Source organism: Myotis myotis, unplaced genomic scaffold, assembly GCF_014108235.1.
Source record: "Myotis myotis isolate mMyoMyo1 unplaced genomic scaffold, mMyoMyo1.p scaffold_m19_p_12, whole genome shotgun sequence".
NCBI lineage: Eukaryota > Metazoa > Chordata > Mammalia > Chiroptera > Vespertilionidae > Myotis > Myotis myotis.
This window is the reverse complement of record NW_023416316.1, coordinates 15,968,404-16,112,582: the sequence shown is the minus strand read 5'-3', so window position 1 is coordinate 16,112,582 and position 144,179 is coordinate 15,968,404. Positions and strand designations below refer to the sequence as shown.

The 144,179-nt window shown below is 44.3% G+C and overlaps 1 protein-coding gene across 9 annotated transcripts; it reads right to left on the bottom strand.

Moving 5' to 3' along the window:
• Positions 1–45,113: 45,113 nt before the first annotated feature.
• SUSD1 (sushi domain containing 1) lies at positions 45,114–126,391 on the bottom strand. 9 transcript variants are annotated; one of them, XR_004971175.1, is made up of 19 exons: positions 126,114–126,391; positions 112,203–112,316; positions 110,430–110,585; positions 103,492–103,644; positions 102,430–102,609; positions 95,405–95,584; positions 89,513–89,610; positions 88,709–88,895; positions 79,970–80,079; positions 76,778–76,970; positions 67,050–67,141; positions 65,623–65,809; positions 59,987–60,083; positions 56,236–56,494; positions 54,356–54,395; positions 47,615–47,708; positions 47,159–47,265; positions 46,046–46,129; positions 45,114–45,887 (listed from the first exon to the last, which is right to left on the bottom strand). XR_004971175.1 is itself a non-coding variant. In XM_036330011.1 (17 exons), coding segments are annotated over exons 1-17 (2,247 nt in total). In that variant the 5' UTR covers positions 126,220–126,391; the 3' UTR covers positions 46,141–47,264. The 9 variants fall into 9 exon arrangements, 5 of the variants coding, with proteins under 5 accessions (XP_036185904.1, XP_036185906.1, XP_036185908.1 ...); XR_004971176.1 differs by having other exon boundaries at positions 47,178–47,265; XR_004971177.1 differs by lacking the exon at positions 46,046–46,129.
• Positions 126,392–144,179: the final 17,788 nt, after the last annotated feature.

The following is a 144,179-nucleotide window of genomic DNA, read 5'->3' as shown; positions in this document are numbered from 1 at the left end:
GTCTTCTAACAGGCTGACTATTCTCCATAGGTCCTCAAAATTCTCCATGGGCAATATGGAATCTCGTTTCTATATTCTCAGCATTTGGGGATGAATTCCATTCTGATCCAGGAGCCCAGAGCTATTCTGCCTCGTCACCCATCTTGAACTTTGGTTCCAATCTGTGTTGATTTTCCTCTTTTGGATCCAAAGGTTTTTCTACTGGATGAAAATAGTAGAAGAAAAATAAGGATAAGGAGTCTTTCTCCATGGCAGGCCCTCTTTGTTGGCTAACTGTGATAGGGAGAATAAGGCCCCCCAAGATGTCAAATCCTGGATTAGGGGTGATATATTATGTTACATGTAAATATGTTATATCAAATGAAGGAGGAATTAAGGTTGCATATGGATTTAAGCTTACTAAACAAGTACTTCCTCCCCGAACTGACCACCCCCTACCCCATGAAATCACCAGCAAAGCAAGGACTTTGCCTCATACTTGGGTCTTATAGGAATGAGAATTTGAGGAGAGGATGGGCAGCCTGCAGCTCTTTCCCACAACTTAAGTACTTATTTCTTTCTTCCTTTTCATTCTTACCTATGTGCCCTCACTGAGTCTTTAAAGTAACTGATTTCCACCCCACCATCATGTTCCCTTGAGTAGCTCTGTTCTCTTCCATCTCCGTGTTTCCTTCTTAAGTTTCATGCCTCAGCGTCTCCAGCATGGTGTTCACTCAGTATATTCCTCATGCTCTGTCCTGCGGCGTCCTCGCTTCATTCCTCGTCAATGTATGCTAGGTGCTGTGGGAAATCAAAGACGCTTCATGTGACATGGACCCTGCCTCACAGACCCCAGTCCAGGTGGAAGGTTACTAGATAACTCTGCTGCAAGGTGGGAAGTGCGACGGCTTTAAGAAAAGAATGGACAGGCTACGATGGGAGCTCAGTAGTGGGTGAGAGCTCACTTCCCATTTACAGAGAGGCCTCAGGGAGGCGGGACTTGTAAGCTATGCCTTGGAAAGTATGAATGGTTTAGAGATGTGAAGAAGCGGGTGGGTGGCATTTCAGGCACAGGAGGCTGCCATTGAGCAAAAAGTCCAGAGGGGTGATAAGGCTGGGTGTGTCCATGGAGAAGAATGAAGTCCAGCTTGGAGGAGGGATAGCATCACGGGTGGGAGAGGGGAAGATAAGACTAGAAATGTGGGCGGAGAGTTGCAGAGTCAGCAAAGGATTTGACCTTCCAGCCGTAGTCAGTGGGAATCCTAAAAGTTAGCTGAGCGAAGAGTAAAGTCGCCTGTGTTTACAAAAATGTATAATAACCACTAAATTATTTTTAAAAGTTGGTGCTCAGTAATTTAACCAAACTGTATAGGCTGTGATCTAACTTCTGATAGCTCTCCATTTTTTAATCTGGCAATATGAAATTAAAGGGGTGAGTAACGATCTACAGTGATGGGGATCAGAATAGTGCTTACTTTTTGAGTATTTAACGAGGCCAAAGGAAACTTTCGAGGGTATTGAAAACGTACTGTATCTTGACATATACATATATATATATATATATTTGATTTTTTACAGAGAGGAAGGGAGAGGGATAGAGAGTTAGAAACATTGATGAGAGAGAAACACCGATCAGCTGCCTCCTGCACACTCCCCACTGGGGATGTGCCCGCAACCAAGGTACATGCCCTTGACTGGAATCGAACCTGGGACCCCTGAGTCCGCAGGCCAACGCGCTATCCGCTGAGCCAAACCGGTTAGTGCTGTATCTTGAGCTTGAGCTGCACATTTGAGATCTGTGCATTTGACAGTATATTTATTACATTTCAATACATTTTTTAAAAGGTTGCTCACAAAGCAATAGTAATAAGAAAGTAAAAAATAAAAAGGGCAAGTAAAGAAAGTGCAACTTAGGTCCTGAAGGCCCGGCCTATGCATATCCCAGAGATCAAGGCTGGAAACAAGAATGCTACCCGGATCCACAGGCGCTGGCCTTTTCTAAGCCCTGCTGTTGGAGACAGATGGTGCATTCGGAGGAGGAGGAGGCAACTTCCAGATGTGATAAGGGCTGCCGTGGAAATGACCTGGAAATAACATTTGGGAAGCCAGGGTTGCCACTGGTTCATAGGTCTATTCTCTTCTTTGGGCCTTAATTTCCCATCTGAACACTGAGGGAATCTATCAAGGTTGCCCCTGGGCATGGGGAGTTCAGTGACTTCCGCCCTGTTACTTTCTTTCTTTTTAATTTTTTTTCTTTACTGATTAAGATATTACATATGTGCCCTTATCCCCCCATTCCCCCCCCCCACACACACACACTCAAGCCCTCACCCCCCTGGTGTCTGTGTCCATTGGTTAGGCTTATATGCATGCATACAAGTCCTTTGGTTGATCTCTCCCCCTTACCCCCACCCTCCCCTACCTCCCCTCTGAGGTTTGATGGTCTGATCAATGCTTCTCTGTCTCCGGATCTGTTTTTGTTCATCGGTTTATGTTCTTCATTATATTCCACAAATGAGTGAGATCATGTGATATTTATCTTTCTCCGACTGGCTCATTTCGCTTAGCATAATGCTCTCCAGTTCCATCCATGCTGTTGCAAATGGTAAGAACTCCTTCTTTTTCACAGCAGCGTAGTATTCCATTGTGTAGATGTACCACAGTTTTCTATTCCACTCACCTGCTGATGCCACCCTGTTACTTTCTTTCTACAGAGTCTCAACCCCTCTGCCCCAGCATGGACTTAAAATGAACGCGCACCACTCTCCTTGCCTCATCTCTGGGACTTCTCCTGCCCTAAAATGCTGCACACAGATCCCTGGATTTGGGGAACATCCATTGCAGTCTCCTTAATTCCATTCCCTTCCCAGGTAGTTTTGGTCATGCATTGGAGAGAAATTGCAGGCGGAAGTGATGCTGGGCTAAGAAGATCCACTACAGCCCTTTCTCCGAGGGAGGCCTGCCCTGGAGTACTGTTTAGAAAGTAGCTTTTAGAAAAAGCGTGGCTCAGTAGGGTCAAGTCGGTTGTGTAACGCTATGGAGCACAGGTGGAGTGAGGATGACACTCATCTTCTTAGGGAGCCAGGTCTCGGATGGAAAGCAGCATTGGCAAGTGGCCCTTTCATAGGCGTTCTCCTGATCACAGAAGCACTGGTCCCAATGCCTGGAGTTGCAGGCATTTCAGCATCCGCTGTCACCGGGGCAGGACAGTGATGAGAAGTAGAGGGAAAAGTAGAGATGGGAAGGGAAGAGGGGGCAGGCAGGGCCCTAGAAGAACTCCAAGATCTTGCAACGTAGCCTGGCCATGGAGGGGTCATACTCCTGGGCAGATATTGCAGAGGAGGCACCACAGTTTCCCTGGCAACTACTTCTACCCTCGGGAGTGAAGTGCCTTCTCGCAGCTAAGCCAAATCCTGTGCTGAAGCCAAGGCCACATCTGTTGGTAAAGTCTTCCATGCAGGTTGCTCACCAAAATGATGGTGTGGGCCCAAGCCTGGCATGGCTACACTAGAGGCCTGTCTTTGGAGGGCACCGAGGTGAAGCCCCTCTCTCTATCAAGGAGGAAAATTAGGCTCAGAGGCAGGAAACGATATCATTCATCTAAGCAAGTAGCCACACTAGTACTTGAAGCCAGGCCTTCTTACGCAAGGTGTTGTGATTAAGAGAACATCAGTTTAGAGCCAGACAATGTGGGTTCTTAACATCATTCGGGCTCAGCTGCCCCCTTTGTTAAATGAAGACTATAATAGAATGTACCTCACAGGGCTGTTGTAATGCTTCAATGAAATAATAAATGAAATTCACTTTTAACACAATTGACTCACATACTGTATAGTAAGTGCTCAGTATGTGTTCGGTAATAAAAAAAAAACCACACTCTTTTCTCTACACATCTCACCCTCAATTCTTACCCCCAGATCAAACTACTAGGTAGATGATGTGGAGTTTTCCTACAGCTGATCAGGGACAGAAGAAAGAAGAGGGTCTCACTCCATAAGGCCCGCCTCTATCCACTGGGGTCACAAATTTGTTGTTTTGTTGTTGTTGTTAATCCTCACCTGAGGATATTTTTTCCATTGCTTTTTCAGAGAGAATGGGAGGGAAGGAAGGAGAGGGAGGGAGAGGGAGAGAGAGAAACATCGGTGTGAGAGACACACATAAACTGGTTGCCTCTCACACTTGTCCTGATCAGGGATGGGGAGCGAACCTGCAACCCAAGTATGTGCTCTTGAACGGGAATCAAACCTGGGATCCTTTGGTGCGTGGTGGACCGATGCTCTAACCACTGAGCCACCAGCCAGGACTGGGATCACAGATTTAAACATCCACAGAGAGCAGACAGGAATGTAAACAAGTAAAGCAGGCCAGGTGATGTGTAACTAACTGGAGGGTACAATTTGATGCTGGCCCCATAAAAATGCCTTTGCTTGCACTTCCTGTGATACGGAGGGCTGGCAGAAAAACAGCCATCACGGACCCAGCCGTACTTGGAGTGATAAGAATGCCTGCAAGGTTGTCTCTGGGAGGACACGTGGAGATTCTTGACTGATACCACTATCAACATTAGGTGTCTCCCTCTTAACCATTGATCGGGGCTTCAATCCCATGGACATGGTGAACTGTATAATCAACAAGACGTATGAGTTCATCATTGACAGCTCAGAGGCAAATTCGTGACCACATGCAGAGATGTGTTGGTTAGTATGCACTTTAACTTTTCTCATTCTTTTACGCTACCTGATTTTTATTTACTTTATTTTTTTATAATCCTCACCCAAAGATATTTCTCCATTGATTTTTAGAGCGAATATAAGGGAGAGGGAGAGACAGAGAGAAACACTGATGTGAGAGAAACACATCGATTGGTTGCTTCCCTCATGCCCCTGACCAGGGCCAGGAGCCTGCAACCGAGGTACATGCCCTTGACCAGAATCTGAGCCAGGACCATTCGGTCTGCAGGCCAACACTCTATCCACTGAGCCAAACCAGCTAGGGCGATGCTACCTAATTTTTAAAATTTCTTATTTCCACTAAGAAAGAAATTGAACTTAGTGTAATATGTCTAACTAAAAGTGGGTAAAATAAAATGTATAGTTAAAAATCCCTTATAGAACCACCCCTCCGGAAATAAACTCAGCAAGAGTTTGATAAAAAAAAAAAAAAGTTCAGTTTTATTTGATTGCACACACATGCTGTATTAGTTTGCTGGGCCTGCCATAATAAAGTAGCACAGACGAGGCGATTTAACAGAAATTTGTTTCCTCACAATTCGGGACACTGGAAGTCAGATCAAGGTGTCAGCAGGGTGAGTTTCTTTTGAGGCCTCTCTCCTTGTCTTGCAGGTGGCCATATTCTACCCATTTTCACATGGTCTCCCTGTGGGTGTCCATGTCCCAGTTTCCTTTTCTTATAAAGAAACTAATCATATTAGATTTCCAGGGATTAGGATGTTAACATTTGAATGGAGGGAGGCACATATTCAGCCCATAACACACAATAATATTTTTTTCTGTACAGTTCTGTAACTTGTTTTTCTCACTTAAAGTAGTTTCAACATGGTTTCCAGTCAGAAAATGTATATCTTTCTGAAGAGGTAGAAATACTGGGTGGGGGCAAAGGTAAGTTTACAGCTGTGAGTATACAAATCAGAGTTTATTCTTGTATTATTATTTACTGATTATTCAATTAATAATGAAATACTTGTGAATATATATTAGTGTTCTGAAAATAGATATAACTAGAAGAGCTATTTTAGTGAGACTGAAGGAAAAGCCTAGAACTGTACACCTGTTTTTGTCGATTCCTGTACTGAGTATAGTTTTTTCATCCCATGAGCAAGGGAGAAGGGGGTTGGGATCGACCATTCGCTCAACAACCAAGAGCATCATTCAAAAGCAGGTGCTGGCTCTTCGTTGCCTGTCTTCCTTCTTCCAATTGCTTTGATTTCCTTGTGTTTTCATCTGAAGTGTATGTGATTTTTTTACACTTGCTTTTTACATCACACATTAAATTGACCACAGCATAAAGCATGCTCTGGTTACTATTTCTAGGCTATGTACTTGTTCGTTGCTATTTGGTCTTTGCTTTCTTAGCTCTCCTGGCTTCCTGGTTTTATCTCAGTTGACTTATTCACTCCGTCCTTTATTTTCCCCCCACAGAGGTCACATGCTCTCTCTTTTCTGTGAAAAGTACAGGCATGTGCCATCTGCAAGCTCCTGCTGCTCCTGGGACGCTTCTCCGAGTCTTCTGTTCGGCTCTCCAGTGGCGTGAGTGGCTTCTCCGTTACTCCCCTCTTTGTGCCTTTGGGTTCCTTTTATATGCTGCCTCTGGTACTTAAAAACGGCACTGATGCCCTATGTTTGGCCCTTCAGTAGTGTGTGTGTGTGTGTGTGTGTGTGTGTGTGTGTGTGTGTGTGGTGTGTGTGTGTGTGTGTGGTGTGTATGCACTTGTGCAAGAAGGAGTATTGACCTGTTGGTATTTGTGAATTTTGTCTCAGTTCTCTCCCTTTGGAACTTGACCTTGTGGGAGCCCATCTGGTCCTGAGGCCATGCCTTCAGCTTTTACATTTTCCCAGCCCCAGATGAGGCTCATTCCTTTCAGGCTCCTACCACCCCTAGAGCATTGCTTTGATGTGGCAATCAAATCTATTTTAGTGTCTTTAATATCATGATTAGAAAAGATTTCTTTTTTTTAAAATATTTCTTTTTTTCAAGTTTATATAAATATTCAAGTATATATTCTTCTAGTAAGTGCAAAATGACTCCAATTTTATTTTCTTCCGAATGGCTAACCAAATTTTCCAATGTTATTTTTAAATTATCCAAGTCTTTCCTGCCTACATAATGTGCTGAATAGGGTTTATACATACAGTGTATGTGATACACTGAACAATGTACAGACATAGAACTTTTCTAGGCTTTTCTTTCAGTCTCACAAAAATAGCTCTTCTAGTTATATCTAGTTTCAGAACACTAATATATTTTCACAAGCACATTACATATTGCATTATATTATTATTGACTATAATATTTTAGCTTTATAATACAGGAAGTCAAAAGTTGTATGTTATATAAATGCTCCACTGCTCTCCCCGCCCACTTAGACCTCATGCACAAGGTCTCGTCATTTCCCTGACCTGATAGAGCACCGTGGATATACCTCTCCTGCCTGTGGGCTAGGCTGCCTAGAGCAGGCAAAGGACGTCCTGCTGGACCTCAAGAGTTGTCCGTTTGCCGGAAGCTATCAAATCTCCTTTTAACATAACATAAGAGGAAAGTCTAATATAGATATTTTTAATGATCTCAACAAGTGGCCTCCAAATTTATCTTAGGATGGAAGCACTCTTTGATTCAAAAAATATTTCATTGTTCATTTAGATAAACAAAGTTGGTTCTCATGTTGTAAAACCTGGCCCTGAAGTGTAGAGCAAAGAGGGAGTTCAATTGCTTTATGAGAACAGAAGAGATATTTTAGACTCCTCGGAGGAGACGACAGAAGCAAGATAAAAAGAGAGCAAAGGTAGAGGCCAGTGATGCAGTAAAATCCCCAGTGCGGAGAGACTTTAAGAGGATCTCCAAGACTGAAATTTGAGTTGTTAGTATTGTTTTGACATGAACTCCTCCATCTCTCCAAGTTCTCAGCATCATTTGCTCCTCAAATAAAGAGCACGTGTGTAAGGGGGGAGGGCGGGGGGAGGAAAGTAACTGTGTCATGTCAGACATGGTCCATAATCTAAACCTGTTCGGCAGAAATATGATCTTAGAGTAGAGGTGACCATGAGCAGGTAGGTTCCCCAAACATTTGCAAAAACCTGGGGAAGGCCATTGATTTCTACAACTTATACTGTAAAATGGGGACTTTAGAGTATACTGAGTCTTGCGAGTCCGGTGACCCCAGCTGACATCCTACAGTTATCTAAAGCTTCACTGACTATGTCTGTTTTTGCCTTTAAAATGAACTGGCATCATTCCTGTCTTTGGGGAAATGAATCTCCACATTGCTCAACTTACTTCCCAGAAACTAGTGGGAAAAGAGAAGAAATACACAAAAATTCAAAGCCTCTGTCAACTGTAATGGCTCACTTTAAACAGAGCAAATTAAATGGGATTCAGTTTGGGGTTTTTTTTATCTGTAAAGTGTGGCTAATTGTAATAGCTTCTTCATGGGATTGTGGTGAAGATGAAGTGATTGATATATGTAAAGTATTTTAGAGGTGCCTAGAACACAGTAAATTCTATTCATGTTTATTATAATGATTATTAATGTTGTTGCCATTATTATGCTCAGGAGGATAAACAGAAGTGGTCTGGGAGAGGGATTCTAAGAAGAAAGGACCCAGGACCTTCAGAAGCAGGGAGAGGGATGGGTCCAGGAAGTTGACTATATAACTCCCCATCCCCCATCACCTCAAACCTTCATACACATTGACCATAAAAAAAAAAAAATGCCTGTAGGAAATTTTGTGGGGCAGTTGCTGGGAGAAGAACTGCAGAACAGGAGCTGAGCTATGGAGTTCAGAAGAGAAAACAGCTTCAGGAGGTGGGAAGTGAGACCAAGAGTGTTTACGGAGCTGGAACTTGAACTCAGAGCCCGAAATGACCAGGAGTCAATAAAGTTCCCAGGAATTTGCAAACATATTGGAAAGAACATTGAACTTCCCATTGAATATGGGATTAAAGAAATTATGCGACTGGGGGAAAACAACACTCAAGTGATGAGCTCAGCTGACCTAAGATCACTTTAAAAATAGAATGTTCAAGAAAGTTAAGAAATAAGTTAAAAATATATCACCCTTCTGGGAAAAGGGGTTGCTTAAACACACATTTACAAGGTCCCTTCCAGCCTATAACCATTGAAATAAACAAAAATAATATCCAAATATAGAGAAGGTCCCAACCTCATACGTATTTAACAAATGGACCAGCTACGATTCATTTTGTACAAAACTGAAAACTGCTGCTGGGAGGTGAAGCATTAGCACTCCAGCTGGTTAGTATTATGGTTATTGGTAGGAGACAAAATCCCGAGGGTCCCATTATTACTACCCAATACAGAGATGGGGTGGGTTGTTGTTCCTTGGGAGCCCCTCTATTAACGTGAGAGGCTGTGGCTGGAAGAGGGAAAAGCCGCGGGAACGCTGCTGCTTCATTGTTGATGAGAAATCTAGAGGGTGAGGGCTCAGCCGAGGCTGCACAACTTTAGCTCTGGCCTGGCCGGTCACTGAACTAGCTGTGTCGCTGGGCAAGGCCTGGGGTGGAGGGAGGACAGAATATGTGCTATCCAACAAAGCAAAATTCCCACCAGCATCTCCCTAACCAGGTGCCCCCTGCAATGGCTACCTTTTCCCAAAGTTGGGGTCAAACAGAAATTTGGAGACTCACCCAAATTTGGAGACTCATCACTGTTCCCCCAGCCAAGAGGACAAGGCCCCAAGCCAGGGAAGCAGCTCACAGCTATAGGATTTGTAACAACTTCTGAAAGAAAGTCTAGCTGCCCAGATGATTACATCAGCATCATCATCAAATACAAATAATAATAAACAAATGAAATACGAGAGAGAGAGTTCAGAAATAGAACTTCACATGTATGGTCAAGTGATTTTTTGTTAAGGTGCCAAGGTAACTCCAATAAGGAAAGAATAGTCTTTGTGATAAATTATGCTATTGAAATTCCTTCCCTTACACTGTATATACATCAACCTTTATCTCACACTATACTCAAAAATTAACCCAAAATGGATCATAGAATTAATGTAAGAGCCAAACTATAAATGCAAAAGCCAAAGCTATAAATCCTCTAAGAGAAAATATAGGATAAAAATTTTGCACCCATGGTCTAGACAAAAATTTCTTAGAAAAGACAAAAAAGCACAAACCACACACAAAAAAAGATAAATTGGACTTTATCAAAATTTAAAACTTATTTGTTAAAAGATGCTGTTGAGAAAGCAACAGGCAGGGAGAAAATATTCATAATGTGTATATTTATCGGCCTCTGGTCATTACCTTGCTTGTCCTCCTCCCCTTCACCCCCCACGTTTGTGACTAGGAAATTACAAGCTAGGATATCACCCCTGAAAAGGCACTTACATCCAGAATATCGAAAGAACTCTTCTAGCTCAATAATAATGATACAAGCAACTCAATTTTTCTTTAAAATTGCAAAGGTTTTAGCAAACACATTACAAAGAATAAATATGCATGGCCATTAAGCACCTGAAAAGATGTTCAATATCAATAGTCACCAGGGAAATAAAAATTAAAGTCACAATAACATAATATCACATACCTACCAGAATGGCTAAAATAAAAATGATGGACAACACCAACTGTTGGAGAGAACACAGGAGACTGGGGAAGGTAAAAAGCTGCAGACAATTTGGAAAAAAGTTTTGCTGGTTCCTTATAAAGTTAAAGTTACAATATGACACAGCAATTTCACTACTAGTTATTCACCCAAGAAAAATATGTCCACACAATGACTTGAATAGGAACGTTCATAAGTGCTTTATTCATGCTAGCCAAAAATTGGAAATAACCCAAATGTCCAGCGAAGGTCAATGAATAAATAAATTGTGACATAGCCATACAAATTGTGACATATCCATATTACCCTGCATTAAAAGGGAACAAGCTATTGATTTAGGCAACAAAGTGAAGGAATCTCAATAACATAGGCTGAGTTAAAGAAGCCAGACACAAAAGTCTACACACAGTCTGATTCTATTCATGACAATCTAGCAAAGACAAACCTAATAGCAATGACAGGAGGCAGACCAGTGGTGCTTGGGCAGGTGGTGGGTGGGTGGGGATTGACAGGGGAGCAGAAAGGAACTATTTGGGATGAGGGAAATGTTTCATATCTTGCTCATGGTGGTGGTTACATGGGTGTGCACATTTGCAAAACCCATTAAACCATACACTTCAAATGCAAATCGCATTTCATCGTATGCAAATATGCTTCAATAAAGTTGACTTAATGCAAAAAAGAATAAATTGTTTTTATTGAATAAAATGACATAATATAAAAATAATATCTTTATGATGCTTTAGGAAGCTGGACCGGCCAACCAAAGGCATGGTACGCAGGGTGGTGGGATACAGGTACAATCACCTCCTCTTCCTAAAAAAATCATGGGTGGGTGGTTAGAGTTTCAGATTCTGATCAAGGTAAGGAGTTTACTTAGCAGGAACTGCTTGTTCTCTCCCCTGAAGGTGCAACAGAAATGTGAAGCCGGTGTCAGTGAACTCTAGAACCTAACGTAGTCCTTGAAGAGACAGAAGGTGGTTGGGTCCTGGTGAGGGAGGAAGATGGGTTTTGGAAGCCTAATCGTAATAAAGATAATACACACACAAAGGCACGCTTCTACGTGAGAGAAGACTGTACAAGCGCGGCTGAAGTTTAACCTCTATGTCTGTTCGGTTGATCCTTCAAACCCAGCAGAGCAAGCGGCCCTGTTTACTTGCCAGACTTGGGCACCGCTCGACACACAGGATTAACTCAGTTAGGAGTGACGCCAAGAGATCCCCAGGCCGCCCCACAGAGCCAGAGGCGACGAGGAGGCCAAGTCTTCCTAAAGCCAGCGTTCTGCCTGTATTTTCAGATCTTCGTTTCCACCTAGGCTCGGCTTTCACCTAAGACTAAGCAATTTAAGGGAAGAAAAGGACTTTTCTAGGTCAGAAAGGTCTGGAAAACTTTAAATAACCTTGCCTCTGGAGAGTACATTCTTGGCCTCTTTCCCTTGGCAGGCACGTCCCACTTCAGGCTGCGGGAGAAGAAAGCCCTTTATCTTTTCCTAGACCTTTAGGCCTGAGTCATGCTGGAAGCCCTGTGAACAGCTGCTTTGCGGGGAGGAGGGGCTGCTTACGATTAGAGCAAGGTAAGACTGAGCGGGAGGATCAGTGGCTAGAAGTCACTTACGGATGTAACCGCAGAGCCTGTGGTGCAGTTTGTAATCAGCCCACAGAAATATAATTTATTGAGGCAGAAATGACAAAACACGTCTGGTCTTTCTAGATACCTGTGAAAGCTATCCTTGGGAGGTGAGGGCAAGAAGCAGATGGGAATGGCTTGATTGAGGAGTTTAAGAAGTTGTTTGCCCGCTTAATAGGGACACACTCCGTGCTTTTGGTGCCCATCACAGACTTCTGGTCTCCATGTGGAACTGGAGCCACTGGAAGAAAACCAATACCGTGCAGACTAACATGACACATAAAAGTAGAGTTGGCCCAGGAAGCACGAAGAGAAAACGTCAGAAGGCTCATGAAGGTCCCAGCCACGTCTCAGATTCTCTTTCCTGCAAACTGACCATCCAGGGGTGGTGGAGTAAGCGTGAGCCCAGGGCTGGCCCCCCCGCCCCCAGATGTGCGGGAAAGCCAGGAGCTGCCCTCGCCGTTACTGCATGTGGTCAGACTGCTGTCTGCTGAATACTTCCCAATAAGCCCTCTGCTTTTATATCATACACTTTGACTTCCTTTCCCTTTAGAGATTTTTCTGGGCCTCAAGGTGAGAAAGATCATGAGTCTGGAAATAAGACCAGAGCTCTGGGGTTGTGTGACTGAAGATACGTAACTTTTCCTTCTCTGAACCTCATGGCCAAGTTTTAAGACAGGAGGCTCTAGATACCCTCTCCCTGCCCCCACGTCCATCTGTGGACATGTACAGCACCCCATACCTCCTTCAGCATAGCAACTATAGTATAACCACTTCATCTGTCTCCTCAACTACACTGAGAGCTCAGTATGAGACGGATCATGGCTGTCTTATTCCTCCTTGTGTCCCTAGCAGCGTGATGTGCATATAGGTACAGCTATTCAAACAACACATGTTAAAGGAGAGAGGAAGAGGGAGTGAAGAAGGGTAAGATATTACAGCAAGCCACTGGGGGCCTATTTGCAGGAGGAGCCCTGAAAGTTGCTGCAAATTAGGAAAGAAGGAAGCTGCTGCTCTGCCACCCCTGTGAAGGGGAAATAAATGAGGCAAAAGGCAAGAGGCAAAACGAGATGTGGTCTAGATCTCCCACAGGAGCTTCTGTCAACCTGGAGACGCTGTTGGGACCACAATGTTGTGAATATCCCAGGCTGGTCCTCAGAAGGGGTTGGCAGAGCGGGGGATGGGGGTGGAAGGGTGGGGGGTGGGGCGGTGGAAGGATTTCTTCCAATGGTATCAGAGAGGCCTGCACCCAGCAGATGAGACTTGGTTAGAGCTTTGCCGTTTATACACTTTTTCTTAATCTCAAAAGAACTCTGTAGAATTGGGAGGTCTCTTGGGGGCTGGAGAACAAGGCTGACATTAGCATAGGGCTGTGACTGGCAGGAGGGGCCCCAGCTAGTTGGAGGCCCCAGCATTCTCCCCCTACTGCAGTGTCTTGGAGGAGACTCTGGTACATCTTGTGGACAAAGAAAGGGATTCTAAGGAAAATAACCTCACAGAGTGATCTAATCATAAATTTCTAACTGGGTAGGTCATGGGGAGTAGTTATGCCCCAGGCATATAACTTTAGTAAAAGGTTTATCTTTGCCTCAAGTAAGCCCTGTCCATTGTTTCTGGGCATCTACGTTAACACACCTTTGAAAGGCCTCTTTTCTGACCCCTCAAGAGAAAATGTTAGGGGCAGAAATAGAATACTGGGGACTAGCTATTAGTTATAAAAAAATATTAACCATGCTCTGTTAACTGTGATTGTTTTGTTCTGATTGAAGAAAGCACATTCTAACCTGGCTGGGAGTTGTATACCCCCCGAGACCTGAGAGTCAACCTTGGACCTGGAAGTCAACCTTGGACCTGGGAGTTAACCTTGGAATGCGGTCCATCCACATTCAAGAATTGCCCGGGAATCAAACTGTGACCTCCTGGTTCATGGGTTGACACTAAACCACAGAGTCACAGATGAGCTAATGCTCAAAGACTGGGCTCCCCAATGGCTTTCAGGGGATGGGTCATACAGGGGGAAAACATTAATCATGGCGACTAAGGCAGTTAGGGTCATGGTTAGGGACCTGGTCTCTACTGATTGGTTGACACTGGGGTAGGGGGTAGTTGATCATTGCATCTGGTCCTGATGCCAGCCATGGTGTTGCTTCGTCTGGTTTCACCAATTTTCTAAGTCTGGAGCTGAAACACAACTGAGGCCTAGATGTGATTTCTCCTTTGATTGAAACACTGTATCTGTGGTCAATAGAGCCCAGGTTTTGTTCCTAAGATAAATTGATTCTGACCAGAACCCCATTGTCCTGAGGGCTTGGTCATTAAGGGAGTGGATATGAAGGGGAAGACTGGGCTCCCCCATCATATCCACTTGGGGATGGGTGATATAGGGGGGAAATCATTCATGGAAGTAAGGGTCATGAAACACTGTCTCTGTGGTCAATAGATCTGAGGCTTTGTTCCTAAGATGATTTGATGCTGACCAGAGCCTCATTGTCTTGAGGGATGATGATTAAGGGACATGACGCGGAGAAGGGAGCAGGTGAGTCAGGGTGCTGGATGAGGCCAGTTTGAATTAAAAGGGGAGAAAGGAGAAAAGTTCATATGAAAGAAATGAAGTTTCTGCACGGTTACAAGGGGAAGCTGATGAAGCTGGACTCTCAGGGTGTCTGAGCTTATCTGGCAGCACCTCTGAGTATAATCTGGGCTCTTTTGATTTTTCCAAAAAGAGGAAAACTGAGAGACATTTACGATTAGATTATTTTTGCAATAATCCTGACCTCACACTTAAAACATGGAATCACTTACTCATAAGAGGCCTTACCCGCCAAAACCGGTTTGGCTCAGTGGATAGAGCGTCGACCTGCGGACTGAAAGGTCCCAGGTTTGATTCCGATCAAGGGCATGTACCTGGGTTGCGGGCACATCCCCAGTGGGGGATGTGCAGGAGGCGGCTGATCGATGTTTCTCTCTCATCGATGTTTCTAACTCTCTATCTCTCTCCCTTCCTCTCTGTAAAAAAATCAATTATATATATATATATATATATATATATATATATATATATATATATATATAAAGAGGCCTTGCCCATGGGCTCAACCCAATTCTTACAGAAAGTATCCCTAACATTAACATCCACATCAATGGTGGCTAACATTTCATTCCACTTCTTTCTGCCCACAGGGCAGGGACTACAAGGTATTAGGTGCAAAATATAAGGGGTAACAAAACTCAGTGTTGCCCTGGCCAGTTTGGCTCAGTGGATAGAGCGTCAGCCTGCGGACTCAAGGGTCCGGGGTTCGATTCCGGTCAAGGGCATGTACCTTGGTTGCGGGCACATCCCCAGTAGGGTGTATGCAGGAGGCAGCTGATAGATGTTTCTCTCTCATCGATGTTTCTAACTCTCTATCCCTCTCCCTTTCTCTCTGTAAAAAATCAATAAAATATATTTTAAAAAAACAATAACTCAGTGTTAAACAAAAACCACAGGCCCAAAATGGTGTCCCTTGGGCTAAAAACCATGATACTAGATGTAGATTTAATACCTAATCTAATGCATTTTCAACCTCTCCCAGAAACATAATTTTAATTGACTGGTTGAATTTTCTGGCCAAGCACCAGTAGGTAATCTGTCCTTTGAGCTCTCTCCATTCCCCCAACCCTCAAAATAGAAAGAAGAGGATGATAAAACCCTTCACATTCTCTTCCCCCAAAGAAAAGATGTCGGGGTCCCCAAGTAACCCTTTGTTTTCTTTCCCTAATAGCTCCCTGGCCCCACCCTGCTTCCTCTAAAAACCTTCCTGTCTTCTATGGGAAATTAACTTTGCCTGAAATAATCCACTCCTAGTCCCACCCCCTTTCTGCCAATAAAACCTTCCATTATGTACAACTCCTTGAGAGTTCTAGTTGCTAGATGCCATGCTGCCCAATTCATGAGTCGCTTCATTAAAGCCAGTTAGATCTTCAAATTGACTTGATTGAATTTTATTTGTTTAACATTATTGCAATCAATAACATGTTGATGCAATACTTTAAAAAAATCAAAATTGCAAAAAAATGAAGCCATCTATGGTGATAGATGTTCACTAGACTTATATGGCGACCATTTTGCAATATATAGATAGCAAATCATTAAGTTGTAGTGAGTGACTGGGGAGCCACGAAAGACCCAGGACCAAGCAGGAGAGAGGCCTGCAGGGATTCTCCTCCTGTTGAACACCCCCTGGTGAAAGACCTGCTCCTAAAGCCAATACAATGCCATATGTCAATTGTATCTCAACTAAAAATTCAAAATTGATGCCAAAAAAAGTCCACGATGAATAAACTACCAAAATTTTAAGTAAAGACGGGCTCTACTCCTGCACTTGCTCCGCCCTGCTTGTGAGGACTTCACTCACCTACCCCCTAGTTCTGGCTCTGACCAAACGCGTTCTCAGTTTAGGGCCCTTGTGCTTGCTAGGCTCTCTCTCTGGCCTATTCCTGCCGGACCTCTGCATGGCTGGCTCCTTTCCTTATTTGGGTTTCTGCTCTGATGTTATTCCTCAGAAAGGCCTTCTCTTTTCTGACGTTGCTATTTAAAATCACTCATCTCCCGCCCCGCCCCTCCCCTGCACAGTTACACGCTATTCCATTAGTTTTTACTCTTTTTCAGAGCTTTTATCCCTATGAAATTATGTTATTTGTTTATGCATTTGCCAATGTCGCTTTAATGCCTAACACATAATCTATACTAAGAAAATATTAGTTGAATGAAGTCCTGAACGAAGAACCTGCCTATCAGATATCATGCTAAGTGCTTCTCATAATCTCATCTGATCCTCTCACAAAGCCTCTGGGATAGGTTAGGCCACCACCGTTTCACAGATGAGTGGCCTGTGGCTTAGAGAGGTTAAGAGGCGTTTTCATTTTATGAGACATCAGGTCGCATAGCTAGGAAATGAGTGAAAGCTAAAATCATCTGGAATCTACTTCTTTTCACCACCTCTACTGCTCCCACCATCCTTTGGGTTTCTTATTTCCCTTCCAAGGAGATTTAACTCGTTTATTCCCCAGATCACCTCTGCCTTCTTCACTGCACCATGTGAAAACAGTAACATCCAATAAGATTTTTCCTCTATTAAGGGAATGCCAACTGAGGTGTTGCATTCCCAGGGGGGCTCTAGTGTGATGCCTCTGTGGACGGGGCTGCTCTCCCCACAATCTGCAGGGTTGGGTCTGCCTTCTTCCTGCAAGTCCTGCCTCTAAGGAAGACGGTAACCAGACTCACTGTCCTGTCCCAAGTTCTTTACTCCAAACCACTTTTGTGACTCTGAGACCATGAACTGGCCACCTGGCCACTCGAGTTTGATGAGGAAGTAGCCACTGTGGGAAACAGATCCTATCTGTGCTAGAGCTCATTTCCTCTTTGGCCTCGTACACAAGGTGCTATGGTCTGGCTTCCTCAAGGTGTGTGTGTGTGTGTGTGTGTGTGTGTGTGTGTGTGTGTGTGTGTGTGTGTGTGTTTAAACAAATTTAGAGACCCTAAAATAATTCACTAGTAATTTTGTATAACCAACACCACACTCCAGTTTTAAACATTTCCACCACCCCAATAAGATCTCTCATACCCAGTTATAGTTTATCCCCAATTCTAGCCCCAACCCCAGGTAACCACTAATCTGCTTTCTGTCTCTATGAATTGGCCTTTTCAGAACATTTTCTATCGATGGAAGGATTCAGTATGTGACCTTTTGTGTCTGGTGTCTTTCACGTAGCGTGTCTTTGAGGTCCATCCATGTAACATGTATATATTTTGTTCCTTTTTTATTACTAAATTGTATTCCAGGTGTGTGTATTTGAATGGGACAAAATGAGCAGCTCTGGCCAATGGCTCCCTCCTGTAGGTCTCCCTTCTGGAGAAGAATTCCAGCAGCCCTACTCACAGGGCCTCCCCCAGCTCTGAGTAACCTGCTCCAATTCTTTGTGGGAGGGCAAATCCAAGCCACCTCATCTTACATGTGGAAACATATTGCTTTAGGTATGTCCTCAACCCAATGTCCCCTGGAGGTCCGGAGTCTCCCCTATTAGACTGAAAGCTCTTTATAGGGAGAAACCAGGTCCTTAATTGCTTCTATATCGTCTGTTTTCCAAGCACAGTGCGGGGCAGAAAGCAAGTGTGTGGTAGATATGTGTGAGGGATGCTTGTGAGTGAAGCAAGGATGTGGCAGGGACTGTGGGAAATCCCTCTGCTCCTTCCATCCTTGGCCCCAGCAGCCTGGTGCCCTGTGTACTGAGCCATGAAGCACTGAGTGAGTTGGCGGAGGCCAGAGCCACAGCTCCCCTGAGGCCAGGGGCACAGACATCTCTCATCTCTCGGGGCAGTTCTACCAAATATGCTAGAAAGAGCACAGCCTTGGGGAGGCAGCCGGCTAATGAGAAGCCACGAGGGCTGAGGCCTGAGGGCCAAGCAGGAGGGAGGCCTGCGGGGGGGCGGGGGGGTGGGTCCCTCCTGTGGGCACAGCTGGTTTGAAAGACCGGCTCCACGGGTCCTCACCATGACTCAGTTCCCACCTCACTTCCCCCATTTACGGGAAAGTCAGGGCATGTGGCCTGCTCGGAGGTTATCAGAAGGTAAGATGCCTCATAACTGCAGCTGGCTATTAGCCTTGATGGTGCCAAGCCAGCATCATCGCAGCCACAGTGCATGACCTTCCTCCTCCACGTCTGCTCGGTTTCTCTTCCTGTCTGCTTCCTCTGCTCTGTGGGCAGCGCAGGTGGCCCAGGTCTACCAAACCCCACATCGTGAGCCCAGAGGGGAGCCTTCATACACACCCCGCGCCACCCCCCCCCGCCCCCAGGCCCCCCACCAGCCTGTCTGTCCCATGGAGATGAGCCATCCACCGTTTTGGGAGGTGGGAGCCAAGATGAAAGAACCAGGTCCCCAGACCGGACAACAAGCTGCTCCGTCTCTTTCTTCTGGCCACATGTCTCTCTCTTTGGGCCAAAGTTAATTTTAGCCAACCTCTAACCAACGTCCTGAGGTCGATTTTCTTTCACTATGATTTTTCTGGAAGTTTGTGCTTCCCCATTTCTGGTGCACAGCAAACCTGGGGGCCCTGGAGGCTGGGATAGGGGCAGAGTGTGAGCAACTTTAGGTCCCTGGGATGCTGCCCCTTCAGCCTCATCCTGGGCACAGTTCCCCGCATTGTGCAGATGTCATAGTGGGGAGAGGGGACACCAGGGAAAATCTTTTGCTGTCAGATGCACCAGCTTGGGACTCTTCCCTCTCACGTGTTCCTCAGGATCCAGAACAACAACCCAGATGACCTCCTTGTGGGGTGATCCTCATGGCTAACCTTTATTGAGCATTTATTTAGTTTGAACAGGCATTATACCAGCCACTTTATCATCTCCTTTGATGCTATAACAAATCTACAAGGCATGTAATATTATTACCTTCATCTTTAAAATGAAAAAACAAAACAAAACAAAAACAGGCTTAGAAAGGTTATGCAAGTTGCCCCAAGTCACCAGCTAATGCGTGGCAGAGCTGGAATTCGAACCGAAGAAATGAGACTCCAAAGACTTACAATGTAAATGGATTTCATTTCTTTTTTTTTTTTTCTTAATAACTTTGAAGTTTTGACTATAATCACTATATTCTGCATTACCTTTCCAGGACTTACTTATCTGAGTTGCAGGTTTTTACCATTAAACAACATAGCCCCAATTCCCCCAGCCCCGAGCCCCTGGTAATAGGAGTTCAAAAAAGCCCCATGTCCTCACCTCCATTTCCATACCCTCTCCTAAGCGGAGGGGTTGAGGACGGAGGGGAGCTCTGCAGGAGGGTTCCCTTTGGTGTCTAACCACTTGCGAGTCCTCTGCATGGAACCCGAGGCAGCTGCCTTCCCCCCCACCCCCCCCATCCCTGGCTGAGGGGGCATATGTTCCTCCCAGCTAGAATCTGGCATCTGGCACTTACCATAACAGGGCCCCTATCTGTGCCCCTAGAATGACCCCAGCCTTTGGACGAGAAAGAAAAGCCTTCTCATTGGACCCTCAAATGAGCCAGCCTCCACCCAGCTCCCAGGGGCTCATGGTCTCGTGGAGGTAACAACTCTTCTCCACCCTGCGTCTCCTCTGCCCACACCTGCTTCCTCTGGAAAGACCCCTCCTGGGCATGGTCTGAGAGAGACCCTACCCTGAAGGAGACCGACCCTCGAACTACAGCCCCAAGGAGCATGGTCTCACCACCATCAGTCTCCTGCCCTCTGGCCGCCTCCAGGGGGGCTGCCAGGATACCGCCAGGCTATCAACACCACCTGGCAGACCGATACCCTCCACCTATGGGCCTGTAGGAAGTCCTAGTCACCTGAGCTTTTAATCTAAAAGTGAGGTACATGTAGGCACACAGCCTACACATGCCCTTCTCAGCAGCCTGTTTCTTGGGGCAGAGCAGGAGTGGAAAATATGGTGCTTTTTTCATGCCCCTTTCAAACCCTGAGACCTAAACTCTTGTTCCTACCCCGTCAAACCCTTAACCTCCACTTCCCACGTTCTCTAAAACCCTTTCAACTAGAAAACTGCCAACAAGCAAACCGCCTTGTGCGCACGCGCCTGCTTGCACGCCAGAGCTTATGTTTTCTGGTTACAAGAGGAAAATGTGCCCATTGTGGTTTGAGACGCCTAACGAAGACGAGCTGACAGGCCCTGCTAATGGGCTGGGTGTGGAGGGTAGGAGGGAGGGAGGGGTCGGGAACGATGCTGAGATTTCTGGCCTGGGCAGATGGATGTAGAGAAGACTGATGGGGGGAGGTTTCTAGTAGGCAACTCACAATTCCACACCCCGAAAAGGGGGTTACACTATCCATGAACAAATGAAGAGGAGCCCTAGCCCTTTTGGCTCAGTGGATAGAGTGTCAGCCTGAGGACTGAAGGGCCCAGGGTTCGATTCTGGTCAAGGGCACATGCCTGGGTTGCAGGCTCGATCCCCAGTAGGGGGGCATGCAGGCGGCAGCCGATCAATGGTTCTCTTGTCATTGATGTTTCTATCTCTCTCTCCCGCTCTCTTCCTCTCTGAAATCAATAAAAAATATATATTTTTTAAAAAACGAAGAGGAGGCTTGGGACGTGTGCCCCATCCCCTAGTATGGAGGAGAGAGGCCAGGAGGCAAGGGCGGGCCATGGGGCTCATGGACCCACTGTGTTTGCATCATCTCTGTCACTGCGGATGCACAGTGGTCAGTGGTCAGTGGCCGGGAGCGGCTTCGCCGATGACAGGGGACTCCTGTGCCGCGCCAACACGGCCAAGGGTGAGCCTGAGAGGGGGCGGTGAAGGATTTAGAAAAGACAGACAAGAGAAGAAAAGCTGGGTCTCGGTGGGACGCTGCTTCTCTGATGGAGAGACAGCGTCACAGACTACAAGCCGTGTCTTTATTTTATAGCCAGATTCCACGAGGCAAGGTAAGGGCGTGGTCAAGATGTTTACAACATCTTCATGGGTTTCCATCCTACTCAATTACATGCACCTGAACTCCATCAAGCCCACGTCACTCAGGCACGTGGGGCTGCGTGTTCAGACCATAGGTTCACGCCTACAACTACAGCTGTTGGCTATCATTGTGCTGGGAGGGCCCTGCCCTCCAAGCTGGGACTTGCACGTGGCCATGAGAGGACTGTGCCCTCTCATCAGTCCAAGGCTGGAACCTGTCCAAACACTGTAGCCACTCTCCACAACTCCTAAGACAGGGGACTCCAGGCAGCGGGGAGGCAGTGCCCGGGAGGTGGCTGCACATCACTGTGCCCTGGCCCCCAGTGGCGCTCGAGCCGGAGAGAAAATATATGAGACAACGGGCTCCTGGTGCAGCTCTTCCACCAAAAACAGAGAAGAAACCACGAAGGGAAAGTCACCCAATGAGAGCAGCCCTTGGCCCAGCTCCCTGCTGGACCAGTCAAGTGATGAGCGGTAATGGTTTCCTCTTCCCAAGGAAATACCTGAAAAACAGGAATAACGCTAAGTGACGAAAATTCCAGGCAGGGATGAGTGGCAGGGGAAGCATTTCCGGGGCAGTAGGAACCTTCCAGCAGGGCCTTGCAAATTCGACCACAAAGCAGCCTCTTTGAGCACAGGCAGTTTTGGGGAACCGATTTAGCTGATGTGAGTTTTTCTGCCTGATGCTGGCATTAAGAAATGTCACTTCTTCCTTTCTATAAATAAGATCTATTTGCTCGGGCCCTCACCCATGTGGTGAGCGGAATATTCCGTCTAAGTCACAGTTCAGATGCTCTCTCTCTCACCCCCACAGCTCCCTGCCTCACACTCACTCTGCACACAAAGGAGGCTGCGGCAACCCCAGGATTCAGCGTGTGACAGTGCAGGGAGGGGAGGCAGCCCAGGACACACATTAATGAAATCCATTGAGATGGAAGCTCCTGGCTGTGGAAACTACTAACCCCCTCGGATCCACCAGGTGTGAAACAGATTGATTTCCGCAAAGAAAGCAGGAAATGAACTGGTGAGAAGAGAGGCAGGGCTGGTCTGGGCTCCTTAGGCTGTAGAAAGAGAGCGCGGTGGTGGGGGGGGGGGGGCGGATTGATGTGGGCCCATTAGGCTGCAGGCATTCCCTGTGAGTCGAACATCAGGGGAGGGGGATGCAGAGGAGAGCCCCAAAGTCTCGGCGGCCCCAGGAGCTCTCCTCCTACCCAGGGCTCCGCATGCAGGCCTCATACGTGCTCCTTCCTGCTGCATTCTCCTCAGACGCTCCTCCCCCACCCGAGGGCCTGGTCTCACATTCAGACCTTGGCCTTGTGTCTCATCTCAGTTCTCCCCTTGACTCCATGGACTTGCTGTTTAGGCTCTGACTCTGCAGGCTCCCTCGTGCAGGATTCAAGCACTGGTTCTCTCTGTCCTCACACCACCACAGGCTCTTCTCTGGCGGCCTCCAGGGAGCACGGCCTGGGATAAAGGCATACTGCTCTCTCAAAAACCAAGTTTCTACAGTTGTCCTTGTTGGCCCTGCGGTCCCAATTCATCCCAACCTCCAGCTCATGCTTGACATGACAGCTCTGGCTGGCTGGGTCGCTCGCGGCCTGGCCTCACCCTGCCCTTTCCCTGCACCGTGACGGGTCAATTCTCCAATAATTACAGGTTCTTCTTATTTAAATGAGGGAGAGAACAGGGTTTTGTTTTTTTCTGGGGCTGAGTTCCCCAGCTCAGAAATCATGTATTATTAAGGGGAACCGTCACGCCCCTAAGGCTAACAGCTCCCTCTAGTGGCAGTGATGCAACTACCACTGAGGGCACTGAGCCATAGCAAACATTTTTGTTTAATGTATTCTACACATATAAGTAATTTAATATTCACACCAATCCATTGAGAGAGGCATTATTAGTTTCATCATTTTACAGATGAGGAAAAAGGCACAGAGAGATTAAGTAACTAGCCCAAGGTCACACAGCTAGTTAGGAACAAAGCCAGACTCTAAACCCAGAAAGTTTGGTTCCAAAGTTGGTGGTTTAACCTCTGTACTACCTTGCCTTTCAAAACAAAAGGCAGCCCTGGCTGGTGTGGCTCAGTTGGTTGGACGTCGTCCTGTGCACCGAGAGGTTGCTAGTTCAGTTCCCGGTCAGGGTACATGCACAGGTTGTGGACTAGATCCCTGAAAGTGGGGGAGGTGGGGAGTGCTTGTGGGAGGCAGCTGATTGATGTGCTCTCACATTGATGTTTCACTCTTTTCCCTTCCCCTCTCTCTAAGAAATCAATAAACTATTCTTTAAACACACACACACCATTTGTCAAGTTGACTGCTCCTGCCCAGTAACAAAATGAAGTTTGCCAATGAGCGTTGCCCTCACCAAAGGAAAAATCCAGTGTTTCTCATAGGAATAAAGTAGGGATATGGTATTAGAGTACATGTTTATTCCTGCGGAGGCCTTAAAATATCAAAGAACCCCACAACAAGACATCAAAACTTCTTTAACTTAGTAGTTCCCAAACTCAATTCACTGTAGCGCATTGAGTTATTTTAATCAAATCTAAGACATCATTATGGCAAAACACAGCATCATTTTACATATCACCGAGAAGGAAAAAAATGCCGTCAATGAAACTAAACGTCCTATTTATTATAAGGTGCATTGGATCTTAGAGATGATGTTAAAATGTGAAAAATAATTCATATCTTAGAATCAATGAAATATGGTTGTATCAGTGTTGAGAGGGTGAAACAGGTCACTCCTATAGAGTGCCTAGAGCAGTGTTCGACACACAGTAGGAGCTCAGTAACTGTTAGCTATGAACATTATTACTGAAATGTCTTGGCTATTCGTATATTTAGGATTTAATTCCAGTACAGGTTGGAAGCCCTCTTCTGGGTGAAGAATTCTCTTGGGGCAGAATGGAAAAGTACCGGTTGAGTTGGTGAGCTGAGTGGTCAGAAAGACAGGCTGCTTGGAGCTGAGGTGACCACACTCTGCCCATGTCTGAAGGAGGGCCTGTAGGTTTGTCGGTCACAGGGTAGAGACACGCAGGAAATGAAGCAGCCCTACCTTCTCGAAGCAAAGTCACAGCAGGAACAGCCTGGGCAAGAAGGTTTAAGAAACCTTTGTATTATTATCTTTAAAATGAGGCCGAGAATTAATAACATGCCTGGGAAAGGGTCCCTCACCATCTAAGAGAGAGTGATGACGGTCCTGAGGGAGCTGGGCATTGATGGAGTGATGGCACCACCGGGGAAGGAGCAGTAAGGCTGCCTCCTGACACTTCTGTGCCCACCTCCCAAAGTTCTGTGCGGGACCCGTGTGTCCTCCAAGCCTTCGTACCCTTCTCCTACATCCCCTTTGGTTTCACATACATTGTCGTCTAGGACTTACTGTTCAGAACAAGGAGTTGGAGCCCCAAGGCTCTCATGAAGAAGGCATGCCATCAGTCAGAGCAGATGACGTGAGCAGGTGACACATGCTAGACCATCTGCTTTCTGTTTCTCAGAAACCCACATTCGAGGAAGTGCCATGGCAGCTGCCAGCAGTACCCATGTTGAGGAGACTTGTTGAAGAAAGCAGCTTCCTCCCTGGTCCCTGAGCTCCTCTCTGGCCCATAAAGTGGAATCCATCCCTTGTGAACTAATCCCAGGCCTGCATATGGTGGCAGGCCTTTTGGGGGAGGCATGCCGGGACAGGGGCCAGAGTCAGCTTCTGGGTAGCTCCCTGTTGAGCAGGGAGCATCATGGGCAGAGCCAGGGCTGTTTGAGAGAAGGGCTGTGGCTTCTGTTTCTACTCAGCCTTTGGCTACGAGGTTTCCCGTTGAGTGGGGCTCAGAAAGGAGACAGCCTATGTTTCCTGTCCACCGACAATCAGGGCTCACCCAGATTTCCCCCACCATCTCCTAACAAGCAGCATACATATCGCATGTACAGTTCTCGCCCCCAAAAGAGAAAGGCATTGAAAACTATGAAAGGAGTTGCCCGGCCGGCATGACTCAGTGGTTGACCATCGACCTATGAACCAGAAGGTCTCGGTTTGATTCCGGGTCAGGGCACATGCCCGGGTTGCAGCTTGATCCTGGCGTGGGGCGTGCAGGAGGCTGCCAGTCAATGATTCTCTATCATCTTTGATATTTCTATTTCTCTTTCCCTCTCCCTTCCTCTCTGAAATCAATAAAAAAATATATTTAAAAAAGAAAACTATGAAAGAAGGGTCACCTGTGAGTCAAGAGTTTTACGTAGAGCCTGTGGTGTTCATAGCTGACTTTGGTTAAATCTATTTTAGAATAATATGAGTAAATAAAATACTCAAAGCAAATCATTTTAAGACAGAACATCCTGATTCAAACCAATCTTGGGAAATGTCAGAGAGTTTACGTTCTCTTCTGCACAAATACTTTTTCACATCTCAAATTTCAGATTTATGATTTTCAAGCCTAAGGTCACCTTTGAAGTCTAAAGGCTGTACAACAATAACTTCCCATCTCTTAAGGTTTCTTGCGAACACTAGAATTTCCACACACTCTCTGGAAGCTGTTCAGCGCACATCAAAGAGAGACTTTGATCAACAACATGGTGCTTCGGCCAAGGCCCAGCACTATGGCATTTTCTTTTTTCTTTTTAATATATTTTTATTGATTTCAGAGAGGATGGGAGAGGGAGAGGGAGAAGAAGAGAGAAACATCAATGATGAGAATCATTGGTCGGCTGCCTCTTGCACGCCCCCTACTGGGGATCAAACCCGAAACCCCGGGCATATGCCCTTGACCGGAATCGAACCCAGGACCAAACCAGTTGGGCCATTTTCTTTTTGACCAGGACAAGTGGGCAGGTGTGTGCATACACACATAGATGTTATTTTGATTGCATTGATTTCTCGGAGGAAGCTTTAAGCAGAGACAGAAATCTACTATTGTGATTTACTAAATGTTTATTTAAATGAAAAGACTGGTTCCCAGTAATTTCCACTGAATTCTTTATTCTAAGTAAAACACCGGCTGTCACCATCACATCTTGCCCAAGCAACAGCAGACAGGGCACTCTACCCCAAATTCTCTTCTTGCTTTAGCTTTCTCATTTTTCTTTCCTTAGCACCGATAACCGGAACAGCGAGCCGAGTTTTTTTTTCCTGGGGTCGTGTCTTGTGTCGCCGAAGAATGAGCTCCATGGACCAGAAGATTTAAGCGAAAGTGTGGAAAGACTATTACAAGCAGCGTCAGACTCCCCGCATGGGGAGGGGAAGCTCAGTAATGGGCTGCCCCCTCAAGCCTTGTAGTCCAGGGTATATATGTGCTACAAGCCTGCTCTATGTCTATCTGTGTCGTCACCTGATTGATTCCCTCATTGTTCTTACCCAGCAAAGGGCCTGAACTCTCTCTGTTTCTGTGTGTGCATACACCTTGCTGCTACAGGCCCTCCCTTGTTTTCCCACGCTTCCTGCTTTGAGTTCTGCTTGGTTGGTTTCTGTGGTTAGGCTGCTCAAACTGCCATGTCGGCCTCTCCTATGTGCTACCTGCCTTTGTTTCCCCACCGGACCCCTGCCCTGCCTGCCCGCGTTTCAAGTTAACCCTCTCAGCACCATCTTCCTTAAAATACTAGGTGGCCAACATGCATTCACAAACTCCTCTCCACAGCAAAATCTCTAAGGAGGAGATCGGTACCAGGCTGCTTGGAATTCCTGCTGGAAGAAAGATATGTGAGACGTCCACGACTCAGGTCAGGACATTGTCCTGCCAACCCCTCAAAAAGAAACACTGAAGAGGGAAAGTAGGTATTACCTTTAAGGATCAAAGGAATGCTGTGTGTAGGATCTTTTAAAAAAAAATTGTAATTAATGACTTTGTTGAGGTATAATTTACATACCAAAAAACTCACCCATTTAAGATCAATGGCTTTGGTACATTTACAGAATTGCGCTTCCATCACCACAATCTAACTTGAGAATACATCCATCACCCCAAAAAAGAAACCTTGTGCTCCTTTACAGAAACTCCCCACTCTCTTCGTCTTCTGGCTATGATGAATAATGCTGCCGTGAATGTTTGTATACATGATTTGTGTAGATATATGTTCTATTTCTCCTAGGACCTAGGTAGATACCTAAGAGTGACATAATGAGGGATATTAGCTTCCTATGTCTACTGTATCACAAACCAGTAGCTTAAAACGACACAAATTTATCTTAAAATTCTGGAGGCCAGAAGTCAGAATGGGTCTTATGGGCTAAGATCAAGGTGTCAGCCGAGCTCTGCTCCTTCTGGGAACCCGGGAGATAACGCATTCCTGCCTTTGCAGCTGCCGGCATTCCTTGGCTCACGGCTCTTGTGATTGCATTGGGCCCACGCAGTTAATCCAGGATAATCCCTTTACCTCAAAATCCTTCAGTTAATGGCATCTGTGGAAGTCCCCTTGGCCGGGTAAGGCAGTGTGTTCACAGATTCTGAGAATGAGAATGTGGACTCCTTTGGGGAGACCCTGGTCCTGTCTACCATGTTGGGCTCCATGGTAATTCTACAGTAAACATTTTGTGAAATTGCCAAACCGTGTTCCCAAGTGGCTGCACCATTTTACATCCCTACCAGCAATACACGAGGGTTCCAATTTTGGTGCATCCTCACCACCAGCTGCTGTTGTCCTTATTTGTTATTGCAGCCATCCGCGTGGGAAGGAGCTGGTCTCTCGGTGTGCCTTTGATCTGCATTTCCCTGATGGTGATGATGTGGAGGGTCTTCTCACGTGTCTAGGATCGTCTGTACCCATTTGGTCTGTTTCAATCAGGGCCTAGGACTGTGAGAACACAGAGATAAAACGCATCTCTTGCCTTCCTCACTGTGCAGTCTCTCACCTTTCTCATCCCTCTTTTTCTTTAAGACTTTTTAAAAACTGATTTTTAGAGAGGGAGAGGAAGGGGGAGGGACAGAGAAAAAGAGACATCAATGTGAGAGATACATCAATGGGCTGCCTCCTGCACATGGAGACCACAACCCAGGCATGTGCCCTGACCAGGAATCAAACCGGGACCTTTCAGTGGATGGGGACGATGCCCAACCGACTGAGCCACACCAGCCAGGGCCTCACCCATCTGTCTTGTAGCCCTTGCACAATTCAGTGACATCTGTAAGCCAGTCCTGGGGCCCAGAATATAGAACCCTGGAGTAAGAGGAGTTGGACTGCCACCCTCAGTGTCATGCCCTGTGTCCACGATTAGGTTCCCTCCTGTAAAGCCAAGTCCTTTCCCAGGTTCCCAGTTTGGAAAGGTTGAGAACCTGACTGTAGTGTGATGACATTTCTCCATAGCAGTCCTCAGGGGTGGAGTGGTGAGACCTCCTAAACACTATCCTGTCCTTGACTTCTCAGAGCCTCTGTCAGCCAGATAGGGAGGAGTCTCTCTCCAGCAGTGATGAATCCTTTGTCATCGATAGAAACGCAAGGCCCCTCACAATCGAAGGCACAGCAGAAGCGCTCACCCACACAGCACGTGAGAAAGGCCCTGCTCAGAACAATCTCTCCCTGCCCCTTCACAGGCCTAATTTGCAGGCCGGACACGCTCAGAGGATTCAGGCCGTTCTGGCCCCAAAATGACTCGTGTCAGTGCCTGAGAGATGTCATGTCTAATCAGGCCTCTCAGGCCTCAGTCACGGGAGAGTCAAATTCTCCTACCCCCCCTTCTCCCCCCCCCCCCCCCCCCCCCCGCCATCGCCCACCTTCCATCCCTTTCTTCCTACTCTGTACTCCCTGGCCCCTACCTCCTCGCAGGCCCCACCTCCTCTCACTCTTCCTAAGGTTGTTTAGGGAGCCCTGAGGACCTCATGCTCAGCAAGAAGTGTACCACCCCAGCCTTAGATTGACCATGTGCTCCAGTTATTTTTTTTGGGGGGGGGGGGCGCGGAGGTGATGGCATAAGATCACAAGGAAAGGCCACCTGGCCTGGGCCTGCTTCCTCATTGACACCAGCTGCCCCACAGCTGCCAGTACCGATGTCTGTGAGAAGGAAAAAGCCCCTGTTACTCACCCAAACCACTGCCCCCAGTTGAGTTCTGTTAAGTCTGAGTGATTTTTTAATATCTATCTATTGGGAACTAGAAAAGACTTTTGCCCCTTCGAACATTAGAATAGTGTTGCAAACTATTTAGAAAATCTATAATAAATCTATAATAATAAAAGTGTAATATGCTAATTAGACCAGAAGTCCTTCTGGATGACCTTCCAGACGAAGCTGGGGCTGTGAGGGAAGCCCAAGTCCTGGGTGCCAGAGGGAAGCCGGTGCCGGCAGCCAGGGGAAGGAAGGCCTGCTCTTGCACGAATTTCATGCATCGGGCCTCTAGTAGAACTAATAAAAACTAACAAGATGCTGCCATTAAATAATGCTTTTTATCACCAAAGAATAACAATAATGTGTTAACATTTAATGACAGAGATTTAAACAAAATCTACCCTAAAGCTATCACGATGAACAAAACGGGATGAAACAGATAAGAAACGCAAGAGCTGTTTCTTTGGGAAAACAAAAAACAGAGAAACAAATTTCTGGCAAATCTAGTTATTAAAAAAAATAAGGCAACACAAATAATTATATTTATCCTAAGCTTAAAGGACTTAATTACTGATGTGAAGATTTAGAAATCATTAACAAAGACCATAAACTGCTGTGTGCTCAGGAATATGAAAGTGTCAATGAAATACACAATTCTTGCCTCTGCCAAGCTCCCCCCCCCCTTACCCACCCCCCCATCTCCCGTGACACTCCCCCTCACGCCCCCAAAGCTTCACTCCTCACTTCAGCAGCCCCAAAGCTGGAAAAGTCTCTTAGAGCAAGGCCATTGGCCTGTACTTCCAGCTTGGCAGGGCTCTTTGACCCCTTTCTCCATCTAAAAATGCAAAAAGTTCAGGTTACCCTACAAACCTGAGGGCACAATGCCGATTCCTTTCAAGTATTGTTGACCTTGTCTCTATTCAAGCTGAACTGCAGCCCCGCTTCTAGCCCTAGTAGAAAGCCTAACTGAAAGGGAACGCCTGGGGAATGTGGAGACTAGAGGGCATAGAGCCCAGTGTTTAACCGGGAAAATAGTGGACTTTGTTACAGGAGAAAGTGATGGGGCAAGGAGTGGGGAGGCTGGAAGTCGGAGAGAAGATAATAAATGTGCCATGGGAAAAGGTTCAACAGCTTTGCACAGGCTAATCTGCTAATATTTTTTTTAATCTAGTCCCATCTTTTCTAAGTTTTAGTTGTATAACTTCTGGTTTTATATTTTCTGTAAATTAGAGATAATCACCACTTATCCCACAGAATTATTAGGAGGAAGTAAGGTAACACATATGGAAGTGTTTTTGCAAAGAGCAAACCTTGATACCACAGTAGTGCAATAGAGGGTCTCACTGCTTATTTGGGGGGAGAATGGACAATACACGACATTCAGCTTTCAAATGCAGCCGTCACCCCTCACCTGTCACCGTCCTCCTGTGTCGGTTCAGACACACCTGAAGCTGCCAGTGGGCTGCTGTGGGGTGAAGACCCGTCATAAGTCAGAAGGTCCGGGTTGTCCCAGCCAAGTTGGGGGAGCATACTTTCAGTGCCCAGTAATCTCACAAGGATGTAAATAAAGGCAACAATGAGACCCTGTGTTACCTTCAGGTACCCAGATTTTTAAAAATATTTGTATTGATTTCAGAGAGAGGACGGGAGAGAGAGATAGAAACATTAATGATGGGAGAGAATCATTGACTGGCTGCCTCCCGCACACCCCACACTGGGGGAATGAGCCAACCATCCGGGCCTGTGGCCTGACTGGGAATCCAACTGTGGCCTCCTGGTTCATAGGTCGACACTCAACCACTGAGCAACGCCAGCTGGGCTGAATCCCACATTCGTAATGACATGCCACACTTATCCCACCGCTCCACCGTGAGCACCGCGACATACAGGGACTATTTCATGCTCAAATGCTGAGTCTGAATTTAGTGCTAAAAATGAAACCCTTGGGGAGAGAGTGGAGGCTGGGAAGAGGAAGAACTAGACTTTCTTGAGTGCCTACTAAAAGTCAGGAGAAGAGCTGGGCCCTTTTCCATGATCTCGTGTGGCCCTCAGACGTGACTATGAGTTCAGTATTTTCATTTATTTCCAGGTAAAACAGGAAACTGAAGTTCAGTATTAGAAATGGAATTCCAATCCAGTGCTGATACCAAGCTCATGATTTTCTGAGTACACGCAACCCAGGCTCTTCCCCTAAAAAATACAAATGTAGATCTCCATTCATCCAATCTCCCCTGACCACGGGCCAGAAAAGGGAAGGACGGTAGGACAGCAGATGTCAGAGCAGGACTCACGATTCACAATAACAGGATGTGCTGGTGTGGCAGAGTTCTCTGTCCCCCTCCCGCCAGGCAGCTGCTCTTCTCTTGCCTGTTTACAGCTCAGGAAATGAAGTGGGGGAGGGGGAGGGGAGGGGACGAGGGGAAAATTGACAAGCAAGCAAACTCTAGGGCAGTGGTTCTCAACCTGTGGGTCACGACCCCTTTGGCGGTCGAACGACCCTTTCACAGGGGTCGCCTAAGACCATCCTGCATATCAGATATTTACATGACGATTCACAACAGTAGCAACATTACAGTTATGAAGTAGCAACGAAAATAATTTTATGGTTGGGTCACAACATGAGGAACTGTATTTAAAGGGCCGGAAGGTTGAGCACCACTGCTCTCGGGGCTTCACTCAGCAGTGAGGTTCTCTCACATTTTGTTATCAGCAGGATAGAGACAATGTCAAGGTTGCGGCCAAGACGAGTGGGTAGATCATGTCTCCCAGGGCCACACAAGGCTGCGCCATAGTACGAGCAGAACAGTCACGGGTGTTGGCTGAGCAACTTAAACAGAGCCTGAGGCACCAGCAGCACTCCCTCACCGCCCCCTTCACTCCCCCCCCCCCTCCCGTCCCCGGCCCTCATTCCTCCCTTTCTGATCCAAGGGACAGGCTTCCGAGGTAGACATGCTTGGTTTAAATCCTGGTTCCACTGTGTCCCCTTAGAGACGCGCTGTGAGAAAAGTGTATACGAAGGACCAGCACTGGGTGGGGTCTACTCGCTTTACTTGTCAGGGTAACGCTAGACTTCAAATGCTTACAGCCTCCTTCCCCAGCCTCTGTTCAGGCTACCAGGATGTTCCACCAAAACACCCCATCTGACTTTTCCATAATCACAGAAATACAGATGTGAAAGAAAAAAAAAACAAGTGTATCATTGGGCTGTACACCTGTATTCTCCAGTGTGGTGTGACTGGAGAATGCACTGTTACTTAAAATGGTGTTAAAAGCCTCCAGTTCTTGTTAGGGAGTTACCTTGCGGAATAGCACTTGGTGCACTGCCGTAGGGGAAGGCGTGGGTTTCACTCACTCTGGTGTGAAGAGTCATTTCTCGCTTAGAGTTCCCCATCTTCTTGTCACAGCTGACTTGAATGCAGCCTTGGTCTGGGTGGCTTGGTTCGGTAAAAGTGGTTCTGCTTCTAGGGTAAACCCCAGATATATATTTTTTTCGACCATTGGTGACAGTTCATTTACAATGTTGTGTGACCATCACTAGCGTCTACCTGCAGAACATTTTTCTCACCTCATACCCATCAAGCAGTCACTCCCTGTACTCCTCCCCCTAGACCAGTGGTTCTCAACCTTCTGGCCCTTTAAATACAGTTCCTCATGTTGTGACCCAACCATAAAATTATTTTCGTTGCTACTTCATAACTGTCATGTTGCTACTGTTCTGAATCGTAATGTAAATCTCTGATATGCAGGATGGTCTTAGGCGACCCCTGTGAAAGGGTCGTTTGACCGCCAAAGGGGTCGCGACCCACAGGTTGAGAACCGCTGACCCTGGCAGCCACTAATCTGCTTTCTGTACCTATGGATTGCCTATTCTGGGTATTTTATACAAATGGAATCATATAGTTGGTCCGACGGTTGTGGGTTATTGTTAAGCTGATTAACAAATGGAATCATACAGATAGTGTATTGGGGTTTTTTTGTTGTTTTTTTAAAAAAATATATTTTATTGATTTTTTTTACAGAGAGGAAGGGAGAGGGATAGAGAGTTAGAAACATTGATGAGAGAGAAACATCGATCAGCTGCCTCTTGCACCCCCCCATTGGAGATGTGCCCACAACCAAGGTACATGCCCTTGACCAGAATTGAACCTGGGACCCTTCCATCCACAGGCCGATGCTCTATCCACTGAGCCAAACCGGTTAGGGCCAGATAATGTATTGTTAAGAGCTAAGGATAACCATCTGACTGAGTGGTCCTGGCCTGGGCGGTCCCAGGCCAATCAAGATTCCCCAGGCTGTCCTAGCTGGTTTGCATCCTGGGTTCAATTCCCATCAAGGGCACGTACCTCAGTTGCAGACTCAATTCCTGGCCCTGGTCAGGGCGTGTGCGGGAGGCAACCAATCGATGTGTCTCTCTCACAACAATATGTTTTTTTTCTTTCTTAATATAATTTTATTGATTTCAGAGAGGAAGGGAGAGGGAAAGAGAGATAGAAACATCAATAATGAGAGAGAATCATTGATTGGCTGCCTCATATGCCCTGACCAGGGATTGAACCGTGACACCTGGGTCATAGGTCAACACTCAACCATTGAGCCACACAGCCAGACAAGAGCTTGTGTAAGGTGGATAGGGAATCTCCCGTGGAGGAGAGATTTAAGCTGCAGGAGAGAGAATAACCACAAACGGTGGTGTCTCAGAAGGCAGAGGATGGAGTTGGGACAGGGATGCTCTGAGAGTGGATCGGCCCTAGCAGGAGAGTCTGGGGAGAAACCGCCAGGCCCACTCTCTGTCAAAGACATCTGGAAGGAGGGAGAGTCCTGGCCATGACCGTGGGGAGGAGAACATGGCAGGCGGAGAGCTCCTCGCCCACTGGCCTGGCCTCATATCACAGTGACCTCCCAGAAGTGTCTTAGACAAGAAATTGGTGCAGAGCCAATGTCCCTCGGGGACTCTTTCACAGCTGTCCTAGAGGCAGACAACGCCTCTGTGTGAGAGTTGTGTAAAGGGACAGTCCTGAGTGGGAAAGATAGATTGGAGCAAGAGCCAGAAAACAGGATTCCTGACTCCCGAACTCTGATTCCTACCTTCCTAACAGGGCGACATCCCTCAGATGGAGCAGGCGCTGAGAGGCCGACCAAGTCAGCAGACAGAGGCAGTAACTAAAGTAAGTACGCAGAGCATGTTTCACAGGAAGAACAAACAATATCTCGTCATTTAAAATAAATAAATCTGCAGGCTTTGGGGTCATTAATTAGCCCGTCTCTGCAGGATATACTTGCTGAGATTTGTTTGGCGTCTCCAGGATCCTTGGCTCCATTTCCAATGAGATTGCTCAAAAGCCAAGGCCAAGCCCAGCAGAGAGGGAACTGTCACATCCCCTCTTGCAGAGTCACATGACACTGGTGACCAGGAACCCAAGGCTGGAGGCAGGGCACAGGGACGGCTGCTCCTTAGCCTGCAGCATCAATTGAAGCATCCATGGGCTCTGCCCGTCCTCCTCCACCTCTGCCTCTCCAGGCCTCTGCTCGCCCGGCATTTACAGTCCAGCCTGATTCGAGGCAAACTCTCCCCTAATCTGCTCTTGGGTCTCTCCACCCCAGCCCTGGTCATGTGACTCTGATGTGATTATGAGGATCGAGGTGTGGGTCAAGGAAACGCTGCTAGTTCTCAGGGCAAGTCACAGCCCTCGGGAGAATGAGAAAATGTAGGGCCACATGCTTGTTTTCAAAGCCAGAGCCTTATCTTGCCCCCCACAGTCCAAGCTTACAAGGAAAGGCTGTCCCTCCATACCTCAGAGGGTATTGTGTTGGGCGTTCTCAGAAAACTCGGAAGGGAAGCCAGGTTCTGGTGACAAAGAGGGGAAGTACACAATTTGGCCTTCCTCAGGACACCTGGCTCTACGTAAGGTGACTCACTGTCTTGGCTTATAAGCAAATTTGCTGGTTATTTTGTGCAACCACTGGTCCCTACCAGCTGCCACTCCAGGAGGACTCCCAGCACATCTGTGGTACAAAGAACATCTACCGGCCAATTTCCACTTTCCCCACCAAAGCCTGTTTTGCTTCCGCTTTGGGTGAATTGCTTAAGCTCTGTGAAACCTGAGGCACCATAAGAAGAAAAGGAGATCAAATGCCACTTCAGTCATGTCATCGTCTCCAGTCCCTCAGCCCAAAGAGGCCTTTTCCATCTTCAGAGCACACGCTCAACGGCGCCTGTTTCCCATGTCATTGTACTCTTGGCCGACGTCGGGTGTCTGTGGGCATAGCGCTGGCTTCAAGCATGGTTCCTGCAGCCACCTGCTCCCAGCAGGATGGCCAGGCTTCCTGGAAGAGATGTTCTCTACGCAAAGAAATATGAGCTAGGAAAAGTCATCCTCGGGGGGTAGGGGTTGGGCAGGCACTCGAGCTCTTATGGGGTCCACAGGAGGCAGGTGTCTGCTGCCCAGACTTGAACGCTATTCTCTCAAGTGCAAAAGGGAAACCATCGTCCAGGCTGATTTCTTGCTCCTTCTCTGTGCCCCCTGCGTATCAGACAGGAAAGACTCAACGAAGCTTTGTTATATGGATAAATGAAATGCACTCTCAGGAATGTAGCAGTATTTGCCGAATTTCCCCCACAGCTTTAGAGAGATTTTATAAAATAGCTTTATCATTTCACAGGGCTGTATTAAGCCCCCTGACTTAGTTGACTTCACTTTTTTTAACTTGACAAAATGATCCTTTTGTTGTTGTTGTTAATTCTCACCCAAGGATATTTTTTCCCACTGATTTTTAGAAAGAGTGGAAGAGAGGGAAGGAGAGAGAGAAGCATCGATGTGAGAGAGACACATTGATTGGTTAGCTACCACCCTGACTGGGGCTGGGGATCCAACCTGCAACCCAGGTACGAGCTCTTGACTGGGAATGAAACCTGAAATTCTTCGGTGCTCAGGCCACTGAGCAACACTGGCCAGGGTGATAAAATGCTTTGTAAATTCTAGATGGCTGCCACACATCTGCTTTCAAGACAGAAGTGTGTGTATGTGTGTGTGTGTGTGGTACACCCTTTATCAGCAAAGTAAAAGCTTCCCCAGAAACTCCCCTGGCAGACCTCACTGCAGTGGAATGGACTACCAGCGGTTCTCAACCTGTGGGTCACGACCCCTTTGGGGATCAAACGACCCTTTCACAGGGGTCGCCTAAGACCATCCTGCATATCAGATATTTACATTATGGTTCATAACAGTAGCAACATTACAGTTATGAAGTAGCAACGAAAATAATTTTATGGTTGGGGGTCACAACATGAGGAGCTGTATTTAAAGGGCCAGAAGGTTGAGAACCACTGGACTAGACAGTGTACTCAGTCCTCAGGGCAGCAAAGGAGGTTGGAAACTCTAGTGTTCATCTTCTCCAGCCTCTGTTGAAGAGGCGGAGAGGGTTTGGAAGGGTATAGAAGGAGTTAAGCTGAAAGTCTGCTGCAAATAGCTACACAATTTTTAAAAACAAGAGTACTGAAGGGGAAGCTAGATCTGTTTGCTACTAAAATATATTATAAAACCACAGGATTCAGAGAAAATGAGAATTAGCCTAGAAACAGATCTTAGTATATTTAACACACCCCGACTGGGGGTTGAACCCACACCTGGCTATGTGCTCTGACCGGGAATCAAATGTGCTGAGCCTTTGGTGCAGGGGCTGATGCTCTAACCACAGAGCACACCGGCCAGGGCTATATTCCTGTGTCAAGTTCACATTACTTTTATTACCGTTGCTTCATAGGATTTAAAAGGGTATTAAATAACTACAGGTCAAACAGGATGATGAGTGAGAAGCTGATGGATTTGGACTTAGGTCCCCTGTGAGTAGTTTGCATGGGCAAATGGAGATGAATGCTAGATGTAGTTAGTGATGGTCAGGAATGAGAGGGAAGTACAGGCTGTGCTCTTGAAGAATGTGACAATGAGAAGATGGAAGGAGGGGGTATGAAGCATTGAGTGGGAGGCAGGAAAAAGGAAAATGTTTTAGGGCCCAGGAAAGACTTGCACATTTGTGCCAAAAATGAAGAAGTCCGTGAAAAGAGACTGAAAACTGTTCATGTTTATTGACATCTTTGCTACAAACATCTTCCCAAAAGCACTTACCAGGTAAAATAATGTGATTATCATAAAATGGTGTTACTTGGTTTCAGTAGAAATGTGTGTTGCTATTAAGTTTGCTGTAGTCTCAATTCAACATTGAACAGTGTATTGAAAAAATAAATACAATCAACTCCATTCTCCTCATTTGGGGAAAACAATAATGAAGTTAATTTTTTCTCTGTTGAGTATGATCCTGGGAACAGATACCGAGGGAGGAAAGTGGTGGGAAGCACTGGACTCCAAGGCATCACAGGGAGCCTGCTTCTTGGGCAGCAGGGTGGCAGCCGTGGTGGTACCTAGCATTTGCCGGGCCCCTTTTATTCTGCTCCAGAGAGGAGAGTGGCTCAAGCTGTGCCCTGGGGCTCGGGGGTGGTGTTTTCCAAACTTGGCTGCACACTGGAATTTCCTAAGGAGTTTTTGTTTTGTGTTTTAATCTCAACGCCCAGAGGGCCCTCCAGACCAATTAAATCAGAGTCTCATGAGACCTGAGCATCAGTATTTTTTTTAAAGCTTCCCCGCTGGTTCCAATGTGCAGCAGGGGCCGCAAATCACCGATCCGGCGCTTCTGAATCAGCTGACAACGTAATGCTGTTTCTTGAGACTGGCACACGAGAGCCTTGGCCAGGTCTAGCGTGAGAAGACAGCTAACCAAGACTCCATGTGCTGGGGATAGTCTCTGTGAGCTGATTTACTTAGGATAACCTTCAAAGAAAGTTCTTTGCAAATAGCTACTGGTACCTGGATTTGGGCTATTTTCCAAGATGTTTCTAACATGGGCAAGAATCAGAAAGGCATGAGAGTGTTCCCATAATGGGGTGCAGGGGAAAAATATGTTTATCACAGGAAACGAAAGAGCAGTTACTTCTGATACGGAGTTGAATGTGAGCATTTAATTGCTAAAAGCAAGAAAGGAGTCATTCACTCAGTAGTTTCCTAGGAGGTGAACTCACTGAAGGCTCTTTAAACCAACGGCCTAGCGGCATGTTAAAATTAACTGTAGTACAAACTGTTTTGACACGCAAGCACCTAGCACAAACACATAGTCACACCCACCTCAAATCAAAGTTTGCAAAACTGAAAACATATTTACCAGGAAACAAAATAAAACATGTTAAAACTTTAAAAAAATGTTTTTATTGATTTTTAGAGAGAGAAGAAGAGAGAGGGGGTGAGAAACATCAATGGGAGAGGGGCTGCCTCCTGCACGCCCCTTCCCAGGGATTGAGCCTGCAACTCGGTCATGTGCCCTGAACGGAATCGAACCAGCAGCCTGGCAGAGCACAGGATGATGCCCAACCAACTGAGCCACACCGGCCAGGGCGAACATATTGAAATTTGAAAACTAGAACACTAGGGTGTCACCCTGACTTTTGAGAAGCAAATAGAAATATTTATGAGTGTTTGCTTTTCTCAGTCGTTTTGTGATCTCTTACCTAAAGAACAGAAAGTTGAGTTTATTGCCCAGCAAACTCTCAAATAATGAGTGGGATCAATAGGCCAAAATCTAGGCCTAGGGAGCTACACTGACACCAGGGTTTGCCCTGGATATGTGTCTGGACTTTCATTTAATTAATTTGCCTCTTTCAGTGCCCACACCAATTTACTTATTTTCTGGTAAGGAAAACTTTTTTTTTCCCCAAAATTGTCTAAGATTTCCACAATTACTTATTTTCTCAAGTGATCTTTTAAATTATTTGCTCACAGACTTTTCTGAAATGAAACAATCTGAGAGGACTTATAAGGAAAAGGATGAGGGGAGTGAATGTTAACCCCCAAACCCTTTACCAACAAAAACGGGAATGAAAAAGAACTGGAAAGAAGGAAAAGTACTTGAAGGATGGAGTAGCTCTGAAAACTGCATTATACTTAACACTCTGAAGAATGCAGCCAGAAATAATACCATCCTGAGAGAGTCCCATCACCTAACACCAATCTCTAACTCATGAGCACAATGCAGGGCTGCAGGTCACAAGTGGAGGAAATTCCAAAGGGCCCCAGCAGTATGAGTTCTGGGGTCATGGGCAAAAAAGAATAAGCAGCCCTCCCGCTGGGAGCCCATCGTCGATTGCTAAGGGGTGATGTGTTGCAATAGATACGCCTTGCCAAGCACACCATATCTTCTCTGTCATTGTTTCCTATCACTTTGGGGCCGTGTCTAGAGGCAACATCGCTCTTGCAGAGAGAGTCACAGCTGCTTACTTCCTGATTCGGGTCATGGGAAAGGCCTCTCCTCCCTTCGCAAAATGACTCCGTTTTTGCAAAATAAAGCCAGTTATTGATAAGCTACAGTCCAGTCCTCCTCAAAATCTGCCACTAGCATTAGTCTTTCATGGCATCAGGAAATGCCCTTCACTCCCCAATTTTGTCCGGGTCTTCATGGGTGATGTAGGCAGAGGTTCTAATCATAAGTGACTGCACTGGAGGCCACTGTGGACCAGAGACGGTCATATAACAACTTGTCCACCCACGTGGACAAAAATTCCCCAGAGCATCGGTAATCATGGAACATGGTCCCCGTGTCAACAGTCATCTGCAGAGGCCAACGCTGGGGCTGCTCACAATATTGTCGGAATCCTTCTGATCGCCTCAGAGCCTGCAGCCCATTTGGGGGGATATTCTGAGTCCACAATTGGAATCCTTTTCAGATTGCATTCGATTTTTGGAAATGGGTAAAAGCCATTTGCCACATGCTCCGGTTTCTAAAAGTTCAACTGGCTCAGTTTTAATGATACATATTTTATATACACGTATAATGTTTTCACCATACACTGACAAAGACAGAGAAAACTGTGAGGTAATATTGACATTCTTTCGTAGCTCATAAACACATTCCAAAGGCAATCCACAAGGGACTTTTAAAGATTTCTTTAAACACTAGTAACATCACTGAAATAAATGTTCAGCCTTTCAGAGTAACTACTTAGAAGGAGAAAGAAATATAATTTCTATGAATATCTAGTATGGGTTTTATTATTTTTTTTGGGGGGGGGGGTAGTCTCATTAGAGTTACAACTTGTGTAACAGCTGTAACTCCTGTACCCCTACCTACCTCCTGTACCCCTTCAATACTCACCCAATCCAATGCACCAACTCCTTCATTTTTACTTTGGTAATGTCTCCTTGACATTGGACCTTCCTCTCTAGTCCCTGGATTGCAATCTTTAATGTCTCTCTTTTTGAAATGTCTTGCCTTGGTTCACATTCTTATGTTCCCCTCTCCCATTACTAGAATTTTCCTCCTAGTCTTCTCCACCTGACAAAACCCTAATAATCCTTCACAGTCCAGCTCAAACTCCCCCTGAGGAGCCTTGGCTGGCCTCCTGCTCTTCGTCCTTCTGCTCGTCACTGAACCACGGTGTAGTGTAGAAACTCCATCACCGAAGGCGATCAGTAAGCTACTTGCTGGGTGTTGTGAAATGAAGCCTGCACTGATTTCTCAATCACGGGGTAGGTTCAGGGTCAAAACAGGAGCAAATGACATCAGTTCATTTCAGTTTGGCAAGAGTTCCATTTGCTCAGAAGGAATGCTACATGAACACCGGATGGGACAGAACTCGACACTTCCAGTCTCATTCCTCTGAAAATGTATGAAGAAGCTTCCTGGGGACACTCAAAGGAGAGGGCACAAGGCAAGACCTCCTTCAGGTTTAAACAATATGACTCGGAGAGAAATGATCAGTGCGGAGCCATCCATGAGACAGAGTCGTGTTAGGCAAGAAAATAAAGAAGTGCTCCCTGGGTGTAGAGAGGAGGAAGACACAGGCTGCGTTGAGCTAGGATGGAAATCACCCCTAGCCTTTAGATAGTGGAAACTGTGGTCAGCTGTCTGATGTCCCCCTGGCTTCCTACTCCGACGTTCCCACAGAGAACACTTGTTGCTCCATTTTTGCTGGTGTGAGAAAATTCAAACGCAGGTATGACCGCCAGAGAAGAACATCAGCAGACTTGCCGTGAATCGTCTGATCATTTTCCCCCTTGCAGGAGGATCTTACAGCTTTTCCTTTTGATGTGTAAGGCTTGTACGTAGTAAACCTATTAACTCTTTGTTAACCGTACTGATTGCAAACAAGTTTCCCCCCAAATGGTTAGTTATTCCCACACTTCCCTAATAATCCATCATCCCCGCTAATTTGAAATTGTCACCAAGGCTTGATAGTTAGCCGGGAGTATATGCACTTCTCCAAATGACAGACAGGCAGGCCCCTAAAGATGGGATCAAGGTTGGGCCCAGAGCAACTCCCAGACAATTGGACAATGACATTCAGGAAACTAGTAGTTTAAAAAAAACAAGCCAACCAACCAGCAAGACTTTTCCTGAGAATAATTTTTTAAAAATAATAATCTACACACTTTGGACTTAGAGTTTGTGATATAGATATTGAGTTTGGAACATTTCCAAAAGACAATATAACGCAGAGTAACTTAAGCGATGATTTCTCTTTCTGTGCATCAAATCCTATTCCTTTGTGGTAGGGATGGTTTAAAAAGCTTCCCTTTCACTCTAAGCATTCAGTCCAAACCTTATGAAAATAGATGTAAGTGACTTGGATGACCTATCACCACCCTTAGAATGGGGTTCCCGAGGAGCTGCCTCAGAATTAGACGGGAATCCACCGAGATCCGAGAATTATGGACCTTCTCGGTTTAAAGGCTTGAAAATTCAGCGTAGCTGGGCATCCTCCCCTTTGGACTCAATTGAGTCTCAGGCTCTCATTTCACTTAGAAAGTATCTGTTCAAAATAGGTTCTTTTTCCTGTTGTTCAGGTCAAACAATTGACGTTCCCTTCCATTTACCAGAAGGTAGCATGATGCCTGACCAAGTAAGCAAGTTTGCAAAGCAGAAATCATGTAGCGAAAAAGGTAAGTCCATTTGGAAACTTTATCAGAGTTTGCAAAAATGCAGGCTAATGCACGGCAGCAGACTAGAGGTAGTGGGAACTGCATGTTCTTGGGAAACTGGTGAACACATCCCCAAGAAAAATGTTAAGATTTTGAGGGGGAATGTAACCAAATAATTATCTAGTGTATGTACTATAAATATATATGCATGAATAAATATACAATAAAAGCTGAGAACACTCTGAGAATCAACTGAACAAGAGTGGTAGCTTTGGCTTGGTATATAAAAAAAAGTATTTCACAATTACAGCATGTGGTATTGGCACAGAAATGGATCAGTAGAACAAAAAAGAAAGTTCAGAAATAGACTTTAGGATATAATTTAGTATGATTCAAATCACTAGGGGAAAAACTAACAATCAATGACTATGAACAGGACAACTGGCTAAACCATTTAGCAACAATTAAAAGAATATATATTCCCCCAACCCTACTCCTTATACTTAAATAAATGTCAGATGTTAAGTATTTTATTTTTAACTGCTGCATTATATTTCTCACCTTGAGATCGGAAGTTCTGAGCATGGCACCAAAGGCAAAATACATAGGAAAGAGACTGATAAATTTGACTATACAAATTTAAAGTTTTTATGTGGCAATTTATGACACAAACAAGGTCAAGGGAAATGATAAACTACGAAAATTTGTTTACAAAACACAGGGTGTCCCAAAATATATAAATATACACTTTGAATAATTATTAATTCCAATGAGCTAAATCTGAAAGAAAGAAACATCAATTGAGCTATCAGTTGTTGAAGTGTATATACATTTTTGGGGAGCCCCTGTATATGACAGCTAAGAGTGAAAATTACTATAATACAAAGGGCTTTTTCAAACCAATAAAAGACAAACATGCCAAGTACTGAGAAAAAAGAAAAGTCACCAAGACAGAATTACAAATGACCAATCCACATGAAAAATAGTCAAGAAAATACAAATAAAACACTGAAACAGCATTTTCACCTACCAGATTAACGAAGATTAGAGATATCAGTAATGCCTAGTGGTGTTGAAGCTTTCTGCTGGTGAGAGTATAAACTTCCTGTGAGATTCCTCTGACAATATGTAGTAAATATAAAATGTAAATAGTGGTTTTCATTACAACAATTTCACTTCTAAGAAGTTAGCCTAAGTAATAATTGCATACAATTATGCAGACTTGTATAAGGATAATAAACATCTGGAAACATTCTAAGTGCCCAATAGAGTACTGATGAGATAAATTATGATTCAAACTTTTTAATGCAAGCATTATTAACATGGAGGATATGTTGATGAATGAAAGAAGCATATTACAAAACTACATGCATAGTTTGACCTCATTATGGGAAGAAGGAGAAAAAAGGAGAAAGAGGAGGAGGTGGAGGAGGAGGAGGAGGAGGAGGAGGAGGAGGAGGAGGAGGAGGAAAAAGCAGGAAGAAGAGAAAAGAAAGGAAGGAAGGGAGGGGATAGTTTGGATATATAAAGACCTGACTCTCCCATGAACCAAAAGGGCTGTCCAAAGGTTAGCTCAAGGTCTATGAAATCCCAGCAATGAGAACTAGGCTTGCAGTCAGAAGACTTGGCCCACAATTCAAGTCACATATCTGCCTGAATCCATTTTCCATTCTAAATTATGGTAAACAATAACCCCTAACATTCCCACCACACAGAACTGTTGTGAGAATGAAGTGAAAGACCACGTACAAACAGAAACTAAGGTGGAGATAAATAAAAGCTATGAGCCGCACACACACACACACACACACACACACACACACACACACACACAATCAGCCAGGAAACAATGAGCTCTGTATCTGGGCAGTGCCCCACTTTGGGTTCCTAGTCTAGAAGGGAGCTCAAGACTGGATCTTAGTGCCCACCTCTCCACACTGTCCCAAGACAGCCAACAGGGAAGGTCCTTCCTTCCTTCCATCCCCACCGTGGGACCCAGCTTTATGTCTGGCACTCATTACCCAACTCTGGGTGCCACCTGACCTGTCCTTCGATAGAAGGACCCACATTCTCCCAGGAAGACGAACTGTCAGTCTCCTGAGATGCCCTCCCCCCTTAACCTGGAATCCACTTTGGGGGGAAAAGAGCAATATAGCGGTAAAGCTACCAGGCGACTTTAGAAAGCTGAAAGCTGCTTTCATGTTGATGAGAAAGCTGTTAGGAGCGAACTGCAGAAAGATGGCACATCCTTTTCGCAAATGCTCAGCACCTGCTTCTGTTAAGGATTAACACTGAGGGACTCTGTTACAATTTGGAACATCTAGAGGAAGTAGCAAAGTCCTTGCTTTTGCTATCTTAGTAGTCTTGCCTGAACAGTTTTCATATTTCTGCACTGTACCCAAAAGTGCATTTTACTTAATAGTTATTTTACCTAGAATTTTTTATGCTAAGCAAGTAGGATTTCCCAATGACAATTATGCTAAGTTTCCATGCGGACAACCGTAGCTTGTTCAGAAATTAATTCTAGAGCTGGAAATTAGGGGGACTATGAAAACACTTGTTTACATAACCAGTATTAAAAAAAAAGGGGGGGGGAAGAGCCTGGCTGGCATGGCTCAGTGGTTGAGTGTTGACCTATGAGCCAGGAAGTCACGGTTCGATTCCCAGTCAGGGCACATGCCCAGGTTTTGGGCTCGATCCCCAGTGTAGGGCGTGCAGGAGGCATGCTCATAATTTCCCTCTCTTTCTCTCTCTCCCTCCCTCCCTCCCTCTGTATCTGGGCAGCCCCTCCCCCTTCATCTCTAAAATTAAAAAAATTATTTTTAAAAAGGAAGAGGAGGAGAAGGAGGAGTAGGAAAGGCTTAGATTCTCGCTTGAGGCAGAGGAAAATCCTTATTCATCAGCGATCCTACCCTATATAATCACAATAATGTGTAATGATTCCAATTTTCATTCAAGCTGTGAAAACAGTATGAGTTTGAATTGTTGCACATAAAAAGTAGAAAGCTGTCTGCATCAATCTATTGAGAGCTCTACTCTATAATTCACCTGAAACGAGAGCAGGAATAGTTCTAAATGTGGATCCTAAGTTGTGGTCTGAGGTAGTACTTCAGAGGATGAAGGACAATTATTTCTAATACTGCCCCGTACTGGCAGGGGCCAGGGCTGACAGCTGGCACTGAACGCCCAAGTGTCGGGATATTACCTCCATCTCTCTGACTCCTCCCAAGGGCATGGATGCACCTGGGGCTGGAGCCCTCAGGGCGGAGCAACCGCATGGACAGTTTGCACCTGTTCCTATTGTCTGCTCATCTGCCTACAAGCCCAGGCTACTCAAATCTGTCCCTCACCAATAAGCCCAGGAAGCCGGTGGAGAACCCGCCAGCCCACCCTGTGGGCAAGGCTGTCCCTTTTCCTCAGGGCTGCAATGTTTTCCAATTCTCGGATCCTGTTCTTGCACGCCGCACCCGGAGGTTGTGCAGTGTAACTGTGCTCCCTTTGTCTCCCCCACGCTTCTTATTCTCCAGGCCTGGAAAGGGAGGGGGGAGGAGAAACCACTGTTACTTAGGGAAATCGCGAACTCTGCTTTTCTTCTCCGTTGGCTTCTTACGGAGCCTTGGAGTTACATGTAAGTCAGGGAGGAAAGTTAAGTACACATTCACTCTGGAAGTCAAATCTGCACTCCACCTGCAACGCAGCATCGTCACTGTAGGCCCAGGCCGGCCTCCACCTAATGCGTCATGGTTCATGATAGAGAGGCAGCCGTAGTTGCTGTAGGTAAAAGGGATGATCACGTTACCCACATTGTTCGCCCTCCCCTGGAAACACATGGATTCTGGCCATGGGCTTGATATTGTTCCAACCCAGTGTTACTATGTGAATCGAAAGGGGAGCACAGAGCACTTTTATGAGACCCTCATTAATAAAAATAATTAACCAAGGCTGCTATAAATATTCATATTCAAGAGAATGGTCAAAATTCACAGAATATTTTTCCTCAAACCAACACTTATGGCTTTTGAATACATAAGACTAATGGGACTGTATCAAACAGACATTGCAGGGAACATACACTTTCTAATTAGATGTCAATTAATTATAGGAAAAGGGCTGCTCTACAGTGTTTGACAAGTTGGCCTGGGTCAATGATCTCTATCCTTTTCATGACCTTTTTCACAGTCAAATTCTAATCCAAACTTAAGTCCATCTCACCCAGTCGGTGTTGTTCAGTGGTTGAGCACTGACCTATGAACCACGAAGTCACGGTTCAATTCCCAATCAGGGCACATGCTTGGGTTTCAGGCTCGATCCCCATTGTGGGGCATGCAGGAGGCAGCCAGTCAATGATTTTCTCTCATCAGTGATGTTTTATTTCTCTCCCCCCTCCCTTCCTTTCTCTGAAATCAATGAAAATATATTTAACACACACACACACACGAACAAAAAAACTTAAGTCCATCTCATTGCTCATTGTAAAAGAATGGATTCCAAATTAATTAACAAAGATGCTATAAAAGAAGACACAGAGATCCTCTTGCATTCAATGTCTGGAGGAGCTGTCTCTCGGGCCTCACTCAGAGGAAGATGCAGGCCCAGCCCATGTGATCTGTAGCCCGTGGTCAATATTCCATCATATATCAAGGGTCTCAAGTTCATAGACACCAAACTGGTCGTGTATGTAGCAGGGGAGACGTCAGCAATTCCTGAGTTTCCTCCTTTTGGGGGGTTCCATAGCTACCATCTTGAATCCAGGAATGGGGCCAAGCTGGGAATGGAGGACGTCCACAGGCCCCCACACACCTGGATGGAAGCCACGCACCTGGATGGAAGGTGCTCTATGCAGACACCTGAGAAGCTGTCATAACATCTGCCGCAGCAGCAGTGCATCCGCCCCATGTAGCACCCATCTGCAACCAAGACATGGAGGAGGAAAGAGAGTCCATTGGCACACTTTGGTTTTCCCATGGTGCATCCCTGTGAGCAGCCCAGGCACATTCATGAGAAGCTGCATGAGAGAGGAGCCACCACTCTGAGTGGCCAGGGCAGCCATCACTCACCTGGCTCTTCCCCTGGGACAGGAGGGCATCCCCACTACCCTAAGGTGCAGAGTTACTCATGCCTTTTGCCTGCTGAGTGTCCGTTGTGCCCAGGACAACCTCACCCATATCCCTTTGACCCTCTCAATCCCAGCCTCTTCATGGCCCCAGCCCCATCCTCCCTCCGCTGCACTCATTTCTCAAAAACAGGCTCACATACCACACTGCTATGAAGGAGAGGAACGCGAGCACCATCACGACAGCCACGGAGCCCAGCCCAACGCCTACCATCTGCTGCAGCGTGCGTGATGAATCTGTGGGACAAAACCACACACTGAGCCCACAGAGCCCAGATCACGCCCGCCCAGGAGGCGCACACCCACCTGTGCTCACCCCGTTTTAACCCCAAACTTGGCTCCATGTAACAAACCATCCCTGAAATGCCCAGAGAGCCTCCTGTCCCCTGGTTGGCCCCGAGGATGCGGGGCCTCAGGAAAACAGTGCCAGGGTATTTCTGAAAAGGAGGCATAAAACCAGGCCACACTCAAGTCACAAGGGAGGAAAAGACGGACCTTGGAGAGCATACAAATGCAGCGCACTGTGTGCTTTGGTTGGTCCTCTCTCAAGTCAATCACACTGGCTAGACTTATGGGCAGTTTTCCTTTGCATTGAGGAAGAAGTGGTTTCGACATACTTGGATTTTTTGCTCGAAAAATGATAGCTCCAATAGTTGAATAGAGCAAATCAATCCTGTCTGTTGGTAGAGGTATCTCTGATTTTCCCTACGCATCAGCAAGAGTGGTACCTCCCTGTTCTGCTCAGGTTCCCCTGGGGACAAAATAAGAACGTTGATGTAAAAGCTCTTTGAAAGACATAAATATTTCTATTTGGGGTGCATCACCTGCCAACTTCCGGGAGATCCCTGGTTATAAACTGGAAAAGACTCACATGTGAGGTACACATTTGGGCCCAGTAACTGTCATGTTCACTTCTGTCATGTACTAAACTAGTGGCCATGTTTTAATTTGCAAACACTTATTTAGCACTTACTACGTGACAGACCCTGTTCTAATTACTTCCCCTAACCACCCAGTGGGTACTATTTTTTCACAGCAGCACCTAGACTAGCCTGTAAATAAATGAGAGAAAATGGGTGTACACCAGGGGCCCAGAATTTGTGAGGCTATCTAGACCTCTGCCAATCACAATTATGAAGGTTTTATTTTATTTTTTAAATGTATTTTTATTGATTTCAGAGGGGAAAGGAGGGGAAGAGAGAAAGAGAAACATTAATGATGAGAGAGACTCGTTGATCGGCTGCCTCATGCTCGCCCCACACTGGGGATCGAGCCCACAACCCAAGCATATGCCCTGATCAGGAATCGAACTGTGACCTCCTGGTTTGTAAGTCGATGCTCAACCACTGAGCCACACCGGCTGGGCTAGGCTTATATCTTGATATAAATCTTATCTGGATTATTTAATTTGACAAGTACACCCCTACTATGCTTTGTTTTTCATCAAACTGTACTTCTGGTTCCCTACCAATCATTCAACCCAATTCCATAAATTCTGATTAAGCACCTAATGTGTGCTGGGTACTACTCCAGTTCTCCAAATGGTCTCCCTCCAGGGTAGGAAATCTGGTAAGAAAAGACAAGTGTACCATTGTTCTAAAGCAGGGGTGGAGAACATCTGGCCTGCAGGCCATATAAGGCCCATGAAATCATTTAGTCTGGCCTGCCAAGGCATTAGGGGTGAGTTAATTAAATGTTTGACCATATATAGCAGGCTCATTTTTAAGTTGGTAATTTTGTATGGCCCTCGAAGGATGTTATAAATACCCAAATGGCCCTTGGCAGAAAAAAGGTTCCCCACCCCTGCTCTAAAGTATGGCAGAATGGCTAAAGAGAGGAAGAAATAGAGATCCTGTCCCATCGAGCATATAGAAAAAGCTTCAGGAATAAGGTGGCACTTGGTTTAAATCTTGAAGAACAGGTGGGACTGTAATAAGGAGAGATTACTGGAAGGGTATAGGGCAATCCAGATGGAAGTAAGCATGTAATCGTATGAGCAAGACATTAAGGAGAGAAGGCAGGGCCATATCCAGCGAGGGCTGATATATAAGTTTGCGTGAAGAAGAATGAGAGATGCAATTAGAAATGTACATTGGTGTCACACTGAGGCTTGGAAATAAAACTAAAAAGTCATGGAGAACTATGGAAAACTGTCAGGGGAAATAATAAAATCAGAGCTGAAGTCTAGAAATATGAGTCAGGTGGTGGCGTGCAGGCTAGGGAGAAGAGGGAAACCCTGAACACTTGTGATGGGAAATGAGATAGGAGGCTTTACCAGTCGTTGAATGCTAGGAAGTGAACACAGAGATGAAAATCAGAGAGGCATGCCCAGTCGTGCAAAATGTGGGCAGAAAGAGAAAGAGGAGAAGTGACTGACTCAGAGGTTTCTGTCTGCAGCTGAAGAATGTTCCCTGATTGCAGTTTATCATTTCCTATGTATTAAATGACCTCGCTTTGCGACTCAAGAACTCAGACTCACAGTCCTTTGTGGCTGGAAGGGATCGCAGAGACCTTGGGAAGAGGCCACCGAGAATCAGCCAAGTTAAATATCATTTCAGGCCATTCGGCTGATTAGTAGCAGATCTCGGGCAAGGAAGCCCGGCTTTTGCGTTTCCCATCAAACCCACTGCTGGTTCCCTGGTAACCATCACAAAGCCCTTTTACGGGCAATTTGTGAAAGGTAAACATCATAATTCATGACTGGGCAAAGGAAAGAATGGGCCTTTTGCTTGGCACGAGTGAAATGGAACAATTTCTCCTTTTCACAGAAGAGATTGCCAGAGGTTAGTGTACAACACAGGTTAATTATGTACATAGAAAAATATGTGCTAGCATTCCCCTCGGAATTTCAACATACCCATGGGTGTTCTATTACCTCCAGATCTTTCCAGTAGTTTGAATTCAAAGGTTCAAACTCGCTTTCAGTGTTGGTCCTTAATTTGAGAGGCGGGGGCGGGGGGAGGGGGGGACTGCCAAATGCCGCTTAGATATTTCCAAAGCGAAGTCCTTCCTGTTTAACTTAATCATAGTAGAATGCAGCCAGCTCATTGGCCATTTCTTTCTACCCAGTTTGAGTGTTTGCCAATCACAGTGGCTGAAAGCAGTAGCATCTGGAAGTTATCAATTCTATGTCTGTCCGGGATACTTGCACATCTCTATTCTTCTGAAAAAAGCACCTCTTTTCCTTGTGGCCACTCCATTCCCACCCTTAGCGCTTCAGGGAATGGACTGGCAGAGAAATGTCCCAGTGTTGAATGTCTGGCTGTTCCTTGTGGCTTTCATTCAACTCCAAGAAAGGGAGCTTAGCCTGTCTGCACCCAGAAAGGAATAGCACACATCTTTGTTAAGCAAGGTCCTCACTTATTATGCTGCGTGAAATACGTCACACAAAGAAGGACAAATTCTATATGAGCTCCCTTTTATGTAGAATCTAATGAAGCTGAACTCATCAAAACAGAGAATAGAATGGTAGTTGCCAGGGGATGGAGGAAATGGGGAGATGTTGATGTAAGGGTACAAACTTCCAGTTATGAGATGTTCTGGGGATCTACTGCATAGCATGGTGACCATAGTTAACAATACTGTATTGTAAACTGCAAAGTTGCTAGGAGAGTAGAGCTCCTATTTCATCTATATATGTAAAGAGCCAGGGTCCATAACGACCGAAGGCTGACCAAACACCAGAAGTCAGTGCTGGGCTGCCGTGGCGACCCAGCACTGACTGCAGCCTGTGCTGGCGAAGGGACCCAGCACTGACTGCTGAGGGAGCTGCAGATCAGGCCCGAAGAGAGGCCTGCAGAGAGAGAGGCAGGGTCTGATCCGCAGCCTCTGTGGCAGCTGTTGATCAGCTGTTGCCTCTCTCTTTCTCTCTGGGCTTCGCCAGCAGCCGTGCCTCTGTTTCTCTCCAGGCCTCTGTGGAGGCTACTAATCAGACCTGCCTCTTTGATCAGGCCCAGAGAGAGGCCTGGAGATGCTGATTGGCATAGAAACCGACCAATCAGAACCTAATCTGGGTGAAGTGCCAGAAGCCAATGGCTGTCTAGGAGGCAGAGCTTTTGACGCTGACTGGCATCGAAACCGATCAATCAGAACCTAATCTAGGTGAACAGTGAAGGCAGAACCTAAGGTGGGGGCTGAGGAGGGGTTTTAAGGGCAACAGCTGTTTGGTGTAAGGTGTAAGAAAGCGGTTCAATTTTTTAATGACCGTTTTGGCAATATAGTACATATGGCTGGCTATCAGTCCAGATATAGGGATTATGTGTTTTTGTCTCCCAAGAGCATCTCCTCCTGCTGAAAAAGGCTCCCTCTCCCATTTAAGCAATCCTATCCTATATAATCTATCTATACTAATAAAAGGGTAATATGCTAATTAGACCGGGTCGACCTGCCATCTTCCGGACGTCCAACTTCCTTCTAGACAAAGCCATCTTGGTGGGGGCCGAGGCAGAAGCCATTAGGGGCGATTGGGCTAGCAGGGGAGGGGAGTTGGGGGCAAGATCAGGCTTGCAGGGAAGGGCAATGAGGCAGGCAGAGGCAGTTGGGGGCAACCAGGGCGGCAGGGGAGGACAGTTGGGGTCAAGATCAGGCCAGCAGGGGAGGGCAGTTGGGGGTGAGATCAGGGCAGCGGGGGAGGGCAGTTGGGAGAAAGATCAGGCTGGCAGGGAGGGCAGTTGGGGGCGATCAGGCTGGCAGGGGAGTGGTTAGGGGCAATCAGGCAGGCAGGCAGGCGAGTGGTTGGAAGCCAGCAGTCCCAGATTTTGAGAGGGATGTCCAATTGCCGGTTTAGGCCCACAGGGATTGGGCCTAAACTGGAAGTCAGACATCCCCTGAGTGGTCCCAGATTGGAGAGGGTGCAAGCTGGGCTGAGGGGAGCCCCCTCCCCAGAGCACAAATTTCATGCACTAGGCCTCTAATGTGTGTGTGTGTGTGTGTGTGTGTGTGTGTGTGTGTGTACGTATATGGTTATTTTGTGAGATGATGGAGGTGTTAAGTAACTTTATTGGGGTAGTCATTTTATAATACACATGTATGCCAAATTATACACATTATACACTTCAAACTTACATGATATCATGCCAATTATATATTCATTCTATCTCAATAAAGCTGGAGATAAGAGAGCAAGAGAGAAACCTTCACTGTCTGGCCATCCATAAGCTAAGATGGTTCGTGGTCAGGTACTACCCTTCCCAACTGAAAAACCAAGTCCTCTACCCTTGGTGAAGTTGGTGTGAGTAGAGTAAAAAGAGGAGAAATAAGCTGAGGGGATGAGCAGACAAATGAAGAAAGCCTAATTCCCCAGGTCCCCCTCAAGCATTTCCTGCTAAGTCCCCTCTAATGACAGGGTAGGAATCTCCCTGAAAGCAAGGTTACATCCGCTCTTCCTCACCACCCCAGCCTCTTGTTGTATGCTGCTCTGAAGCAAGGGACAGGATGTAAGGGGTTAAACTGATACTGCGGGCTACGGGCAGAATTCCTCAGGAAGTTGCTAGGACTCATAAACCACAGGGAAAGGGTCCAGACTCAAAGGTCGTAAACTTGACAAGATTTCTGGTATTAGCTATAAACTAATGGAATTCTGGGAATCAAGTCCCCTGGCTGGCTGCTGGGGAAATCCCAGCCTGGCAAACAAGGACCTGTCATGGCTTAATCCCTAAGGCAAGCCCCCGCCTGGATAAGTGCATGTAGGAAGCAGAAGGTTTAAACTGCACAGCACTCAGCGGAGCTCCTCCCAGCTCATCCCTTCGATGTGGCTTCGGAGGAAATAGACAAGGCTACTCCCCAACAGGCAGACCCAGGAAAAGACCGAGGCAGCCCAACCGACTGATCAAGTGACCCATTCTGCGGCCAGGGCAAGGGGTGCTTGCTTTTCCTCCCCAGCATGAGGTGGTCATTGTTCTAGGCCCCCTGACCAGTGCACAGTACTGTAGTTTTTCCTCCTTTCTAAGTGAAAGTACTTATTGTTTTTCTTTTCATAATATATACTGTGGTTTGAGAATGGCAGCCGTTTCGTCGTGGATTGCTAAACAGATCATGAGAAGCACATCTGGATTTGATGGAGAGGAATGGAACCATGCCCGGGAATCTTGGTCTTGGAGCTGGAGGCAGTCAGAGACCCCCGTTTGAGTTATCTTCCACGAGGGTGCCACTTGTGGTTGTGTGGCGGATCATTCCATTTCCTTAATGGAAGATGTCTTTCTTAATGGTATGTGTGTATGTATGTGTACATGCAAAGCAGCCAAACGGCTGACAGCAATGGGCTGCTGTAGCTCTTTGTTGTCGTCTGCCAACATGTTTTTCTGTGCCTCTTTTCCTGATGGGGATCATGCCCCCCTCCTACTGCAACGCTGATGGGGTTGTCTATCACATCGATCTGCCCCCAACCAGTCATATGAGTAAGCCCCAAACCCAAGAGAGACCAATCATCGTACCCCATCTCCTGTTTACAGTGACTCATCCAACAGACAGTCACATACCCTAGGAGAAAAGGCGTTCCCTGAACTGAAGAACTTTCTGTGCCTACTGAAGTTGCTAAGGTGTGGTAACTGGGGCCCATCCCTCCCTACCACATGGCTTATAGTTAAAGAAAATGATGCCAACTCACACTTAGAAACAGAGCAGAGACAACAGACAGAAAGAGAGAATCCCACACATGGTGCTGAGTCCCAAGTCCCAGTCCCTGGGGTCCTGGGGATGCTGCTCTTATGGGACTTCCATAAACTCCCATCCTTAGACTCCCATTCTTTTCAGCTTTCTCTTAAGCTACTATGAGATGGGTTTCTGTCACCTGTGACAATTTCAAAAGAAATCTCATTAACATACACTTGATGCTGAAGACTGGACATAGAGATGAGGACAGCGTTCATAGCAGAAAAGGGTTTTACCTTTCACCTGAGCCCACACTGCACAGGAGCATCTTCTCACCTGTAACGGCAAACACAGCAACATGTGTAAGCAGATGGCACAAGCTGTCCGTCAGCATACCTCACTCTCCAAGTTTCAGCTCTTAATTTGAACTAGAACATCTTTGAAGTCTCATCTAGCTCCAACATATTACATCTCAACCATGTGATCACCAGGTGTTCAGGGGACTGGCAAGTGACCCCAGGGATCACTTCGATAGCTTTCCATCGATCTCAGAAAGCGCACCCTGTGGGTAAACAACAGGAATGGCAATAAGCTTCATTCCCCTTGTCAGCGCTGAGCAACTGGCACTGACCCACAGGAGAATGATGTTGAAAAGATTCTGAGGACAGATCCAGGCTCAGCAAGAAGTTTTGATGTACGTGATAGGCAAGGCTACTAGAACTCCTGGCACATAATACTTCACCTATAATGATGACACTTATCTGGCAACCACATTTGCCCAAACGTAGCCAAGAACCAGGAAGAAAGGGAAAAGAACATGTATGGCCCGACCTAGGTGGCTCAGTGGTTGAGCGTCGACCTATGAACCAGATCACAGTTTGATTCTCGGTCAGGGCACATGCACAGGTTGCAGGCTCCTTTCCAAGTAAAGGGTGTGTAGGAGGCAGTCGCTCAATGATTCTTTTTCATCATTGTTGTTTCTCTCTCTCTCTCTCTCTCTCTCTTTTCTTCTCTAAAAGCAATAACAATATATTCTAAAAAATTATTAAGATGGTACATTTTATTTTACCACAACTAAAATTAAATATTTTTTTAAAATCACTACTATAATGTTCTGGAATTAGACGGTGGTGGGGGTTGCACAAGCTTGTGAATACACTAAAAACCACAGAATTTTTCACTTTAAATGGGTAAATTATATGGTATGTGAATTTTATATCAACAAAGCAGTTTAAAAATGAGTAAGTCACTACTGATTTTAATATGACTATAACACTAATATATTTGAAACCCTTGGGGTAAGTAGTTGCGATTCAAATATGCAAGTCCACATATACATTTTTTCAAAGCCCCTCATCTCCTTTAGCATCCCTAAAAACAGGCACATGTTCCACTCAGCTGTATGAAAAGGAGGTAACAATGACATCACAGGAAAGCTTCCTATTAACTAAAATTTTTATCATAACCTCCCGCTTTATTCCCTCTGTCATAGACTCAATGTTTGTCCCCCAAAATTCATCTGTTGAGCCTTAACCCCAGTGTGATGATATTTGGAGGTAGGGCCTTTGAAACTTACAGAGTTCAACCATCACAATGTTTATTCCAGAAGACCTTCCATCCCTGGCTGACTGATCCAGGTCATTATATTTATTTATTATGTGATGAGTATTCAGTTCTACGTCTCACGGAAGAACCACAGCTGGGAGAACACAGCCTTTCTAAGGACAGGGGAGAGGAGAGTGAGGCCTGTGCAATAGCCACAGACGTGATGGACAATAGGGCAGGACTGAGCTTAATGTGCCCTCCCCCCTGCTTCCGGAAGAATGAGGGGAGGCTGCAGCCTGGCAGGAGAATGGGAAGTGACAAGAGATCTAGAAATTCCTCTCCAACTCGGGCTTCCGCAATGCACTGGAATGAGGGCGTCTGTGAAGCGTCAGAGGAAGAACCAAAACCGAATCAGTCCAAACGCAGGTCCAACCAGGTCCTCCAGGAAGTTGAGACTATCACCCTCCATAGAGGTTTCACCTGCCCATCCTTTACCAAGGCCAAGGGTTCAACACATTCTTATGGTTATTATGTGCAGTGTCCATCTCAAACACTGGAAAAACAAATGTTCAACCATTCAAATTTCACGTGAAGAAGAAAATAGTTCAGAAGAGCTTTTAAAGAAATATACCTTATTCCATTCGCTTGTGATTCGTAATATAATGCAATAATCATTCCCTGCTTTCAAGGGTGCATTATAATATTTCCCATAATACAGTCTGTCTCCAATGGAGATCTCCATGGCATCATCTGGAACATGTCTGGCCAGTAGTTCTGCAGCCACATAGCCATCGGTATGAGAAGTATTGCTAAAGAATGAGGTCGCCCCTTCAGAATCACAAGAAAATGTGCTTTGGAGGGCCAGGGGAACCACTAACACCTGATAGGAACTGGAAGGAAAAAGAAAATGTCTATCAGACTCTTGCTTAGGGAGTCATTCATTCATTCATTCATTCATTCATTCATTCATTCATTCATAGTTAAGCACTGCAATGAGATAAGCACTTATCTGAGCACTGGAGCTACAACACTGGACAGAAAAAAAGTCCTTGCCCATGTGAAATTTAGTCTGACTGCTCCAACAGTCAAAGGAACTCCAGTTTTAACCTACAGCGTTATTGCCAGATGACACTGGGCGAGGGATGTCTTCATGTTCTGGCTACCGATGGACACCAAGCACATCTTTAGCTGAGAGAAGTGGTTGTACACATCACCGCCCTGGACATACAAGCCATAAAGTTGATCTGATCAGTGATTTTTCATGTAAAGCCCAGCTGTGGAAAGGGTTTAGTCGTCACGTGGAGGCTGGCTGTCCACAAGCGTTAATGTACTAAGTCTGCAAAAAGGCTCCAGGAAATCACATGGTAACCGAACATGGAACTCATGTGATTTACATTCCCTGCAGCTCACAGATTGATAGCAAAGTTCATGTGAAATCAATGAGAAGAAGGGCGTGCACAGTCACCATGGCTTCATCTCATCTGACAACATCCCGAAACAACCAGACTGGCCAAATGTCACATGTGTATTGTGAAACCGTTCCCTAACTGTGGGCACAGAAACACGTGAGCAATCAGGTGTCATTTTGTCACGTGTATTTTTATTTATCCCCCCAAATAGAAAACCTGTCAGTGAAAGGAAGTCTAAGAATAAAATTTCACTGAGAATGAATCACGCCTTCCCTTTCGTTGCCCTCTCCTCAGTACATATCACCTGACCCTGGTGCAGTAATTGTTTGAACATCTGCTTTCTCGATCAGGCTTGAGGGCAGATATTGGAATGATTTACTCTCATATCTTTGCAACTCCTTACCCTGGTCTTTGGCTGTGACTGACTCCCCACTAATGTTTCCTGTGTTAAAACTTCAGTAAAGAGAGAAAAACATGCATCAGCATCAGATATGATTAGGGTAATTTCCAAAAGTCATTAGGCCACATAATTCTGTTTTAGCCATAAATGCACACTTCCTGTTCCACATTCATACTGCCCCACCTCCTGCTTGCTAAAGGCCCATGTGTCACTGGGCTAAGGAAAGAGAGCCCTCCCCCACAGCAGGTGTTGGGTTTGGAACGTCTCCATTCCAAACATCAGAGGTGTCCTCAGGGCCCTGATTTCCACAAAGTGTGGGTTCACTTTCGGGCAAAGTGTTTTCTACGAAAGGGACAAGCTAAAGCCTGCAGGGCAATGAGGTGTCACTGTCATCACCAGTAAACATTTACTCAGCGCCCACTGGCTACAAGGAAACACCTGTCACACACACTTTCCTGGGGACTTGAAGGTTTCCCAGTGAATCATGGCTGCAGGGAAGAAAGTAAAAGTTGCAGCAGCTCCATCCTGCCCATAAGCGTATCTTCAAATCCCTCTCATCTTTCCACATAGGTGGTGCTGCTCAAGTGCAAAGTCAAGGTTCACCTGAACTATTTGACTGTGCATTGTCCATTGAAGGCACTATTCACGTGGCAGAAAGCAATCTCCCCAGTTAGCATGGTCATAATCACCTGAGCTGCTTGATAATTATACAAACTTCTAGCCCCCCTGCCGGCACTACTGGTCAAAATCTCCAGGAGTTTCCCTCAGTGGGTAGAGTGTTGGCCAGCAGACCAAAGGGTCTCAGGTTCAATTCCTAGTCAAGGGCACATACCTCAGTTGCAGGTTTGGTCCCCAGTCCTGATTGGGGTGCATATAAGAGGCAACTGGTCGATGTGTCTCTCACATTGATGTTTCTCTCTCTCTCTCTCTCTCCCTCTCTCTCTCTCTCTCTCTCTCTCTCTCCCTCCCTCCCTCCTTCCACCCGAACCTCAGTCCTCCCTCCCACTCTCTCTCTCTAAAGATCAATGGGAAAAAAATATCCTTGGGTGAGGATTAAAAATAATCTTCAGGAGTTGACTCTGAGAATTTGTCTTGCTAGTAACACCATTCAGGTGACTCCTGTGATCTGGCAAGTGTGGGAGACACCACCATTGAGAAAGCCCAGGAACAGGCCGCATCATCTACCCCAGGTCACCAAGCTAAGGAAGAAAGCCTCGGTCCCAGAGCCCCTGCTCCACCATGTGCCCCCAGCCACTGCCCTTTATCAATAATGCATCGCACACTGGCAAAGCTGCTACTCCCAGCTCAGATCAGACACAGCAGTCAGGCGGAGGACACCACCCCACTGGCCTGCTGGTAACTAGCCCTGATGATACTGGGGGGGCAGTTGAGGCTGTTTAGAACAGGACTGTTCTGGAAGAACTTTTCCCCTCTTTCTCAGCACACCCTCCCTTGAGTCACTGGAAGGACTTTTCCCCTCTTTGTCATCACCACCCCCCTTTGAATGACTCACAGATCTCCACTTCCTGTTTTGGAGGCACAGGCCTGCACAAGCCATAAGGGTAGACTGTCATTTGGCTTTTCTTTTTGCCTTGCATCATTATTTGTTCCAAATATCACATTTTCTCTTGCAAATGCTCTCAGGTAGTGATGTCACAACTTCTGTTGCCTTTATAACAACAGAATTACAGTGCATTCCAGTCACTTGACAGGAATCAAGAAATAGAACAATTTAGGCAACATCCATCCCTGGAAAGGCCTTTGAGCATTTACTGAACGTAAACTAATGGGAAGACAGAAGACGCCTAAGTTTCATTATCAGTGGACACACAAGTGTCCCCAGGTGTTCTTTTTTATAGTATCTCATGCTTGGATTGGACCGACGGGTCAAGAGAGATAAAGCCATGTCCGTTAGGTCAAGCATGGCGAGGCATTGCTATCTCCTTGACGTGTGCCTGTGGGGCAGTTGCTTATCTCTCCAGGCAAACCTCTATCTTCCTCTCTTAAAAAGGGGATACTTCTGCTTTCGGGACCCTATCATGACCTTTGTAAATAAAATGCTTAATTGAACACAATGTAGTCCTCCAACCGAGGTAAATTAATTCCATCCTACTACTATCTGGGATTCCAGAAGCAGTCATTAACTATGTGGTATTTTGCCTATAACTCAATACATGAGTGAATTAAAAGAATTATCCAAATGACCTTTTCAGAAGCCGCCCATCCTTAAGTAAAGGAAAATATGTACTGGTTTTGATAAATGTAATGATGCCCCTGATCCACCGCCACTAACAGGTACACGTGGAGATCTGAGTGCCAAGGAAAATGCCTGACATGTCCCAGACTCCCAACCATTGCTTGTCCAATGATCAAAGAAATGGACTGAATTTCTTGACCTGAGCTGCCTAAATGCTGGTCTCTGGTCCTTTGGAAGTCTCTGTATTTGTTTGGAAGGGGACTGGTTGAAATTAAGGGTCCAATCTGTACCCAACTATTCAAGTGCTGCCACCCAAAGATTCCAAAGCACTCCATGAGGATTCCTGGGCAGCCCTGGAAAAGGGGCTGCTACTGACCTGATAGGCCCGTTGTTCTCCTTGGCTTTCCTCAGTTTCAGGCGTGGGAGAGGCCCTCCGTGCACTGTGAAGAAATCTACTTCCGGAAGGGGAGGCTCTGAAAACATGTTGAAAAGAAGAAAAGAGTATGATCAGAATAAGTAGAAGCAGGAAGAAAGTGGTCCTCGTGGGGCCAACAAAAGGAAAGGTTTAATGTAAGAAGTGATGAGCATATCCGAGTACATGCTACAACATGGATGAATCTTGAAAACATTACCCTGAGTGAAATAAGCCAGACACAAAAGGACAAATACTGAATGATTCCACTTCTATGAAATAGCTATAACAGGCGAATCCATAGACACAGGGAAGTAGATTAGAAGTTGCCAAGGACTGAGGAGGCTGGGTCAGGGAATGTGGAGTTATTGCTTATGGGTCAACAGAGTTTCTGTTTGGGGTGATAAAGACATTTTAGCAATAGGTCATGGTGATAACACTGTAAATGTACTTAATGCCAATGAACTGTGTACTGGAAAATGGTTAAAATGGTACAATTTATGTTACATATATTTTGCCAGAATAAAGTAAGAAGCGATACCCGAGCACTGGTGGAGGGTGGGTGCTCTGGGCATTATCGTTCACTGAGTGGACAGGTCCCTGTTTGGTGGAGAAGACCAGCACGTTAGACTTCTAGATCCTTTACAATCACACAGTTCTCTGTCTTTAGTCTGCTTTCCCCGGCAATCAAACTCCCCAAATGGATTTTCCACTGGGAAGAGAATATACTAATTGTCTGACACCAGTGTTCTAGCATTTAACCAGAAGCTACCTTCATGTACCAGCTGCCATTCTGCCTTGTGGATGAACTGACCACTAACCGAATGCACTAGACGTGTCCTGTACATGCCTCATCTTATTTAATCTTCTCAACAATGCTATCGAGTAAATGAGATTTACAGACAGAGGGAGGAAGAGAGAAAGAGAAGGAATAAAATATGAGTATCCCCCCTTCTGGCCCTAAACTCTGCCATAATGAAATCAAGGACTGGGAGGCCAAAACAGACTCTATTTACCCAATTAGAATATACCTTTGAGGTAGAAATTCTCACTCCAAATTTTAATAAATAAAAATGTAGACCTTCCTAGATAGTTTTAAAAGCTCTATTGAAAATAGCAGAGACAGTTTTGTAATCACAAGAGGCTTAGAGCTATGATAAAGTTATACACCTGGGCGAGGGGAGGAGGGAGCCTATGGCACACAGAAAGAGCTATCTGCAGGAGCAGGAGGTGAGAGGGTGTGGGCAGCACTTCAGTATGGCGGACGATGAGTCCAGCTGGGTAGGGGCAGGCCATAAAGTGAGAGGTGTGGGTGGAGGTCAGATCTAAGTCCTAGAAATAAGAAGTCATTTAAAGATTCTTAGCAGACACCAGCGTGGCTCAGTAGTTGAGCATCGACCTATGAACCTGGAGGTCATGGTTCGATTCCCAGCACATGCCTGGGTTGTGGGCTCCATCCCCAGTGTGGGGTGTGCAGGAGGCAGCCAATCAATGATTCTCTTTCATCATTGATGTCTCTATCTCTCTTCTTCTCCCTTCCTCTCTGAAATTAAAAAAAAAAAAAAAGAACCTGACTGGTTTGGCTCAGTGGCTAGAGGGTCGGCCTGCATACTGGAGGGTCCCAGGTTCGATTCCGGTCAAGGGCATGTACCTCGGTTGTGGGGACATCATCAGTAGGGGGTGTGCAGGAGGCAGCTGATCGATGTTTCTCTCTCATCAATGTTTCTAGCTCTCTATCCCTCTCCCTTCCTCTCTATAAAAAAATCAATAAAATATATTTTTAAAAAAGATTCTTAGCAGATGCATATTTTAGAAGAACAATTTAGATGGCTCATTGGAAGATGAATTGGAAAAGAGCACGTGTACAGGCCATCTAAAATCTAGGTGAGCAGTGCTTGAGGTGTGAGGCAAGTGGCATGGAGACTGAAGAAGAGGGCCAGATGGGAAGAGATGGAACAGGAAGTGGTGGAAGACAAGGAAGGGGAAGGGATCTGGGCTTGGGTTTTGGCCTCTGAGTCAGTGGTGACCACCTTCATCAAGATCCAAGGGGAAAGTTCAGAAGCAGCTCCCTACTGGCCCTGTGAAGTTCGACGTGCTTATGGGATTGTCCAGCAGCCAGTTGGAAACACACATCTGATTGCTTCTCGGCCTCTTGGCTAAGATCAAGTGTAGAAATACAGGTCCAGAGCTCAGCAGCACACTGTGGTGGTGCCAGGGAGTCAGTCGTCAGTAGGAGAGGCTCTGGTTATTCGGGGGACAGTATAAATGCATCTGAGAAAAGATGGGCCCAGAGGGAACCACTGGGCAACCCAGGCCTCTAGGACCAAGTGGAAGAGTGAGAGTCCCTGTAGCTTTTGTTACGCAGCGCTAAATCTGGAATTTCTTCCAGTGTCACCAGGTATGGTCACTCGGATTATGTATGAAACCTGTGGAATTGCCGGGGACCCCGGGAGGCGACAATCAGGGCCTCACACAAAGGTGCTGAAGGCTGTTTCTAAGAGGCATCCAGAACGAGAGTCCATACTGACACTCCCCAGCGAGACCAGCAGGTTCCGGGTAAGGACCCGAAGCGGGGCAGGCAGCTGGCAAAGGCCCGGCCCATGCCCCACGGGAATGTGCCCCTTCCGGTTTGCGGCTTTCTGCCCCCAGCCCCCATGCTGCCACTGAGATGCCCTTCTGTTTGTGCTGTTCTGGTGTCTCGGTAAAGGTAAGTGGTTTTCATCACACATTTCCTGCTTTCCGCCCAGAGCGAGATGAACCTTTTCTCTGTGAGAACCCTCCAGAGGCTCTTTTAAGTTATTCCTCTGTGTGATCTTCCCCGAGATGAAAACCTCTAATTCTACTAACCTTTTCAAACCACCCGTTTCTCCCTTTCTCACCGCCCTCGCCCTCGGTAACCGCTCGCTCAGCTCTGAAAGGCGCATCCGCAGCCGAGCAGGAGGCGTCCGAGGCTCGGCCCAGGGCCGCCGGGTTTCGGTTCTGAATGTGCCGCTGCCATCAGGTTGATTCAGTCGCCTGTGCTTTCTGCTCGGCCTGCGCTGGGCCTTCCCACCTGAGGTTTCAACAGCCCGCTCCACCTCCCCAGGGTACACGCCTGAACCTCATCACGCTCATTCTCACTCCGCCACCTTTCGCGGTGAAAGAACGTTAACTTCCAGCCATTTTTCCCACGGTCCTGTTCCCCATCCCCCCAGCTGCTGTGCTTGGCAGATTTGTTCTCCTTTCCCTTAGCCTCGTGGCGGATTGAACCAAAATCAGATTTCAGGCAAGGAACGGGTGGTGTCTGCAGAGCGCAGTCCCTTCCTCTGGGCGTGTACGGTGGGAGGACCCAGAAGGCGACCCTCACAGCCATTCCCGGGTGTTGACAACATCCAGCCCCTCCTAGAAGCAAAGAACAATCTGGGGCTGCCCTGTGGGAAAACTTGAAAGAGTGTGGAGGACAGCAATGAAGAACTTGACCTGGAAAATATTACATATATTCTAAAATTACCATAATTGAAATAGTAAGACATAAGCACAGGGCAGGCAAAGGAACGGAAGAAGCTAGGACCATCTTGAAAGAGACCCAAATAATTGAAAAAAGATTTTTTTAAATAAAAAGATAATAAAGAGACCCAAATAAATAAATGAAAGTAAATAAGGGTGTGACATGAATAGTCTTCCCAAAGGTGACAGGAAACTGGCTTATCATTTGGGGGGATACTACCATGTGAATTTAGCCTTACACCACACATCCAAACCAATCCCAAATGGATCTAAGTTTAACCGTGAAAAGCAAAGATATTAAGAGCACTAGAAAACAAGAATTAATCTGATTCCAGGGTAGGGAAGGCTTTTCTTGGCATGACCAGAGGCAGAAACCATAAAGGAATCGATGGAATTGATCACATGAAAATTTTAAAATGTCAAAAAGAATATTGAAGTGTAAATAGCCTGGGGGTTGTGATAGATGGAACAAAAGATTCATTTCACTAATGTAGACAAACTATTAAAATCCATAGAGAAAAGAGGTAATGTAAGGGCAAATGTGTTAAAATTCCTCTAAAACCCACCAAAATGAACTTAAAGAACCAAAAACAGGAGAAAAATGTATTTGTACCAAAACCAAAGTCCCAACATCATACTATGTAAACTTCAAGTAAGTGCAAGGAATTAATACACATAAATAAATATGCATAAATAAAGACACCACAGTCGTTCTTTTCTCATCCTTACCACCCCATCGAGATGTTGCCACCCACTGAAGGCAGGATCAATTGAAATTGATGGCAGCAGGAGAACTGGCAGCTTACACCATAAGTCATCAGACATCACAAGGCTAGCTACATCTCCCCATCGATAAAGACCTGGCTCCCAGCAAGAAGGAACAATCTTTTTTTCATCTCTACATCTCCGTCAGCACTTAGCCCGGCTCGTTGTACATCACCAATCCATAAATGTCCGCTGAATTAAATTGTTAAGTTGCAGCATGCCCCTCCCCCCCTCCTCTGCCCGACAGAAACCCTGGTTCTGGGTTCCTGGGAGTTCCCATCAGTAAGATTTAGTTTAGTGTAAGACACTCGGAAGGGAAATCCCATTCACTTTTCTTCTGGGAAATCAGCTACTGCATTTTCCAGGGCCGACCCCCTTCCTTGCCTGACATTTCTGGTCAAATTCAAAAGTCCAGGATGTTTCTGAAACAAAGCCACATCTTCGACAACCACATGTGCCTCTAAACAAAACAACATATATTCTTCTGATATATATATATATATATATATTTTAAAAAGTTCCCATTCACGTTTTCTAAAAGCCACCGAATGGAGTTCCACCTCACCCGCCCCTCTCACCCCCTTTCACGGCAACACTTGTCCCTGTCCTTCCGCATTCCTAGAACTTCAGACCTCTGCTGAAGTCAGCAGCACCGCACCACAGCTAGAGCGCTAGTTTTCATCCTATTCCCATGAGGAAGATTTTGTTTAATGTAAGACACTCAGAAGAAAATTCATTCACTTTTCTTCTGGGAAATCAGCTGCTTTGCATTTTCCAGACCCAAATGCCTTGCCTAACATTTCTGGTAAAATTCAAAAGTTCACAATTTTACTAAAATAAAGCCACATCTTAGGCAGGCGTACCTCTTCGTATCAACATATAAAGTTCCCTTTTTTCCTCTTTTATAAAAGGGATGGGTCCTCCCCTCCCCCCACCCCACTTTCATAAGATCTTAACAGCTTGAATTTTTACACTTTTTTTAAATTGCAAATTCTTTAAAGTAGGGTAGAGTTGGAAAATATGCTGTTGTGGTCTCAATGAACTTAAGCAGCTCACCAGTGCCCCCTGGTGGCTATAAGCACAAATACAGAAGGAATTGAACCAACACTCAGGTACACACTACCCAAAATTTAACCAAAGATAACATTTTGTTTCAGACACCTTTGTAAGAAATAAAACAGTCACCGTTTCAGGCCCCTTAGCACCCCTCTCCAATTCCATGTCCTTCTTCCTCTCTTTCTTGAAGTTCATCACATAATGATAAAAAGGAATACTGTCCCTCTTTATCCAGGCCTAGCCACAGCTCCGTGGTGATCCTGTGCATCCAAATACCTTTATTTGAGATGTACCTGTTATCTGGGTTGTTAGGGAGATGAGCACGGGAAGGACAGAAGACCAAGCGTAAATGCTGACACTGTAGTTGGTACCCGGGCGCAGGTCTAAGCACATCTCAGGAGCCTGGCTGCTGCTGGTGATATTAAAGGTGATTTCCTGGGCAAACTCCTCCTGATACCATCTCTGGCCCTGAATGCGGAGCTAGAACACAGACAAGTTCACAGGTGAATCATGAGCTTGAAGGGCTAGATCTTTACCTTTCTCATGAACTCTCTTGCCCTTGACTCTAAAGTTCCTTCAAAACGTGAAATGCAGCAATACGTAAAGATTAGAGTCATCATACCACAAATACTGTAGTTACAATATTGTCAGTGTGATAAATATATTTTTATATCAAAATGCACGAAAGGTCGAGGGCCAAACACTGGCAACTTTCTCTTTCTTGTTCTCACATACATAGTTCAATGTGAAAGTCCATTGGCAAAATTTTAGAAGCAAAGCCGAAGAACATTTCCCTAGAAAGAAAATTAAGAATCTGACATGAGGCCCTGGCTGGCGTGGCTCAGCAGTTAGAACCATCGGCCCACGCACCTGAGGGTCTCGGGATTGAATCCTAGTCAAGGGATGCAGGTTCGATCCCAGGCCCAGGTCAGGGTGCATGAGGGGGGCAACCAATTGATGTGTCTCCTCTCTCTCACTCTTTCTCTCTCTCTTTCTCTCTCTCTCTCTCTCCTTCCCTCCCTCCCTCCTTCCCTCCCTCCCTTCCTTCCTTCCACTCTCTAAAAAATCAACGGGATTCACAACAACAACAAAGATCTGAAGTAGGGCTTCTCCAAAGCAGGACATGAATTAGGACACCCTCAGGTGGTCTGGTGAAACCTGGGAAGGGTTTTTCTCCTCTGCCCACCCCTTTCTGACATTCCCTATACTTTCCTGTAACATTCCAGTACCTGCGCCAATACACACACACACACACACACACACACACACACACACACACACACACGCTTCTTTCTACTTAATTCCTTTTAGTAACAGCTCATCCCAGGATCTTTCACTTTCTTACTGACAACCACATCTAGCTTCCAAAGTTCCCCTGGACTTTCTAGGCAACACATTCAGACACTGGTGTGGAGAGTCACACACATGCAAAAGCCTTTGGATTCCTCCTCGGATCCTGCCTGAACGTCAACTCTCAACTCTGCTCCGGCTATGTGCTCATACCCAGAACACCTCTCCTGGCTTTCTCACCAGTCCCCAAGGTCACTCTTGTCAAAAATGCAGCAGAAGTGCCCATTTTATTGCTTCTGACTGTAACTGTCACTATAATTCTCTTATTGGCAATGGCAGCTATGTAAGCAGATTTTTAGGTGCGTTGATATTTTTTAAACCTCCCACACAACACAAACAGCCATCAATAGAGTAACTTTCCGTAACTCACTAAATACATTTCCTCTCTACCAGCTATCTTCATGTTTCTCCATCTCAAGCAGGTTTCATTAAATATTGAAGTGTTGCTGATGGTCTGTTTAACTGCAGGGAGAAAAGAATGAGAAGTCATTGGACACCCTGTACAAAAATATTACCTTTTCATTTTCCAAGGATAAGCATTTACATAGAATGATTTCAGCAGTATTTTAGTTTACAAATGAGTGGTAACACACTTTTACATTTATGTAAAATCAGCCCTAATGAAAGATGTAGGATTACAAGATGCCCAATCAGAGGATCCCTCTTAAAAATTATTTAAATCTGTCCTGCTGCTATGACTCAGAGGTTGAGCATCAACCTATAAACCAGGAGGTCATGGTTCATTTCCAGTCAGGGCACATACCTGGGGTTGTGGGCTCAATCCCCAGTAAGGGGCGTGCAGGAAGCAGCCGATCAATGATTCTTTCTCTCCCTTCCTCTCTCTGAAATCAATAAAATAAAATAAAAACATGGTTTTTTTTTAAAAAAAATATGATACTTTAAAAAAAACTATTTAAATGTCCAATTTTTCTCCAAACTCCCTTGGTTTACTTAAGTTAAAACAGCAACTCATTGTACCAGCTTTGGACAACATCACTTATACAAATAAGCATCAGTTTGCAATTCTGAGTTGAGGGCAACATTTCAGCCCTGAACTGAGAATCGCTCTGTGAAGGCCTGAACATCCCTATCTTAAGCAGTCAGGCTTTTCATGATGGAAAGAGCTTCTATTGGTTGGGCTTCTATTGGTTGGGCTTCCTCATCTCTTATGATCAAAGTACTTGTTGGCCTCTGCTCCCTTTCATGGTAATCAATCCAAAGTTAGTTCAGATCTAGTACAGTGTAACAAAGAAGCAACCTCCACCGCCAGCTTTTTAAAATAAAGACTACTTTTCAAAACTCTGATATCAGAGGTCTACCCCCTTCAATAATTATCCCTGTCCCTAAAGTAAAAAAAAAAAAAAAAAAAAGAGAGAGAGAGAGAGCAGGCTTGCTAAGAAGTTTCATAGGAACACTGTGATAATTAAGACGTGATAAAGACAACTCCCACAGCATCTGAAAAAGAAGTCTCATGAGAGCCAAGCCTTTATGTGTAAGCCCCTGGCCTGACAGGTTCCTACGAATGAAGCCAAGTTGGTCAACGTGAGAGTTCTTTATGGACCAGGTGGCTTTGCCCAGAGAAAACCTGTCCCACAGGTCACATGCTATCCTCTAAATGTTGTAAGACCAAGTAAGTAAGAAGGTATCGATGACTCAGGATAACATACCTCACTTCTGGATAGAGAAGATGGTTTTAGAGATAAGTAATAGTGGCCCAAGGAACCTCACACTGATGACACATACAAAAATGAAATAACTTCACTACTATTTAATCAGTTCCAGACTATACAAAAAGGTGGCAAGTTTCCCAGTTCATTCACTATGACTAGATAATCACATACCCAAACGGTACAAGGATGGCACAACCAATCACTGAACACACTATGCCAAACTCACTTATAAATACTAAAATCCAAAATAAAACATTAGCGAATAGGCAGTAAACTCAAAGTACAATACACTATGATCAAGAGAGAGTTATTCTGGGAATACAGAGATGATCATTATTGGGAAAGCTATTAATAGATGAAAAGAGAAAATAACATATGGTTATTTTTATAATTACAATGATGAATACATTTAATATTTAGGATTAATACATTCCTAACTAAAAATCTTAATAAACTAGGATTTAATTTGATAGAAACTCCTTAATTTAAAAGTGTTTATTAGAAGCCACCATGCTTATAAAACATTCTCAGTAAAACAATGAAGCAATTTCTAGTAAAGTTAAGAACAATACAAGGATGCACGGTCTCATAGCTATTAGTTAGCATTAGTCAGAAGATTCCAGACAATCAGAAAGAGGCAAGAAAAAAATGAGCTATAAATACCAGTAAGAAAGAGAACAAATGACGCAACTGCCAGTAAATCTAAGAGAATCAACTGAAAAACAAATATAAAATGGCTTGAAAACAGAAAAACAAATATGGGAGTTTGGCAAAGTGCACACAACCACAAGAACATAGAAAAACTAATAGTTTCCTATATAGCTGCAAGAACAAGTATGGCAGGCTGAATAACGGCCCCCCCAAAGATGTCCACACCCTGGTCCCTGGAATCTGTGAGCATGCTACATCACCTGGCAAAAGGTCTTTATAAATGTGATTAAAATAGGGAGATTTTCCAGAGATTTTCCTGGATTAGCCACATGAGCCCAAAGTAGTGACAAGGGTCCTGATAAGAGGAAGACAAGAAAAGCAGAGTAACTGGTTGGTGTGGCTCAGTTGGTTGAGCACTATCCTGTGCACCAGAAGGAGGTCTCCAGTTCAAATCCAGGTCAGGGCACATGCCCAGGTTTCAGGCTCAATCCCCAGTAGGGGACGTGCAGGAGACAGCCAATCGATGTTTCTCTCTCACGTGGATCTCTCTCTCTCTAGTCAATTAAAAAAGAAATAAAAAGGCCCTAGTCTGTTTGGCTCAGTGGATAGAGCGTCAGCCTGCAGACTGAAGGGTCCCAGGTTCGATTCCAGTCAAGGGCACATGCCCAGGTTTCAGGCTTGATCCCCAGTAGGTGGTGTGCAGGAGGCAGCCAATCAATGATTCTCTCATCATTAATGTTTCTATCTCTCTCTCCCTTTCTCTTCTTCTCTGAAATCAATAAAAATATTTTTTTAAAAAAAGAAAAAGAAAATCCAGGTTAGAAAAAGATTTGTGGACAAAAGCAGAGGTTAAACTGATGAGCTTCAAAGATAGAGAATTCCACCAGGAATGTAGGCAGGCTCCAGAAACTGGAAAGGGCAAAGAAATGAATTTTCCTCTTTTTATAAGATAGTAAATTTGTGTTCTTTTAAGCCACTAAATTTGCAGTAACTTAAACCAGCAATCAGAAAGTAAAACACCAAATAAAAGACAACAGAAAAATTAAAAGATCCCTATTCACAAGAGAAGACACCATGAACAGCCCTGGTTGGATAGTTCAGTTGGTTAGAGTGTCATCCCAATATACTAAGGTTGTGGGTTTGATCCCTCAGTCAGGTTCAAGTTCTCTCTTTCACACTCTCTCTCAAATAAATAAATAAAGCCCTAGCTGGTTTGGCTCAGTGGAGAGAGTGTCGGCCTGTGGACTAAAGGGCCCCGGTTCGATTCCAGTCAAGGGGACATGCCCGGGTTGTGGGCTCAATCCCCAGTACAGTGCATGCAGGAGGCAGCCAATCAATAATTCTCTCCCATCATTGATGTTTCTCTCTCTCTCTTCCTCTCCCTTCCTCTCTGAAATCAATAACAATATATTTAATGGATAGATAGATATTTTTTAAAATATTTTTTAAAAAACCACACCATAAACAAACTTCCAATACCTGGAAATAAATCTAACTAGAAATGTCCAAGAGTTGCAGGAAGATTTTTTAAACTTTTTTTCCTGAAGGACAAAGAAGAAAACAATAAAGAGAGAAATGACACATCTGTGAACAGGAAGGCTCGCAGGTGAAAAGAAATCAATTCTCCACCAATGAACCTATAAATGGACTGCACTTCCAATGGTGATTCCGATGGCCCTCCTTGAAATGTGGTAAGTTTACACATTCATTCAATGACTATTTAGAAAGTTCTCACCATATGCCAGGCATGCCTTAGGGGCTAAGGATAAAGTGGTGAACAAAATCCCTGCACCTCATGGAATTCATTCTAGTTAAAAAGGCAGAAAATAAAGTTACAAATAAATAAAAATATAATCTTGTGAGCTAGTAAAGGCTATGAAGAAAAGCACCATAATGGGACAGCTAGAATGCCCAGGGAAGGCCCTCTGAGGATGTGATACATAAGTAGAGACCTGAAGGATGTGAGTGAATGAGCCACCAAGAATGGAGATAGAAGGGTCACACAGAGGGCTCCAAGGTCAAAGGCCCAGATGCAGGAATCAGTTGGGCACACACATTCAATAGAAAGCAAAACTGCTAAATTCCTTTGGGAAAATTCATGAGAATAGCAAAGGGAAAAGCTATTGAAAGAGGACACAGCAAGGTATCAGTACCTATTATAAAGGTATAACAGTGTTTCTCAACCTTTTTTCATTATAGTCCCATAAGCAGTCTTTTTTATTTTTAAAAAATATATCTTTATTGATTTCAGAGAGGAAGGGAGAGGGAGAGAAACATCAATGATGAGAATCACTGACTGGCTACCCCCTGCATGCCCCCTACTGGGGATCGAGCCCACAAGTATGTGCTCTTGGCCGTAACCAAAACCCGGGACCCTTCAGTCTGCAGGCTGATGCTCTATCCACTGAGCCAAAGCAGCTAGGGACATAAACAGTCTTTTTTTAATACCACAGAAAATTGTGTTTCTTAGATATTGTATGTATACTATGCTTCATATATAAAAAGAATAATTTTTTTTTTTTGCCCCTCAATAACTAATTTTTGCCCTCCTGGAGTGAATTTTGACCCCTGAAGGTGGTATCACCCCCATTAAGAGTGCTACAATAATTAAACAGTTTGTAACTACTAAAGGTATAAGTGAAATAAATAGAGCAACCCTGGCCTGTGTGTCCCGATGGTTGAGCATTAAGTTTGATTCCCAGTGAAGGCACACGCCTAGGCTCAATTCCCAGGAGACGGCATGTAGGAGGAAGCCGATCAATGATTCTCTCTCATCATTGATGTTTCTATCTCTCTCCTCTCCCTTCCTCTTCGAAATGAATAAAAAATATATTTAAAAATAAATAAATAAATAAATCGATCAATGAAACAAAACAGAATCCAGAAATCTATCTATGCATGGGAATTTATAAACAGTGAAATTTCAAATCAGTGGAAAATAAACTGAGTTGGGAAATAGTTATCCACAGAGATAAGCTAATATTGGACTCCCACATGGTGTTGGGTATGCACACGTAATGGTACAGTAGTGGTGGGTCTGTAATTCCTCCTGCTCACAGGAATGTGGGAGAGCAACTCTGCTCTGTACTCCCTTAGTACCTTGCAAATACCTCAATTACATTTTGTTTGTTAATCCTCACCTGAGGATTTTTTTTTTCTCATTGATTTATAGAGAGAATGGAAGGGATAGAGATTAGGAGGGGAAGAGAGAGAGAAACATCTATGTGAGAGAGACACATCGATTGGTTGCCTCCCACAACCACCCCGATTGGGGCCAGGAATCAAACCTGCAACCCAGGTACATGCCTTTGACCAGAAATCGGACCCAAGACCCTTAGGTGCAGGGGCCAATGCTCTAACAATTGAGCTACCGGCCAGGCCTCAATTACATTTTATGTATTACTATTGATCCTTGTCTATCACCCCATTGAACTGAGAGCTCCTGCTTCATCGTGTCCAGGACAATGGCAAGCACAGCATTTCTAGTCGTTTAGATGTAAACAATCAGCAATAAGGGAAAGGCTAAGCACCTCATACCATATTAACCCAAGGGAACAGAGGAGCTCTGAATAAGACATATTAAGGGCAGAAACTTAATATGTCTTATTCAGAGCTCCTCTGTTCCCTTGGGTTAAGACATATTAAGTTTCTGCCCTTAATATGTATTTCATCTAGGAGAAGAGTTACACCCTCTATCAGTATAACAAAAATACAAGAGAGTGCATAGCAAATGTCATAAGGTAAATGTAAGTAAAAATTAACATTTGGTAGATGCTTATTGTGTATTAGGAATTGTGCTGGTTCTCCATAACCCATTCAGTCTCACAAGTCTCTGAGACTCCTGATAGGAGAAAGGTACTGCTTCTGGGAAAGAAGAGAATTAAAAGGAAGGACTTGGTGTCCTTGGGAGACTACGTGGTGATGGGGAAAAGGAACTCAGAGGGAAATGCAAGATTCCACAAGGCAAAAGAGAATCCCAGAATAGAATACACAATTCAACCCCACCCTCACCAAAAAATAAAAACACAACAAAAATATCCTCTAAAGAAACTGCACTTCACTCAATGACAGAAGAGGGCACTCTTGGCCTAGAAATTTTATTAATACTTTTAATTACCAATTATGTCTAAGGAATTAATAGACATTAAGAAGAAACTTTATTACAAAGCCACTGTTCTCAAAACTGCCTGGTACTGGCACAAGAACAAGACATATAGATCAATGGAATGTAATAGAATAGAGAACACAGAAATCGACCCAAACCACTATGCTTAAATAATATTTGACAAAGGAGGCAAGAACATACAATGGAGTCAAGACAGTATCTTCAATAAATAGTGTTGGGAAAATTGGACAGATACATGCAAAAAAATAAAACTAGACCACCAACTTACACCATACACAAAAATAAACTCAAAATGGATAAAGGAATTAAACATAAGACTGGAAACCATAAAAATACTAAAGGAATCACAGGCAGCATAAAATCTCAGACATAAGCCAAAACAATTTCTTCACCGATACAGCTCCTAGGGCAATGGAAACTAAAAGAAAATAAACAAATGGGACTACATAAAAAAAAAAAAAAAATCTTTTACACAACAAAAGAAACCATCAACAAAACAACAAGAAAGCCCACTGCATGGGAGAACATATTTGCCAATGTTATCACCGATAAGGGTTTACTCTCCAACATTTACAGGGAACTCATACAACTTAAAAAAAGGAAGATAAACAACCCAATAAAAAAATGGTCAATGGACCTAAATAGATACTTTTCGAAAGAAGATATAAGGAAGGCCAAGAGACATATGAAAACATGCTCAAAGTCACTAATCATCCAAGAGATGCAAATCAAAACGACAATGCGGTACCATCTCACACCTGTCAGAATGGTTATCATCAACAAATCAACAAACAACAAGTGTTGGAGAGGATATGAAGAAAAAGGAACCCTTCTGCACTGCTGGTGGGAAGGCAGACTGGTGCAGCCACTGTGGAGAACAGTATGGAGCTTCCTCCAAAAACTAAAAATGGAACTCCCATTTGACCCTGTGATCCCACTTCTAGGAATATATCCCAAGAAGCCAGAAACACCAATCAGTAAGGATATGTGCACCCCTATGTTCATAGCAGCACAATCCACCATAGCTAAGATTTGGAAACAGCCTAAGTGCCCATCAGCAGATGAGTGGATTAAAAAACTGTGGTACATCTACACAATGGAATACTATGCTGTGGTAAAAAAGAAGGAACTCTTGCCTTTTGCAACAGCTTGGATGGAACTGGAGAGCATTATGCTAAGTGAAATAAGCCAGTCAGAGAAAGATAAATACCACATGATCTCACTCATTTGTGGATTATAGAGAACAACATGGACTGATGAAAAGGGACAGACCCAAAGACTGAGAAACAGCAATCAGACTATCAATCCCCAGAGGGAAAGTAGGGGAGGGTGGGGGTAAGGGGAAGAGATCAACCAAAGGACATGTATGCATGCATATAAGCCAAACCAATGGACATGGACAACAGAGGGATGAGAGCATGGGGGGGGCGGGGGGGAGGATGGAAGTTAATGGGTAGGGGGGATGAGGACACATTTGTAATTCCTTACCTAATAAAGAATTTAAAGATAAAAAAGAAAAGAAAAGCAAGAGAAAGGATATGAAAGCAAACATAAATGACTCAGAGGAGGAGTCAGCAACTTTTTTTCTACAGAGTCAGTTAGGAAATATTTCAGGCTTTCTGGGCCTGTGGTCGGCAAACTGCGGCTTGCGAGCCACATGCGGCTCTTTGGCCCCTTGAGTGTGGCTCTTCCTAAGCCTTAGGAGTACCCTAATTAAGTTAATACCAATGTACCTACCTATATAGTTTAAGTTTAAAAAATCTGGCTCCCAAAAGAAGTTTCAATCGTTGTACTGTTGATATTTGGCTCTGTGGACTAATGAGTTTGCCGACCACCGCTCTGGGCCATCAGCTCTGTCACAGCCACTCAACTCTGCCTTTGCAGCACAAAAGCAGTCACAGACAATATGTAAATGAATTCTTTATTTACCCCATGAGTATGGTCCTCCCTAGCTGGATCTACAATATCACTATCTTTTTTCTTTCTTTTTTAAATTACTTTCCCTGTTTTGGACACATTACAAATGATTGGGTATACCAAGCCAATTTCTGGCTTGACCAACTGCAAGTATGAACTTCTCAGGCTAATGGTTTGTAAGACAAGTAGGCAGACTTCAGACATAACTCCTCCAACAGAGAACAGTTATAATATTTATCATTTTGTGGGAAAATATAAGAAACACTGTTAAATTATTTGTGGCCTTTGACTATCTTTTGTTTGGACTTCAATTCTGTAAACAGGAATCAGCTATGGGGGATGTTTTATAAGGTCACTGTAGAGCTCAAATGATGCATGCAATTCGAAATCTGCATCATAAACTACCCTCAGGGTTTTCTACCAGGGAATAGAGAGAAGAGTGCTCTATCCCCCCTTCTTTTGATTTTAATTCACAATGACTACCTGAGCTGTGGTCAAAGAAGCTGCTTTCCTTATTATTGGGCACATTCGTAGAATGCTGCGTGTGACAGTGGTTTTCTCCACACAGATGAAGTCAGAACCTCTTGGGTGGAATGTGGATATCATCATCATTCTGTTTCCTCCTTTTTAATTAATGTATATGTTAAATATATTTTTATTGATTTCAGAGGGGAAGGATAAGGAGCAAGAGATAGAAACGTCAATGATGAGCGAGAATCATTGATTGACTGCCTCCTGCACATCCCACACTGGGGATTGAGCCAGCAACCCGGGTATATGATCTGGCCTGGAATTGAACCATGACCTCCTGGTTCATAGGTCGATACTCAACTACTGAGCCATGCTGGCTGGGGTTTTTTTTAATTTCTTTTTAAAATTCTTTCTTGTTGAGAGTATTACAAATGCCCCCTTTCCCCCCTCCATTGCCCCACTCCACCAGGTTCCCACCCCAGGCCTTCATGGCACTATTGTCTGTGCCCATGGATTATGCATATATGCATATAAGTTCTTTGATTAATTTCTTCCCGCTAAGAGCTGCAGTGAGTATGAGAGGAGCAGGACCCATCCTCTTCTACTGTTTACCTTCAAAGGGGGCAGCCTCTCCACCTGGTTGGCCATAAATTTGTCTGGGAAACCCCAGTAGATGAAAGAACAAAAGGCCTTATAGAGATTTCTGTGTCCCTTCCCACTAGGGGGAGCTGTGGAGTTGATAGAGCTGGCCTCTCTGTGGCATCCTCACAAGGCCATGGGGCCTTTCTAAGGAACCTGACCTTCATTAGGCCACTGTGCTCTATGGGGGTTAATGCGCTCACACATGGTCTTCTCAGGAGGCCACTCTGTCCTGCCAGTGCTGACGTAGTGCAGCTCACATTTCTGATCCCCTGGAAGTTAGTTCTAGCTGTCTATAATGACTACCCTTAGGCTCAGCGGCCTCAAGTTTGGGGTGAGAGATAGGAGGCTTCACAGAATGCTCAATCCATCACTACAGGGGAGCTCTGAGTCCAACAGTCCATTCCTGGTCTGTACCTCTATGAGCCAGCACCCCCCTGTGTGGAAGGGGAGAGGTGGTAAGTTTCAGGCACCCTCATCCCCAGACAAAGTTGGTAGTTTATTAGGACTAGAATCCACATCTCTTGACTCCCAGACTAGCATTCTTTGTGGCCCCCACATCGTACAATTTTCATATTTCGCCTGTGGTCCTGGGATGCAGAGCAGAGGGGCATGCAAACCTACCTGCAGGTGCAGTTGTTACCATTACTTGCACTGAGTGCTGCTCCGGCGACCCCAGCAGGGTGATAGTCGCTGTGTAATCAGTTGCCGGGTCCAGGTCCAAACACACAACCGCAGCTCGTCCCCCCGTTGTGAAGTTAAATGATGCTGCGTGATAAAAATCACTCAGATACCACCTTCGGCCCAGAATTTTAAACTGTCGTGAGATTAAAAGAACGCATTGCATTACCTTTTCTGTTGGCTTGCAGCTATCTAGACTAGAAGCAAAATAACTATAAAGCAAGAAGTTTCCTTCTATTGGTTCTGACCTAGATAGAAGTATGTTTAATGTAATAGCAAGCTAACCTGGGGAAGGACTTTACAAAGCTGCCCGCCCTAGTCTATGCGACGTCCCCCTCAAACAGCCACAGACTAAGCTTAGCATGCACAACTTGCTCATCAGATGAGCCAGATGTCTGGCTATTCTAAGATGATCCCTTAATGCCTACCCAGTGAAGGAGATTGCCCTGAAGCTGTTGGGCAAAATTATTTTAAATTCTTTTCATTCCTAAGAAATCCATAGATAAGCCTCAAGGAACAGTTTTTAAACTTATGAGAACTACTTCAAATTATGCATTCAAAGCAACTGTGCAGTGTTACTTCACTTGTTCTTCTCTAGTTGAGCTCTGATAAAAAAAATAAAATAAAAAAAAGACAACAAAAACCAATGATACCCCCTCCATCACCAAACTCAGGTTGCAGGTATAACATAGGGACTTATAAGGGCAAATATATGTGAGGGTCCCAGAAGTAATGTAATGTGATCAGCCCTTGAACGGTCAGTGTGCTTTAGCTGGGTGTTCATGTGGTTAGTGTTTCCTTTGATGCTCATGTTATTGGCTATCCCACCCGCTATCCTTCCTCATCACTGTTATTCTCCCATAGTCATCCAACGCTCATGGGAGAGTCCTCTCTCCCCAATTCCCAGCATTCTCTTGTGTAATTTAAATGTTTTTATACATAAGTCATCAAAACCTGGCCTCAGAGTACCTTGAGCTCAATGCTATGAAGTTCTTTCACTGAACTTCAGTGACTCAGATCCACAGTCACATCCTAGACTGTGTCATCATCAGAGTTGCTCCACCAACATCTCATAATCCCCTAATCGTCCGCACTGCTCACTCCCACTAGAGATGATCTCGCTCAAGAAATCCCTCAAAATTTCCTCACTCATAATTTTCTATCAAGTTCTAGCCTGTTTTGCTCAGTGGTCACGTGATCGATTCCAGTCAAGGGCACATACTTTGGTTGCAGGCTTGATCCCCAGCCCTGGTTGGGGCACATGCAGGAAGCATCCAATTGATGTGTCTCTCTCATATCGATGTTTGTCTCTCTCTGTCTCTCCCTCTCCCTTCCACTCTCTCTAAAAGTCAATGGGAAAATATCTTCAGGTGAGGATTAACAAAAACAAAAAAGAAACAAAAGATATAAAAGGAAGGAACTAGGATGGTAGAGTGGGCCTGAGAATTTGTAACTTTTGGCTGCCGAGAGTCTATCTGCTTGTTCCAATAGCACTGTGGTTTCCTACTGGGAAAGCACCACTTTAGTGTGAGCATGAAAGCATATGATTCTCAACAAATACTTCTGTCATCTTCAAAAAAATTCTGTATTTTAAAACGTTTTTAGTTATTGTCATGTGTAGATGCTCTATCTTAAAGAAGCTGATTTTTGCCTGAGTGTGTCTGTGTTCATACCACACATACACAGTATGAGTTTTTCACTCAATATTTTGTTTTTGAGACTTATCCATGATGAATTATTTTGATCTAGTCTATTCATTTTTAGCACCTATATAATATTGTTTTATGACTGTATTATAAAATGGCTGAGTAGCAGTAATTTCAGATGATTCAACCAAACATCAAAATTCTCTATTTTCCAACTGATGAACTTTTAAGTTATTTTCAATATTTTATTATTGTAAGCAATGATGTAATGAAAATCCAATTATATATCCCTTAAGTGCAAGTCAAAAATGTCTCTAAGGTACATACTAAAAAGTAGAATTGCTGGGTCTTAGGGTGTGTACAACTTCTTTTTAACTATGTGGTATTTTCTTAACCACATAGCTAACCAATTGTCTCAGAACCCTTTATTTCTGTACTCGTTTGAAAGATCATTTTTTATCCTATATTAAATTATTTGGGTACTTGAATATGTTTCTAGGCCCAGTGTTCTCTCGAATATGAAAAATTGAATATTTCACTCACCTGCGTAAAATCTTTCAGTGCCTCCACATAGACATCAACATAAGATCAACACATAAAAGTACACGATACAGGGCTTTTCTCGATCTGGCCACTGCTTAGACTTGTGCCTCACCTCTTCCCACTTCCCCTTAGTTTCTCTGTTCCCCAAGAGAGTCACGTCCTCTATTACTCAATTTGCTACTTTACTTGCCCAGTGTGCCCTTCTTCACCCTCACCCACCTCTTTAACTGGTTAATTCTTGCTCATTCTCCTTGATTCAACACCATCTTTACTTCTTGTTTTTAAAAAACTGTACCTGGTCACACACACATATACACAATATCCTATTCATTTATTTACTTTTTATAAAATCACTCATTATGTCATATTGTAATGGTCTGTTTAACTGTATAATTAGTTTGAATCAGAATTTCCAGGTCCCAATACATGATACACTTTTGGTAAGTGATTAATTAATTAATTAATTAATTTTAATTTAATACTTAGTCTACTCGTTGCCAGATGATTTGCTAGGCACTGAAAATATGGCACAAAAATAATAAATCTCAGTTCCTGCCTGAACTTATTCATAATTTTACTTGAGATTTGTAATGCATAAAAAAGTCAAGTTAAATGAGGACCAACAGCCATGCAATAAGTTTCTTAAAAAACCCACATCCAAGTGTGAACTTAATAGCAAAATAAGCTGCAATTATTAAATGCACTAAATTATAATACATATAAAATACCAGACAGGGAAAATGATAGCAAGTCACCAAATAGGGTCTTCCTTCAATTTAGTCCCTCACTTGTATCCATCTCACATCTCATATCCACCGCTAGAAACAAAAATAAAACTGTCTAGAAGTTCATTTCATGTGTGGTTTCAAACTTTGAATCCTCACTTAGAGAGCACCCAAATTTTTAAGTGGCCCAATTCTTTAATAAATAACATAAAAGATCTTACTTGGTACATTTGTTCTGATCCAACTTTCCTAGAATGCCTGTTCAATTTCAAACAAGTTTCATTAAATAGTGAGACATTGAAAATTCCATCATCTTCAAAGAGATCATCTTCTAAAAAATAAGAGAGAACATATGAAAGGTTGCATCATCTTAGCAAAACGTATCGTGGCTAATTACAATTGAAATTTTGACATCTTAAGAGAGCCAATAGGATGTTTAACAGCAAGAGCATTGCATTTGGCTTCAAGTCCTGGCTCTACAACTTCTTAATTGTATGAACTTAGCTAACCCATTAGCCCCTCTGAACCCGTTTCCTAATTTGTGAAATCAAGTCATCCAGTTTGCTTCTCTTACATCATAGGCTATTGAGAGAACCAAATGGAAAAAAAACGCATTTAAAAAAATTGCTGTAAGCTAATAAAGCTGTGGTATTTTTAGAAAGTTAATCCTATCACTTAGATGGTCCATAAGTAAAATGCCAAGTTTTAAGCATAAATGGCCAGAAAAGTCTGAGACTAGGAAAAAGGTGAGTAAAGGCAAAGGCCATGGAATAGAACTCTTAGAGTGAGTGTTTCCAACCTAGAAGATGATGAGAAAGTAGGTGACTAGTGAGATGCTTGTTCTCACAGCAGACAGTATTTCAGGAGAGCTACTCATATGAGTACTAGGACAGTAAAATAATCAGAAACAGACTTATTTCACCCACTATACAGAAAAAAGTAATTTCATGCCTCCTGTAGTCGAATTCATTCTGTCAATGCTCCATTTTCTTAATGTAATCAAAAGAAGAGGTTGGTAATGAATAAAGAACTCACAAAGAGTCTGGGAGTACCACAGCTAATTTTCAAGGAAAAGCAAATTTCCTACCACACAAGCCTGCATGTTTTCTACAAGTGAGAAAAACTTTGAATGTCTGTCAGAGGGAAGCTTTTTATAAACACCTTTTATGTATATTTCTCCCACAGGAGTCTCTGCTACCTAAGAATTAATGATGATTACAGTAAATTAATCTACTCAAAATCAGGACTGTCCACAGAATTGTAACCGTCACGGGCATTTGCAGCACAAGGCAATTAGCTGGGAGAAAATATTCTTGGCTGTAACTGGAAATGTGGAAATACGGTTATGAGAGAGAATCTGAAGGCCTATCATGTGTTCTCCTTCATCTTCACAGCTTTTATGTTAAAGGTTTCCTAAGGACATCAGAAATAAAAACTGTCACATGTATGCAAATGACTTTGAGGCACATCAAATGTATGTTAAGAAATATCACATGTGGTCAATGTACACAAACAGAACATAAAGCAAAACTGCCGTCTGCATAGCTCCCCTCTCCATAGGATTTTCCCACTTACAGCCATGATCATCTGAATCCAGGGGATGATGGCAATGTGAATAAAGGCATCTGGTTCCCACTTCCCACCGCAATCCAGAGAGAAGTGACTGAGGATTGTAAAAATGGGTCAGAATTTGCATCTGGGTTGGGAAGAAGGGTGGGTTGCCGTACAAAAGGCAGAAACATGAAGACGGTTCAGCTTAGCACCGCGTGGAAGGGAGCGGGAGAGAAAGAAAGACACTGAGAGATACCGCGCAACATGCCTTCCAAGCAAAGGACATGGTCTCAAAGCCTCAAAGGATGGAACTGGAGGAGGAACAGTGTCCACAGAGGTGGGAGCTGGAAGCTAGAACAGGCCACAGGACAATAAAGTGATGAATTCCCCATCTGCAGCCATTTATCCCAGGGGTTCCCAATCCTAACTGCACATCAGAATCCCCCGGACACAGCAGATCTAAAGTAAAGGTTGAACATCTTTTCTTTTTCTTTCTTTCTTTTTTTAATTCATCAAGCAATCTGATAGGCAGGCGGAGTAAACAGTATATGTACTACTATTATCACTACTATTGATAATGATAGTCCCTCTTTAGCACACTGGAGATCTTCTAAGGGGAGGCCTAGAGCCTGGAGGTTCCATCAGCCTGGGTTGGCAAAAGGAGAGACTTGGTTCTTTCCTGCCTTCATAGGCTGTAAGATCACAATGAAGCCAGGCAATGCTGAGCTGGCCCAAGAGTAACAACATTACCAATCAGAACAGCAAAGTGCTCCGAAATAAAGCTCAGGGCAGTGGGTTTTCTCATAGCTGTTCCCCAAAGGACACTAGATCATCCAACTTACAGTAAATCCTTCAAGATGAGATCCTTCAGTATGAGATAAGCATGCTAATATTATCCAATAAAAAGTAAGATCAAAGGTAATGACATCTGTTTTAATATATATATATATATATATATATATATATATATATATATATATTTGAGTTTTATAAAGAAAAAGAGAGGTAGAGGGAGAGAAAGAGAGATCAAGAGAAACATTGATGCAAGAGTGAAAAATCGGTCCGCTGTCTCCTGAACACCCCCTACCGAGGATCAATCTCAAAACCCAGGCATGTGCCCCACTGAGGAATCAAACCTGCAACCCTTCAGTCAAGGGACAACGACACCTAACCAACTGAGCCACACTGGCCAGGGCAATAGCATCCATTTTATCCAAAAAAATGTCACACCTAATAAAACTTTTATCTTCCAAGAATCAATAATCCAGAAGGGGGTGGAGCCCATAAAATGGTCCTACAAAGAGCAAAAGGGAGATTGTGTTTAGAAGGCAAAGAATGAACATACTTTAGGGGGGAGAAATATTGAGCAAAATAATAACAAAGTTAGGCAACATGTGTTATATACTTTCAGTAAAAAAAATTTTAAAGATGGGTTCAAACAGATAAAGGATGAAATAATAAGAAAGTGCACTAACAGAGGGGACATTGGTTAAGAGAGGCAGAAATAACAAGGGAACCGGATGAGATAAAGAAACAAAAGGAAACGAAAGTGCAACAACAGAATATAAAGTGCATTAGAAATGATAGCGATCAGAAACGTCAATGCACATGTGCATGAATGCACACAGAGAACAAACGTGCCACATCCTCAGAAGACAGAGGAAAACGACATGGACATAACACAAGAGAAAACGAAAGAACAATGCAGACAGACAAGCAATTCCACATAGGAGTACCTGAAGAGCCAAAAGGACAAACAAAATAAAATAAAAACGTAATAATCAGAGTTTTAATGAAAGAAAATGTTCCTAATGTGTAGATAGAACCAAATTCTGAAGATCCAAAAAACTCACAGGGTATGAGGAAAATTTAGTTTAAAAGAGAATAACATTTTTATCGGCCATGGCTGAAGTTTCATGAGAGAAGGGATTTCTGTCTCATTCACTATTGAACTCCCAATGCCTAAAACAATATCAAACGTGTAGTAGGTAGTCAATAAACATTTCCCATGTGTATGAATAAGTGATTAGCGTCGTGAATTTCACATATAAAGGAAGCCTCTATGTCATATGTGGAATCTAATGAACAAAATAGATCCAGAGACGAAGAAGCATGGAACAGATGGCCAAATCTCAGAGGGAAGACTAGGGTGGGTGGGTGGGAAGAGATCATCCAAAGAGCTTGTATGCACATATGCATAAACCATGGGTACAGACAATAGTGGGGTGGGGTGGGGGTGCGGGCTATAAGGAGTCAATGGAGGAAAAAGGAGGACATCTGTAATACTTTCAACAATAAGGATTTAAAAAGGAAGGAAGGAAGGGAGGGAGGGAGGCAGGGAGGGAGGGAGGGAGGGAGGGAGGAAGGGAGGAAGGCTCTCTGATACCCAGGCGGAAAAATCTGAGTATCTACATAAGATTTTTTAAATCACAACCTTCTTCAAACTCCTCTTTTACAACTTTAAATTCCCAAAGCCAATGTGAAATGCCTCCAGAATTCTGACAACAAAGATTATGGCCCAAGAATTTTATCTTCAGTCAAGCTCTTATTCACTTGTGAAGACAATAAAAAGACATTCTCAGAAAATCATGGGCTCAGAAAGTATCCCATTCCTCAGGGAGTAGAAGATAGAAATCACTGTGCAGAGAGACAAAATAAAGAAAAATAGAGAAACTTTGGTATGAAACGTGGGAATGCAGTAAACATTGAGACTGTTGAAACATATACCTGTTTAAATAATTGTTACAAATCAATATAAAAATGAACTCTTTGAAGATGTAATACATGTTAAAAGTAATTAGAAATGAGCTGGCAATAAAATGTCATGTTTAAACAATAACAGAAGGGAAGCTAGAGGGGAAAAAATAAAAGGAAATAAAGAATACTAATTTCCACATCTTATTCAAGGAGAAGTTAACATTATTTCCATCTTAATGCTGGTAATCAGAGGAATACATATTCAAGTAGTCTTATTTTTGTTTTTGAGTATGAATTGTAGAATTAAAGCAAAATCTAGATTGTCTGAATCATTCAAAAAGAAAACCCAAGCAGCAAAAAGAAAACAATGGACATAACAAAGTAGCATAAAAAAGAGTAAAATAAATAAGATGACAGAAGAAGGGAAAATTTTATCACAAACAACACTAATGTAAATTGCTTAACTACAAAAAATAATACTTTTCTCAAAAAGGTTTCTTCACATATGCAGCCTCCTAGCATACATCTCTAACAATGTTACCCACGTAGCTTTTAAGGAGAACAAAAGTGGGTGAAGGCGTATTGTGCAAACCAAAGCACAAAGAAACCAAGAAAACAATATTAATAATCAAAGTATAATTCAAGGCAAACAATATTAAACAGGATAAAGTGAGCCATTTGTTACTAGTACCAGTAAAAGTTAAATTCTACAATTAAGATATCAGCCATGAACATAAATATCAAGATATCAAAAGGTGTGAAACAAAAACATTAGAATTTCTAAGAGAAATTGAGAAAAAAATGGCAATCCAAGCAAGCAATGACAGCAACAAACATTAAAAACAAACAAACAGAAGACCTGGAAAATCTTATTAATAGAGTTCATTGAAACCTAGGTCCACTCTACCTACAAGTAAACACTCTACTACCCACCACCAACCACAAACTTACAAAAATTGGCCAAAATTACAAAAATTAGCCAAAAGTTAGCCCCCTCAAAGTGTCAGTAAATCCACCCAAAGAATATCAAAATGTAATTAAACTAGAAATCACAATAAAGTGCAGATGTCTTTAAAAATACCACTGGTATAACACATAATTAATCCTTCAATCAATGGGGAAGTCAAAATGGCAATTATATAGTGCATTGACAGTAAGGATAAAGAGACCATACATTAACACACTCATAAATAATTCTTAAATCAAAGGGAAAATCAGAATAGCAATTATATCATGCCTTTAAAGTAAGAATAAAGAGAACAGGTATCCATCCATACCTAAGGAATTCTGCCCAAGCTCAAATTAGGAGAAAGAAGCATTAGAGACTTTTATTATCAAATAGGAAAGAATGGAAATAAGTTGGATTATGCATTCAACTCAAGAATTTGGGAATAGAACAATATAACCAACTTAAGAGAAGCAGAAAGAATAAAATAATTAAAAATAAGGGAGAAATTAATGAGATAGAAAAAAAAATGAAAAAAACCTAAGTTTATTGGGGGGTGGGGGGGAGAGCAGTAGTAAAACAGACAATTCAAACTAAACTAATCAATTTTTTAAAAAGAGAAAACAACAAAATTAGGAGTAAGAATAACCTGGGGTTATACAACCCGTAACCCCAGAGGAGTTGTAAATAAATGTTCCAAATGACATCTGGCCAATATCTTTAAAGCTCAACAAAATGGACACTTTTTAAAGAAAACATAAATTATAAAAATTGGCTCAAGAAAACGTAAAAAACAAACCAAAAATAATCATAGAAGAAACTGACAAAGTTATCAAAGAATTATATCCCCAAAGGGGTGAGACTTAAATAATCTTATGAGCAAATGTGTCCAACTTTAAAGAAAGGGAATAATTCAAAAATTATATAAACTTTTCTAGAGCATAAAAAACTATGGAAAACTTCCCAATTCATTTGAAGAGAACTAGCATAATCCTGATAATAAAATCAATAGTTAAATATACAGGATCTAGAAGAAAAAAATGATAAATCTTTACAAAAGTGCATAAATAAACAGGGAAGACAAAACCTAAGTATATATTGAGTAAATGTGGAAATGTACCTGTTTCCCATTGAGACAACTCAATCTAAATCCCAATTCTCACTAAATTAATTTGCAAATTTAATCCAACTCCACTTAAAATTTAAGACAGAGGAAAGCGGGCTGGAGACATTAAACATGTCAGCCATGGTCACCCAACTCTTCAAGGCAGGGTTAAGATGCAAAACCAGGTCTGTCTGACCTCAAAGAACATGCTTTCCCAGTGGAAATTAACTTGGTGTTGTAATAAGATATTAGTAAAAACAGCTGACTGACCCTGAACAGCAAACTGTCACTCTGACCGAACAATAAAAATGAGTTTGAAGTCCTTGGATGCTCTTTTTAAAAAAACATATTCCTAATAAATCCATAGCAGTTTATTATTAATTTTGTACAAGCTTCTCTAGTTACCACATTAATTTTATATCTTTCCTTACATGTTATTGACTTAGGAAGAAATCATTTTGTTTTAGTCATATACAAGTACCCAGGGATCTAATTTGTATAATTTCATAGTTGGCTTTATATTGTTAAGATTGGAAGTCATTTTTATTATTTCTATCAAATCTCTATCACTTCCCATTCCTAGTGGCAGCAATAACTGAAGGCTGACATATATTTTCTTAAGTGAAAACTATCTCAACTCCCCCCAAATAAAAAATGACCCCAGTGACTTCTCCAGGTTTGCTTACAAAGTATTTAATTAGTGCTAACACCCTATAACTAGAATTCTTTTTAAAAAACTTACAACTGTTAGAATCTAATATAATAAAAGACAAACATGCAAATTGACTGAACCTTCGCTATGCCTTAAGCCATGCCCACCAGCCAATCAGAGCGACTGTATGCAAATTAACCCAACCAAGATGGCGGCCGGCAGCCACGGAGCTGAAGCGAGCAGGAGGCTTGCTTGCTCCAGTGATGGAGGAAGACAGTCTGCCGCCGGCTCTCAGCTCCACTCAAAAGCAACAAAGTTGCAATTATAAAAGGTAAATAAACCCCAGATACCTGCTTTCAGCCGGCTGTGGCCACGGAGCTGGAGTGAGCAGGAGCCCACTCTCAGCTCCACTGAAAGCAACAAAGTTTCAATTATAGAAGGTACATAAATCCCAGAATAAAAAAAAAAAGAAAAAAAGGAGAGGCCGGGAGTTTCCATCACCAACAGGCTTGGCCAGCCTGAAAACGACCCTCAGCCCCTCACCCATACTGGCCAGGTACCCCAGTGGGGACCCCCACCCTGAAGGGGGTGTGACCAGCCTGCAAACAGCCATCAGCCCCTCACCCAGGCTGGCCAGGCACCCCAGTGGGGACCCCCACCTGGAAGGGGGTGTGACCAGTGGCAAACAGCCATCAGCCCCTCACCCAGGCTGGCCAGGCACCCCAGCGGGGACCCCCACCCTGATCTGGGACACCCTTCAGGGCAAACCAGCCGGCCCCCACCCATGCACCAGGCCTCTATCCTATATAATAAAAGGGTAATATGCAAACCGACCCTAACAGCAGAAAGACTGGGAATGACTGGTCACTATGACACACATTGACCACCATGGGGCAGACACTCAATGCAGGAGCTGCTCCCTGGTGGTCAGTGTGCTCCCACAGGGGGAGTTCTGCTCAGCCACAAGCAAGGCTGCTAATACAGCAGTGGTGGTGGGAGCCTCTCCCACCTCCTCAGCAGCGCTAAGGATATCCGACTGCAGCTTAGGCCTGCTCCCCGCTGGCAAGTGGACATCCCCCGACGGCTGCCAGGCTGCCAGAGGGATGTCTGATTGCCAGCTTAGGCCCAATCCCCTGGGGAGCGGGCCTAAGCCAGCATGTGGCCATCCCCCGAGGGGTCCCAGACTGTAAGAGGGCACAGGCCAGGCTGAGGGCACCCCGCCCTCGAGTGCACAAATTTTTGTGCACCGGGCCTCTAGTTCTATATAATAAAAGCCTAATATGCAAATTGTTCCCTCGACTGGGAGTTTGACCCGGGGGGGTGGCCAGCCAGCCAACCGCCTGCTGCCCCTCCCTGAAAACCCTCCCCCTGGCTGGCCCGATCGCCCCCAATTGGGGCTGGCAGTCCAGACACACGAATTCGTGCACTGGGCCTCTAGTGTTACTATAAAAATGTATGTGATAACTATATGCAATGAGGTTTATTACTACTTCTCGAATCTTCTTCCTGCCAATTTCTCTTTTCATCCAACACTTACCATCCTGCACCTGGGACTGCCTACGCCTATCCACCCACCCACAGTCAACATGATTACCCAGCCTCGATCAGTCCTGGGGTCAGTTCCCATTTAATATGAAAGCCATTGGGTCAGTGTCCCTGGCTCCTCCTCTCATAGACAAGAGTCGGAAATGACTTTTGCCATTTCCAAAGAGCCATGTGGCCACCCTCTATTGCCTTGGGTAATTGAGAACTGACTGCGTCATCACCTCATGTTGTCCTCTTTTAAATGCCTTCTTATCACCTCCCACTTCAACCAGACGCCCAGCTGAGACACAATACATTGTGCCTGGCATCACTAGTATAGGGATCCCTCCTGCTGGACATTCTTCTGGCTACAGATCTCAAAAAGCAACTCTGAACTCTCCTGCCCAGTTGATTCTGAAGCATATTTCCCCTACATCCTGTGCTTCGCATTTTCTGGGAGGAAATGAGACTTCACTTCTACCTACCTGCTGTCTGGAACCTGATGATGGCTGGCATGGAGCGTTCGGGAGGGGCAGTGGAGATGGTCACGGTGTAGTTGGTGCCTTGGTACAGGTCTAGGCACACTTGTGGGGTCCTGCTGCCTGTGGTCAGGTTGACTCTCTCCTCATGAACTGATTCTATCAGGTCTGCCCGGTGTCCTTTCACATGTACCTTTGCAAGGGGCAAAGACAAGAGAACCCACCATGACTCCAGTTAAAACGACCAAGAGAGATTTGATGGTGCTGGGTCCTTTTCTCCTACTGTTCCCTTTACACTGCACTGCTCCCCTGGGGGAGAGGGGACAATCAGGTAAACTTCTGCTATCAGGTATCTGATAATGAAGTCTGATCAGCCCAGTAACCAATAGGCCCTAAGAAGTGATACAAAATGAGGAGTCCCTCTAAGTGCTACCCCACACACAGATGACCGGCGAACAATCGAGAGTCACAGCTTGAAACCCGCTCCATGCAACCTGTCACAGGGACAGCAGCCACTTCTAGGCTGACGCGGGGGGAGTGATGTACGAGTGCTTGGAAACAAGCTTTGATACCAAATATAAATACATCCCCACACATACACCCTGTCCAATGACAAATATATTAAACACAAAATGTAAGGTAAAATAATCCAGATATCTTTAAAAAAAAAAACTGTTCCCGTTTTTAAAGGATGATGGGATTTGGAGGGCAATTAGATTGAGAGGTTCTTCCGGAAGCAAGCCCATTGCCTTGTGTCCCCCTGGATTCCCATTCCTGCACTGGAAGGAAAAAGGTCATCACTTTGCTTACCACATATACGATCCTGGAGTTCATTCTTCCTGGGTGTATCTGCCACCTCACACAGGTGTCATTAAACACTGACACATCGTTAATTTCTATAATTATCTCTAAAACAGAAAAAGAGATAGTCCACTCACAAAATGCATCAGTGGGTTTTGGAAAAATCCTAACAGCAACCATGTTGGAGAGCATGACTTTGTTTATCTGTCCAGCTAGTATCTGCTGCTCACCATTCAAGCTCTGATTTAGAAACCGAATCAGGCAAGTCAAGCTACCCTAGGCCTGTCACCGCATTTATCTTCATCATGAATGATCCTGGCCCACGACCTGACTTGGAGGAAAAGGAAAGATTCCTGCTTGGGTGAGTATTGGTAAGAATTCCAACCTGTGGTCAATCCAACAGGCCACTGGATGCCACTGGCTTTCTACTCGTGTGGGGTAGAAAGAGGCCCAGAGCTGTGCCCGGCCTCTCCCCTGCAGCTGCACAGGTAAGATCTGGTTCTGGCTCCTCATGCCACTGGCTGATGGAGCACACTTATTTCCAGGTCACTGCCACTCCCCAGAGGGAAATGACATGCATCACCACTCAGGACCATCCCTAAGGAGCAGGTTGGGGTAAACTCCATGAATTCTCACAAGGTCCCTGGATACTTCTGGGACTCCTTGAACTGTCGCTATTTAACCCTGACCTATCAGGAAGCCACTGATTCCTCCGAGTTGTTCTGCTTCTTTTAAATATTCTGCATGCATTTCCTGTAATGAATTTGGCAACGTGGGAAACCGTATCAGGGTCTTGGTTCCCTGAGGTAACACAGTTTCCAATGGCCCCAGTTATTACCTAGGAAGTTGTTCAGATGGGAAGAAGGCATAGCTTTTTACCTATTTAAAATCAAACCCCCTAAAGATAAGTAAAACTATCTCTATCAGTAGATGACATAATTTTATATATATTTAAAAAAATAAAAATCAGTCCACCAGTGTGGCTCAGTGGTTGAGCATCCCATGAACCAGGAGGTCATGATTTTATTCATGGTCAGGGCACATGCCCGGGTTGTGGGCTCCATCCCCAGTGGAGGGTGTGCAGGAGGCAGCCAGTCAATGATTCTCTCTCTTGTTGATGTTTCGATCCCTCTCTTCCTCTCCTTCCTTTCTCTGAAATCAATAAAAACATATTTTTTAAGAAGTAAGATGACTGATCTCCTAATATTACTCATACACCACTCCAAAGGCAATTCCCAAATGGATTATAAAACAGATTTTGTTCATAGCAGCAGCATCAAAATGAGGTATGGCTTCCCAAGGTGACTACTTGGAATAAGTGCATATTTGAATAAATTAAATGATGAGAGTTCTGCTATGTTTCCTTTCTTCTTCTTTTTTTTAATCTTTAGAGTCAGAAAATAAGCAGAACTAACATGGCTTAGAGTAGTGATTTCCTAAAATGCATGCATATACTTTAGGATGATTTTTGGTTGTACTTAAATCAATGATTGCTTTGTATTAATTTTTGTGTGTATTAGAAAAAATAACACACTCATGATATCAAATATATTACAAAATGTCCTTGATCAACAAATTTAAATTATAGTTTTAAGTTTTAAATATAAATGGTTTTAAGAAAACTATTAAACAAATAATACTTTTGTTATAGCAAACATTGTCAGGGTGGCATACAAAAAATTCAAGCTTGGAAAACACTGGCATAGGAGGGAGATCATGGGCTTTCAAGGCTAATGGACCTGAGTTCAAATCCTAACTCTGCCATTAGCTGAATGATCCTGTGAAAGCTGTTTAACTCTCATGAGTCTCAGATTCCTCATCTATGAAATGAAAATAACATACTGAATCTTACAGGGTTTTTCTGAGGACAAAATGGACTCAAGCAGTGAGGCCTCTAGCAGAGGTCTGGGTGAGTAAGTTGGTATGCAGTCAATGATGGTTAGAATGCTGGATGGTCCAAACGTTATGCACATGTTCAAACAAACCCAGCCCTGTGGCTATTTACATAAATGAGCCCATTTATCCTGGATGACTATGCTTTTCCATCAGAAACATGTAGAACTGCAAGTGAGCATCACTGAGTTGAAGAGGAAGACGGACAACAAAACAAGGAGCAGAGGCTACCAGGAGGCCTGGAGGCAGTTGGGAGTCGCTGCCAGAGTCAGGTTAGGGGGCTCAGAAAGGATCCCAGCAGATAAACAGTCTGTGTTCCAATAGAGATATTATTACCCCTCTGAGAGCCTGGAAGGAGTGAGCATCAACCTTATAATTATTAACCCACACTCTAAACATAAAAAGCCAAATGACCTGTGCAGAATGAAAGGCAGGATAGGCTTATCAAGAATGAATCAACCTCTTTGATCTTGAGGGAAACCAACTCACTGAACATCAAGCTTCCACCTGGGGTTTTTCCAGACACTAAAGCAGTTACCTAATTCTCAGCTGTCTGGAGTTTCCAGTCCAAACCAGCCTTTAAAAAAAAAAAAAAAGTCCACCACCTTGCCCGGGTTCACACTCCATTAGAAACATGGACAGATGCATGCTACTGATGCAGAGTCAGAGAGCTCCAAAAAGATTTTAAACTGAAAACAACCGGGGTAAAATGAAGATAGATTCTTCCCCCCAATTTGGAACGAAACATTCAGTGTAAAAAGAGCTGGAAATGGAATGAAAACAGAGAACAGAGGAAGAGGGCAGTCAGAGGGTAGGCAGAAAAGTGGACGATGGGGGAAAAACCCAAAAGTGGCTCAATGGTTGAGCATCGACCTATGACCCAGGAGGTCATGGTTCAATTCCTGGTCAGGGCACATGCTGGGGTTGTAGGCTCGATCCCCAGTCGGGGGCATGCAGGAGGCAGCCAATAGATGATTCTCTTTCATCATTGATGTTTCTATCTCTCCCTCTCCCTTCCGCTCTGAAATTAATTTTTAAAAATTTTTTTTTAAAGTGAAGACTGAGGAAGGCAAACACCAAATATACAGAGGGAGCTGGGACGGAAGGGAAGGTATAAAGAAATGGGTGAAAAACAAGGAAAAGGAAAAAGAAGGGGGCGGGGCAGCTGAGCAAGAGCCAGGGTAACCAGCTTCTCTCACTACATTTCCAGACGCCTCTCCCACCCACGCGCCCCGTGATCAAGTGCAGGGCACTATGAATTGATCAGCATGCAAATGGCCCCCTTTATCTGCGGAAATTGAATTTAGTTGCCAATCTTGATTGAGAGCTAGAGGCCTCCTCACAGAAAGATAACAGCTCTCAGGGAGAATGCCTTTTCTCTCCTTAAATCAAAGCCTGACTAACCCCATGGAAACGGCTGCAAGCTGGAGCCACAGACTCTGTGAAAGGTGGCAGGCTGAGGATGTAATTAAAATTAGCAGTTACATAACGTGTTTGTTCTTCAAAGTGCCTACAAGCATCGGCTAATTAATAGCTTACTATGCCCCATGCAGACCCACTGGTTTTTCATGCAGTGACTAATCTTTGTACCCCCCCTTGAATTCTGAATGGTGGGGGCAGAGCAGCTTGAGCAATAAAGCAAATGGCTGGGTCCAGAAGCCATGCCCCGCTCTCTTACCAAGGGACTCCCGTAGATAGCTCTGGGCTAGGAAGGCGTCCCCAGATGTTGAATTCTGCACCTCATGAGGCAGCTGCCTCACTTTCTCCGAATAACTCTTAGAGGTGCCGTTGAAAATGCTATAATAGGTTGGAATGACCATTAAGACTGGAAACCTGGAGTCCTTGTTGTTAGTTACAGGCCTGTCTGCTTTTCTGTGCAGGTTGGGCAAGTCAGGGAGCCCTCTCTAGAGATCTCTGGGTTATTATCCACGTGGGCCCTTTGTTGTTTCTATGGTTGCAGTCTCTAGCCTACATCCTCTTGTGTTTGTATGGAGATGACTGGATGTGGAACTGCATGCCACAGACAGGGCCTCCGCAGTGGAGCTGACTTCTCCATCTACACCAGGCCTTCCAGAGGCCCACAACACCTCGAATCTGTAAAACACTGTATGTACATGTGTATGCGCATCTCTTTGGAGAAAAGTCTGTTTATCTAATTGCCCTGTAAATTCCAAAGAGGCAGCATCTAGCGAAGTACCTCCTCCAGAGTGTATGCTACATGGATATCTATTGAATTGATAGATTTCATCAAATTTATATCCCCAAACTGGTTATGAACTATTGCTCTAGGGACAAATAATCACCAGCAGGTCACGTTTTGCTTTCTCTGGCTAGACTTTGCTATAGAAAACTTTGATTGGCAAGGCTCAAGACATTCTACCATAATTCTGCTGCAAGTCAAACCAGAGACCAGATGAAAACTACCTTGAGATTTCCACTCTTCCGCGCTTTGCCTTTGGAGCCAAGAAAGTAAACATTTAGAAATACATGCCCTGCCCTAACCGGTTTGGCTCAATGGATAGAGTGTCAGCCTGCGGACTCAAGGGTCCCAGGTTCGATTCCGGTCAAGGGCATGTACCTTGGTTGTGGGCACATCTCCAGTAGGGAGTGTGCAGGAGGCAGCTAATCGATGTTTCTCTCTCATCGATGTTTCTAACTCTCTATCCCTCTCCTTTCCTCTCTGTAAAAATATCAGTAAAATACTAAAAAAAAAGAAATACATGCCCAGAGTCATTCAACCATTTGTCACACCCCCAGACCAACCATCCCAAATGGTAAGAATCATTGCCTTTTCCCACCTTGCTTCTTGGAGGCACCGGTGGGAAATAAAGCATGTGGAAGCACACATTTCTCATTCAGCAAGGCGAATAGTTTCAGTAAAGACCTGACACGTGCACTGTGCTTTAAACTTTTCAAACTGCTCCCCGTAGATAATCTCATTTGATTCCCTCTCAACTCTTTGAAGCAGGGAGAGCAGACTTTATTTTCCCACTTTGAGAGGTGAGGAAACTCAGGGTTAGAGCAAATGATGCCTTACCAAGTGGCACACAGCTTCATAGGTGGCACTAGAATCTGAATTGAAGTCTCAAAACTCCTATTCACCAGGAATTCTATTTGGAGGTATATATATCCAAAAGAATTGAAAGAAGGATCTCAAAGAGGTATTTGCACACCTATGTGCATAGCAGCATTATTCATCATAGCCAAGAGGTGCAAGCAACACAAGTTGTCCATCAGTGAATGAATGGATAAATACAACAGAATAGATACACAAGTGGAATATTATTCAGCTTTCAAAAAAGAAGGCAATCTCACCACTTCTGACAACATGGATGAACCGGGAGGACATCATGCTAAGGGAAATAAGCCAGTCACAGAAGGGCAAATGTTACATGGTCTTGCTTATATGAGGTAATTAAATTAGTCAAATGCATAGAAACAGGAAGTAGAATGGTGGTGCCAGGGTCTGTGGGGGAGGGGCAGTGGGGAGTTATTGTTTCATGGGCACAGAGTTTCAGTTTTGGGAGATGAAAAAGTTCTGGAGATAAGTTGCACAACAATGTGAAAATACTTGAAAAATGGGTAAGATGGTAAATTTTATGTTGTATGTATTTTACCACAAATAAACATTAAACGCCTATTTTTCATTACATCACCTCTCTCTGAAAATCTGTCAACACGGGCTAAGTTAGGACTTTTAGGAACGGCCCCCTGAGAAAATGGTTCATAGAGAAAAATTCCTCAGTCAGCCAAGCCGAGGAGACAGGAGTCACTGTGATTTAACATGAGCTTCAAAAGATGGCAGCATAAAATTTTCTATCCCAATCCACCCTCTAAATTTTCAGGATTTAGCTGGCAAACTTAAAGCCAGGTGCCCACCCAGGTAAAGGGCATAGCCAGGCGCACGCAGTACACAGAGTGAGGCAGCAATCGAACAGCTTTAGGTCCCTTGCTCCCGCTGGCCATTCGCTTCTAGCAAACAGGAGCCCCGGGGAATAAAATCTATACCTGTGCATGTCAAAGTACTTTCTCTCCAGGTGCCTCTCTCTGTGCACACGGAAGTGATCGTGCCCCCACGGCTCTCGAAGCCCTCTTGACAGGCGTAGTGAGCCACACTGCCCAGGCTGGAGCTGTGATTCCCCACCAGGGACGCATGCTGCACTTCCGGAGGGCGGCCGCAGCTGATCTCTGCAAGGGGAGGCAGCACAGCACTCGTCATGACCCCGAGTTCTACCCCCATAATTCATATTGTGGAAATAAACATTTAGCAATGATAGAGGCCACTCATGGGAAAAGAGAAAACACTGGTCCAATTGCAGGTATACAAAGTAAGATTGTTCAGAAGTACAGAAATTTACAAACTCACATACATTAAAAAAATCCCAACTATAAGATTATTTATATTATAAAGACTTCCTTGGTCAATGAAATAATCCATCTCAGGGTTCTTTTAAATATCAATACTTTCTGGTACCTTTTGCCATGCACCTTCCAATCATTAGCTCCTGAGTAGACAATAATGCAATTGTAGGAGTCTTGTTGCCAAATGAATATTTAATTATATATATATATATATATATATATATATATATATATATATATATAACCTCTGAACTTTTTAAAGCAAATTAATAGGGTAAATATTTATAGGAAAAGAACATTACCATTTTAGACCCAGCCAAATGCTACTTAACATAAGAGTAAACAAAAGTCATGTTTAGATAATCTACAATTAGAAAAAAAAATCCATGTGTATCTTTTCTGAAAAAACACACACACAAATTCAAAGCTAACAATGTAAAAAAAATTAATAATTTGAAAATGAAATTCCAAATTATTTGAACAAAATCTGAGCAGGGAGGGGAAGGGAAGAAATAAAACATGCTACATTTCTCATGTTGTAGTGAGGAGCTCATAGATAGACTTTTATTCAAGAAAACATAATAAATATAAAATACAAAATAAAATGGTCATAATAGTTACAAAGGTAACCAACAGTCCTAGCTATACCTAAATACAGAAAGAAAGAAAAATATTACATTTGGCATTCATTCTGATTTTTAGTTTTCTCCCCATCTGTAGAAAGACAAGAAAATTAAGCACTCCTAATATCTAGGTTTTTAAAACATCAGTCCATTCATTGAGATAAAGCATTCAAAATAGAGAAAAAGATACGATCTGTTTCCAACTCTTCATCAACTATTCTTAGCCTTAGAAATAGGTGGCTACTCTCAAATGAGCTTCTGACACAGAATTGGTGGATTTAATGGAATTGCACTCTTCTCCATCTCATATGGATGCAAAACCCCAGAGTTATTTCCTTGAGGGAGGCCTCTCTCACCTTTTGTCATTGGAGTTATCTCAAAACCCTTAATACAACAGCTCAACCCACCTGCCCAATCACCTGGCTCTAAGGTTTTTTTTAAAAAGAGTTAGTCTCTGGTCAGTGGAGATTCAAATCAAATCATCAGCAGTTATGGCACCAGAATGAGGTGGTCATTTCACAAATCCTCCAACCCTATCTACCTCTCAAGTCCCATGTCTGCTCACAGAAATTTGTGTCCTTTTCATAGATGTTTACCAAACACAAGACCTCCTGGCCCTCATCATGTTTTCCCAGCATCAAGCCTTTAGACACTTATTGGCCCAAAACATTCCGAGACATGAGTATATTTGTGTGTAAATGAGCAACCAACAGAACAGGTGGTTAATGTTTCATAAGACTGCCCAGTCATTGTTGACATCTAAAACATCTTCTAGTTTAAGCCAGGGTTCAGTTACACCAGGAAATAGGTGGAGCATCAGTGAAGACATTGAGGGTATAGGTTTATGCAGGTTTATTGGCCTTGAAGCTGGAATTCTAAACAGCACATTGGAGATGTTTGGGAGGGAACTCAGTGACAGTTGGATTAGGGAGAAGCACAGATACTAAAGGGGTAAGAGTGCAGAAGGTAAGCCCTAGCCAGTTTGGTTTAGTGGATAGCGTCGGCCTGCGAGCTGAAAGGTCCCAGGTTCAATGCTGGGTTGTGGGCTCGATCCCCAGTGGGGGACTTGTAGGAGGCGGCCAATCTATGATTTTGGTTCAGTGCTAGAGCGCCGGCCCATGGACTGAAGGGTCCCTGGTTCGATTTCAGTCAAGGGCATGTACTAGGTTGCAGGCTCAATCCCTGGCCCTGGTCAGGGCACATGCAGGAGGCAACCAATCGATGTGTCTCTTTCATATCAATGTTTCTCTCTATATATATATCTCCCCTTCCCTTCCACTCCCTCTAAAAATCAATAGAAAAATATATCCTTGGGTGGGGAGTAGCAAAAACAAACAAACAAACAAATAAATAAATAACATCCATTGAAATCCTACTGAACACGGGTAGTTTATTAGATACATACTATCTTACTTATTCCTCACAGAAAACCCTGCAAGGTAGATGTGGTTTTTATTTTTTTCATGTAGTTTATAGATATGAAAATAGAGATCCTAACAGCTTAAGTCACAGTCAAAAGCCACACCCCTAATAAAAGATAGAGCCGTGTCCAAACCAAGGTTTGTGTGACCCCAAAGTCCAGATCCATTCAATCTGGGCAGCCTCACAGTGAAGGGGCCCACTCTAGGCCCTGACTGGGACTAATCTTGCAGGTGAGCTGATACCTCAGGGAAAAAAGGTTGCATGAAGGAATACTTGAATCAATCTGTGACAACTCCCTCTGCCCAATCTTGTCTCTAAGAATTCTCCCAGAGCAAAAGAGCTGCTGGAAATAGATTTCCTCTGCAGTTGTGTGACCCCCTGAAGCTTTCTTGGTACTGATGTTTAACCCCATAGTATGGGGTGTGGCCTGTGTTTGGCCTGGAACATAACCCTGCCACAGATATTGTCAAACTCCCCACCCCCCTTAAGAGAGATGGCAGACACTGCCACTTCTACTCAGAACAAAAGATGTGAGAAAGCAGGTGGCTCCTATTAAGAAATAATCAAAAATCAATCCAATGAGACTGCAATAGGTAATGAAAATATAGTTCTACATGAAAACCCCAGAGCTCTCACCCTCACAAGGAAATATATCACTTAAATAGAGTTTTGAGCCCTGCAGTTTATGGTTCAGTGATTAGAGCACCAGCCTATGCACCGAAGGGTCACAGGTTCGATTCCCAGTTAAGGGCATGTACCTGGGTTGCAGGTTCAATCCTTGGCCCCAGTCATGTGCAGAAGGCAACCAATCAATGTGTCTCTCTCACATGGATGCTTCTCTCTCCCCCCACCTCCTTTCCACTCTCTGTAAAATCAATGGAAAAAATATCCTCGGATGAGGATTAACAAAAAAGAATAACAATAAAATAATAATAAAAAACAGTTTCTATCCAAAGGAAAGAAAATAATAAGCAGCACAAATCTTGTGCTGCATATATGTTCATTAAAGCACACATTTGTCTGGCTAATTATATTATTAAGTAACGCTTGGAACTGCATCAGGAATACAGTCCACTAATTATGAACATGGCTGGGAATATATCTTACTATCCTATTACCTGTGATTTTATTCAAATGACTGACTTCAAAACAGGTCTCCCTGGGGTGGGGAAGAGGGGATGTGCTGTGCCAGTTTCAAGGACCACGTTTATATTTTAACTTTATTTCATATCTCGAAGGTGAAAATGTTTACCCACATGGCTAGCTTTACTACTCTACCCGAGAAGATATTCCAGAAGGAAATCTGGCATCTAATCAATGACTCACTGTATCACCAACATCACCCACAGTGCCTGCTGCTTATCATACAGTCAGCGCAATAAGGTGGCTGATGACAGAGCACACAGCGTAATAAAAGGCTTTAACCAAGACTGCTTTAGAGACCAATAAAGACCAAGCTGAGAAAGGAAAGGAAAAAGAGACCGATAAGGTCTATAAATTGAGGCAGGCATTTTGCCAACTGCTGGGGAAATGAATGATAGACCTATTCCACATACTGATCTTGACTGAAAAACACACACAACCATCCCTGACAAATAAACTACTAGATGAAAAGCTTTGGCAAAGGAACAGAAACAAGGATGAAAACTGAAGAAAATCCCACTAAAGTCAGTTGTCTTCCTTGCCCAGCAATAATAGAAGGAAGTCTCTAACCTTCTCAAATCAGACGCTTTATGTAACACCTGGAAATTAGTATAATGTGGTAGGTTGTAAGGGTGACAGGCCAATTACACGAGGATCTATATTCATCCCCTGGATCCGATAATTCAGCACTTATACCTTATACTTTCTTCATTTATTTCATTTGTAAAAATTTTCTCTTCTCCTCTTAATGGTAAGCTCTTTGTGGGCTGTGTCTATATCCAATATTTTTCAATATCTCCTGTATTCATGTGAGTAATTAATATTATGAACATTAATCTCTGTGATATTTATATGTAAAAAACATACTAAAGAATGGGTCAAAGTGTAACTTTATGACAGAGTTTCATGCATTTTATGGCATGTTCCAAATTTGGCCAAATATAGTTTGACCCTCATTCTGGGATCACTTGGGCACTAAATTACATATATCATCGATGTTGGGGGCTGACATCTAATGTCTCGATCTGTGGCAACTTGAACTTAGCAAATGTTATCATAACCATCAAAGGAAAATGGGAGGGTTTCAGTATGCCACAAAGCAGATCCTCCAGAGTAGCTTATTAACTGCTGACACTAAGCTAATGAGCTCATTAGCACCAAAAAAGCCCATTTGCCTTAGGCTGTGAAAGAAAAAAATATTTTTTGATGTACTCTGTATTCTAAAGTCTTCCACGAACTTAGCCTTGACTAACAATACATTTCCTTCAGATAGAGAAAGCTCATTTGGAGAAAAACAAAAGCTATTTCCATACTGGATACTATTTGTTGACAATGAATGTTATGTGTATCTAGTATGGAAATAGCTAGAATCTAAACCCTTCAGAAACTGCAGAGGATGTTATCATAGGTAAAAGCATGGGTGCTAGAAAGAGAAAAAAAGAGTTTATGAGCACATCTCTTGTAAGGATCTTACTTCTGTAGAAGTGACAATGGGGTTTGATGCTGTGAGCTGCATATGAACATAAATTTAGGTGTGCACCTGGATATCACGGTAGCGTAGCTGTCTTCTCTCCTCCCAGACTCCGGACTTTCTCAGTCACAGGATCTATCGCATATAACGTGAGACCCAAACTCCATTTTGTTGTTGATGATAAACATGGTCCAAGTGATTCCCTCACCTTGCTCCTGGCTTGGTTGATTTTTTTTTTAGAAACCTACATTCTTTAAGCTGCCACCCACAACTTGCATCTTTTCTGAAAATTAAAAAAGTAGTAACTATAACAAAATGTAGGGAGTGCAAGGTAGAAATACTATCCTTTCAGCCACATATTTCCATCAAGTCCTACCTACGTCAGAAGAGGAGACCACAGCCCAGCCTGTGTGGTTCAGTGGTTGAGTGTCAACCTATGAACCAGGAGGTCACGGTTTGATTCCAAGTTAGGGCACATGCCAGGGTTGCAGGCTCAATCCCCAGTAGGGGGCACTCAGGAGGCAGTCGATTGATGATTCTCTCTCATCATTGATGTTTCCATCTCTCTCTCCCTCTTCCTTCCTCTCTAAAATAAATTAAAATATGTTTTTTTTTAAAAAAGAAGAGGGGACCACAGGGGCCTGTCATCCTCACTTCCAGCTCTGAGGCCCGCTGGGATGGGGGACCCATGTCACAGGCCCCCCTGCAAGGCAGCACTGCCACTGGGGGACACAGAAACCGGAAGAACATGAACAACAGGTCCACCAACTGTACCTTCTCTGTCGGGGAAGCCTGTTCTGGGACACAAACGCTGCCATCTGTAATCACAGCTGCTCCCTTCACAAGCACCTGCTCCTCCGCAGCACCCAAGTTCACAGTCAGCTTGTGTTCTTAGTGGAATTCCCAATTCCTGTGGCTTTGTAACTCTGAGCTAAAAATACAGTGCTGGCTGGCACATGGCCCAGATTCTGGAGGCCCCACGCAGACTGCAGGGTAAGTAAGAAGGGGTGGGCTTAGAGAGGGGCAGGCACAGCTCTGAGAAGCCTCCGCCATGTGGTGACAGGGGGGAGGCGGAGGAGGGTGTCAGCAGGCAGAGAGCAATCATTAGAGGAGGGAAAGAAGTGAAGATCTTCTAAATAACAGTTCTCAGAGGAATATAACAAGCACGCTCTAACCTTCTGTATCCTCAGTCCAATAATCCAGATGGAAATCCCATTTCCAAAGTAATACAAATTGTTTCAGATGGGGTTTCCTGTATAAGTCCTTAGGGAGTTCTTTGAAATGCATTATGACACATTTTAATCTAAGTTCTGCATTTTAATTGATTTATTGAAAGATGTTAGAGCTAAAATATACTTTTAGGATTTCTTACACCTCAGGATGATAATTAACTATTAAAATGTGTTTAGAACCTGAAATCACAGAGTAGCAAAAGGATTAACTCAGCCAAGCATGTCACTGAGGTTACTTAGTTAGGCAATAAATTCAATGAAAACTGGGCTTTGTTATATGTTAAAAATTCCTTCAATTCAGAAAGTACATAAGATATAAAATCACCCAGGACCCACCCACCCCCAGTGCAAATTACCACTTGTTAACATTTTTTTTAATCCTCAACCTTTTTTTTTTTTTTTTTTTTAGAGATAATGGAGGGGAGGGAAGAGAGATGGAGAGAGAAAAACATTGATGTGAGAGAGACACACATCAATTAGTTGCCTTCCATTTGCACCCAACCTGGGCCGGGCATCGAGGTATGTGCCCTTGACTGACAAACCCACGAGAAACAACTTTTTTAAAAGTTGAAAAATAAAAGATGGAATTATCATTATTTGCAGATGAAAGAGGATACTATTCCTGGAAAATCAAAGAGAATTAACTGAAAACCTATTAGGGAAAAAAAGGGATTATTGGGTTTATTCAATTCATTCACCACCCCAAGGAGAAATTTAAGAGAGAACTATGAAAATCTCAACATGGTATAAGCCGTGAACCTGAACCTTTTGAAAACTCACCTTGGCAATTTAATTTGGGGGACTCCCATGTGCCCAAGACTGTGCAGCTTGAAACTATATCTTCCGGGCCACTGAAAAACCCTTCTTTGCAAGCATAACGAACCTGGCTGCCAGGCCCAGAGGTATAATTTCCTATAATATAGGCATCTGGGACCTCAGGAGGAGTGCCACAGTCTATTTCTGCAAATGAATTAATATCAGATGCATTATTATGTGAATTTTCAAAATTCATCTCTACCTCTACCCCATTCCCCCTCCCTATACACACAGACCCCAGCCTCAGGTTAAATAGGCTGGTTCATTTCCACATGACTTTTGGGCATGTTTCCAATGATTATCTCTCTTCAATCTTCTGACCCGCCATAGGGAATAGCATCTATACCTGCACAAAGCTGAATGAATTCGGCAATCAACCTTCACTAACTCATACTAACTAAAGAGAATCCTTGCCCTGATCGGTATGGCTCAGTGGATAGAGCGTCGGCCTAGGGACTGAAGGGTCCCGGGTTCGATTCCAGTCAAGGGCATGTACCTTGGTTGCAGGCAAATCCCCAGTAGAGGGTGTGTAGGAGGCAGCTAATTGGTGTTTCTCTCTCATTGATGTTTCTGACTCTCTATCCCTCATCCTTCCTCTCTGCAAAAAATCAATAAAATATATTAAAAAAAATAAAAATAAAGAGAATCCTAGTCCAATGAAGTGAAAATTTTAAATTGCAAAACACCTTATGATATATATACCTGTATCATTTTCAGGGTCACTTTTGAGATGCTGGTCCCTACCAGATCAGCCATGTTTTACAAGCTAACGTAATGGTTACCATCAAAATATCTACTAACTGCTACAAATCCCCAAAGTTTACTAATTTTAGCTTTTTAACATAGCCCCTTCTATCTTGATTAGGTTGCTACTTGCTTATTTCATAGGTTGTATAAATGTGCAAAGGAACTAATAATCTCCACCTACCTCCCCAACAGAGACCCACAGACAGAGGTGAGGGCGGCAGAAAGTCACCACCAACAGGAACGCGCTTTCCGATCTTGCATTCTTCAGCAGAAACCCACCTGTGCATGACGTGGCATCTCTGGTCGGGTGGAAAGGCTCGGGGCCACTCTCTGGCAAGTATCCATCCATACAGTAGCATTCGAAGCTCCCATGAGTGTTCACACACCGCCCTCCTTGCCCACACAGGCCGGGCACCTCACACTCATCTATGTCTTGAGACCCATCCCGAAGAGAAGAGGGAGAGAAAAACAGAAAAAAGAAAAAATGAGGGAGGGGGAATGACATTGTGACAACCATTTCTCACATCCTCAGTCTATGCTTACAAATGGACGCATTTGTGTGCAATAGTATCATGAATTTTATTTTACTTTGTACGGGGTCTTCTCAGATATCCTTCACTAAGAGGTGCTCAGAAGTACTTGTGACCTTGTTCTGGGGCTTTATAAAAACCAACAGCCATCACCAATTTTCTGACACCAAATCAAATGAACAAAAAAAGAGCCTGTTAATAAATGTCAGCCCTGGCTGGGTGGCTCAGTTGGTCGGAGCGTCCTCCTGTACATCAAAAGGTGGTGTGTTTGATTCCTGGTCAGGGCAAGTAGGGGAGGCAACCCATCGATGTTTCTCACATAGGTGTTTCTCTCTTTCTCTCTCTTCCTTCCTCTCTCTCAAATCAATAAAAACATATCCTCAGGTGCGGATTTAAAAATTCAGTTACTATAAAATAAGAATGGCCTTAATCTCAAACTAAAAATATCTAAAGAACTCCAAATACAGAACAATTTAGACAAGAGTGAAAAATGCTTTCAAAAATGAACATAGGATACCAAGACAGATAGTAAGGGGATACTTCAAAAGGATCTCACTAATTTTACCAAGATAACGGGGCCTTAAAACAGGCTTCGAGAAGGGTAAGCCAGGCTTCTTGGCAGACTCCCCCTGACTAAAGATTATGAGAAGTAGCAAGTACAGGGGTAAGAAAAACATACAGTAATTTTGACAGAAATACATTTTTTTCCAAAAAAAAACTATGAACAGCATAATTTCATAAAAGAAGGAAGAACATAATCTCAAAATTCTTTTAAATTTGTTTGTGATTTTACTGAAATTCACTATATTCTCCTTTTTCTTTGTTTGTTCTTTGGTCTTAGACCAATGAATACCTCATCACTCACTGATCATTGTTTGGGAACCAGCAATTCACTCAATTGCTGAAGGAGCCCATACAAGTTACCAATGTTTATTATTATTACTAGGGGCCCGGTGCATGAAATTCGTGCACTGGGAGGGGGGGGTGGTCCCTCAGCCCAGCTTGCCCCCTCTCACATACTGGGAGCCCTCAGGGGATGTCCTGCTGACAGCTTAGGCCTGCTCCCTGCTCCCCTTGGGGAGCAGGCCTAAGCCGCAGTCTGGCCTCCCTTTGTGGGAGGCTGATCAGGGGAAGGCATCAGCCCCATCACCCCACTACTGCAGCCACTGCCAGTCACCGGAGCCACCAAGGTGTTTTCATCAACACAGACTCCAGTCCCTTCATCATGAAAAAATGACAACTTTCTTTAGGCATTTTCAAGATGTGTCTTTCATAGGACATGATTTTTTTAATTATTTTTTTTATCCTCACCTGAGGATATGTTTTCACTGATTTTTAGAGAATGTGGAAGAGAGGAACATCAAAGTGAGAGGAACACTTTGATTGGTTGCCTCCTGCATGAGTGCTGACCTGGGCCCCAGCCAGGGAAGAGCCTGCAACCTAGGTACATGCCCTTGGTCAGAATTAAACCCAGACCCTGTGGTAGGTAGGCCGAGGCATAATCTATTGAGTCAAACCAGCTAGGGCAGGATATGATATTTCTTAGCCCCTCCAGCAGCAGACCTTCATTTTTTCCCTCCAGGAGTGAGGTGGAAAAACCCTACATCACCTTCTTGGATTCTTATTACCCAAGTTACTAAGAATATTACCAGTGGCATACAGGGAGCTTAGCCAATGAGCGTCAAAAAGGTGTTTCCTCTGTAGTTCACACCGGTCCCCGGCTCGGCCCCTGCCCAGGCCTAAGGCCTTAGGCCGGGCATTAGGCCTGGGCAGGGAACCCCCAGCCCCATGCGATCACCGGCTCCACCCCTGCCCAGGCCTCAGGCCTCTGGCTGGGGCCGTAGGCCTGGGCAGGGGACCCCCAGCCTGATGATGGCAGGCTCTGCCCCTGCCCAGGCCTCAGGCCTCTGGCCGGGGCCTTAAGCCTGGGCAGGGGACCCCCAGCCCTGTGCGATTGCCAGCTCCGCCCCTCCCTAGGCCTCAGGCTTCTGGCCAGGGCGATCGCCAGCTCTGCCTCCTCAGGTGGCATCTGGCGCTGCCCGCCCCACCTGCAGTATGCAAATTTAACGGCCATCTTTGTTGGGTTAATTTACATACTCTTCTGATTGGATGGTGGGCGTAGCAAAGGTATGGTCAATTAGCATCTTTGTCTTTTATTAGTGTAGATTATTATTATTATTATTGAATTTACTGGGGTGACATTGGTTAATAAAATTATATAGATTTCAGGGAAAAACTACCAATTCAGATCAACCTACACATTTAGTGCTTCAAACTTTTGGGAACTGTTTGTGGGAGATTGTCTTCAAAAATGGCTGGCAACAATTCTGCTTCTCCCTTTCTCACATGCCACTCCTCCCATCAAGAGTATGTGGCTCCCTCGGGCTGGCCTTGGGACTTGCTTTGGCCAATAGGACAGGGCAGAAGTAACAGTGTGCCTGCTCTGGACCTAACTCTGAAGACACCTGGCAGCTTTCTCTTTCTCTCTTAGAATCCAGTGGCCATGCTGTTAGGAAATCCAGGCTGTTATACTTGGAGCCCACTCAGAGAGGCCCTAGGATGAGACACCAAATGAAGAGAGGGCCACATAGAGGAGAACTGACCATCAGCACGAAGGCCCTAGACATGTGAGAGGCCTTCTCTTCCCTCCCAGCCCAGGCCAGCCACCAGCTGAATGTATCTACACAAGTGATAAAACTACCTAGCCATGGAATTGTGAGAAATAATAAATTGCTGTTTTAAGCCACTAAATTTGGGAGTCAGGAGACTAGAATTATGTAGTAATAGATAATTAAGAGATGCAGAAGTCCAAACAAGATTAAGAAGAAACTGTGTCAATAAAAAACAATGAGGTTTTGAATATTAAAAACAAAATATGAATGCCAAAAATAAAAACTCAATCAATGGAGGCACTGAATAATAGCTCAATCAATGCTGAAAAATAAATGTGCAAATTCCAACTTGAGGAATTCTCCAAAAACACATAGAAAAATAAATTATGTGAGACAGAGTGCAGAACAAAAAAAAAACATGAAGATGAATCTAAAGTACTTAATATCCATTTAATTTTTTAGATTATACTTTTTATACTATTCTTGCATTCCTTTTTACCATCTCCCCTCCCACCCTATTCCACTTGGCAACCATCAGTATTCATTTAAGAGGAATTGCAGAAGAGAATGGAGTAAATGTATAAGAATATTTTTTAAAATCCTCAGTTTGTGTATTCAAATCCAAATAGCTTTTACAACTGACAGGTCTGAATGTTAAAAAAATGAAAGTAATTCTGAATTGCATAGAATAAGGGAAGAATGTATAACCCCCTGAGGGAAAGGAACAGTAATATATAGGGAAAAGAGAGCCCATCTGATCTAGGACTTCTTGTCTGAAACACTAAATGCTAGATAGCAAAGGAGTAATGTTACAGAGTTCTAAGAAAAATGGAGCAAGACTTCATGCTGTATTTAAACAAAGGAATGACCTTTCAGACCATGAGTGATACCAGGTATCAGCACTGACATTTCTTTTCTGGAAAAGATTTTGAGAAAATACTGGAGCCAGCAAAAAAAAAAAAAAAAATCAGAATAAACAATGTCAAGAAAGAGAAAGACATAATAAAACACAACAAGGAGTACTGAGAAATGAAACAAGCAAAGCTTAGGGTTCAATAATTGTTTATAATAAAATCATGATACTTTTGGCAATTGTTAAGAAAGGATTCCCAAAATAAAAATACCATCAGATAGCCCTGGCCTCAGTTGGTTGAGTGTCATCCGTGCACCAAAAGGTCGCCAGTTGGATTCCCAGTTAGGGCATATGCCAGGTTTTGGTGTGGTCCCCGGATGAGGTGCATACGGGAGGCAATTGATCGATGTTTCTCTCTCACATTACTGTTTCTCTCTCTTTCCCTCTCCCTTCTTTTCTCTCTCTAAAATCAATAAGAACATTTTTAAAAAGTAAATAACATAAACTAAGTTCAATCTCAATCTAGGACAAACTTTAAGATGATTTCAACACTGCAGAATACAACATACGTTTCTAGATTTGATCCATCATTTTAACTTATCAAGATTTTTTTATCCCATGGAGGAATTTGTAAAGTATCTATGTATAGCTTTGTCACAGAAATCATTTTCCAGCCTGTCCACCTGCTCTAGACTCCTCAACAGAGAGTGGGAATCAAAGGTTGTCTTTTTTCTTTTTTTAGTCGAGTTCTAAAAATAAAGAGTACAAATAACTACAGGGCAAAAATGTGGCTAAGCAGTCGTGGTATGGAAAATACTTGGAGCTCCTCGGTACTGATCAGCGCCGAACAGAAGTCACTACAGTCATTAATCAGTTTGCTTTGTGTACAGTCATTCAACAACCTCATAACAATAATCATTATGCCCCGCTGGTGTGGCTCAGTGGTTAAGCATTGACCCATGAACCAGGAGGTCATGCTTTGATTCCCAGTCAGGGCATATGCCCAGGTTGTGAGCTTGAGCCCCAGAAGGGAGCATCCAGGAGGCAGCTGATCAATGATTCTCTCTCATCACTGATGTTTCTCTCTCTCTCCCTCTCCCTCTCTCTGAAGTCAATAAAGACATATTAAAAAATAATCATTACGACTGCTAATAACTATTCCTGCATGTCATCTTACACATACCAGGCATTGTTCTAAACTCATTATTTATTACTGATTACTTCCATCCTATTTAGTCTTCAAAATAACCTGGTGAGGCAGATGCTATTGTTACCCCCATTTTACAGATGAAGCACCTGAAGTTGAATAATTGGACTTACTGTAAGTCAGGAAGGTAAGTAGCGGGAAGCCAGATATCTGGCTCCAGAGACCATTTTTTAAAAATATATATTTTTATTGATTTCAGAGAAAAAGGGAGAGGGAGAGAGAGATAGAAACATCATGATGAGAGAGAACTACTGATCGGCTGCCTCCTGCATGCCCCACACTGGGGATCGAGCCCAAACCCGGGCATGAGCTCTTCACCAGAATCGAACCCGGGACCTTTCAGTCTGCAGGCCAATGCTCTATCTACTGAGCCAATCCGGCTAGGGCAATTGGTACCTAATTTTTTTAAACCCACCTAATTTAATCCTGCAACACTGGGCTTCTGCAATCATGTGGCAGGGAATTTGCTACCTAAAACAACAGGATATTATCAGATGTCTTTTCTGAAGGAATGTGCTCATTTGTGTCAAGAAGAGATCAAATGGACCCTTGGAGGGACCTTTACCTCGGTACAGGTCAAGAGGGAGAATGCATCAGAGCATCAGAGCCTGTGGTTCTGGGTGAGTAAGAAGCCATGTTCTCCTCTCCCTTTCTTTTCCCTGGAAACCTTTAAATAATAAAGCTTTTAAGCAGCCATTAGGTCTGTACAAACCCATCTTAGAATCAGCAGTCTCTTCCTGCCTTTTCTCTTCATTACTATTCAAAGATTTTCTAAGAAAACCAAAGAGCTATACTATCATGGCAGGATGTAAGTAGAGGTCAGATAATACAGGGGCCACTGACAATTAGGAGGGTTTTGCCCACCCCATTGTACTCGACCAACATATGCCCAGAAAACTGACCCCTAAGCTACTGAGGTTCCAGAAGTTACACTCCTCACTTATTCCTGTGGGAGGTGGATCCACAGCTCTAATAGGAGCAGCACTCTGACCTCCCGGGAGCCAGCATCACGGTGCCCAGCCCCTGGGGCCTTAGGGGACAAAGTGCACAAGCTGGTACATGCCAGTCACCCCAAGAACAAACAGCCCATCTGGGGTTCCAGGAACCTGCAGATGACACACCATCTCTGAGGGCCCCTCCTTGTTATTTATTATGAAAATGTTCAGACACACAGAACAGGAAAAGGAACATTACTGCCCGGAGACATGGCTCAGTGGTTGAGCATCAACCTATGAACCAAGAAGTCACGGTTCAATTCCCAGTCAAAGCACATGCCTGGGTTGCAGTCTTGATCCCCAGTGTGGGGTGTGCAGGAGGCATCCAATCAATGATTCTCTTTCACCATTGATGCTTCTATCTCTCTCTCTCCATCTCCCTTTTTTCTGTGAAATCAATAAAAATATATTTTAAAAAGTAAAAGGAACATTACACTGAACTCCCATAGACCCACACCCATAAGAATGAACAATTATTTACATTTAAAGTACCTTATAGATCTAATAACACGAGGTACTCATAATAATATCCCAGATACTTCAGCATGTGTCTCCCAAATAAGAATATTATCCTAAATGCCACTGTTATCCCATCTAATAAAATTAACAATAATTCTCTAATACGAACAAATACTCAGGCCATGTCCAAATCTCACTCCTATGCTCTGTCTGGTATTGCTCAGTGGTCATCCTGCACATTGAAGGGTCTCAGGTTTGATTCCCAGTCAATGTCACGTACCTGGGCTGCAGGTTCAATCCCTGGCCCCACTTGGACCGCATGCGGGAAACAACCAATCAATGTCTCTCTCTCTCTCTATTCCTCCCTCCCTCCACTCTCTCTAAAAATCAATGGAAAAAAATATCCTCAGGTGAGGATTAACAAAACAAAAACAAATTTTCTTACAGGAATGTCCCTCCCTTAAATCACACCAGTCCTGGCCCTGCCCTCTCCCTTCGCCAAATCCTGGACACTGTCCTGCCACCAGCCAGTTGCCATCGCCACAGCCCCCTTCTGAGTACCTGTGCAAAAGGTGCCGTCGTTGGGAATGAATGTCTTGTTGTTGTTTGTGGCTCGATATCCTTCTAGGCAGATGCAATAAAAGCCTCCAAGCGTGTTGTGGCAAGATGTGTGGTTCCCGCAGACCACAGTGGCCCCAAATTGGCACTCGTTTTTATCTGTTGATACATTGAGACAACATCCAGGAAAAGCCATCCATCCATACCATGTTCAACACCCCCCTGTCCTGTGCTGTGGACTCGGGAATCAATGTTCTGGGACATATTCCCCAGCCTCTTTCCCTGGCACTGTGCTCCTCCGACTATAGGACGGAGGCCCCTCGGAGTCACGCCCCAGGTATGTATGAAACCACGAGGGAAAGCCAACATCCCCTCCTGAAATCCGTCTTATTTGAAGATTGGGAGGAGGGGGTTCTTTTTTACACTTTAAAAGATCTTGTGTTAGTCCTGGGGAAATATATCCAGCAGAATCCCAGGTTCCCAGCTGAGCCATTCCTCTTGCTTTCTTCATGAAAGCCAGAAGGGGACGATGTTACGTGCAGTGATTAACTGGGAAAACTGTGACTTCTGAGTTACCAGGAAACACAAAGGTATGGGCGCTTTAGCCTCACCCAGGAGCAGGGCTACTGTTGTGGCAGGAGCAGCTCCTGCGACTGGTCAGCGACCCATGTGAACGGTATTCGTTGCCCAGTGAGGCGGAGCTGGAGTGTGGATGCTTAATGAGTCCACAGAAGCTGCCCTGAGCATTTTGAATTCAATAATTTTACATCAGTGCAAAATGAAAGGAACCCTCCCTCCCGTCTGCCCTCAGACCCAGGAGTCGGCAAACTTGCTGTAAAGGGCCAGTCACAGGCCCCTGGTCACCACTGTTCGGCCATGCTTTTGGAGCCTGAAAGCAGCCATAGACAATAGGTAAAATAAATAAATAAGCAATGTGATTGTGAAAGCTCATATCTGTGAAGTAGAACATGACTTTTTGAACTTTAGGGAGAGAAAAAAAAAAATACAAAGATATCACAACAAAGTTGTGTACACTGCCGGTCCACAACCTCAAGGCAAAACTATCAATGTTTTTACTGCAGGTAGCAAGATTGCCGGGAGGAAACTGTGATGATAGTAGCACTCACTATTGTAAGTTGCTGTGAAACGCTCCCTCTCTCTGAATTGGACTTGAACCTGGCCGTTGTCTCACTCTCATGGCATGGTAGATAACACGAGGCAAAAAAATAATCTCAAGTGCTTCTAGCTTAAAGGTCTTTATGTTCTTTTAAGTCACCCAGGACTCCAAAAGGTCATAGACACACACAATATGGAGGATGGATTCTGCTTGACATAAGACTCAAAGCAACAGTATTTCATCAATTAGCCAAAAAGTCTAATAGGCAATTGTGTTTTGTTTTTTCTCATGATACTAATATAAGCAGTTTTATATCAGAACAACCAGAGAAATTAAGAAAACTCAATATTGACTTAAGTTACTAAGTTAAATTCAAGACCTGAAACACATTTCAAATATGTAGTAGGCCAGAGAGTCTCCAGAAATTCAAGTTCAATGACCTCGAACATGAGGGCTACTTCCTTGGAAACCCTAGAGACAGGATATATCCAAACACTAAAACAAAGAGTTATTATAACTGACAAATCTTCTTGTACCAAAAACAGTGAAGAAAAAAAATAGCAATGTTTCCCTCCCAAGGACATCAACGCTTTAACACTAGAGAATCTTAGTTCTTGGTTCCTTCAACTTTTCAACTTAACACAGGATTCAGAACTTACCAATACACTGAGTCCGCCCATTGCCCACAAATCCATATTTGCAAGTGCACATCTTCTTCCCTTCTCTTTCCTTGCAGGTGGCATGTTCGTGGCACGTGGCACAGATGTCTAAACCTGAATCATAGATTGTATATTTCAGAAAAATAAAAATTCAATCACCTCCTCTAGACGGATCATATTTGGGGCAGTAAACATTTATGACAGAGAACCAAAATTTAAATACCAAAATTAAAAAGGAACTGACCCCTTCCCTACTCATTGCCCACAGAGTAAAGTGCAAATTCCTCCTCCTGGCAATCAAGGCTCCGAACGGCCTGACTCTAGGCTAGCTCCTCCAACTTCACCCTTCCCAAACCCAAACTATACACGGTATTCTCTGGGGAGAAGACCGACGCGTCTTTCCCATACATGCTATCCACTCCTACTTCTATTAGAATGCCTATCCCACCCAGCCGGCTTGGCTCAGTGGTTGAGCATCGACCTATAAACCAGGAGGTTGGGGCACATCCGGGGTTGCGGGCTCGATCCCCAGTGTGGGGCATGCAAGAGGCAACCGATCAATGATTCTTTCTCATCATTTGTACACATATACACACACACACACACAAAAAATGCCTATTCCTCCATCTCTGTCCAGCCTAGCACCTATTTCTATTTCAAGACCCAACTTAAACCTCATATTCTCCCTGACATCTTCCCCATTCCCTCATTCTTGAAGCAAATTAAATGTATCTTCCTCTGTGTTTCCCTAACACCTGTATATTCTCCCATCAACCACGTTAATTTGTCATTATACTCTGTTCCAGCTCTGTCTTCCCAGCTTGGAATTATGAAATGATGATGTCATTTGCCCATATGTCTTTATTTATACAGTGTAAACATTCTATTTTTATTGACCAACTGAAAAGAGGAACCTATCATCCTACTTGCTATACTTCAAACAGCAAATGGAGGGTAGAAAACCTTCTCTATTACCCGATCCATTTTCCTTTCAGGGAAAAAGTGAATGTGTTTACAACGCCAGTGAGATAACAGCAGGGTCCCAGCAGGATGCCCAGATCCCAGTTACTTAGATAAGCAGCAAAACTGTTTGGGGCTAAAACTCCTGAAACATCCAAATCTATCAGATGGTGATACATGGCCCAAGATAAAACAAGAATTTCTACCCAAAGCTACTGAGCTATCGTGTTGCACAATCAGTGTCTGTAATTTCAGGAGTGGCCCTGTAAGGAGAACCTTGCGCATGGAATTTCATCTCAGGTCTTGGCCCCATTAATCCCCTGGTAATAAAGACTTAGCCCTCGGGGCCGGGCCGCTCCAGGCAGGAAACCAACTGAGACAGGGAGATTTCTCAATACTCTTAACCATGCTTGCTTGCTTTTTTAAAAAAAAACAAAAGATAACACAGAAACGAGACAAACCACCACTTATTACTAATACCAAATTAACCATGGAATTTTTAAAAAAATTTATCAGATCCAGACCATAAAGAAAAATACAACAAATTTGTCAAAGGTAGAAATTGTAGAAGTCCTACTATCTGACTACCATGTAACAATATCATAAAACTCCAAAATAAAACATAAGACTAGCGTTCCCATAAGAAAACTTACTTGCAACTACAGAACACTCTCCCAAATAATTCTTGGGACAAAGAGGATATAAAAATTGAAATGTTTACTACCAGATATAAAAAGTTGTCTACTCTAGAAAATTTGAGTTTTACATGTCTTTATGCTTGAAAGAGAGAAAGCAAAGCAGACAGCCAGGGAAAACACACACCCTAGAATTTTAATGCAGGAAGCTTAAAAGAGCTGAAAAAACAAAATAGAGATTTATGGGGGAGGGCTAGGATTTAGTGAAAATAAAAAAGATGTTAAAAATTAGAAAACATATTCAAATTCATTAAAAAAAAAAAATCTTTCCCAAAAAGTCAGTGCACCATAAAGACCAGTAAAGTAGTCAAAACTCAAGTAAGACTGGGGAGGGAGTAAAAAAGAATGTGCACAAACTTAGGAATCAGAAAGAGCTTATAACAAAAATACATAAAACATTTTTTAAAAATATGTTTTTATTGTTTTCAGAGAGAGGAAGCAGGAGAGGGAGAGGGAGAAAGAGAGAGAAATATCAATGATGACAGAAAATCATTGATCAGCTGCCTTGGGCATGCCCCCTACTGGGAATCATGCCCCTAGGCCAGCCGTGGGCAAACTATGGCCGGCGGGCTGGGGCCGGCCCGTTTGAAATGAATAAAACTAAAAAAAAAAAAAGACCGTACCCTTTTATGTAATGATGTTTACTTTGAATTTATATTAGTTCACACAAACACTCCATCCATGCTTTTGTTCCGGCCCTCCGGTCCAGTTTAAGAACCCATTGTGGCCCTCGAGTCAAAAAGTTTGCCCACCCCTGCCCTAAGCCCACAACCTGGGCACATGATCCAACTGGGAATCGAACCATGACCTACTCGTTCATAGGTTGACACTCAACTACTGAGCCACACCTGCTGGGCCATAAAACATTTTTTAAAATTACAAATGAAAGACTTCCAGTTAAATACCACAGATTTAATACACTCTCAACCCCACTCCCACAAAATGACAACAAGGACTAGGAAGGTGTGGACCCTGGTAGGAAAGATGATAGCAGACGAAGGACATTAACAATATTTCAGAAGATGGAAGAAGTGAACATATGGGAATTGCCTGAGAGAGGAAGAACTAAAAGCAACTTCCAAAAAACTCAGGAATTAAGGTCACTGAGTACCTCAGAAGGGAGAGGCCTGAAAGTTCAAGGAACTGCGTGAAAATATGTCTTGGGAGTAGCTAGATACCCAGATCCCCCGCACCAACTCGGGCATCAGATGGAGTTTTACAACGAGGAGAAAATGGACCAGAAAAGCTCCTGAAAACAGGGATAACAGACAAAGCCCAAGTGAGAATGAGCCTCCTACATATGGGTAAAATATATGTAAACATTTTGACATTTTGACACATAATATTTTAAAACAGTTCTTTAGGGACACTGTCAGTTCTCATCACATGCAACCAAAATTCTGGAAGTACTTTTAAAATAGTGGATCCTGCCCTGGCTGGTTTGGCTCAGTGGATGGAGCAGTGGCCTTCGAACTGAAAGGTCCCAGGTTCGATTCCGGTCAAGGGCATATGCCTAGGTTGTGGGCTTGGTCTCCATTCAGGGTATGCAGGAGGCAGCCAATCAATGATTCTCTCTCATCATTGATGTTTCTACCTCTCTCTCCCTCTCCCTTCCTCTCTGAAATCAATAAAAATATTTAAAAATAAATGAATAAATAAAATAATGGATCCTGGGTCAAGTTCACAGTCCCAGCTGTGATCTACCAACAGTGACGAACATTCTCCCCAGTGTGTGTGTACAGTGCAATAATAGATATAAACACCATCTAATAAAACCAACCAAAAAACGGTAAAATGTTTGATTTTTTTCTTATATGGTATGCTTGTCATAAAGATGGCAACATTTATATACATTCAGTTCCATTTGCTAATGCTCACCTGAGAATATTTTTCCCATCGAGTTTTAGAGAGTGGAAGAGAGAGAGAAACATCAATGTGAAAGACACATCGATTGGTTGCCACCTGCATGCACCCCAACCAGAGAGGGGATCGAGCCTGCAGCCCAGGTATGTGCCCTTAACCGGAAATAGAACCCATGACCCTCCGTTGTGTAGGTCGATGCTCTAACCACTGAGTCACGCCAGCCAGGGCCAGAAACTTTCATCATGTGGAAAATGATTGCTACGTATAACTGCTGAGTGAACCGAATAAACACACACAAGAAATTAAGAAACAAATAAGTCCCACCAATTCAGATAAATTAAAGAGAGTCCCATCTGAATTCGTGAAGGACAGAATCTAAAGTATTTTTAAATAAATTTAATCAAGTTCAAATTCATTCAATAGATAGAACCAGACAAACAAAATATGGCCCTGGAGGAAGGCAGCCAGGTATAGAGGAAAACAGTGGAGTCCAATTCATGTGTGACCTTTAGCAAATCACTTGATCTCCTGAGTCTCAGTTTCTTCATCTGTAAAACAAGGGCTTTGGGCTTCTCAGATTTTAAAATGCATTCAAATTACCTGAGGATCTTGTTAAACTGCAGGCTCTGATTCAGTTGGTCTGGGGTGGGGCCCTATATATTGCATTTCTACCAAGCTCCCATCTGAGTAGCTGGGTTAAATGGCCCCTGAAGTCCTTTCCCTCTAATGTTCTGACACTTCATCCTCAGGATGCCTGTTTTAAAGGCCCATTAAGAATAATTTAGCATAAGTGTAACTCCAAGGACAGTACCTGGTTTGTTTGGCTCAATAAATGTTTGTTCCCCATACTGGCAAAAAAGACCAACTGTATGCTAGGCTACCAAAGACTTCTCAGCCACAATTAGCACAGTCTGCACAGCCTTGTAGGGTGGCCCTCTGAGTTCAAATGCCTGAAGGACCAAGTAGCCTCTTGGGGAAAAAACCTGTCCTAAAGGTAAAGGGCAACCCCAGCCATCGTGGCTCAGTGGTTGAGCGTCAACCTATGAATCGGGAGGTCACAGTTCGATTCCTGGTCAGAGCACATGCCTGGATTGTGGGCTAGATCTCCGGCGCAGGGCGTGCAGGAGGCAGCTGATCGATCGATGATTATCATCATTAATGTTTCTATCTCTCTCTCCCTCTGCCTTCCTCTCTCTTTAAATAAAAATCAATAAAAATATATATATTTTTTAAGAATCACCTGGAATTAGGGTGACAAAACTGTCTTGGTTTTAATACTAAAAGTCCTGTGTCCTGGGAAACCCCTCAGTTCGGTACAAATCAAGACAGTGGGTCACCCTACCTGGAGAGCTCATTAAAACAGAACCAATCCCCAGAGATTCGGATTCAGTAAGAGTGGGGTGGGCTCTGAGAATGTGCAATTCCGACAAGCTCCCAGGTGGCCACACTATGAGTTGTGCTGCAAGGATAGCTCAACCTCAGGATGCGGGTCAGAATCCTGGGAAAGGAAAAAGTAATACTGAAGAAGTCTTTCACCAAGTCGCAACTGATGCAAAGCACAGCGCTGGGAGCAATGTGACAGAGAGAAGGACCCCAGGAAGAGGAGCCCATCAGGCCAACAGAAAGAGCGCTGTGAGTTTGCTATAACCTGATTCACTTCACTTCTCCACGCTGCAGGGACCAAGCCAGTGTGAGCCACATCCAACACAGAGAGGCTGGCACCTAGGCTGGCATCTTCTCTCTTGCTCCCTAGTGACCGTACACTGTCAGTCCTCCAGTTTGGTCTGTGTTGTGAGAACTATAAATGCTATATGAGCTCTAAAGCGCTAGGCTGAGGTCATTTACATCAATATTTATGTCTCTTTCTGTAGATATTGTTATCATTGTTAGAAACAAGTCACACAAGATGCAGTGCCTGGTATTGGTCAGAGTCATTAAGAGCAGGGTGCCGAAACCGGTTTGGCTCAGTGGATAGAGCGTCGGCCTGCGGACTGAGGGGTCCCAGGTTCGATTCCGGCCAAGGGCATGTACCTGGGTTGCGGGCACATTCCCAGTAGGAGATGTGCAGGAGGCAGCTGATCGATGTTTCTCTCTCATCGATGTTTCTAACTCTCTATCTCTCTCCCTTCCTCTCTGTAAAAAATCAATAAAATATATTAAAAAAAAAAAAAAAAAGAGCAGGGTTAAGAGAGAGATTAGTTGGGCAACCGTCCCAGCGCTGCCACTTGCTAGCTGTGGAATCCGTAATAATCCCTGTGCCTCAGTTTCCTATAAATCTGTAAGATGAGGATAATAACAAACCTGGTTGTTGTGAGAATTAGAGTAAATGAGTTAATACATGAAAAGCAAATAGAATATGTTAGGCATTATTATAACAACCACTCAACAACTCTTTGTTAATGAATAAATGACAGCTAGCCAATTTTACTAATGAAGAGAGTTGATAAATAACTACATTGATGCAAAAACCCAAAAAAGGAACGTTTTTATGTGAACAGATGCCTACCTGTTCATGGGGCTGATATTCTAGGAACCATAATATCTTATTTTACATAACTCCCTGCCTACCCCACATCCCTCCAATCTCCTGGGTAACACCTGACTCAGAACTTGGAAGTTCAGCTTCCTCGGGTTTTCAGCGCTGCTCACCTCTCCCTCCTCTCCACCGCACACCAAGCAAACCCACACCTCAGAGGGGATGGTAGCTGCCAGCCCAAGCAAGCTCCTCTCGCTCCTGATTTCAATACCAAGCAAGAATTTAAAGGTACTTCTGAAATAACAGCAGGTGGACTTTGACAATACAAAGGGAAGGAGGTAGTTGAAAAGCACAAATGGAGTGCTTGCATTTGAATCTTAACCTAATCCCCAGCCATTCACAGTTAGACCAGCAAATGCACAGCACAACCTCCTGAGATCCGGAGTCTCACACTGAGGGAGCCACGTGGAAACCAATGAAACGACCTGAGGAAAGAAGCAAAGGAGGCACCAAACTCAGGAAGAGAAAGCATCTCCCATCTTCTACAACATGGCATAAAATTGCATTGCTCTTAAGAGACAACATCAAATTCCAGAAAGTGAAGGAACCCAAGGAATCTCATATACTCTCCTCTCCAGCATCCCTAACAGAAACAGGTAAAAGCACAGCCTCTGCTTTAAAATCCTCCAAAACAGAGAGCACTCTATTCTCCCAAGCAATGGAATACTTGCAGGGCAATGTGAAACAGATGGTATTTCCCTTCTCAACCCAACCCATGGCTGACATTGCCTACAAGAACCCATAACCTTTCCTCCCATAAAACGGTTATAGGGCCCTCAGCTTCCTTTCTGTCTACTTTCCCCTTTGACCAAGAACCACTTGCAGTGGGGCTATGAAGGAGCAGAAACTTGTTTAACATGTCCCTTTCTCCTTTTTGTCCAACCACTCCTTTCCTTAATCATTAATCCCTTAGGACATCAGATTCAGGTCAGTATCAAAATGTCTTCATAACAAAGCCTCAGGTCTGTTAACCACAGAAACAGTTTCCTCCAAATTAAAGATAACATCTCGATTTCAGTTGTGTTTCAGCCCCCAGCCCTATGAAAGCAGACACATCCTCATGAAACCAGACAGAACAATGCCATGGCTGACATCAAGACCTGATACAATGAAAACTAACTACTCCCTACACTGGCCCCAACCAATCAGTAGAGCCCAGGACCCCACCTCCTTGACCCACCATGATTAATGATTTTTCCCCTATATAACCCATCCCCTGGAAGTCATCCGGAAGCCAGGTCTTTGAGCACTAGCCTACCTGTGACTCCAGGCTTAGTGCTATTTCCTCAACTAATAAACTCTTACTTTCTTGGCTACAAATTCCTGTTCGAATTTGATTGGGCTTTGATGCACGAAAGCAAACACACCCCTTTAGTACAGTAACAGGGCCCCACCCCTGACCTCCAAATCAGGAACCAACCCTTATTAAGTGCCCCCATTTCAATGCTTTTGAGTTTTGAGGAGCCCTATATATTTTTTAAATATATATTTTATTGATTTTTTACAGAGAGGAAGGGAGAGGGATAGAGAGTTTGAAACATCGATCAGCTGCCTCCTGCACACCCACTCCTGGGATGTGCTCGCAACCAAGGGTACGTGCCCTTGACTGGAATCGAACCTAGGATCCTTCAGTCCGCAGGCTGAAGCTCTATCCACTGAGCCAAATAGGTTAGGGCAAGGAGCCCTATATTTAGGCCACACTTTAGGTCCCTGTCCTGGTGTCACTAGGCTATATCATTCTTGAGCAGGCTATATACTTTTCTTTAAAATATACTTTTATTGATTTCAGAGAGGAAGGGGGAAGGAATGAGAGAATCATCAATGATGAGAGAGAATCATTGATTGGCTGCCTCCTGCACACCCCTCACTGGGGATTGAGGCCACAACCCAGGCATGTGCCCTGATGGGGAATCAAACCGTGATCTCCTGGCTCATAGGTCAACACTCAACCACTGAGCCAAACCGGCTGGGCTAAATACTTTTTTTTTAAATCTAGCAATTCAGTCACTGTCCCTGCAGAGCTGAGGCCAATAGGCCACTTGCTACCTCAGGCTGCAGAGCCTCAGGAGCCCTTTTTAGAATTTGACCAGAAGACTGCCCAGAACCAAGTCTCTGGAGGTAGACAACAGGCCACGGTGGTGATCTTCCTGGGCTCTAATCCTGCTCCCTTACTTGGAGCCACTGTAAGTCACTCCAAAACAATTCACTCCCTGTTTTCCCTCTTTCCTCTGCTTCCCGCTCCAAAGAGTGAATATGCTGCTGTGATTCAGGATAACGGAGTGAAGGCCAAGCCAATGAAATACAGTAGTAATGTCAGGTGCACTTTTTACAGAACATCTTCCCCAATCCTCCCCACCATTGCTCCCCCAAGATTTTCAAGGCCTCTACCCATCCTCCTCTGGCCTTCCAAACCCCAGCCAGGCCTGAGCCAACAAGTCCCCCAGCCACTCCCACACTCAGAGCAATGCCAGAAAAAGGTTAAGAAACAGGACTGACTGGTTCCACCCATCCTTACCAGGCCTAACCTCTCTATTCCCCTCAGGCTTGACACCCCACCCACCCACCCACCAACCGACACCCTCCTGTTCCACCAGCTATGCTCTCACACTTTGCTCACACAGGCCATCGGACTGGCTCCCCCAGTCTCTCCTCGCTGATCTTCTCGCCAAAACATCTTTAATAACAATTAAATGCAATTCAGTGAGAGACGGAACACACAAATGGACAATGGTCAGGCCATCTATAAAAATAGAACTCTGACCCACAATCTATAGCAATCAGCCCAGGAAGTTAAACCACGACCTCTTTAGCAATCAGTCCCAAATGGCCAGGGCTTAATAAGAGCCAACTTCCCTAATTTTTGCTCCCCTGCCCCGCCCCAGCATTTCAATTTAGGACCAGTCAGGGAAAGCCAAATATGCTCCCCTAACCAATCATATAGGACTCCTGTTGATAGTGTTACTGGAAAGGGGAATTGGCCCTCAGCTGGTCTGCCTGGGGTCAGCAGGTAGGGTGTGGATTCTTGATTTTGTGTAGGAAAATTTTCACAAGTCCAGGTGGATTTTAGAGGGTGTTTATTAAAGCTGGGGACAGTGAATCAAGGAAGGGCTAGGATAACGGGAGGGACTAGGTGGGGAAATGAGAAGTCAGACTAAGAAGTCAGAGAAAAGGGGGCCTTGGAACAGGTTCAGGGGGCTTGCTTGTGACAAACTGCCCCATCCATTGCTGCCCTGGTTGCAAGCCTCATGGCGTCCTTTAGTGTTTAGGAGATGTGGGAGGGAGAGCATGTGCTGGGACCTTGGTTTTGAGGGTTTTAAAGGCTTGGAGTTTAAGGGAAGTTTTAGGGGAGGATCTCAATAGAATATTCATCAGTTTTATGCTGATGTACCAAAATGAGATTTATTCTCTTAACTTCATTGGGTGTGATTGGCAAATGGCAATAATTGGATTTCTGCTCTCTCCCTCCCTGAGCAGGGTGATTTAAGCTATTTACCCTGTGGTTGGGGAGAAGTGCAAACCATTTACTCTTAAGTGTCTTTAATTTAGGAAAGATGGGATTTACTACACGGCTGCAACCTGCTGTTTAACTATCTGCCTCAGTTTCCCTATTCTGGCTTACTAGCCTGTCTCAGCAATAAGCCGCCTCCAGCTTCCCCCTGTCAACATCCAACGAGGGCACACCTGAAGATGTCCCCTTTGTTCCACTAGAACAGTGGTTCTCAACCTGTGGGTCGCGACCCCTTTGGGGGTCGAACGACCCTTTCACAAGGGTCTCCTAAGACCATCAGAAAACACACATATAATTACATATTGTTTTTGTGATTAATCACTATGCTTTAATTATGTTCAATTTGTAACAATGAAATTGGGAGTCACCACAACATGAGGAACTGTATTAAAGGGTCGCGGCATTAGGAAGGTTGAGAACCACTGCACTAGAAAGCTTTACACTCCCCTGCCTGCCTTTGAGTCTCTGACAAATGCGATGGCGGCTATAGTAAGCTCTGACGAAATCGCCGTGCCTTTTCTTATTTGGGTGGTCTTCATTTATTTCCATATCAGGTTCCTAACACAAGCCACGGTCCCTACTCACAAGGAGCTCTTAACAATTACACTGGTGTAAGCATCTAGAGGACCATAGAAATGTGTATGTGAAGTGTGTGCCCCATACAAATATGGTACGAGGGTAGGCATGGGCATGGTGTCTCTGGTACTGCAAAGGGACCATAGAACACCAGGGGGCTTCCAGGGAGTCAGGACAGCGGGGTTGGTTTGAAAATATGAATAGACTCACTGAGGAGACAGCTGTGGGGAAGGGACGAGCAGTTCTCCATTCTTCCCCTTCTGTCCCCTTCCTGAAACTAAGCTTTCTCACTTGTAGGCCAACTTTGCCTATCAACCTGCTCCAGGAAATATCTCATTTATTTTTGCATCTTTATTTTCTTCCTTTCTACTAAATAAAGCCCCTAAGTCTAAAATGTTCTGAGTCTGCTTTACCACCTTCAAACCCCCGCAAAAACATTGTTCAACTGACCTGGCCAGCCCCACTAAAGGCTACCTTCCATTTCCTTCTCTTCTTTAAAGAGCATTCGCTCTGCAGCCAAGTCTCTGTACCCTCTAGAGCAGGATTTTCAACCTTTTTCATCTTATGGCACAGATAAACGAATTACTAAAATTCTGCAGCACACCAAAAAATATATTTTTGGCCAATCTGACCCTAAAAGATTAGGCATAATTTTGATTCACTCCCACCAGATGGCTACTGTTGTGTTGGCCGTTGTCATTCTTTTATTGGACAATCTAAGGGGAAAGAGGTCAGTGCCCCTGACTAAATAGTCAGGTATTGCATGTTTTTAAAAAGTCTTGTAGCACACGGGTTGAAAATCACTGCTCTAGAGCCCTTTGTCTCTGACTCGCACCCTCACTGCTCTGCTGGAGCTGGCTCACCTCAGACCTGAGCCACCAAATCCAAAGCCTTCTTCTTCTCCATCTCCACCCCCTTGGATTTTCCACCCCCCAGGTTCCTTGATGCTATGCTAACCCCATCTTCCTCCTACCTTTATAGCTGCTGCTCTTTCTCCTCTACAGTCTTCTACCATCTAAATTTGATTTCCCAAAAAAATCTGTCCTTGGTCCTCTAACTCTTATTAACCACAGGCTCCAAGTGACCATCAAGTCTACATCATTTGCAGACAACTCCTGTCACAGTCTTAACTCCCTACTGATTTAACCCGAAAGCCCTAACATCACCTCCAATCCAGGATATCTAAAACAACTAGTCAGCCAGAGATGAAAACTAGAGGAGCCTGATGATGTCATTAATCGTTTAACGTAATCAAGCCAGGAACTACACAGCTTCCAAACTTAAGTGAGATAATAAACTGCCATATTAAAAAACACATCCTATCTAATAAAAGAGTAATATGCAAATTGACCATGACTCTAACACACAATATGGCCGCCCCCATGTGGACAAAGGATGGCCAGCAGGGGAGGGCAGTTGGGAGGAACCAGGCCTGAAAGGGAGGGCAGTTGGGGGTGATCAGGCCTGCAGTGGAGGACAGTTGGGGGAGACCTGGCCGGCAGCGGGAGGCAGTTAGGGGTGACCAGGCCAGCAGCGGGGGAAGTTAGGGGTGATCAGGCTGGCATGCACGAATTTCGTGCACTGGGCCTCTAGTATATAATAAAACAACTAGTTATCTTTCTTCCCAAATCTTTTTGCTCCTCCTAGAGAACCACAGACCCAAGTCACCCACCCCGCAACCCTTACTGTCATCTTTCATCTTCTGTTCCCTTGTACCTTCATGTCTGTTAGTAAGTCCTTCGGGATCCACTTCCCCCTGACCATCTACATTCAGTCCTCTTCTCCTGCTGTCCCACTGTGAAGCCAGTCCTTAGAATTTCTAGGCCAGCTACTGCCACAACTTCCTCAATGGCTCTATGGCTCCAGTCATTCCCCACTTGGTCCACTATCAAGAAACCTGCTCTTAATAAAATCAGGTTCTCCAAGGTTGTAAAGGAAGGGAGAATGCCTACATAAGGAGAGAAGGTTCAATCAGGCAACCCTGACTTCTATTTCCCCAAATTCATCCCACAGCCTTTAAGTACTTGCAGTTGGATGACCTGAGAAAGTTACTTTGTTCAACCATCTTAGCCCAACAATTCGATGAGACTACTGTATACTGGACAGTTTGCTAGTCTAGAGAGACTTAACACAAAGATTCTAACGGGGGGGGGGGGGGGGGAGGAATGGAAGGACGTAGAAGAGGGTAAAGGAGAGATAAATGGTGATGGATGGAGTGGTGGACACACAATACAATATATAGATGATGTATGACATCTATATAATTTTAACTAATGTCACCCCAATAAATTCAATTAAAAATTATACACACACAAAAAAAGCTCATTCTGAAATAGGTTCCAAGGGTCTACAAGCGTTTATGCACACTGCCATGGGAGACCACGTTAGGGAAGGAAGTTAGAAAGCCTATGAGAGCACCGGATGTACAAAAATGGCCACTTCAGAAGGTTGAGCCATCAAGAGAAATACCCACCAGTGATGGTAAAAGTCCCAAATAAAGAAAATTTGGGGGGACAGGAGTCTGAGCTTCAAAGCACCCCCCTTTCTCCTTACATAGAAGTTCCTTCCACTTCAGGATCAGTGTTTGGTTTTATTAAGGAAGTTAGTGGGTTTCCTTATAGCCACTTTTTATATCTCTCTGTACAGACACCTGCAATGACTTCCAATGGCTTCCCACTGCCCAGAAACAACTAGGTCTCAAGGCCGCGGCGGGCCAGTTAAGGCACTCCGCCTTCTGGTTCAATCCAACCTGCTTTCCCATCCCACTTCCCAGCCATCCCCTGCAAACCAATCAGAACTGTTGGGCCCTGCTTTTGCTTCCTGTCCCTGCCCCTCCGTCTGGAATTCACCGTTCTATACGTATTTGTGGAGTGCTCACTGTGCCTCTGCCATGAGCTGGGGCGCCTTTCTCTCATCTTCCCTTATCCAAGTATCACCAATCCTAGTAGGTCTGGTTAAAGGGTCGCCTCACCCATGACGCCACGGTTCCTCAGCTAGAAGTAACCTCTCCCTCCTCTGACCACCCCCACCTTCTCAAAGCACCTATGGCATCTGCCTTCTCTTATAGTTGTTTGGATAAATGCCCCCTCCCCTACATGTCTGAACTCAACACTGCGTTTGAAGGTGGTGGTGGAGGGGGAACTAACTACTCCAATTGCCTGGAAATGGACTATTTGCTTGTCTGTCACCTGCAGGAGATGAACTCGTTGAGGTTCAGCACAAAGACCTCATCAAACCCCCTATAGGGAAACAAAGGCCATCTGTTGAATGAATGAATGAATGCTTTCTTCCTGTAAACTTTATACTTTATTCTCACCATATGAGCACCTTACCGCATCATCTAGGTGAAAATATTAAAAGGTAGAAAGAAATTGCTTCTAGAATTGTTGTGCAAAACCTACTGCAGAGCCAGCAGCGTGACAGTGCAGCGGGAACGCCCTCCCAGGCCGGGCGGCTCACCCTGGGGCGCCGCTACCGCCCAGCCCCCAGCTCCCCTCAATCCCTCGGGGGCGCGGGCAAGGCCGTCTCCAAACAGGTCTGCCCGGCGGCTCCGGGATGGGGCGGGAAGGCCGGGGCGGGGAGCCCCTCCTGCTTCTCTGAGCCCCGCCTTCCCGATCCCCAACGGCCAGGGCAGCCCCACCTGCGCCCCACGCCCGAGCCTGCGCGGGTGCGGCCCAGGGGCGGGGAAGTGCGCCTCGGGCGCGCCCAGCCTCGTGGAGGCCCCGCCGGCGCCCCGGGGGCCTCGAGCGGCGCCCGCGCCCGTCCGCACTCACCGTCGGCGCCCCGCGCTCCGGTCGCGCCGCGGGCCAGGCCGAGCAGCAGCAGCAGCGACAGCAGGCGGCGCGGCGGGTGGCCCGCGCCCCGGGGCCCCCGGCCCATGCCGCCGCCGCGTCCCTCCTGGCGCCCGCGTCTCCTCCTGGGCCCGAGGCGCCGAGATAAGGCGGCGGGCGCCGCGGGGAGGGGGCCGGCCCGGCCGCTTCCGGCGCGGCGCTGCGGAGCGGAGAGCGCCCGCGGGGTCCCGGGGAGACGCCCCGGCCGGCGCCCTCCGCGGACGCTCCGTCATTCACTCGCTCCTTCTCTCCTTCGTGCACCTGCCGGGCGCGCGGGGCCCTGGGGACACCCAGGGGCAGAGACAGGGGCCGGCCCTCGGGGCGCGTGGGTTCCCACAGTGCGAGCCGCCGCCCGGCAGATAGCGGCCCAGCTGAGCAGAGGGTCCCGACGGTGCCAGAGGGAACGGCCATCGCGCCCTGACGTCCCAGCCGGTCGGGGGCTCAGGGAGGCACCCCGGGATGGCAGAGGGAGTTGGAGGGAAGAAGGAGCAGGAATCTTGTGGGAAGTGGGAGGCCTGGGTGAGTGGCTGGAGCTCAAGGGCAAGAGTTTGTGGTGCAAAAGCACAACGAAGGGCGAGAAGTCGCTGGCCCGGGCGACCAGGTGCCAAGACCTTACTTAAACTTTGGGCGACAGAGTTGTGGTGGGCGAGGGGCCGGCAGGGGGTCCTGCTGCTCCGGAAAGTCAGCTAAACCCCCGAGGATGAGAGAGAGGTGGGAGCGGACACCAAGCAGGTGAGAAAGGCATGTGCAGAGGTGGTGACAGGGTACAGTATTCTAGATGCTTGGAGAGAGGCATCAAGATGCAAATAAATAAGACCTCATAGACCAAGTAAAGGGGGTTGCGGAGAAGCTGTAACTCGATTTTAAGCTGAGTGACTGCATCAGGAAAGTCTCCCCGAGTCCGCTGGGAGGGCTGGGATTGGGGCTGGGGAGGCAGGGCGAGCAGCCTGGCGCGGCCGCAGGAATCCAGGCAGGAGAGGACTTGCCCCGGGAGCAGGCACTGGCCACGAGGATGGAGAGGAGTGGCGACTGAGAGCGGTAGTGAGAGGAATGCACTGGATTTTATGAGCAGTAAAATGGAGGAGAAGGAAAGAGCCATAACCGATGTCACCTAGATTTCTGGTTTGGGCAACTGGGTTGATGGTGGTGGGAGTCACTGAGACAGATCCAAAAGGCGTTGTTATGAGTTGGGGCGGGCAGAGGCCGCAGGGGGAGAAGAAATAAGTTCCAGTTTGAAGGCTGTGAACTTGTGATGTCTGTGGGTCTCTCCAAGAGCAAGGGCCCCCACTACTTCACCCAGATCCTCACTTGCTTTCTCTCTCTACCATGAGCCTGATCTCAAACTAACCACCCGTGAACACACCCATATAAGGGCTAAACTTGCTGTGCAGCCTTAAAAAGAAGTAGTTAAAAATAAACTTCCTGGCCTCCTTTGTAGCAGGCTTTCTTATTAATTATTTTTTTTGTTCCTCGAAGATAAGAGCCTGCTTGGAAGAGTAAGAGACGGACAGTGCGGGTATGGTAGCCTGTCTCCTGTTAGACAATTTTTTTGTTAAACTCAGTTCTCCGTGAACTTAGAAATCATGTAATTTTTTTTCAACAACAACAAAAGAATACATTCATTTAATAAATTTGTAAACCAACCTATATCTCTTCTTTTCTGCCATGCCCTCCTGCAGAATAAATAAATTTAAATGTATTTTTGAGTGAGTGTGTTCATTGGTGGTGATGTTAGGAAAAATTGTCCAAAACTTAGAAATGGCCATGGGCAAAAGAGATGGTTTGCATGTCTTTCCAGGGGGGTGCTGGGTGTTGTCTCGTAGCCTTCCCGGAGATTATCTGATTCTTTAGGGTTGTGTGCCTTTGATGGACTTTCTATGGGTGAGGCTGCTTTATAACTCTGTAAGGTAGAGTTAACGTGCAGAAAGTTGATGATAATGCAAAAGATTCTTGTCCATAGTAATGCAAATGCATCTTTTCAAATAGAGATATAAATTATTTCTGCCAGGTGAAAATAAGATAAACCTAATAATTAGATTTTGTCCTATATGATATTAACCAGTTAATCAATTTTTATCTATTAGCTAACTTTATCATTCCTGACTGAACATATATATATATATATATATATATATATATATGAATGATTATACTCATTTGCGGTATTTAGAGTAGTCAAATTCATAGACAGAATGTAGAAGAATGGTTGCCAGGGGCTGGGGAGAGAGGGGAATGGGTAGAGAGTTTCAGTTTTGCCAGATGAAAAGATTTCTGTGGATGGATAGTGTTGATGGCTGCAAAATAATGTGATTTTACTTAATGCCACTAAACTGTACACTTAAAAATGGTTAAATGGTAAAAAAATAAATAAATAACAAAAAAATGTTGGGTGCTAATTTTTCCTTTTATTTTACCACACTGGCACTAATATATAGGACTTTCCAACTCAACTTTGGATCCTGGCCAATCAGAATTACAAGGAAAGTTCCCTTGGAAAGCCCCATCCCCCAACCCCTGAGACTAAGAGGTGAGATTCTAAGAGAGCCCCTGTGGGCTGAGAGGCAACCAGGGGTGGGGAGGGAGAGGACAGGCAAAAGGAAGGTAAACACTAGTCCAGTATCCCCAGGCTTTCCCCCAGGCTGCCCTTCTCGGTCTGCTTACAGTATAAAGTGTGGGGTTTGCCCAGTGGGTTTCCATGTGGGTATAAGGCCAGAAGTAAAAAGGAACAAGAGAGCTGGATACCAAATATCCTGGAACTTTCCTGAAAAAAATCCCTAGCAGGTCATGGCACTCCTGACCAGAAATGATGTACAGCTTTTCCCAGAGGATGGCTTGGGAATACTACCTAGCAGGCTTACAAATTGTAAATAAATTGCTCATATGTGTGTATTTCAAGAATGGCTTGCTTATCTCATTGTAATGAGTTTGATATGCTCTGGTATTGGATGCTTGGCTTGAAGTTTGCATTAAGAGGAATGATTTAAATGTTTGAAACCCTTGAAAAAATAATAAAAAATGTTTTAAAGTTGGGGGAAAAATGTTTGAAGCCTTTGAATTATGTTGGTTGAAAAACTGTGTGTTTGATAGATAAAAGTGAGTCTCTCTGTGTAATATCCCACTCCATGCTCACACTCACCTGTTCCCCGGTTGACATGAAAGGACCACACTGGCCCTTCCACAATGGAGTCTTCATCTCAAGCAGCTTTATCCACACTGACCTGGGGACCCATCTCCACAGAGAAGTGCCCACTGAAGACTGTCTCTAAGTCAAGTGAAGACACGCTTCTCACTCTTAGATGCTCAGTGACTCCCAGACATGTGAGAAACGGTAGGATTGCTTGGCCTTTTCTAACATGCCTCTCCCGAAGACACAAACCAAGCACCCTGCCTGGAGTTCGTTTGCAGAACTTGGGTAGCAAATACATTCTCGGCCCCTGCACGTGGCTGTGCTACAAGCGGTTCTATCAACATTTTGCCCACCCAAAACCAGTGTTCTCAGCAAAGCAAAACAAATGTGGATGGGAAGTGGCAGCTCAGTAGAGCAGGGAAGACCCCTGGCCCTCCCCACTTCCTCAGTAATGCCATCCCTCCTCACAGACTCCCTCAGCTCCCACCAGCAGAAGCTGGAAGAACAGAAGATTTGGAGTTGGGAGCAAATTTCAGACACTCCCACAGACTCAGGTTCAGGGAGCAGCTGGCATAGTACTCACCAGTCCTCCCCCTTACCTCAGGAGGTGGGAACACCAAGTGAGACTAGGGCTCTGTCACCCAATTTGTCACACACACACACACACACACACACACACAGAGTCACTTGACTCACTTGAGGAAACCTCAGCTGTTGGTCTGTTTGTTCCACAAACTCTAAAAGGAAGCCTTGCTGACAGCCCATTTCCGGGCCCACAAACAACTCAAGGACCCTTGCAGCTACCCACAGGCCCGAGGAGAAATGGGGCACACCCAGCAATGACCAGCACAATTGCTGAGGAACCCCACGGCAGCTGTGAAGGCTGATTCACCTAGACTTTCCTTGGTACATACTAGCTGACAGTGAAGACCCATATTATTGACCTTGGCAAATAGTGCAATCTTCAAAATATACTTTATTCAGTTATTTTACAATGAAACTTAGCTATAGGTTGTATTGGTTTCTTTGCTTGCTGCTGGTGTTGTGTGTGTGTGTGTGTGTGTGTGTGTGTGTGTGTGTGTGTGTGTGTGTGTGTTCTCTTTCCCCTCTACCTCTTTCTTCATCTTTTTCTGGTACATCTTTGAGTATCTCTTTCAGAAAGTATGTCCAGATGGTAAACTTTCAAATTTTGCATGTCCAAATATATCTTGAATTTGCTCTCATAATTTACTTGTAGATTAATTGAGTATAGAATTCTGAATTTAAAATAATTAAAGGGTAGGTTAATGGAGTCTAGATTTCTGGGTCCAAAATAATTTTCTTTCTGGATTTTGTGTTACAGATACGGATCACAGGCTCATTTGGTTATAAATTCCTTTCCAGTGATGTGTGTCCTGTGCTTCCCACACCAAGCTTTGGGGATTTTCTCTTTATCCTTGGAATTCAGAAATTTCATGCGAATATAGTTTTTCATTATTCTTGCCCAGCACTCATTGGTCCCTTTGAGTTTGTAGATTTGAGCTTTTCTTCAGCAGAGACTTTCCCCCCTTTTGGCTCTTTGATAATTTCATTCTCTCAATTCTTTCTATTTATTACTTCTGGAACTTATGAGTGGCAGTTCCTAAAAATTTGCCTCTAGTCTTCCTGATTCAATATTTATCTTATTCCCTTCTTTGCCTTTATTCACTGAATGTGGAGACTACCCTCACTCGATCTTCCTGTTCACGAATGTGATCTTCATCTGTACCTACTCTGCTCTTCCACCTGTTGATTTTCTTTTTAATTTGGGAAATCATGCTTTTAATTTCCAAGAATTCTGTTTCTTTTATAGAATGCTTTTTATTTCTGTAGATGTGATAAATTCTTGAATTCCTCTGAGTAGGCCAAACTATTGCATTTCAAAGTTCTTTCCTCTCCTGCTCATCAGGAGGTTGATCATTCACTTATAGAATTTGATGAGTCTTCTGCTGGTTTTCCTTGGCTGTTTCATGATTGTTGACTGCCTGTTCTTATTTTTTACATGAAAGTCCTATATGTTTAGAATCAGTCGTGTGGATATATTTCCTCAGCCCAGATGAAAATCCCTATTTTCTTCGGAGTAAATTTGGTGACATTGGTCCTAGCTCCAATCTACCTTCTCCACTTCAATGCCTTCTCTGGGAGCTTCTTGTATCATGATTCTCATCTTAATTGATAAGCAGCAAGCCTTACTTAAAATTTTCAGATGGGGGAAAAAATTCATAGCCAGCCACTTCTAAAGCAGAACATGGGTGCAGATGTTTGCCCCTCATGAATGAATTACCAGTTCACTATCATACCCGTACCTTCTCCCTGTTTCTGCTGTCTCTGAACTTGAGGTTACTCTGGAGTTCTAATTAGAAAGTTCACTTTTTTGGAGATACTCTCTGCCTTTGTGGGGCTATAGGTGCTTTAGCTCTTTCGTGAAATCTGATCACATTTGCTTTGTATCTCCCACAGATCATCTCTATTTTAGTGCTCTGAAAAGAAGACCCTGCCTGAATTTCCAGTACTGCCTTCAAGCGATTCTTTTTTTCTTCCCATTTTCAAAAATCGAGGTATAATTTACATACAGTGAAATACAAAGTGTACATTTCTCCTTCCAAAGTCCTCCTATATATCCCTTTTGGTGCTTACTGGTCTGTCTTTCCCATTAGACTATTAGCTGCTCAAGGTCATGGTCAGTGCCCCATTAACCAACCCATCACTAAGACCTGGCAAAACTCCAAGTACCTAGTAAGTGCTCTGCCTATTTGGGGAAGGAAGAAAGGAACGGAGTCAGTCACTGTCAGTCCTAGGTTACCAGTGGGTGTTAATATTCAGTTCAGCTGCACATCCTTGGAGCAAGCTGATGCAGAAACGCTTCAGATTAGTCATCTCCCTACTTGTCTCATTTCCTGTTCATTTAAGGGCTCAGTGGCTACCAGGTGCTATGTCCCCAGATGACTGTCTCCCACGCTGCCTCCAGGACTCTGGTGATGCTCCACAGTGTCCTGACTTGCTCACGCAGTTGTTTTAAAATGAATACGAGAGAAAGACTTTGACTCTGTGCCAAACGGGTAATAGAAAAGGAAGCACGTATTATTAGCCAGTTCAAAAGCTTTCTTACGCTTTGATTTTCTCTGGCAGGTTTGTAGAATAAACCTTAAGCACTCACAGGTAATTTTTAAATCAAATTATTCTTTCTCATCATCATAGCTACTTTTTAAAAAATATGTTTTTATTGATTTTAGAGAGAGAAGAAGGGAGAGGGATAGAGAGACAGAAACATCGGAGAGAGAGAGAGAGAGACAGCGTCGAATGGCTGCCTCCTACATGTCCCCTACTAAGGATGGAGCCTGAAACCTGGACATGTGCCCTGACCGGGAATTGCGCCTGTGACCTCTTGGTTCATGGGTCTACGCTCAACCATTGAGATACACTGGCTGGGCGGTAGCTACTTCTTAAATACAATTTACCAATGTCAGCCACAATAGCAGACTGACAGGCCACAAACCTTAGATGCTCAGAAAACACAGAATGTCACATGTCACCTAAATCAAGCCACTTGCCCCTGCCAGACAGACTAGCTCTCCCTCTTACCAACTCACCAGCTGCTCTCAAAATCCCTCTCCTTCATAGCCCTGCTGTGTACTATTTAAGAGACTTGGTTCTAAGTGACTTAAAATGATCCAAAATGTTGAAAGCAAAACTGGAATGTATTGGCTCCTATAACCGAAAAGGTTCCCCAACAGATGTGACTTAGGGTGTGACGTGACCTAACACGCACAGTGCGCGGGTTCCAGTTTCTTCTCTTAGCTCTGCTCGCTCCCGTCTCAGACTTCCCCTCACGGCGAGAAGAGAGGCTGCAGTGTCCTCTCAGCTTCAAACTGAGGGGACAGAGAAAGTTTCTCTCCCCCAAGAGTGACACAAAAGCCTTGAGCCTATTTGTCCCTGGGGACAAATGCCCACCGCTAAACCACTGCACTAGAATCCATAATAGCCTGTGCTGTGGCAGGCACACTGGTTTGCTGCGGGTATTTTTTTAATTGATGAGAGAGAGAGAGGAAGGAAGAGAGAGAGAGAGAGAGAGGAACATCAATTTGTTGTTCCAATTATTCATGCATTCATTGGTTGCTTCTTGTATCTGCCCTGACTGGGAATTGAACCCACAACCTTGGCATTCCAGGACAATGCTCTAACCAACTGAGCTACCTGACTAGGGACTAGGGCAAGAACTTTTAAAACATGCAATGCTTAACTCTTTAGTTAGGGTTACTGACCTCTTTTCCCTTAGATTGCCAAATAAAAAAAAATGACAGCAGCCAAAATAACAGTAGCCATCCAGTGTGAATGAATCAGAATCATACTTTTTTTTTTTTGTCAGATCAGCAAAAAGTGTATCTTTTGGTGTGCTGCAGAATTTTGGTGCTTAGTTTATGTGGGCCATGCAATGAAAAAGGTTGAAAATCGCTAGCCTAGAGCCACAGGGGCCCACCTCCAGTGTGGGATCAGCCTCACCCCAAGCCCAGGGACCGAGCTGGGTACTGTTTTCTCAGAAGGGTAAAGGGTGCTAGGCAGCCTGACCAGCAGCTGTGGTGATAGCTGGTGAGCATGCGGGCTGGGCAGCATCCCTCCCTCCTCAATGTAACTGGCATGCCTTTGCACAAATCCCACCTCATGTGGGCTGGCCCTGCTCTCTAGGACGAGGCTCTGAGTCTCCCTCATCATTCTGGGTGACTCCTTTTTGTGCTGTTGTTTCAAACTTCTTTTTTCCCAAAGAATTTATTTATGCTCCAAATGAAACACAATACTCTGGAAACAAGTCTGACCAGTGTAGAATCAAGTGCATTTTTCCCTGCAGGTCTTGATAGTAAAGCCTTGCAATATACTCAAATTTTGTCTAACTCAAGCGTAGGACCTTAGTGCGTACCCACTACATTTTACACTGTTAGTGCAGTCTACTGCGTGTGCCCGCTATCTTTTAGAATATGATGACTCCAGAAGGCACGATAAGTGGCTTTCTGGACAGCAACTCTCCTCTCCCCCTCCCCCAGGAATAATGAGCCTGAAGTCACCGTGGGCTAGCTCCAGAATCCCTCTAGGGTGGTCTGAAAGGGGAAGTCAGTACCGGGCAAGGAGACTCCATGGCTTCCGTATACCACGCAGTACAGTGTAGCCTCTGCAAAGATGTAGGAAGGACTATGCATCTAGAGAAACCTGGTTTTTAAGAAGCATTTCCGTCTGGCTTAAACAGAGGCCGATGAGGCCTCAGAAAAGGGCCTTCCAGCTGTCAAGATAAGGACAGTTATCATGAAGGAAGAGGCCTTCAAGCTAGAGCCTGAAAGATGGATAGGTTTTCAACAGGTGAAAATGGGGACCCAGCAGGGAACACAAGATAGCTAGAAAAGGTCTTCTCTCTGAAAAAAATTGTACATATATTAATTTGCCAATGGACGGAGGTATTTGCCAATTCTCGGTGGACACTCAGAAAAGAAAGTCAGAAATGAAAAAGAAGTTAAAAGGAGGATTCTGCTTGTGCCCAGCCCTAAGCCCCCATGCTTCCCCAGGAAATGTCTCTAAGCCAGAATGCTCTTTCATTGTAGCGAGAGGAGCCCCTTCCAAACCCCACTTTTCAGAGGGCCCTGCATATTATATTCTTTTTCTTTTTAATAAAAAATATTTTTAATTGTTTTTAAGAGAGAAAGGAAGGGAGAGAGAGGGAGAAAAACATCAATGTGAGAGTGAGACATCGATAGGCTGCCTTCTGCACAATCCCTATCAGGGATTCCGCCTGCAACCTAGGCATGTGCCCTGACTGGAATCGAACCCACAACCTTTCAGTGCACAAGATGACGCCCGACCAATGGAGCCACAAAGACCAGGGCTGCAAACATATTCTTAAAGATAAATTTTATTTATGCACAAAGTAGCACAACCACCATCTGCAGGCCCAGCAGTGCCTGCTTGGCCATGACGGGCTGCCAGGGGCAGGGAGCTAGATGGCGGGGCCACTGAGCACTGGGAACTGCCCCTCTCCAGCATTGGCTGGGAATGTGGGATGTTTTAATACAGACACACTGTGAAGAAGAAAAGACGGCATAAACATAAAAATTCAATAATTAAAAACCACACAAGTGCCCTGTCACGCAGAATTCTATCCTTAGCATTGGCACAGCAACCTGCTGCTCTGCTCTACAGCCACTCCCAGGGTTAACCCCATCCAGGCTCAGGAGACGTGTCTTCCCATATTCTGACCCATATTCTTGAAATGAGAGGTGGCTGCTTCCAAATGCCCGGGAAGTGTCTCATTGTATCACTGCTCACAGCAGAGGTGGGCGCTTCAAAATGTAGGGAGGCCTGAGAAGTGAAAGCCCATAAACAGAGAGAAGACGGATTGGTTGATGAAATTCCTTCTCTGTGATAGCACGAATGTAGCACATTCTGGGACGATGAAGTACATTTCCCAGCAGTGCAGTGTGTCCACTTTCTGTTTTCCTTCATGTTCTATCTGACTCGTAGCTCTAGGTAGTTACAACTTTGGACGGTTTTTGCAATAATTACTCACGACAGCTGAGGAACATCTACATTAGCAATTCATGTGACTCCTGAATTTGTGAATAAATAGGTCTAGATCGAATGTAGAGGAAGCAGAATACCAGTTCTTGATGTTGGCAAAAAAAAAAAAAAAAAAAAAAAGAGTCCTCAAGGCTAAAATTGTGAACAGATTTATTTTTATTAAAATATTTAATAAGATTCAATCTTGACAAAATTCAATTAAAAGTCAGCTTTGTTGAAATGATTTTGACTTTAAATGTTAATATCAACTAACTATAATGTGCATTTTACTCATAATTTTAGCAGAGGGTTTTGAATATTTTAGAAGACATCTTGAAAATGTACCTACATAATTAAATTTTTTATTTTGATTTACTGTTTTTGATAAAAATATGTTCAAGTGTTGTGCCCTGTGATTACAAATACATTTTCTTTTTAATCCTGCACAATCAACTCTGGCCCACAACCAGACATGTGCATAAAATTCAATTCAGTCATCTTTAATAGCCTGTCAACTTTCAACCATATAAAACTCAGAGCTCTTCACATAGTTTTTATGTTTGTATTTAGGAAGGCGTATTTTTTTTAAATATATTTTACTGATTTTTCACAGAGAGGAAGGGAGAGGGATAGAGAGTTAGAAACATCGATGAGAGAGAAACGTCGATTAGCTGCCCACTGGGGATGTGCCGCAACCAGGGTGCATGCCCTTGACCAGAATCGAACCTGGGACCCTTGAGTCCGCAGGCCAACGCTCTATCCACTGAGCTAAACGGGTCAGGGCAGGAAGGTGTATTTTTTTGATAGGAGGTATGTTTACTCTTGTCCCAGGCTCTGCAAATAAGGGGGCAGGCCTGCCAGCGTGTGCTCTGAAATGTGCCAATGTCCTGCCAGAGTGAGGGCTGGAGAGATGGTCCCTGTGCCCTGCTTCAGGCTGGGAGGCCACAAGGACAGCTGGGCAGACACAGTGCCTGGAAGGACTCCTCTCCTCTTCTGGAACCAACCAGTGGGACCGGCGTTGGCCCCAGAAGGCCATGTGAAGGCCAAGGTGCATGGAGGCTCTGGCCTTGGGAAGGCCTCCCGAGAGACAGGCTCTCCTGGCCACCCCAGCAGCCCTGCGTTTCCTCCAGCAGCGGTGGTCTTCCGGCCACTGCCAGGGCTCTGCTCGGCCCGCCCCGGTGGAACCCAAATGCTAGCAAGTGCCTGTGGTGGCTGTGCAGCTCGAAACCTCAGGTCCCATCCATCTCGGCTGTTGGCGGTGGCAACCGTTCACAAAATGTCAGATAAGCTTTCCTTAACTGTTGCGAGATTTGGTGAATAAAATTACAGATGCCCTATTAAATTTGAATTTCAGATGCACAACAACTGCTGTCTCACTACAACTAATCATGCAATTACATTGCATAATATGCCCCATGTGTCACATCTCAGACGAGGCATTTAATATCAGGGACATTTAAGAATCATTGCTCTTTCTCTGCTGAGGAGACTTGGAGGCCATGTGTTTCAAAAGATGCAAGATAGTTGCCCCACCCATAGAAATGAAATTTTATTCCTTGTTGGAAGCTGTGGATAGTTAGGGTTTATCTGTTGCCACAGCATCACCTAGACTCTCCTGACTATTACATCATCCAAGACCTGCCTAGACTTCACTCTGGCTCCTTCCTTCCGCTGTGCTCCTCTGATGTTTTCAGAAACCTCCCTCTTACAATGCTTTATAAATGCTTATTTGCTTATCTTTCTCTCTCTAACCAAGTTTAGAGCCAGGAGTTAGCTTCAAATTTGCCTGAACTACCAAGCAAAATAGAGAAAGACTCATAGAGAGCAGGCAGACGGCTCTGGAGGGGGGGTGCTGTGGTTGAGAAAAGAAGATTAAAAAAAAAGAGAGAAAAACATATGGACATGGACAGCACTGTGGTGATTGCAAGGGAGAGAGGTTAGAAGAGGAAAGAGAGGGGATAAATGGTGATTGAAACAAAAACAAAAAACTACAAAACAGCCCTAACCGGTTTGGCCCAGTGGACAGAGCATCAGCCTGCGGACTGAAGGGTCCCAGGTTCGATTCTGGTCAAGGGCATGTACCTTGGTTGTGGGCACATCCCCAGTAGGGGGTGTGCAGGAGGCAGCTGATCGATGTTTTTCTCTCATCGATATTTCTAACTCTCTATCCTTCTCCCTTCCTCTCTGTAAAAAATCAATAAAATATATATATTTTAAAAAAACTACAAAACAAATTTGCCTTGGTCTCCCCAAGGATGTCAACCCTCCAGGTTTTATCTGCTATTTCTTAAATAAAGAATAGCCTCCCTTTCAATAGGTCTGCAATCTTGGGCAATTCAATTACATGTAGCTGTGTTATTTATGTACTGGCTGGTAATCAGAAGAGCAGGAGATTGTGGGTGATGACATTCATTCTAAGTCACAAATGAAAAGGAAAACATGACAATGGCATTTCCACAATGAGAGAAAAGGTCACCTGGCATCGCAGGCCCTCATCGCAAGGCTGCGTTTGCCTTCTAATCGACTGGACCTCCCCCATGTCTTGCCCTGATGCTGAGAGCCTGGGCCCCCAGTCTACTTAGGGGAAAGAAGGAATGGCCATGTCCCGAGTGTTTATGCTAGATCCGTGATTCCCAACTGAAGGTGGGAAGGGCACATATCGAATCTCAGAATGGGGGAAAGCATAGAAAATATATATTTTTTATTTTAAAAACTCATTTTCCTAATGAGTTTCAGAGATTCAAGTGTGACACGCCGGGCTGATAGGCTTGTGGAGAATATGGAACGAGAAAGCATTCAGAACAAGCTGCCGAACCAACGTGGCACTCAGCACACATTTGCCAAAGGGTGTTATTTGTATTGCATGCTTGGCACCATCTGTGCCATAGTCCCCACTGCAAACACAAAGCAAGTGCTCTTTGTCTTAAGGGGAGCACAGGTTTTTATTTGAAAGTAAGTTCTGATTTTGAGTTCTTTTATTTTATTTTTATACTTTTTTTATTAATTTCACAGAGGAAGGTAGAAGGAGAGAGAGATAGAGACATCAATGATGAGAGAGGATCATTGATTGGCTGTCTTAAGCCCCACACTAGGGATCGAGCCCACAACCTGGACATGTGCCCTGACTGGGAATTGAACCCAGGACCTTTCAGTCTGCAGACTGACGCTCTACCCACTGAACCAAACCAGCCAGAGCTGATTTTGAGTTCTTTGGAGAGTATAGAAGATGAGGCAGCAGAGACAATTCTGTTGGGCAGTTTGGCTGTGAATAGGGAAGATAAGAAATAGAAAGGTAGGCAAAGAAGCCTTGGGGATTTTATTCCTTGTTTTAAGATTAGAGAGACTTGCGCATGTTTAAAAGGCTGGTAGGAAAATCCAGTAGAACAGACAATGCAGAAGCAGCAGGAGAGGACAGACAAGAGAGATCATGGCTGGTGTTCAGCGAGATCTCTGGAGGGGATGAGAACCTGAACACCTGAGGGAAGGAGGGGAAAAGGAGAAAGAATCCGTGTGGCTGCATTAAGTTTAGAGTCCCTGGCACGTTGAGAGCTGCAGGCCACCAAGTTCATTAGGGCCTGTCTAGGAAACTGGAGTTATTTGCCCATTTTTGTGAATATCTGAACGCTGATGCCAAATTTGTACTGTACAAGTTCCTTCCGTTCCATACTGAAGTTTGTGGGTGGCCAAAGAGACATTCACTTGGCGCAAATACCAACCTTATTTGCTCCTTTAAGTATCTGTAACAAAAATCCATTTCTAGATCCTTCACGCTGATATTAAAATGTCATTTCATTTGTTCATCTTGACGATGCTCCAAAGGACGGATCTTGAGATTGGTTTCCAAGAAAAACCAATTCCAATCTAGTCCAGCTGCAGGATGAATTCAGGCTAACTTTTCTTATGTCGGGGGGTGTGGGAGTGTGGGGGGTGTGGGGGGGTGAGTAGCGGAGGGGGTGGGGGTGGGGGGGCGGGGAAGGCCCGAATTTCCATTGTGAAACTCTGGGAGGAAACTTCTTCCTTCCTGATATTCAGTCTTTGCCAGGAAAAAAAAAAAGCCTCAAAAAGGGTTTAAGTGACACAATTTTGAGTCGGTTGCATAAGGAAACATTTTTTCTATAGAAAAGCACATTGGAGAATTTAGGGATGGAGCAGTCCCCCGTGTGTCGAAGAAGAGACCCGATTTTGTACGCAGCCCTACCATTCATCAATGTCCACTGTTACGCTGATCTGTCTGCACCTCTGGCTCAGAAGCTGAGCAGTGGCAGCCCTGACTTTGAAACCGCTGTGCCCTGCCCACTGTGGCGACTAGTATGCTCGGTGTCACACAGATAATGCCTTAAGAAGGTTAAAAACTTGGGTTTTTAAAAGATGAAAATACATTTGTTCACAAACATTGCCATTGCTTTGTTTTTAGCCATGATTGTTTACATTATTAGAAATCTTCCCAGGGCCCTCACAAAGGGGAGGCAATGAGGTTTGTAAGTTTATTAAAGGAGCGTAAAGAAGGGTTAAGCAAAACTGCTTTAGATGGAAAAATAATAGTGCTGAGAAAGAAGACGCTGGTAAAGAGACGAAGAGCTGTCTGGGCATAGAGGCTCCATCATGCTGGCAACACCCTATTTAATTCACTGCTTCAGTGGGAGGGATAACTCACTTTCTGTATATGGAGAGGGGACCTTTAAAAATGTAACCAAGGTAAAATGAGGTCCGATAGGTGGGCCCCAAGCCATAGGACTGGTGTCTGGTGTCCTTATAAGAAGAGATTATGAGCCCTAACTGGTTTAGCTCAGTGGATAAAGCGTTAGCCTGTGGACTGAAGGGTCCCAGGTTCGATTCTGGTCAAGGGCACATGCCTGGGTTGCGGGCTTGATCCCCAGTGGGGGATGTGCAGGAGGCAGCTGATCAATGATTCTCATCATTGATGTTTCTCTCTTTCCCTCTCTCTTCCTCTCTGAAATCAATAAAGATATTTTTTTTTTTAAAAAAAAAAGAAGAGATTAGGACACACACACACACACACTCATGACTGTGAAGACACAGAAAGTATCTATCTACAAGTCAAGGGGAGAAGAAACCAAAAACCAAACCTGCCAACACCTTGATTTTGGACATTTAGCTTCCAGAATTTGGAGGATATAAATTTCTGCTGTTTAAGCCACCCAGTTTGTGGTACTTTGTTATGCAGTTCTAGCAAACTAATACATTGTACAAGGGAATATTTTGGCTTCTTTGGAATTGACCATATCCGGGAAATCTATGCTTTTGCAGACATCATGGAAGAAGTTACTCCCAAAATGTATAGGTCAGAGGCAATAGTTTCAGGAAGGATAGGGATCTCGAATACACTCTAAAAGATAGCTGTGCCAATGAGCCCGGCCAGGCTGGCATGGCTCAGTGCTTGAGTGTAGACCTATGAACCAGGAGGTCACAGTTTGTTCCTGCTCGGGCACATTGCCCAGTTTGCGGGCTTGATCCCCAGTAGGGGGCTTATAGGAGGCAGCCGATCAAATGATTCTCTCTCATCATTGATGTTTCTATCTCTCTCTCTCTCTCTGAAATCAATGAAAATATATTTAAGAAAATAAATATAGGATAGCTGTGCCATTGGAATTGGTCACCAAATTCCCAAAGCCCTAAAGTAGAGCAGAAAGTAGGTTGTTTTTGCAGGTTATGGCAGAGCCTCTATTTACTTCTGTGAGTACTCACTCAGCTTGCTGTGTATTTCTCTGATCGGCTTGCAGCTCGGTTTAGCCCAGGAGGTGCTCTGTAATAACCAGTTTGCTGCCCCACAAAGTCACTGGAAGCAACAGGGTTCTATCTTTAATGCCTCAGTAGTTTTACTCCCAGGGTGGTGTGGCTCAGTGATTAAGTGCCGCCCTATGAACCAGGCCGTGGTTCTCCCAGTCAGAGCACATGCCTGTACCTCAGAGTAACCAAACAATGAGCCAGTCAGAGAAAGACAAGTGCCATATGGTTTCACTAATACGTGGAATCTAGTGCACACAATACGCTAACAAACAAAACAGAAAGACTCATAGGTACAGAGAGCAGACTGACAGCTGTCGGGGGAAGAGGGGTGGGTGAAAAAGGTGAAGACATTAAGCAAAGGAAAAAAACTCACAGACACAGACAACAGTATGGTGATTACCAGAGGGAAAAGGGGTGGAGGAGGTGGGAGAGGGTAAAGGGGGAATAAATGGTGATGGAAAGAGACCTGACTTGGGGTGGTAAACACACAATACAACATACAGATGATGAGTTATAGAACTGTATATTTGAAACCTATATAACTTTATTAACCAATGTCACCCCCAACAAGTTCAATAAAAAAGAAGCTTCTTCTATTATATAAAGGTAATCCAAATAATACACGCAAAAGGAATGATAGAACTTCAGCACTTTGCTATCCCTAAAAATGAATGGATCTAAACAATGATCATCAATGGCTACTACCATCACAAGAAAGGATACGTAATGTAAATAAATGCCCAATGCCATTTAAAATTCTTAAAAATTTGAGGTGGGGGAAACATTAAATAAATACCATCATGAAGGCATAATCAGTGAAATCCAGGCTGTGGGGAATTTTTCCAGAGCAAAAAGCTCAGTTTCTGCAAGGGGCAGGGGGGAAAGATGGAAAGGGAAGCTATATATGAAAAGACTTTATCAACAATTGCAATTATGAACTTAAACATACTGAAATGTTTGTAGATGAACTTATGACGAGGATTTGTTTCTAAATAATCCAGGGAACAGAGGAAGAACAAATGAAACAAGATTGGCCCCTAGTTGCAGTTGGGTATTGGGTACCTGGAAATTCATTACACTATATTAGTATATATTTAAGAATCTTAATGACAAGAAGTTTTACTATGCCTTTTGTTTAAGTCTCCTCTTAAGATGCTAGAGATCTAAGTAGGTCTTTCTGGGTTTTCTTTTTAAATATGTTTTTATTGATTTCAAAGAGAGGAAGGGAGATAGAAACATCAATGATAATCATTGATCGGCTGCCTCCTGCACACCCCTCACTGGGTACCTAGCCATGTGCCCTGGCTGGGAATCAAACCATGACCTCCCGATTCATGGTTCGACGCTCAACCACTAAACCACACTGGCCAGGCTTTCTGGCTTTTCTTGATGAAAATATATAAGGGGCCAGACATCAAATAGCCCACCAGATGAGACTTATAGCTGCAAACACAAAGCTAATATGTACATTTGACCCTTGAACAACGCAGGGTTAGGGGCACCAACCTTCTGCACAAAAAACCAGAGTATAGCTTTGATTCCCCCAAAGCTTATCTGCAGGCATCCCTTGATGTCCGGGGGGAGTGGTTCCAGGTCCCCTTGCAGATACCAACATCCAGGGATGCTCAAGCCCCGTATGTAAACAAAATGGCATACCACAATGAGTAGTTGACTCTCCATATCCATGGATTACCAACTATAGATCAAAAATACTGTTCCCAATCTGTAGCTGGTTGAATCTGCATCCACGCATAAGTGGATCCGCACAGTTAAAACCCATGTTGTTCAAGGGTCACCTATATTAATAAATTATTATTTGAATTTAGTTGGGTTTAAAACTGTTCAAAAATATAGAATTTATTGGAAAATAGTTTTTGTTTTGTTAGGGAAACATTTTCCCTGTAGGTATGCTATGGCCAGAGAAATGCAATACCACATACATGTGTCAAAGAGTTTCATGGTGAAACTCAGTCCATGGTATCTTCAGAACTTTGTGACAAGGACTGGGCAGAATAATCAGCTGATTTAACAAGCGTGGACAACAGTGTGGTGATTGCCGGGGGGAGGGGTAGTAGAGGAGATGGGGGAGGGTATGGGGAGATAAATGATAAAAGGAGACTTAACTTGGGGTAGTGAACACACAATTCAGTGTACAGATGATGTGCTGTACAATTGTGCACCAGAAACTTGTATAATATTGTTAACCAATGTCACCCCAAAACATTTAATAAAAATGAAAAGGAGAATGGATTATAGCACCTCGTTCAATTACAACCAGTTTTCAAAATGAAACATAAATGAAGTAGAACACACAGATAAATGCACAAATTCTTAATGTACAAGCTCAATGAATTACCAGAAAGTAAACAGTCCTGGGTAATTGGTACAAAGGTTATGAAATAAAACATTAACCACACAGTAAAAACCTCTCCTCATACCCTCAAACTACTACTTCCTTCCCCAAGTTAACCACTATCCTATTTTTGAATTTGATGCAAATAGAATTATACATTATATATCCTTTTGCATATGGCTTCCTTTGTTCAACATCACATCTGAGAGCTTCTTCTATGTAGCTT

What these genes read in the sequence shown, in the direction of transcription:
- SUSD1 (XM_036330011.1), bottom strand. Translation starts at nt 126,219, where the DNA reads ATGGGCCGGGGGCCCCGGGGCGCGGGCCACCCGCCGCGCCGCCTGCTG. An exon ending in CCCCAAATTAAATTGCCAAG is followed by an intron (nt 95,585 to 102,429) that starts GTGAGTTTTCAA and finishes CTCCCCTTGCAG; the next exon opens with AGATCAGCTGCGGCCGCCCT. An exon ending in TCACAAGCGAATGGAATAAG is followed by an intron (nt 54,396 to 56,235) that starts GTATATTTCTTT and finishes TTGCCGTTACAG; the next exon opens with GTGAGAAGATGCTCCTGTGC.